Raw genomic sequence first — 144179 nt, 5'->3', positions numbered from 1 at the left:
GTTCTCCATCTGTAGCCTTTGGCTCGCAATTTTCCCTCACTTAGTTGTAAGAGTTCACCTATTGAATATGTATGTTCTCTTTAGTTGGAGGTACATCTTCAGGGCATTTATTCAACGCGCCACCGCACTTCAAAAGCATTTGCATATAGTATGTTCTTTACTTGGACAAACCTATTTGCATAAGATTGTATTTATGTCGCGTTCAGTTCATATGGAGAAGCATGTTTTGAATTTAATTTGACTGGAAGTAATTTACGATAAGCAGGAGTGTTGAAGGTGTAGGCAGGGAATAATTTATCACTTGAATGCTGATGAAAATAGGTGTGTTTGTCTTTTTTACTGTGAAATTATGCGGTGGTTCAAGTCCAAACACACATCTGTTCAAATGTGTTGCTGTGTAGATCTTCATGCAGTGAATGCTGTGTACCTTGAATGTTGCAGGAGATATATTATACATGATGACCATCATATTTAAAATGTGCACTGGCATCTGTATTTCTCTCTCATTTGTATAATGCATGTTTAAACTGTAAATTCTGCAGAGGGAGAATGAGATCCTTATGAAGTGGTGATTGCATGATGTAACATTTGCAAGTATCAAAGAAAATCATAGATGGCAGTATTAGAAATTATTTTAATCTTAATCTGTAAGTTTTTTTTAAGGTAGGGCGGGGGGCAGCTGTTGCTCATGAAGTAGTCGTCTGCTGATCACAGCCATGGCAGTTCGGTCTCCACCGGGGATGCACAAGTCAGTGCGTTCCTAACTGCCAGATAAAAGGGGGAGGGTTGTGTCAGGAAGGGCTTCCAGCGTAAAAGCTGAGGCCAAATCAAATATGCAGATCAGTAAATCAGATTCTCATGCAGGGGGTTATTATGCTGTGGTTCGTCCAACTGAACACAAACACATCCCTCACGGTCACAGACACATCTCCACTAGCCAATCACTAGTTAGCCAATCACTGAAGTCACTAGTTAGCCAATCACTGAAGTCACCTCTTTCATAATGGTCATGACCCTGAAATCCAGGACTGCTTAGTGCAAAGGGGGAAGTGGTGAGACCATCCGGCCGCAAAAAGTTGGTTGGCGTCTGTTTTCTTTTCTTTTTTTTTTCCCAGTTCTGAAGTTTGCGTTGCATAAGTCTGTGTGGCTCTCCTGCTGAAACTTCCAGACATTTAATTCATTATTCAGATCATTTTTTGAATCAGATCTTCTTAAAGCTGCTGCTGGAAATACCGCCAAAGGATTTGATGAAAAACATGGACTGGACTTGCCTGGACTGAACTCACACAAGGGTAACTGCAGAGATGTATTTTCGATCAAATCAAATCAAATTGAACTGTTTTCTCAAAGGATTCAACTGAACTGAACTGTTTGTGGAACAGTGAGTGTATTTCGTTTTGCGGATTTTATTTAAAAGTGGAAAATACAGACTGGATTTGGGTTTTTTCTTGGAGGGACTATTTTCTCCGTTGCTTTTGATTTTTGCCTTCACAGGAACATTGATACACATAATTGAACAAAGACTTACTTGAGGCGGCATTTTGTTGTTTGTTGGCCTGAACCATATGTTTTGCTTTTGGATGTGTGTTCTCAAGGGTTCAAGAGATGGTTTGACTGGTTTCTCTGTTTCCCATCCAGCAACACAGATGATCCACTGTGGCAGTGGTTCCCAAGCTTTTTCTGGCACGGCCCCCTTCAGAAGCCAAAAAAAGTTCTGGAGACAGTTTGTATCTTGTTTTTTGGAGCACAGAGTCTGTGTGCCATCACAGGTGCACCCAGTGAAATATTCACTTCTTTATTTAAAGGTTAAAAACAAAGAGGTTTTTGAGCAATAACCCCTCCTTCCTCCACTCCCTCTGAAGAGAAATAGGGAGAAGCCTTAGAAAACTAATGAAAACTAAGCTCCCCAATAGGAATGGGTATAAAATAAGGCTCAGTGAGCTCTCCATGGACTGTAAACCTTTTATTTCAATGAACTTGATTTTCTAAAGAAGTTTCTGGAGAACTATTTTGGAGAACTGAAAACTTTTGGCCCATCTGAAGATTTTTTTTTCCAACAAGAAGCTGGAAGAAGAAGATCCGAAAGACAAATTGTTTCCGACCAAACCTTTTTTTAATGTAAAAACTCATCACCCACTGCATCTGACCGACTCTTAACAACTGGTGCAGAAATTCAAAGTGGCGTTCTTCTGGCAACAACTCATTTTTTGTTACCTTCAGAGCACAGCTGACCTTTGAGTCATTCGGATGCAGTGTGACTAATTCTGTAGAGATCCCAAAAGAGCTTTCCTCACAGACAGCAGCCATCAAGCCTGGAGAAAACAGAGTTAGAGAAGCACCCCAGTCAGCAGAAGAATGAAATAAGTGGCAGCCAGAGCTTAAAGTTGTATACTATATAACCACCAAACTTTCTTTTCATAGAAAGTATCCACCAGTCAAATGCCAAATGATGACAATGAGTATCCCAATTATCCTGAAAATAATAAATGTTATGGGCAGTAAAAAAGTTTGCAGTGGTACACCTTCATTTATAAACCCATACTTGGACTGCTGCCCACATATTTATCCATTTACATGATACAAAAACAGTCTTGTCATAACTCTACACTCCCAGGGCTTCATTATTCTCTCTATTCCCTCAGTCTGAACAGGGTTTAGTTAAAATAAATAAATAAATAAAGCCTATTCTGCCCGTTCAACCTGGAATCCACTGCAGTAAGAACTGAGGCCATCTATGATTCAGGTGATTTTAAACTACCTCTACAAAGTTTAGAGAGAGATTTTGCAGGGTTTAGCTCTCATTTATTATTTTGTTCTGATCATTTTGGCATTTTGGCACTGGTATTTTATTTGTCTCTGGTCTGTAAGGCTGCCTGTGTGTATCGCTGTTGTGTTTTAACCAGGTCTATCTTTAAAATGAGACTCAGTGTCTCAATGAGATTACCTGTCTAAATAAAGGTTAAATAAACATCAAAAATCCTTGGCAGCGGGGCCTCACAAAATTAAGGTTTTGTTTATTAGTGTTGGTGGGAGAAGACTCCCTAAAAAAACACAGGAAATCCATAACTGGATTAAAAAAAACTGCAGCCCTGATTGGCAGCAACCATTAATCAACTTTAACTAGTTTTAATGCTATAATGCAGTTGCACTGTGCATGTGACATCAGTTGTTGGTGGTAACACCAAATGTGGTTTAATACAAGACATCACAGAATTCTAGGGGCAGCAAAACAAACTATTATTGTTTTAATAAAGACCCCAGGCAATAATTAGTCTTTTTCATCATTCTATGAGCAACGATAATCAGATTTTTTTGCTGCATACAGCGTGACTCCTGTGCTGGCTATTGCCTGCAACTCTTCATCTAGCAGCTTACTGTGGCTGCTCTGGACTGTTCTGTTGCTCCCTGCAGTATTTCAAAATGATCCACTGTCAACAACTGATTAAAAAACCACCATTGTCTCATTTTGTAGACACACTACCAACGAATGGTAGCAGCAAACCCACTCTTCACATTGTGACAAACTTCAAAATAAAAGTCAAGACTTGTTTTGCCAGGTAAATGTTTCTAATGTGAAGCTGCAGCAGTAGGAAATGTTCAGCTTGCAGTGGCTTTAACATAACACAACGCTATGCTTCCCTTTTATCTACAAAGATTAAAAACTGGAGTTTTGAAGTTCGCATGGCTGTTACCTCTGATAACTAGTTCCTACAACTGCTACAGTGAGCAGGGTGTCACACACTATGTAGCCACAAGGACACACCCCCACCTCAACCCCCTGCCCACTTTTCAACATTTTTAAAAAAAATTATACAGCATGTTAGGCACAGACGTTGGGGTGCAGTAACAGAAACTTAGAAAGATTATCATGGCAAAACTTATTTTCATCTGTTCTTAAAGTCAAATACACCGATCAGGCATGACATTATGACCACTGACAGGTGAAGTGAGTAACACTGATTATCTCTTCATCATGGCACCTGTTAGTGAGTGGAATATATTAGGCAGCAAGTGAACATTGTGTCCTCAAAGTTGATGTGTTAGAAGCAGGAAAAATGGGCAAGCGTAAGAATTTGAGTGAGTTTGACAACGACCAAATTGTGATGGCTAGACGACTGGGTCAGAGCATCTCCAAAACTGCAGCTCTTGTGGGGTGTTCCTGGTCTGCAGTGGTCAGCATCTGTCAAAAGTGGTCCAAGGAAGGAACATTGGTGAACTGGTGACAGGGTCATGGACGGCCAAGGCTCATTGATGCACATGGGGAGCGAAGGCTGGCCTGTGTGGTCTGATCCAACAGACGAGCTACTGTTGTTCAAATTGCCGAAAAAGTTAATGCTGGTTCTGATAGAAAGGTGTCAGAATACACAGTGCATCACAGTTTGTTGTGTATGGGGCTGCATAGCTGCAGATCAGTCAGGGTGTCCATGTTGACCCCTGTGCACCACTGAAAGCACCAACAATGGACATGTGAGCATCAGAACTGGACCACAGAACAATGGAAGTAGGTGGCCTGGTTTCATGAATCACGTTTTCTTTTACATCATGTGGATGGCCGGGTGCATGTGTGTCACTTACCTGGGGAACACATGGCACCAGGATGCACTATGGGAAGAAGGCAAGCTGGCAGAGGCAGTGTGATGTTCTGCTGAGAAACCTTGGGTCCTGCCATCCATGTGGATGTTACTTGGACACGTACCACCTATCTAAGCATTGTTGCAGACCATGTACACCCTTTCATGGAAACAGTGTTCCCTGATGGCTGTGGCCTCTTTCAGCAGGATAATGCGCCGTGCCACAAAGCAAAAATGGTTCAGGATTGGTTTGAGGAGCACAACACCAAGTTTGAGGTGTTGACTTGGTCTCCAAACTCCCCAGATCTCAATCCAATCGAGGATCTGTGGGATGTGCTGGACAAACAAGTCCGATCCATGGAGGCCCTACCTCGCCACTTACAGGACTTAAAGGATCTGCTACTAACATCTTGGTGCCAGATACCACAGCACACCTTCAGGGGTCTAGTGGAGTCCATGCCTCGACAGGTTAGGACTGTTTTGGCAGCAAAAGGGGGACCAACACAATATTAGGCAGGTGGTCATAATGTTATGCCTGATTGGTGTATACAGGAATTTCCCAAAAAATGATGCATTGACTCATACAAAAATAATCCCTCTCAGTCACCCACAACCCATCAGAAGTGTGTGGTGGCCAAGAGATCCAGACTGTACCCTCCTATTTTCTCATTGTTATGCTGTACTTGGGATGCTTTACCAACCCCAAACATCTGTCACGTCCTGGGAATGAGAGTCAGCGATCAGCTCTCTCTCTGGTGCATTTACGAACAGCAACTGACAAATCCTACTTATTCAACTTTTGAGTCATGACCACAGGAGAGAAAAGTATTCAGATCAAACTTAGAAAATGGATCACCATTTTTTCCCCCCATTTGCCTTTCAGGGTTCCCATTTAAATGGCAAAAATGCAATAAGGAAAAAAGAATACAAAGGGCAGGAAGGTGAAAGCTAAGATCAAAGATTCACAACACACAAAAAACACCTTACAATCTGCACATTAAAGTTGCGGTATGTAAATCGTCCCCTCAGAAGCACTTGGTGTCTTGAAAGACTGAACTTATTAAGTCGAAGGAGGAGAGTTTAAGTGTATGCATCAGGGCTGTAATTATGTTTCTACAACCCATCAGTGCTCTGCATATCGCCCTGGGAAGTAGATGTGAGAGAGTGATGAAGGACGGGCCCTCCCCAGTCTCTTGTTCACTGCATAAATTTGAATACAGAACCTCTGTTACTCACTGGGACACCCAAATCTTAAGCCTCAGAATTTGTTTTCTTCTTTGACATTCATTACAATAACTGCTGCTGACAACCGCCACAGAGCTCTCATTCATTTCGATCATCAGAGTGGTAAAATAATGCTTGCTGTTGATCACCTCAGGATAGGATTTAGAATGAAACAAAAACAAACCACTAACAAGGAAGAAAAATGAGAGAAACCATCAGAAAGATGCAAAGGCATGGGAACTGTGAATAAAATCTTGACTTTCTTTGCTTTCTTTGAATTTATCTAATTTTCTAATGCTAATTTCTGTTCTATTTAACTGGCTGAATGTATATATTTTATAAAGCTCAAATGTAAAAGCAGCATTTGCCTCATATTTCTTAGGACAAAAATCAACAGCAAGCACTAGTTACCATCCAACCAGTAGCTTTCTACAAGTTTCAGCAGTTTCTGTATATGGAAATGGGCAACAGGAAAGCTCCCCAAAAGTGAAACCAAAGCGTCCTGATCAGCTGCAGTACAGACGATAGATCCTGCCTCCCAAATTTTAATAGATAGCACATGAGCCAAACTAAAACATAAACGTACGCATCAAATATATTTTTTTTAAATCTCAAAGGTTTGCCACTCAAGATAGTTCTTATCACACTGATGTCTGTTCAAGCATTCATTTTATCGCATCAGTTTGGTTTTAATTAGATATTTGATGCTATAAAAAGGGGTTTTCATGACATGGTTGACAGCAGAGCTCTGCCAGTGATGGAGTCAGCTGGCTGTGCAGGCGGGAACTTGAAATTACAGCTCAAATTCTGATCACTACTGCGCAGACCCTGGCTGCAAATGGCATCACCAGTGCAAGATGGCAGTGCTTGTATTAGGGGTATTTTGGTTTCAGTTTTTGTAAAGTAGGAGGAAATGGAGATGTGTTTTTTATTTATGGCAATGTTTGGCACAGTAGTACTGTATTAAATGTAGGCTATTGGAAAGTAAAGAAAAGCACTGAAACTGACTCCAGATGATTAAAATATAAGGCATGGATTTCATGTCATAATCGGGGGCTGCAACAAAATGGTTTGACAATGGCCTGTGGGCCGCACTTTGAGAACCCATTTTCTAAAGGTAACAGAGCCATTTAAAAAAGCACTGGGGTTTTTAAAAAATAATGCATTGTCATGATGAGGCTTAAAACTGGAATTCTTTTCTGTCTCCATGAAAAGACTTTTTAAGATACAAGGTTTTTACAAGAGAGTGATGACAAGCTATCTATTTTTCTTATCTTTTAAATACATTTAAATTTCCAGTCTTATGGTATAGAAGGATAATTCAGCATTAAAGAGTATTGTATATGGTGCATGATAGATTATTTCAAAATTTGACAAACTAGTTGCAGGTCAAAAATTTAGAAAAAGTGAGATGTAACAGAGGTTTGAACTCAGCCCATCAAAGCAAGCAGATGCAAAAGCTTATATCTGTAAATATACTGTCACACCATACTTCTGAACTCTATTGGGATTTATCTCCACCTAAGAGGAGTTGAGTATATCATGTTGTAGTCTTAGGCTGGGACTCTGGGGACAATAAACATGAACACAAATATAAGGACACAGAAACACATTGTATCATTTTAAGTTTAATCAGTGAGAGTCTATTAAGACCAGCTTGTAATACTGGTTGCAATAAAACATGAAATGAAATATGGTGTGGTTCAAATGAAGATATTACTGTAGTAAATTGGAGTTTTCATTTCAGCATGGAATGAATTGAATTTATGAACATATTACACACAGCTGCAATACAAGCAATAACTTCAGAAGTTACGCACAGAATGGGGGGTGGGTGGGGAGGTGGGGGGTAGAGACATAGAAAAACTGAAACATTTCATCACTGCATTTCAGCAATCCAACTGACTTTATTGGTAAATATTTCTGATCTGCTGATGCTGTTTGCTTTCCATCAAATGAATAGTTTGAATATTTACTTGCCATGCCAAGTGCCATGCTGGTTTATTGATGATGGAAATTAAAAGTATGTGATTAACTCACCAGGCTAATGCACATCTGTCATCAGGAGAACTCCATCAGGAAATTTGGTTTAGCCTGTAGTCCATCACACTTGTAGGCAGAGGTGGAATTAGGCTGTTTGAGGGGCGCGGGGTAAAAGAAAGTAAAAAGGGCACAGAGCTGTATAAGGTGGGGCCTCAGCATGCAGAAAGTTGTGATGCATTTATTGTGACCTGGTTACACCATGGATAAGATAGGACTATTGCACCTCTGTAATAAAACACTTTGGGAACTATTTAACCATTTATTTCATTAAGATACACAGAATGACAACATAATGTTAATGAGAATGAGCTGTATATTGAGGAGCTTGTCAGGGTTAGGTTTAGCACCCAAGAAGGTTCTCAGACACATTTTACCCACCAGAAGTGCACCCTAGGGGGAAGTTTTTCATGTTTTATATACTATAGTAGCATCAAAGAGGGCACCTCTGAGGTGCTTTTCAAATATGATCCACCAGCATCTATAGGTAGGGTGACCAGGTGTCTCACTTTATGTTGGGCTGCAGAGCAATTTTACTCCTTGTCCCACGTCTTACATATTGTAGTGATGTCCCACGTTTTGATTGGCTCGATTGTCTTACCGAACCTTTGGTTAGGTTATGCTGATTTTGGCAGAATATGATGGTAAGAAAAGTAAACTGACCTAGAACGAAGTCTTGGGAACTAGAGGTAAAATGTAGAGATGTTGCAAAAAGGGGCAGAACAGATATAATTACTTGTTAATATTGAAATTTTATAATACATAATGTGCCCCACCTGCTCCCACACAAACATACTCTTTGTGCCACCTTTGGTTTGTTGAGATCTGGTCACCCTAGCTGTGTACTCTTCTAACCACTTTGAATTTATATAAAGTTAAATTTAATATAAAGTTAAATGACCACCCACATTTGATTGTTTTATTTCATTTTAACATTTTTGTGATATGATTTTTGTGACTTTGGTCTTGAAAATACATTTTGACATCCAGAAATTTATAGGGCTTCTGGTCAGTTGGTCAGTTGGTTGGTCAATATGTTTAGTCATTCTCATTCATTGGACAATTGTTGGTGTTACTTTCATAGAAAGAGTACTTCTTAGACCATTACTTTTGGTGGCAGGCAGGAAATATGCAAACTTGATGCAAACTCTAGTAGATTTACACCGTTGGACTGCTTCGTCAACAAGAGCTGGGAAAGGTTCACACTCAGTATCCTGGTCATCTGTGACCTGCAAACTTGAAAGCTATTTAGTTATGTTTTGTGTTGTTTTATTGTTTACTTTGTAGGTTATTCTGTTGAATTTGGTGTTAACATGTTACTAATGTGGCTTTTCCCACAGGCTGGGGCCATGTTAGGTTAATGTCGTTATATTGAGGGACTGTCAAGAGAAACTGTGTGAACATTAAGCCTCTTTTGATGCCAACTAAATAATGAGAGAAGTAGGTTGGATGGCCCTTGCTGGTATGTACCTATGTGTGTTGCTGCTGTATACAAATTTACTTGACAGACTTGTTGAAGGTAATGATATAGTTATGTGTAAAAAAGAAATGGTCAAACTGCAGGAAGTATTTTCCTCTGCAACATTGTGTAACTTGACTAGACTAGGGGGCTAGGACTAGAGCAGGGGTGTCAACTCAATTTCATCCCAGGCCAAATCAGCATTATGGTCGCCCTCCAAGGGTAATATTTTGTATCTACTTGTTATGATATTACATAATCACGTCAGCATGTGATTACCGTTGGCTTTAGCAACTAGCTCTGAAAGCAGAAGTTTAGTATCAATCATGACAAGCAGAAATTAATGTGTACAACTATAGAGTTTATTTAAAAATGAAATATACTGCAAGTAAGTACAGGACAAAGAAGCATGAAACACAAACACATATATGCTTTCCATCTCTCACAAATTGCATTCTAGCTTTGTCAACTTGACTTTGCTGGGGTGTTTTGCTCAGCTATAGTGCCACTGCTGGAAATGGCTATCTGATACCGAGATGCTATCTAGCATACTGAAATCTAGATGCCTTCAGTGCCAAGATAAAAAAAAAAATTGGCACTCTACTTTAGTAACACAGCATAGAGCTGCAGTGTGCAAATCTATTCTTTGCAAGCAACCGTAGGCCACATAAAATTCCATACTGATTCGGCTTGTGGGCCTCGAATTTGACACGTGATCTAGAGATGAAGTGCAGACTTTTCTTCTCCATTGACCAATTGATTGGTTGATGAGTCAAGATCTTTAGTTGACTACAGACCTAGAAATTTCAACACCCGATAATGTCAGTAATTATTGGGCCATTAGTTTGATCAGTGGACCAGTCATCCAGATATATCATCATTTTGTGCAGTGGGATGATAAAAATAGTATTTATGACCCCAGGCCCTTCTTTCTATGATGGTCTTGTTTTTTTTTTTGTTTTTTTTTTAAAGAAAGCTGTTTCCTGTCTTGTCTTACAAAGCTGACCATCATATGACCTCTTTAGCTCCTGCAGGGTGAAAATAGCTACTGGGAGATACTGAGTGAGATAAAGAAAAGCTAATTTCCATCGTTGACTGATTGTGATTTCTGTTTCACTCCTCTTGACAGCTGGATGAAAATTTAGAGGCAGAAACCCATAAATCAATCCACCTGGGAGTGTGCCTCAAGACAATGCTTACATGGCACACTGCAGTCACAATGCTAAATTGCCTGGATAAGGACAAAGGCACAAGGAAGATTCAATACTTTCATGTAGCCTGGAGTGGAGAACAATGCAAACAACACAAGCTTGTGCAGAGCAAAATCACCTGAAGTGAATGTAAGTCAATAACTAAAACTTTAACTTTCAAGTCACAGTAACCACTGTGATAACAAGCTAAGAGGCCATCTCCTTCAGATAAAGCCATTTAAGAACCACAGCCCTGATGATCAAACTCCAAGACAAACTGCTGTTACTTCAAATCACAGATTTCACTGGAAGGTAACACTTTATTTGAAGGGAGTGCATAAGATTGTCATTACACTGTCATAACCATATCATGACAGCTGGTATTGTGTTGTCATTTAGTGTCATTCAGACAATTTGACATTAATCAAGCCAATAATAACATTAAGCAAGACAAAAATGTCTTTCTTACGACAACTTGACATTATCAAATGTAAAGAAATGGTTTGGCCTCCTTTTAGCTTTACGGCTAACTGAGCTATGGTCATATGTGTTTTTGTGGTTTTGACACTGACTGTCATGACCACAAAACATTAAAACTGACTGCATTCAGATAACGTTGAAACATGTTTTGAAAAAGTCTAAATCAATAACATTCTGAATTAAACACATAGGGCCAAGAGCAGCATGACTGCGGATTTAGCAGGAGGAAACAAAGAGAAAAGATTTTCAAGCGAGGAGACGATCTGCAAGCACAAGAGCACGCAATATATGGAGACAGCAGGGTGTCTCAAAATCAGTTTTTCATGTGTAAATACTTTATTTTAAATTAGTAATAAAATAAATGAACTGTAAAAGTCATACAGATAATGTAACTGGTTATGTTTTACACTGAAGCACCTTAAAATTCCGTTGTATTTTATATTTCATTATTATCATCATTATCTGATCTGCTGGCTGAGGAGCTGGGGAGAAGAGTGAGGACTCAGGGAGAGGGATGACCAGACAAGAGGAGAGGTGAACTGACCCAGTCCAGCCACATAGCTGTCACCTGAGCTGCATTGAGATGCAGCTTCGCGGCCACCCAACCTCCATCTCCTTGTCCTCTTTCTCCTCATCTTTATCTTCTCCTCCCATCCTCGCTCCTCTGTCCTTTTTCACTGTTGGTAGTGGAAACAGAATCAGAAAGTGTTTCTGGAGTTTGATAACCCATGCTTAACTTCAGCAGGTATAGAGCCAACATCAGGATGATTTCTGGATCCCAGTAAACACGCAGACACAAACACTAAAGCTGCTCCAGCGATCTGACGAGCTGACAGCTGTGATCCCGTCCCATGTGCATATTACAGGTCTATTAAGATTTATTATGCTTTATAATTTTCATTTCTTATTCCTTATTAATGAGAATAACTTTAGAAAGACACACACAGCTGTGTGTACATGAATAAATTAAAGGTGTTTTGTGATTGTGGAGATGTGTGTGTGTGTGTGCACCTCAAGCCACAAGCTTTTAACTTCAGTATTTACACTTTATTGCTGATAGACAATATGTTCAAAAGACAATTTACTAACTCACACTCCTGCATGGAGAAAGGCCTTAACGTAAATGAAGGTGTTTTGTTATCATGGAGATGTGTGTTGGTGTGTGTTGCCAAACACACCGGTTGCTATCTTGTGCAAACAAACCTACTGTGCCACAGACTTTGTGCTTCAAAGTCTAAGGCATAAGTTGTTTTGACTCTAATGTCGCCTTCGTTTTGCATTCATTTTTAGACGTCCCACCGGGACAAAGTGCAAGTTCATTTCTTATTTTGCAGGTGTGACAAAAATGGCACCAAGCGTAAAGCAGATGTGCCATTAGTGCATTTGCTTTACGCCAGGTGTAAGACAGGGCTCATATTGTTTTCTGGAGGTGATGATGGCACTAACAATAGAGTAACACATCTCTCTCCCTTCTCATCCCTGTTGAAAAATGCACATGTTTAGTACTGATCTGCACTTTCCGCCGCCATCTTAGCATCATCACCATCTAGCTGAGATTGGTTGGGCTGGAGATCCTGGCCAGGCGGTGACCAAACACGGCCTCCATGTCCGACGGTGACCAGCTGTGTCAGCTAAGTAGGCAGCTAGCTTCACAGCTAACCAAGATAACTACGGTTAGCCTACTAAGCTAACCGCAATCTGTCAATCAGCTAACTCTGTTAGATAAATCACCTTGGTACTGTACTGTGTCATCAAACATTTAACTACTGTACTTCTTTATAACAAGGCTGAATGGTACTACTTTTGTGGAAGTCCAGGAAAGAATTCATAAACGCCAGTATTAAAACCAACCACATGTGACACTTCAATGTAATTGTTAAAACATACACGCACTTTAAAAATCTAATGTCAAATTGTCATACCAGAGACATTAATGGCTTGATTAATGTCATGTTGTCATAAAGACATCTCAAACAATGTCAGCTTTGGGTCGAGGATGATATATAATTGACCAAATGACACTTAATGACAACAGTCAAACAAAGTCCTTTATGTTAATGACAGGTGTCATGACATGGTTATGACAGTGTGACAGTCTTATGTACACCCCTTTAAATAAAGTGTTACACAGTGGTCCAACAGGGGTGTGTGGGAGCATGATTGGAGACATTTTCTTGTAATCAAGAATTCAGTATCTGTTGATTGTGAGGGTTTATTATAAGATTTTATATGAAACTCGTACAAAATGTTTTTTCTTTTTTTTTTTTTGCTGCTGCATAAAATGAGTGTGTGTGTGTGTGTGTGTGTGTGTGTGTGTGTGTGTGTGTGTGTGTGTGTGTGTGTGTGAAAGATTCTTTTAAAAATATTTTCCATAAAAAACAGGTGACATTGACCAAAATCTCCTTTAACTGGATCCAAATGAATCTGATGGCACAGAAGAATGTTTGTATAGCACCTCATCAAGAAAAAGTAGCATTTTTCCTGTCTCTGTATCTGAGCCTCAGGGAAAAAGACTACAATTCCCACTTGAGTCCCAAGCTGGAAAGAGCCATTGCCTCAGGGTCCAAACCAGCAAGGTTAGGCAGCCCCATGGCTAGAGAAGCTCCTGTTCTGAAGAGCTGGATCAGCAAATAAAAATCTATCTGGTGGACTGTGAAGTCACAGACGCCTCAGTTCAGCTGCTCAGCATACAGCTGACAGTGGTAGTAATGTTAAGCTCCCAGGTGTGGCTGTGTAAATGTGAGCGACCTAACCTTACTTCATGATAGGAAATGAAAGGTAAAACAGGAGAAAAAACAAACCACCACAAACAAACTCACACGCTTCATGTTTGATTTGACATTAATTTGTTCCTGTTTACAGAGATTTATATTTTGTACTGCAGCTGGTGCACAACAATTTGCCTTGGGATGAATACACTTCTTTCTTATTTCATCTTTGCACAGTTGTGGTTGGGGAGAATTTCGATGATAAACTGTCTAATAAATTAGCATCCACCACCAAGATGGATGCAAGCAGGGACCGGACACAGCCAATACATTAACTCACTATATACCCTTTAAGTTAATTACAACTTACCGTGTTGAGGTGAAATGCTTATACCTCCTCTGGCCATCCTGAATGATGAAGGAACTATTGGGAGCAGCCAATGAGGGGCAACAAGCTGAAACTTGCAACTACTTGCAATGTGCTGATCTGCAACATTTGGAAATCTGACTGAATCAGACAGCAGATCGTTTCCAGAGCAACTACTCTTTGCACTTCCTTTCTAACTGACGTTCTCTCAGGCGTTTTTTCTAGCTGGATATCATTGTAACGTCTTAAAATAAGAATGAGCAGAGTGATATTGAGTTACTTGCTGCAGTTGCATTTTTAGTATTAATGAACGAGCAAAAAAATGTCCACCCAAAAAGCCGTCCATGTGTGCTTCAACAGAATACTCAGGGGTCTTACTGCTTGTTTCCACTGGGCCCGGCTGCATCAGACATACTGTAAAGCATCCCAGAAGCAACTCTGCATCGTGCTCCACGGAGAATATGAGACAAGAGACAGAGACAAGCTGGTACATTTTCAAAATAAAAGACTAATAAAAAACACTATAAAGCTATATAGCCTACTTACCCATCAACAAAATCAGAAATCAAATGTGCGGGAAAACAGACAAACACAGCAAATACGGACAACAAAGACACATAAGGGGAGATTTAACCAAAATAAAACAGGAGGTGACTGGACAAAAACTTCAGAATGTGACACTGAGTGAACTAAAACATATGACACTTTTTATGGCTGCTTTGAGGCATCATATGGAAATATTCTGGCTCTCTTTCCCCCAAATGAAGGCTGATAAATGTGGTATCATTTAAAACTTTGGCATGTCTACAATTAAAAATAATGCTTTGTGGGTTAAACCAAGTCTTAGTCTCAGAAGACTCATATAATGAGTTTGCAAGTAAGGCTGGACCTACAGGTTAAAATAGATGGGGTGCTGTCTAATTGGACCACACTCCGCAATTGAAGCTAATGAAGCCTTTACATCTAAAACTTGCCGGATGCATCAATGAATTGAGGTTAAAAATAACCCAAAACTTCAACATTGAAGACTCTGATTTCATTCTCTCTCCCACTCCTCATGCAGTCTCGTTACTCCTCAGTTTTTGCCCTCATGAGGGTTTCTCTGCCTTCAGGCCTTGTGACGACAGTCGACAGGCACTGTGACCGCTGAAGTGGTGTAGCTGGCTGCCTCACTTTCTTTTTATTCTAAGTGTCATGTGGAGGAGAGTGGGGTTTGACTAGCCTTCTAGAACAACTGAGGATATTACTGCTGCCCTCTGAAAGCCCATGAGTCCTTGCAGTACTTTGTGACAGTGTGTGGCAGGCTGCTCAATCAAATCCCCGCATTCTTTAGCTGGAACCCAGGAGAGCTAATTCTGATTTATCTGTTTTCACACCTCATTACTTTTTTATACTTCCATGCTCTGAGGGGGAAACACTCATTTTTCTTCCTCTCAATACTATTTTGATGGAAAGACAAAGAGGTAAAAAGAGTCCATCTCATCCCAGAGGCTATGCCAATTAAGAACTCAGGAGAGTACGGAGGCAAAAAAACAAGAGTTCTAAGAGGACCATCCACCTCAGCAGCTTCCAGATGTCTCCTGGAGGCAGGAGCTCACATTAGAAGCTTGGAGTTCAAGTTGAAAATAACACATACAGTGTCTCTGCCAGGTGCAATTACGCAGGTTCGGGTGAATTCAAGCCGGAATATATAGGCCCTTATTTAGAACAGTTACTGATTTTTATTAAAATTTATATCCAACTTTTCTTTAGCTCTTTATCTACTTACAAAGATAAAAACAGTTGTATAATTAAAACTAGTACACATCTTATGATGGTATCACACCAGTTGCCATGCCAGTTGTCATGGTGACATTCCAACCCATGAATACTCACTCCCATCTTCGAACCCGGTCTTCATTTTGATTTCAACTAAACGCCTGTAAAGTTCTGTGACTGCATTTTGCACGGATCTGTCACTATTGTGTTGACATTTTAGGAAACATTATCCATCAGGTTTGACTGTGTTTTTTCAGAAAGTATAGGCAATTGATTGGTTTAATTGACTTTTCAGCTGTGTTATGATGATGTGTCATCAGTGTAAACACAGAGTCCTCCTCCACTTCTTATGCTGAGTCTTGCATGTTTGTGTCCTGTCAGCGGGTAATCTGGGTTCGCATGGTTCTTGTCCCTGTACACCTCCTCTCCTTCTGGGGTGGTCTGTGGTAACGCTAAAGTACCAGTAACAGTAAAGGCTGGGTGGTCAATAGATGCTGTTTGATCCTTGAGATCTGCTGCTTAATACAAACCCACACTTCCTTTCCTTTCCTGTATTTCTGTCAATGGTACTACATCCTTTAGCAGAAAAGCTGAAAAATAACAGATAGATAGAAAAAAGAAAAGCAGCAGAGACTGAAGGAGCGCCTGCATGCACCAGTGTTGTGACTAGTAATGCATAAAGCCATCTAATATCACTACTATCATTTAACGTAGCTAAAATGTTTGATGGCTTTGCATATGTGTGTTAGGTTGCACAGGTGTATGAGAAAAACTTTGAAATGTAGAGTAGTAAGACATACTGGCCTCAGTTTGGTGCAAGTAGAAGACTTACAGTGACAGAGACTTGAGATATTGATCTGAGCTCCTAATATCAGAAAGCTGCCACTGCGTCTTCATATAATCTAGCATGTTATAAAAACGTCTGAAGCGTTAAATTGAAAATGGCTTGAACCAAATGGTGGCCCAGATAAATCGGGAACTTATGCAATCTAAACTGTAATGGGAAATAAAGAGTGAATTTGAAATTTAAGATGCTCAGTGCCCTTTCACAGGTCACCCTGCTTTGAATTAATAGATACAGTGACCTGACCAATGCACCATTGTTAATGAGGCAAGAGGGTTTCTCAGTGGGTAGTTCTCAAACTGCCCCATTGTTCACCAAGTTTCAGTTTAGCTTCAGTGACAAGTTTTTTTTTTGAAAAATCATTTATTGCTTTAATATCTGTGCATAGCAACACCTGATCTGACAGAGCCAATATGCATTACAGCGTCTCAGATGGGATGCAAACTGATACTCACACGCGCACATCCACGTCCACAACCTCTACACCCTTTTCAATTCCCCGTATAAAGGGTACACTACATTCTGCATGGACACTGGACATGAATCATGTCCAACATTGACATAATTCCTATGGAAACTGGATCATAGATCATTGCACAGTCGATTGGATTTCAGTTAATATCATCATCAAAATGCTTCCATGGTTAATTTCAGATAGGAGTTAATGATGATTGAGGCTTTGATTAAGTGCTGCACCACGGTGTGCTGAGGACATTTTGACCTGCTTGGACCAGCACATAATGTGAAGACGGGTCTGGCAAAGAATCATTAGAGTCATTAGGCAGAAATTAGCATCTGATATGGATATGGCTAGCAACCCTACAAAATTTCAATAATGGACATCATTCCTATGAAAACCAAGCCATATATCACTGTACAGTTGATTGAATTATGGTTAATATCTTACAAAATGCTTCCATTGTTAATTTCAAAAAGGAGTTAATGATGACTGATGCTTTTTTTAATTGCTGTGCCACAGTGTACTGATGATCTTTGATCTGCTTGGAACACAGCGGAGTGGGAAGAAAAAATGATCAGAATCTTTAGACAAAAATTTACATCTGATATGGATCTTGGGCACAGGCATAGAAACATGGTTCAATAACGCCCCCTACGAAAATACTCTAAACCCAACAGGAAGTGCAGATTTTTGTGCAGATTTTGTCATTTTCAGGTGTTGTACTTTGATGAATTTCCCCTCAATCGACTTCAACTTGGGTCAGTGTCATCTAAAAATGTTCTCTTTCATTGAACAACATGATCGTAGCATTGGGGCAAATTTTGATGTTTTGCCATGGTACACATGGTCAAATCTTCTTCAGACTTCACTTTTGCATATAGTTCCAGCCTGAAGGCATCTCTAAGCCAATATTCAGTCAGTCATAGTGCCACCTACTGGCAACAAGAAATGAAATGTTATACTTTGAGTACTCCTCCTAACAGACAGACCAAATCCATCAGGTTGAATGTCTCTGCTGCTGCAATCAGCTGAGATCTGTGATATGTGACTCCTTTGTTATCCAGTAGTCTGCTGCATGTTTGCTGAGAGGTGTGGGACTTTTTGTTCTCTATGTATGAACTCGCTCTTCATTCCTCCATCATGCTCTACACCTTCAGGCCATTGGCTTCATCCTGTTTGTAGAGGTTTACCACCATCAAAACCCTACAGCCACGAAAGAGGAAGTTGTTCTAACTCAAATATTAATTCTCCAATCAGCCCCAAACTTCACATTTGATAAGGGCCCAGGTGTTGACTGTTTTGTTCCATTACAACTTGATGTCCACAGGGGCAACAGTCAAAAAAAGTAGCCTGAAAGTTAGTACAATAGCTAACAGAGAAAAGTTGCCAAGATCCAGACCTAAGGGACATCACAATGGCAGAGATCTTCATGTGGAAATACAATTTTGCCTCTTTCCATGCACTTGCTTCCCTCACTACCTCATCCAAATATGCAATTAACTGGGGTCGTCATCCATGACCAGTAATGTCAGTCAACAGTGCCGGTCTACCACAAATAAATTAGCCCGTGAGGTACCTCTGTGCTCCCCACATCAAACATCACAGAACTAATTGGGCACTTGAAAGGCAATGAGAAGACATTGTAAGTTGAATGCTGTCTCTCAGACAGTGAAAGTGCATAATTGGAATGCAAAACCGAAGCCCCAGGAGAGCCATCTCCACCTGAGTGCCTCCCTGGTATATTTATTAACCTTTATCACGTCAACAGATGATGAACATGAACTTCTCAGATGACCTTTCAGCGTTATCTGTTAACTATGCGGGAGGAAGTTGGGGGCAATAGAGTTCACTAGCAGCTTTGAAAATGGCCGTGAGAAGGTCACAAGTTGAATGTCAGAAAGTTTGAAAGTTCTCGGCCTTCAGGATGTCAGGTATGTATAATGGGCTGTCAAATATCCTTTTGCACATTGTCGCGGCTTTTTGGTACCCCAGCTCGAATTGATGAGCCCCCATGCACCTCTCTCTGTGCGAATAAAAGGTGGGGAAGATTGATGCCCCGCTGTCCTTCATGTATCAGTGCCTCGCATGCCTGAATGATAATCCTGCCCATCAAAAGCAGAGCTGGACAACAGAGCAGCTGCGCCCGATTTTTAAATGAGAGTGCTTCCTCTCTTGCTGAGTCTTTGATGCCTGAACAACTTCTCTGACAGTCTGATGAAACGAGTCAGACATACTTCAGTGAATTGTGGTTCTGCTGTACTAATAACTGGGCACGACTGATTTTAGGGCAGACATGGACTATTTCAAATGGCATTGAGCTCAATGTGTTACAAAACCTCCAAAATACCTCTGCAATACTGTAATACAGCGAGTGACGCATCAGAGAGGCAGGAGAAGTGATTGGCAAGCTTGAGATCGCAAAAAGATGCTCATGACTGGATCCCTCTGACTTCACAATCAAATGAGAAATTTTCCTTCAATAGGTACTTTATGCATTAAAATAAATCGCTACTTTATTGAACAATCAGGAAATGTTTACTGCTTCCAAAAGCATTTTGTAATTGGAAACTTTTCATAGCTTATGCACATACTTTTTAAAGCACATTTCTGTAGTCACAGGAGAAACTTGGATAATTATCTTCCAGTCAATAAAGGCCCAAAACAGAATGATTATAGATGAGAGAAGCACTCCCTGATTTGTACTTATACTGATGCATAAACCCAAATACAGAGGCCCTCATACATCAACTATAAAATAGGCTTCTTCTCAAAATAACCAAAACAGATGAACCATTACGAGTTCTGATTCCCCACTTCTATGGTTCTGAATACATTAAGCAGCTAAAACTACTTGGCTAAAGTGAGTGAAGGAGCAAATCCACAACCAAGAATCTTGGTCTTTGCATACAAACCACTGACCTTAACCTACACCTTTTTTTCAGCCACCTGTGGGCATCAGAAACAACTTGTGACTGGCATACCATCAATTTTGACATACAAACAGCTGCTTATCAAGCAGTTACACAGCAACATTATCACTTATTGGGAGTGTTGTTTTCTGGCAAACGTAAGTCTAATATTCGCTCTCTTCTAGCTCTGTTTTTGGTCTCCTCCAACTCCTGAGGGAGATATCTGGCTTGGAAACTGCCACTGTGTTCACTACTCTCTAGCTGTGTCTGTCTGGTGCTGTTTTTAGTGGTTTAGCTGCCTTGTGTAGCTAAAAACACCACTATGCACTGAGAGTGAACCCAAGCAGTAGAGCTGCAGGATGTACAGCTAAACGATGATGTGAAATCCATGACAGTATAAAGCTTGGTAAAGCTGACGGGAGCTGCACATTCAGCTCTGTAGGCTCATCACTCTGAGTGACAGCTGTCAGTGTCACATTGTCCTCATACTGTCATCTCATACATTGCTATTGTAAATAAAAACAGTTACAGCTGCTTTAAGAGTTTGTGTGCCAGTATTGCAACATCATTCTACCTCTTCCTCTGCAACTAAGAAATTAGGAATTTCTCACATGACAGCAAGAGGTTGCTTGTCCTTGTAAACATAAGTGTCTGAAGAACCTAGCGATGCTTTAATTTATCAGATGAGGAGAGTCACAAAACACAGCAAATTTGTTCTTAGAAAACAAAGGAATGATGACAACAAGAGAAGAATATTTGGCAATGAAAAAGAATGAATTGTATTGTGAAAGAAATTGTACATATCCCTCCTGAGACCTCAAAGAAATATAATGTTTTGATTTTACTTCCATAATTCAAGAAATGTAACACATTTTTTCTTTGAGATGTTATTTATTAATGTTTTATAACATGTCCCTTGCAGTGGACATTGGGTCAATATTTTCCACAAAAAAAGCCATACATTTGGAAGTGATACATTTTCATATTCTCTGCATTTCTTTTTCATTCTTTCGCATTTGATGAATAAATGAATACAGAATAAATTGAAGCATTTGTCATTTTAAGAAACATTTTACATGTCAAAATTCTAAATTAGGAAGCAGTTCTTTGTCTTTCAGACACGTTTTACTTAACACACATCACATACATGTTTCCACTGCATCCTTATCTCCTGCACCATCTCTGGCAAATGAAGCGGTGCTGTACTGCTATACTATACTTCGATCACTTCTTCCTGGGTTTCCCAGCAGCCTGGTGGTCTGACCATACTGGATGCAGCTGATGGTGGCAGGCAGATTAAAGAAATGCAGGATGATGCAGTAAGACTTGACATCAGATATTGGCTGATGGTGTGGTCACACAGATCAAAATCTCAGCTAATCTCAAATACTACTTGACTGATCAGCCTGTTTTTTGTTATTTTTTGTGCACGGTCATGACTTTATGCTGAAGATCTTCAGTGGTTCAGAATTCTTAAAGTACTATTTTTGAAATTACTTTTGTGCCATCATGTTTTCATGGCTGGAGGCATTATGTTTTCAGGTCATCCCATTCTTGTGAACATGATATCTCAAGAACGCCTTGAGGCGTAGCAAAAATATTCTCATCATGTCAAAGCCCAGGATGTGCTTTCTATGTGTACATTAGGACTCAAATAAACTACATGCATGATGTTTGAAATGAGGGCCTCAGTGTTATCTCCCCCAAGGAAGACAATTATTAGAGGATATTATAGGAGAGAGTTATTAGTCATTAAAAAAAACTTGCTTGTGGATGTTTTTGAATTATAGACTGTCTTTTGTGCGTATGTGTATGTGGAACCAAAGAAGAATAAGTTTTTGTCATTACAACAGCTAACTGACCCTACGCTAAGCCCCACCCTCCTTAGTTACTGTTGCTACGCCTGTCGAGCTTTCCATTCTTGTACTGCATCTATGCAGTTTATGGTGGTAACAGTGACAGGTTTAACATTGAAATTTTTGACCATGGATTTTGTCAGCTAAAATAATGACTCACAGTAGCTGGCTGATGTAAGCTTATGCCAACTCAATTTGAGTTGGCTGAGAAGAACAAGAACCCTGTGAAACTGTGTATGTAAAGTTAGCTAACAGCTACGTACATGATATAAAGTTAATGCCAAAAGACTGAGGCTAAAGCTAGCTTACATCTCAGCAAGCATTGGTCAGATGGTGAAATGCAGCAGGTATATCTACATGATAGATGACAGAAATACACTCATTAACGTGGGAAAAAGAAGCACAGGGACTCAACCATCCTCCTCAAACCCCCACAGAACAAATGCAGATGCAGAAGTAACAAATTTGTCTGGAGGTGAAGTTACTGCAGCTAGTAAGCTAGTGTTAGTTAGCCAGACATGCTAACATTTGCAGTTTCTGTTAAAGCAGATGAAGGCAGAGTTTAATCCATTCACCACGTGTGCTCTTGTGTTACATGTTTTTGAGAGACAACAAAAAAGACGCCACCGTCCAGACTCATGAAACGCTGGGTATCACTCTTCTCTGAGCCTCCTGCACACCTTCAACATGTAGAGAAAAAGAAAGCTTGACACTCTAAGTACGGTTGCTAACCTATGATTGGACAGTCGCTGTTTGGAGGTGGGGCTTAACAATGCAAACAATACATAACAAACCAGAATTTTTGTAGCTGGGATCTGCCTTTCTTGATTTTGGATTTCAGCTTGAAGCAATGACTTTGTCCCATCTCTCCCATTTAGCTAGCAGTGGGTCACTTTCCATAAAAGAAGACGTGGAAGACAACATATTATACAGCTGCCTCAGGGAACCTTCCAAAATGAAACAACATATATTTTAAGAGCCTTGGAACATTAATTTCCCATTTTCCTCTCAATCATATCTCCCTGCCTGTGTTTGGAGTGAGCATGCTCCATAGGGAATCGATTAAATTATGCATGGGCACAAATTGATACTCTGAGCTAAAGGTGGTCCTTATCATTAATTTTCCTCCTCTTCATTATCCTGTTATGATTCGCATGAATAATTGAAAATTCAATACTGTCACTGTCACCCAAAAATGTCTCTGAGTGCAATGTCAGCCCTTCATTTTTAGGTATTATGGGATGTCACGGGTGCTGCAGGCTGAAAAGAAAGAGGGTTTAGAGGACGGATCCACATTTCTGCTCCTCTCCGTCTCATTACTGATTCTTTCAAATCTTATTTTTTAATTGCCACTGCCGTCGCCAGTGTAGTGGAGACACAGATCAAATGATAGAATCTTGATTAAAAGAAATACCACTTATGTTTTCAAGTCTTGTTTTTTTGTATGTTTGCCTTGTGAGGGTTTTCCCAGCCTCATGAAAATGTGCATTAATTCTGTGCTTTTATGATCCATGATCTGATGTGACTCTGTTTCAAATATTCATCTACTTTTTAAACTATATGATGTAAATTCAGGTTGTTTGGAATACACTGTGTGAACTATAGGGAAATATATGCTACTGCCTTCTCACTGACATTAGCTTTTTATTTTCAGAAAATAGATATATTGTTTACTGCGTACACTTCTTCCAAAATTAGAATTGTCAGTGCAGCCTTGCCAGATAGATGATGAAATCATTACAGTGATGAAATGAATGGTTCACATTAAACGCTTTGGTCGTCCTGCCTTCATCAGTGTATGCTGAGATGATGGCAGAAAGAGTAACTCAAGTGTGTACAATCAAGTGATTATCTAGCCTGATATCAGACTGACTTGTCAACTTGTTACACTCCATTTCCATTTCCTCCAACTAATCAGCCAACAGATTCAAAGGTCTGGACCCAGGCAAATGATTATCCATTGATATTAGGATTAGACCTACAGCAGAGTGTTGTAGTCTACGTGTGTGTGTGTGTGTGTGTGTAAATATATATATAGTATATATATGTACATATATGTATGTGTATATATATATGTGTATGTATGTATGTGTATATATAGATATATAGATATATATATAGTAGTCAGAATCTGTATGTCATATTGAACAGTTCATTCTTTCATTGAGCCACCTGAACAAAATATCATATATATATTTCAGTTTAGAATTTCCCATGTGTGATGTGTCAGGCTTTATAGGGTTATGCTATACCATGTACACATACATTAATACAAAGATAGAAATTCACAGTATATTCTATGAATAATCTAAACTCAAGTACGCAAGTACCATCAATCTGACAAAGGCATAATCATAGAAAACTATTGGCAGAGCTCAGCATTAACACCCAATGGACCCTTCGCTGAGCCCTGCCCTTCTTAGTTACTGTTGCTAAGTCTGCCAAGCTTTCCATTCTCGTACTGCATTTATTCAGTTTACAATGAGAACAGTAGTAGATTTAACGGGAGTAATTGTTGAAACACGAGGTTAGTGAAGTGAACAAAAGCAGCGTCTCATTTCTTAAAATAATGACTCACAAGCAGATTTTATAAGTGTAGCTGGTTGATGTAGGCTAGTGCTGATTTGACTTGAGTTAGTTGAGAAGTCTGCAGCTGACATTTTATTGTTTCCATGTGACATGTTTTAAAACAAGAACCCTGTTAAAGTATTTATGTAAAGTTACCTGACAGCTTTATCCTTGTTTAGCATTAATCTGTAGTGCAGACACAAGTTTGTCTGGAGGTAAAGTTACTACAGCTAGTTAGCTAGCATTAGTTAGCCAGACATGCTAACATTCGCAGCTTATGTTAGTGCAGAGTTTCGCTCCCCTCAGAGCCTCCTGCACACCACTTCACCATATAGAGAAATGAAAAGCTTGACAGCACTAGCTACTGTTGCTAACCTATGGTTTGACAGGTACTGTTTGGGGCGGGGTTTAGCGAAGGTCAATTGTAGTTTAAAGGATATAAAGTAGTGTAATTATAAAGTAGACCTGTGATATTACTATTGCCACTGCTACTGTTGCTCTGATTAACACATTGTTGCTATTAGTAACAGACCATTGCTGGAAATGATTGATTTTAAATAAATAGCGGTGTAATAAGTGGGATAAAATACAGCGAGCAGGTTATTATTTTGCAAAATGAAGTATTAATTTACTATTTTGCAATACTGATCTACTCACTCAACATTATCCCCTATGTAGCAGCAGTTTTCTGAGCCCTCAGAATTAACCACCCTGTCAAAGAGGCTATTCCACCACTTGTTTCCATTGTATGTATCTCTGTCCGTTGGTCATTACAGAAAGCTCTTAACTGACCCTTAGCTAAGTTAGCTCCTTATCTTGATGTAGCAATCCACTCTGAGCTTTTTACATGATTTATTTGTTTGCACAGTGTGAGTATTATTTAAATGAGGAAACTACCTTGTGGTTTTCTTCCCACTTAAAAAAATATATATATTTATTCTGATCACAACTAAATATTGATCAAACCCACATGTAAAGACAGTATTGCACAGCAGATCCTGTGATACTGAAGACTACCACAGGCTACACAAAGGCTGCTGGAGGGGACTGATCGATGGCAGAGAGGAGAAGTGGGTGTTGGTCAACGAGGGAGTCACGCGCTGCGCTGCACTGCACCAATCCATCACATTGGGTTTCCGAATCTTTCCCACACCCACTGCATATTGACATGCTGGGTGATACATGGTCGCAGGGTACTCAGGATGTTTGATTTCAGAGCAAAGTGTATGGATTTTTTCTTCATAGACAGCGGCGCACGTGCCCTTTCAACCACTCCAGTGGTCTGCTAAATAATTTATTTACCATCTTTCCTACGGGAGCTCGAGTAGAAGTAGGCCAACATGTCTGACAGTGTAGTGAAAGACCTCCTTCTGCCTGACGCTGGTAATTCTGTGCATTACGACATCATAGCGTTAGATATTAACCAGCTCTCTTCCGGCTTTACAGTCGTGGCTTTGATGCCAGGTCCGCCCAGCGTTTTGATCTCAGTACAGAGAAGCCTGCAAAAAGCCGTCACATGATTTGGCAGTGTACTTTTCAGTTCAGATGGTGGATCAGAAAAAAAAAGAGAAAAAAATCATCCCCGATGTGGAGACCCAGAAAAACCAACACTGATCACAAGCTGGAAGGTAGTCTGTCGCTCCCAGTTGGGGGAAACTCCCCTCAGTCTGTCTGCTTGTTGTTGTGTAAAAGGTCTGAGAACAGAAATATGACTTCAACTTTACAGTTTCATCATTCAAGCAATAATGCTTTTTTTAAAAAAATCTTTTTTATAATCAACAACTTTCCCGAACAAACTAAACCTAATAGATGATGCTATTATCAGAATCATTTCATGGTCTTTTAATGGGATTTCAAGATATCAAGATGATATAAGAACTCCAGGAGGAATAAAGACTCAGATGCAGAAACACTTACTGAGGCAGGTAGAGTTCAAAATACAAAGTTTTTTACTGATGGTCCAAAAGGTCACAGATAAATTCAAAATGCCAAATAAAGCAGGCAAAGAGTAGGCAAAAATCTGTAAACCAGACAAACTAGTAAAGGCCAAAATCACAGAAGCAAACACTAGGAAACAAATGGGAGAAAGCTACCTAGTGAGGATTTTTCCCTTGCATAGAGAACTATGTTCACCCATGAAAAGACAGTCAGAATTGGATCAGAAGTGAAAGTTTTTCCACCTTCTAATTATAGCTGATTCAATGTTCATATTTAGACCATATTTCAACAGGATTAAAAACAATGATATTTTTCATCCTCTACAGTATTAGCCTACCATCATTTTGGATCAAATTTTTTGGATCTAATTTAGAAGCAGGAAAAAAAAAAAAAAGAACTGACACACATAGCTTTCAACCCCAGTTGCCTTGTCACTATGTATATGTTTCAGTGCATATACCTTTGGAATAAACAAAGTTGTAACCAGTACACTTAAGTACTTGCACATGCCCTAAAACAAGAAATTCATTTTCTTCATTTTACATTCTCCCATTACGATGTCCTGGAAGCTTCTTGTTGGCTGCACACAGTCTGTGTTGTTGTAGTATTTATGATATTTTATGTGAAACATTAAATGTATATAAAACATGTCTTGGTGTAGATCAGATTTCACCTACCAGTAAAATCTGACTTTGGAGAAATGTCTTCACACTAATCAATATCGTCTATCTTTCAAACTACAACTGAACAATTTATCAGCATGCTCAAACAAGTTTTTATTTTGTGACACGATGATATAAGCAGATTTTAGCCGACTGACAAACTGTGAAAAGAGGCTGTAAATGTTCAGACTGAATATCCTCTAGATTTCAATTAGAAATCAGTGTTGAAATCCCCATGTGGTGCTCAGTGGGTATGAACACTCAAGGAAAATACGACAATCTGGCAAAGAGGCATTGGAAACAGGCAAATATAATTGTTTGGGCGCGATCAGGGGCAGGTGGCAGTAGGTGGGGTTAATGAAGAGCAGGAACACATGAGAACAGGAAACTGCAATGACAAGACAGGTGAACACTACAAAATAAAACAGGAAACACATCCACACGAACACCTAGGAAATAATCTGTAGTGCATTTCTTTAACTTGAGTCAGGTTGAATGAAAACAGCAGCAACAGGATGGTGATGATAATATGAGCGGCATACTGTCCATCAACTTTGACTGTGTTTTTGTGCAAAGCATCATCGATGTATTACACAGAGTCCCCCTCCCGTTGTCTTGCGTGTTGTCTCCTGTCAGCTCAGAACTGGTTCATCCATCAGTGCAGCAGCTGGATCGTGTGTGGAGAAGGTCTCTGTAGGAGCAGTCTTCACTCTGAGCTCTTGTCCTCGCTCTCCTCCCCCGCTCCTGGGTTGGTCTGCGAGAAAGATGGCGTGTGCACACTGTTGGTCATCTCAAAGTCCACTGCTCTTTAATCCAAATCTTATGCTTCCTTTTTTAATGCAGTGTATTTTTCTCATGTATGATACATATTTGAGCAACAAAGCCAGGAAACAGATTAAAGAAGAAAATTTGTTGATTTAATTGATTTAATGTGACAATGGTGAATAACATCTAGTGGTCTTTGGCTCATAAAGCCTTTTAAAACCTGCATGGTCATAAAAATAGAAAACAGCTTTCCCTTCAGTCCTGATATATAATGTATAGCCTATTTTTCATAAGAAGTGGGTTTCATTCCATAAGGGTAATATGCGGATTATCATAATGGCGTTAACGCCCACTAATGCTGTGTGATTTATCCAACTAATGAACATGGTAATCTCTCTAACGTGGCATTTCAAAGGCAGAGAACTATAGATATCTTCTTGGCTTCTAAGATGACTTAAAGGTCCGATATATACTGTAAGATTTATGGGGATATATTGGCTGAATATGGTAGACATGAAATATAATATTCATACTATCTTTTCATTAGTGTGTAATCACCTAAAAATAAGAATTGCTGTGTTTTTGTTATCTTAGAAAGAGCCATTTATCTTTATCTACAGAGAATGCAGGTCCTCTTTCATGGTGGAGTTTTGCAATTCATCCTACATGCTTGGTGGGGAGAATGAGGCAAAGTGTTTGCAATCTGTGAGCTCACCACATGATGCCATTGAATCCTACATGCTTCTCAAATAGCCGGTTCAAATAGGTCCAAATTTCTTGAACTTTGACCTTGACCTTTCAATGCACAACCAATGAGATAACAGCTGAATGTGACGATGCAGGCAGAAGAGACCACAGGTGTGTGGCAGTGACACAAGCGGAGGAAGGAGAAACTGACGGTCGAGTCATGATGGGAACCCCAGACCTGCGGAAGATCTTGTGAGAGTGATCATTTTGACGTCACAATGAAGGAACAACATACAAAAATCTCGCAAGAGTTTTGCAAGTCAAGGGTTGTCTTCCAGATGCAAGCAAAGAAAAGTGTTTCAGGGTGACCCAAACTCTCAAATGTTCTTCTAATGAGTAACCTGGGTGTTCCACCAGACGCTGCTTTGTGGCATTTCAGAAGTGTTTTCTTATTAAGTTTACTTGCTCTGAGTTTGTTGATTAAGTCCTCTTTCCTTGCTCTTTGTGCTTCTACCATGGATAAGCAGGCTATGTGGTTAAATAGTTTCCTTTCTGTCTGTCTTTATGATCATGAGTCTGCATGGGATCTTTTATTTTGAAAATTAACAGGATTCCCCCTGCCTTTTCCATGTCTGACTTCCTGCCTGTTTGATCTGCTCTGTGCAAATTGACGCAGCATCCATCAAAAATAGACTTGGCATGTATTCTCCACGTCTGAAATGCGCTGCAGCGCTTCTGGTAGAATCACAAGCACTGTCTAGAATGGCCATGAATTGCTCCGACTGCCGTGGCGTGGCCGTGCCTGGTGGAAATTGTGGGTGATGTAAGAAATCATTAATGATCTTTAAGAAGGAGTAGATGTTTAAAACAGTTACGTTGACCAGTGTGTTAATGGACATACAGTGAGACAGGCAGATGCTGAACTCAAAGTCCAGAGCGCATATTTTCAGAGTGGTGGGCTTTTGTTTTTAGGGTGATGGGCTTAATAAAAGCTCTTTTGCATTTATATATTTATAAAGTACATCTGTACCACAGCAGGTCAAGTCAAAGGTTGCCTGGTATTCCTATTTGTTACAGAACAGTCTCTTTTTCGCTGGATTAGTGTGTCACTTCCTTCAAATAGTGCTGCTCTTCTTCTGCACAGTGATGATTCTTCAATCAGTGTGTGACAAGATAAAAAAAAAAATACTTGGCAGCTGTCACACATCATCAGGAAGGGGGAACCAGACATCTTAAGGGTCCATGATAGAAAATTAATGAGATCTTCCCTTTACGCCGTCACAGTTTTGTCACAGCTGGACTCTGAGTGGTTCAGTGCCCTCGCTGGGGATTTCTCACTATAAATCTTGTTATTTGTGCATTTCTGGCTAACCATGGCACACCGCGTGACTACAGTTAGCCATATGCTTTGGTTAGCTGAAGGGAATTCAAACAAAATCACAGTGAAACAGTGCTCTGTTGGAGAAGCTGCTGCTCTAATTTTTATTCCAGATCATCCACCTACCCATCGTATCGTGACAGGATAAATAGTAAATACAGAGCTATGACTTATTCAGCATGACAGTGTCTCACTCTGACAGATTCTACTACACTAGTGTTCGCCAGAGGTGACTGAGAAACCGTGCGGTACCAGGGGACAAGTACATGTGCGCCTTCCACATCAATGTTTCAGGATCTGTTCACTCCACTGGTCCCCACAGAGGCCGGGGCTCTGCTCTCTGCTGCCTGTGTGCTTCAGGCCACAGGCTGACACACTGTACTGTATATAGATCCAAAGCTGGTGGGAAGCAGAGGCCACTGCTGCACATTCTGCACACAGTAAAAAAGCAAATACAGACTTCTTCAATGATTTCAACAAGAATTTAACAAGAACTTGCAGAATAACACCAAAGAAAACTAGTCAGACATACTGACTGATTCAAAAAAAAAAAACATTTATTCGCATGATATTGCAATTGATTTGATCTGTATCCTCATCAGCTCCTCATTTCCTGATAGTTGTTGAATTTTAATTTTTAAATGCATGCAAATGAAGCAAACCTACACCAGTTAATAATACTGGTGTGTCTATTTGTACCTTTATGCATAGGCAAATAGCAGCTATTTGGCTATTTACACCCGGCCCCTTATTTTAGCTATAAGGAGCGACAAATTCACTATTGATAAGAACTTAAGCGCACAGCTTCCCTGTGTGAGAGCGTAGTTTGAGTTTTGCCCTGGAGGACTACAATCTAACAATAATGTGAAGTTACATTTTCACTGGTATTTTTAGTGTTTTTTGAAATGATTATTTTCAGTTTTCTGTCATAGTTTGGTTAGGTTTAGGTGACAAAACTACTTGTAAGGAGGAAAAAGGGAAAACCCTAAAACTGTTTGTGTGAACATAATTAATTACTGATACTAAACCTGCAGAAGTCTGAAACCTAATCAGATCCCCATGTACTTATTTTTAGCTCTTTTGTTTTGTTTCTTACTTTTTCTCCTTTTCCTTGTGTAAATAGCAACATTGGCTATTTGCACCTTGAGTAATAATAGCTTTGTTGGAAGTCTTCATCATCACATCTAAATTCTTCCTATAAATGCAATAACAAATTCCTTTCTACCCACAGTAATCAGAGTATATTGTTACTTTGTTCATTTTACCAGCTGTAAACTTTGACTGTATGGTTTGGTTAGGATTATTTAATGCTTGCTAATTTCCAGAGCATAATGGACCAAAGAAGACTTATCTAGCTATAGCAAATATGACAACAGGATAGTTTCATTTCAGATATTAAAAGGTTTTTGAGTTCCTTAGCAACTTTGTCAATAAAATGCCAGAAAATTAAATTATTTTTCAAGGAGTCAAAGTCAAGCATATTCCTAACATTTAAAGCAGAATGATTAAAGTATTTTGTAAGCTTTCCAGACTTTGTACAAACCCTGTAAACACAGGTTGGACGGTATGTTCTCCATTTGTAAAACTCTGGAGGTTAGGTGAATAAGTCAGCATGCATATTTCGGTTTTATGATCTGAAATATCAGACACACAATACTAAGAGAAACCAATGGGAACAGGGTTTACTTTCAAGTTATTTTAATCCACAAAAGTAGACTTCCTTCACTAAAACAAAAAGCAGAATAAAACTAATGATAATAGTGGTACTTAGAGTACATTAAAATAAAACTTTGAGAGCAAGTTAAGCCAAACTTTAATCTACAGGGGAAATGAAATGAAATGAGCAACAGCTCTTCATTATTGCTTGACAATAGTGTTTTTGGGTCATGGCATGATCCCAAATAAATAAACTTTTCAAGTAAAGTAAACTTGATATTGATATCATTCTTATTTCTCAGTACCACACACACAGTTACATGTAGCATAGATCTCCAGCTGTATTATTTCTGACTACCAACACAGCTGTGTCTGCTGTACTGTTGGAAGTAGCTTTAAAAAAAGAAGATTCAAGTGTGAATTTTTTTTCTAACAGACTCAGAAACAAGTGCAGTTTCAGTCACAGTCCTTTGCTGATCCTCCGCTACACTGCGCTATCAAGTTAGCCACCTCTCGAGTTGATTGGTTAATTTACTTGTCACTTTCTAAACAAACGCACATGTCCTAACCAGTGAGTGAGCCAGCTCTAACCTTTCTCCTCCTAGAGACAACACCAAAAAAGTCTGATTAAATAACTCTATTTTGCTGTTTTTGGGACAGTAACCCTTTAATTTCTGAAGCAAAAATGATACAAAATGAGGTTCAAATTAGAATTAGAAGAGAACAGTCTAATAATTGAATGAAATAAATAAAACAGAATACAATTAAATATAACATTTGACATACTGATAGGCTAGAAGGCCCTCAGAGTTCCCCACTGTTTTCTTTAAACTATAACATATATAAGTTAATGAGGAAAGATTAGATTCCACTCCAGGTGAAAAACTAGAATTCCATAAGAACGTAGGCAAACTCCATCTGCTGAGGAAAATCATGTGATACATTGTAAAACTCCAGAATAGCTTCTATATAAATATTACGGTGGAACTGTTTTGTCAACTATTAAAAACAGATCAGCATTTTCACATTTAATCAGTTGTTGAATTCACTGATTCTTAACTTTTCAGAAGTCTGATACTGTAAGTACATTATAAGGAAGGATGGATTTCATGACCCCTGCAGCATTTAATTACACATGATTGTTAAACACTTGATTATAATCAAGATAATTACGGATGAACTGAATATTTATGAGTACCAAGAATAGGCCACCATGGAAAGATACTGGTGTTGAAGCACCAAATGAGATTTAAATGAGACGGGCTAATTAAATATCTAAGAGAACTGTCTTCATGAGGGCACAGATGCTTAAAAAACTGCTACACTTATTTTATCTCTTTATCTATCTCTCATGTATTCATGTATTTACCTTGTGCTTTAAGCTCTACAGCACTAATGTTGAACAAAAGGAAAATTTTGATAATTCTTTATTAAATGCTAATGACTGAAAAAAAAAAGCATTACTACACCAATTAAAAAAAGATTAAATTTTTAAGACACAAATGAATTAAATTTTAGATTAGGCTAGGTGAAACACAATTACCTTGAATCAGATATTCTTAATAATCTGATTGCTTTCAAATCAAAGTTTTGCATTAATGCAACGTCATTAAACGTCAACTTAAAAGTTTCCAGTTTTCCAACTCAGTTATTTGCTTTACCCAAAAGTAAAATCCTGCTCCGTAACAAGCTAATAGCATGATTTTAGGAAATATTGTCACATCCTGAAGGTTATGTTTTCCTTGTTTTCTGTTTTTGTCAGTCTTTCCTGTTTTATTTTGGTACTCACCCTTGTCTCTCGTTTCAGGCACTTCACTTCCTGCCCCTGTGTGTTTCCCTCCTGTGTGATTGCCTGCCCCACCCTGATTGAGTTCACCTGTCCCTCATTACCCCTCCTCCCTTGTGTATTTAGTCCTTGTGCCACCCTTTGTCTGTGTCAGTTCGTCTCTTTGTTTGAGAGAGTGTTCTAGCAGTATAGTTTTTCTAGAGATATCCTACGCTTGGACCTGTTCCTGCTTTTTTGTTCCTGTTTTGCCTGCTCTTGTTTGTTCCAGCTTCTGAGTCCTCCTTTTTGGCCTGGTGTGACAAATATAGTCTTAATAATTGCTAACATTAGTATGACTTCACATTAGCCTGACTTAAAGATTGCTAGTTTGGTTCAGAGAGTTAATGAAAACTTCAACACAGTTTAACAAATTTAAGTGGACCATTTTTATCAAATAATTTTGTCTGCTGTAACATTTACCTTCATGGCAAGCCGCCAACAAAAAATGACAGCTCAGCTGCAGGGGACGTCACAACATGACACACACAATACTAAGAGAAACCAAACCGACACTCTGTCTGTAATAGGTTAAAGGGATAGTTCACCTCAAAATGAAAATTCAGTCATTATCTACTCACCCTCATACTGATTGAGGGTTTATTTTGTTGCTGTTGTTGAGTTTCACAGGAAAACAGTGTTGTGGAATCTCCCGCACAATGGAAGCGAATGGTGACCAGTTTTCAAATGTAAAATCTGAACTAAAAGACATGGCTTTTTCACACCGTCACACACCACACACACCCAGACAGTGTGCACATGAACATGGCTCCAAGCTAAGGATCTACAGTGAAGATTCAGGCTAAAAACATGGTGTAAATAAAACTTTGTTTAGTCAACTTGGCATGTTTGGTCTTTAGGAGACTTGGATTATACTAGACGAGCAGCATGGAGGCATTTTACGTTTTTACTCTATTACATTTGAAAACTGGTCACCATTCACTTCCATTGTTTGGGAGATTCTGCAACACTGTTTTCCTGTGAAACTCCAGCAGTGTTTTGTCGACTAAAAAACTAATCCAGACCTTCAATCACCATGAGGGTGAGTAGATAATGACTGAATTTTCATTTTTGGGTGAACTATCCCTTTAAGGGGAACAAGTTATTATATTCAAGTTATTATATTCCACAAAAGTAGACTCACTAAAGCAGATGGCTGAATGGCTCATTCAAAACATTATATTACTTCAGCTACTAATGAAATACACTTTTTATAGTGGTACTTAAAAGACTTAAAAATTAAACTGTGGAACCAAGTGAACCCAAATTTTAGTCAGGACATGAAATATGATCAATCTGTTTTTTGGGTCATGAATTTGCAGTTTTGCATGAATAGTTGAATGAATGAAATGTCTAAGGCGTGAAGAGATGCATGTGTATGCAGATCCTGAGATGGATCCCCTGTGACTACTTCCTGTTTGCGAAACGAGAATCAATCAAAAGCAAGTCTAGACATGATGAATAGCAGCCCCAAGAAAGAGGGAGCGATTTAATCAGGCAGGTTGAAGCTGGGTGTCAGGCCACAACCAGAGACAGAGGGCCCCTCGAGGTTAATCTGAACTTTCAAAGAAATCCAATTAAAACGGTGCCACTAAAGAGACAAACACTTGCGGGGCATCTTTTGTGTAACACCGCTTCTGTACAAGAAAAAATAAGGTATTTTCTCACCATGACACCTGGGGAAATAGGGCCTAGTTGTTGCTGCTATTATAAAAGTCAGCGTTTCCTTTTGTGCAGTAGGAAATGTGGCATCTGCACTAACACAAAGACTCTTTGTTTTCTGCTCCGTTTGTTTTTCCTGGGGTCACGTTGCCATCTTTCTCTTTAGGCGACAGAAAGGAAAAAAAGATAAGACCACAACTGCACCGAGAATACAGTTGGACCTGGGTTGCACTGAGAATATTGCAAATATCAAACCTTTTGTTACTGCACCCTACTGTGAAAAGAGGAAATTATAAAACCTTCAAAATGAACTGAAAGACTTTTCATGCAGCCGTCTTTTGCTTATTTGAACAGTGTGTGTCGAGAATTTTGTTCTGTTTAGACAAAAATAGCACACTAGTTGCTGATATATGCTCCTGATGTATGAATTTATTACCACATGTGCACATTACAGACTACAGATGTGTTCATGTTTCCTCTTTTTGTTCAAGATTTTATGATGGGAACATGGTAATAAGTACTTTTTTAAAAACTTTTATTGCTTATTTTTGCAGGGACAGTGTATAATTAAAATATAAGTAAAAGCAAATGCACCTGAGTTTGCAGGCAGCTGTTTTGCATCCCTGGGCAGGAAGGCCAGAGAATTAAATAAAAGAGCAATAGATTCAGCAAATACAAGACAATCACTGATGTTGACACTTTCCCCCTGACTTTAGCTGTAGCTTGAGGCTGGTTTTAAACACTGTAAAGTTTCCTGTATCACTGATGTTTGTGAGTTTGGAATTCCACTTCCTCACACTCTAATTATAATGAATATATGAATACATTTAAATACGAGGCATACATCAGAATAAAATAAGAGGTTGTCAGAACTGGGGAAATTATATTATCATTAGAATATTACAGGGATGAGGGATAACCTGACAGTGACCAGGTTGTTATGCAATAAGACAGATGGGGAAAAATCACAGTGCAGCAGACTGAGACAACTGATGCCTGTTGCTCTTAAAATTATTCAGACTGAACAGCCTAACTGTAAGGACATATAGAGGAAATAAAATCAGCTCATAGCCATTCTAACATAGCATAGCATTTTAAGTGTGTGTGGATCTAGAAGTGCATGACTCAACTAACAGGTGAATTTAGCAAATCAACCGGTGTTAATGTCCTTAAAGGCTCTGCACACCCACACAGGTGTTTTCAGTTATCAAGACTGATTAGACCTCAGCTAAGATTGGGCAGAGCTGCGCTGGGAAACCTAATGAGGCAGGGGAGAAAATGATGTGGCAGTTAAGGAGGTAACACAGAATTATGCAGGGCTAGCTCCTGTGTAAACTGCAACAGCTAGCAGGCTAACAACAGCTCCTAATTGTCTCTCTGCAGCCAACCACATCCCTGCTTCTCTGCTGCTCATACCATTTCATGTGCAATTATATAAGCAATGATGTGAACAATAGAGAGTTTGCATATATGTCACAGCTTGCACAGTAACCTGGATGCATGGCCATGTAGGAGAAAAAGTGCAGGAAAGCATGTGGAAACTGATAAAAAGAACTTGAAGAGGAGGAGGTCAACAGGTGGTGAAGATCCGACAAAGTGATTTCTTTGCAGAGCACGTACACAGCTGAAGACCCTAGATCTTACAAATGTTTGGAGGCGTGAGAGCAGATGGTGTGTAGATGGGAGACGGAGGCACAGTATCAGCTCATCAGTTATGTGTACTGTGAAAACCACGGCAGGTGATCAACAGATCTTTAAATTTTGGAAATGTAAATAAAAAAGACTTTTAGGATTTCTAGTCTAATTAGTCTATTAGTATTTTTTGAAAAAAAGTGTTGATCTGTCACAAACAGAAACCATTTCAAGTGCAGTTGCATTGTTTACTTTCAGTACTTCCGACATGGTGATGTGCTGAGAAGACAGACCAGGAGGTAAACCCTACCAGCTTGGAGAGCCTTGTGATTTTCAGCTCTGCATGAGGTAAAATAGAGGGAATTAATTCCTTGCTGGAAGTGAATATGTCTCTCCCACTTTCTCAATGAAATGACTTGAGAGGAAATCTCCTTAAAAGGTCCAGTGTGTAATAATTATGGGTTTTGGCAGAATATGGCTGAAATGGAATATAATATTCAAGTATGTGTTCATTAGTGTATAATCACCTGAAAATAACAATCTGTGTTTTTGTTACCTTAGAATGACTTGTTTAAGTCTTAGGAGGGCACAGGTCCTCCTCCACGGAGGCCGCCATGTTGCACCGCCATGTTTCAACAGCAACACACAATGAAAAAATCAAACACTGGCTCTAGATATGGCCTTTTGCATTTTTGTGCAAGTTTAGTGGCTACTGTAGGTTCTCCTGCATGCTAGGAAAGGGAGGATGAGATGAGTTGCTTGCTGTGCTACAAGCTCATGGCTAGATGCCGCTAAATCTTACAAACTGGTCCTTGAATGGTGCAGTCAATCAAGGGCAGTCTGCACACAGTCCAGGTCTAAGATGGACTTAAGGACTTCCTGTGAGAAAGCCGTCTTTCTCTCAGGGCCCTTTTCCACCAAACTAGTTCTGGTTCTTGTATATGTTCAAAATTCTTGGAATACTGACAGTCAACCTGTGTTTATACCAGTTTTGAGCTGAACAAGTGTAATCAAGGATCATCATAATTCTGGCAGGAAGGTTTTAAGAAGTCAGGTGACATTGCATAAAGAGTGATAATGTCCACATCAGGAGCAGGCTGTGGAGGATGAGTCAGGATTTTAACTCCCATGTGTTTTTTTGTATTTTCTGTTTTCTGTCACAAGGTCAAAGGTCATTGTTCAGGGTCAGTAAAGAACTGTGGTTTGGGTTAAAAGTGACCATTCCATTCCATGTTAGAAAGTCCTTTCTGGCAGAAAGATTTGAAGGCTAACTTCTCCCATGTGCAATAGTATGGTGTTACATGAAAATATACTCTCATACTTATTTTAGGCCATTAGCATCACATATGATAGCAGTGTTGTTGTATCTATATTGGTTGGTACACAGTTTCTGACTTGTTTTTTTTTTTCTTTTTTTAAGAAAAGGGCAGTACAACATTTTTGAAACTGTTAAGGGGAGTTGTTGTATCGGTGTTACCCTTTTCTTGAAATCTAAGTGTGACACGACTCATGACTTCTGTTTTCTCCTTTATATTCCCTGTGGTTTTATGGGGACTGTAAGTGCCATGTTTTTCCTGTTTCCATTTCCCAATTATAACCCTTCTCACCACTCCTTTCCACCGCTTTGTTGACACTTTAGCAAGTGGAGCATAGCTGCTCTTACCCCTCTCTACTTACCACAAGCTCAGCTCACATGTTGTGTGGCAGTTTACTTCATAATTTGGTACAGCGCTCACCCGGTCTACCTCAACCTCCTTGTTTCTATTTTTAGGTCAAATTTCAACTGTTAGAATTTCCACTGTTACACTCTCTGCTGAGAATATTGCTTGGGTTTCATGTGAAGTAACCATAATTTAATGCATCCAAGCGATCTCATGCTGCTTCTGACTCGCTGGTTTAATGAACAGTTTTATCTGAGCCTTGTAATAATACTCCACCATGAAAGGGCACGTCGCCACTATGCCATCGCTCTAAGTTTGTTTTTAATTAAAGAAAAGATATGCTTTTTGTTGGTGCTACTGGGTTCTAACAAGGCACAAACCTAAAATGTGACTTAGTGGTGGACTTAAGTCCACTGGAGGGCAGCCCAGAGGGCACTTTATCATGTTTTCTCTACTGGAAGGGCACTCTGAAGGGCACTTGATCATGTTTTGTCTACTTGAGGGGGCAATTTATCACATTATGTCCACTGAAATAGGATGCTAGATGCTAACTTTATGACATTTTGTCTTGTGTAAGGGCACTCTAGAGGGCACTCTATCACATTGTCCACTTGAAGTGCACTTTAGAGGCAGTTTATCATGTTTTGTCTATTGTAATGGCACTCTAGCAGGTACTTTATCACAGTTTGTCCACTGGACGGACACCCTAGACGGCACTCTATCACATTTTGTCTACTGCAGGGGTACTATAAAGGACACTTTATCCCATTTTTTCTGCTGGAAGGGCCCTTTAAAGGCAATTTTTGTCTACTGGAAGGGCACTCTGGAGCACACTTTCCATAAGTCCACCAGCGGAAGTTCACTGCTATGCTACTACTAGCATGTTATAGAACAGTGTCTGTTTGAGACTTAATGCCCATATCATCTGCATTTCATCTGCTCTATCATTTCTGGGTTGGGAAATCCACCCTAACCCTCAGTAAATCCTCCCAAATATCAGCACAGCCATCTTTTTCCACCTTTGTCAGTTGATTCCTCCCAGAGCTAAACATCCATATGGTGCCATAGATAAGGTGTGTGCCAGAAAAATAAAAAGATCCTGCTGTCCCATTTTCATCTCCAACTGGAAAAGTTAGTATTTGCCTATTGTGAGTGGGCTGTCCTCGTTTATAATTAGATATCTGTCTATTCAAGCTTCAAAAAGTAGCACATTATCAAAATCAGGTAAGATTTACATTATAGCAAAACTTCTATATGTTTTAACTTTTTTAATGATCCAGGTTAATGATTATTTCAGTGGGGCTTTCTGGAGATGTGCTTTGCATCAGGAAGAGATATTTTCTCTCCTCTGTGGACTTTGAAAATGTTCATTAATACTGAGATGCCCCATAGCATACAAATGAAATACTAGATTTGAATGTTGAAATTCATTTTGGGTAACCATTTGAGTCTGAGCCAGGGCACATTACACTGCTTAAGGTAATTGGGAATCTGCATTTTAAGCAGATAGATCTCTTAGAATATCATGCATTGACAAGGATCTCAAATTAAATGACCTTCTCTTTAAGCCACTGACTTCAAATAAATATCATGAGTTGGCCAGTGCTTCTCACACAAAAGCCAGCATTTCAATTTCAAAGCTGCCCATTTGCTAGACGCAGAACGGGGCCCCTCTGCATAAATCTTAGCCCATCTCTTGACTGTGGAACAAATGAGTGTCTTAAATTAAATTTGAGACAATTAGGCTGCCTGCTATATGTAATTGGTTTTCTGGATGGATCAAACGGTCACAACTCAGGCCTGGATGAGAGGAAATGTGGGCGGATTAAGAGATGCAACAAGGGATCTTGGGCTGAGGAGTCCCAGATGTTTCATCAAACAGTTTGGTAATAAGATATCACAGTGTTTCCGCTGGGACCCGGGACAGTGGCTCAAACTTGCATGTCCTCATTTTCTCTTTCCTCCTCTTCACCACACGGCCAAGGCCTTGATAGCCACAGAGAGCGTGATTTACTCTCCGCCACGGCTGCTTCAGAGTCAAAATTCAGATGTCAGGCTCAGAGCATTACCCTCTGTTATCAAATTTCTATAGACGACTGGCAGTTCAATTTTGCAGCTCAGCAGAGCTTAATCCAAAGGAGCACTTTCTGGGAAGTAAGGCTGCAGATTTAGCCCAGCGAAATGTGCTGTAATATTTAGTGCACCGTGTTTGAAAGTAATAAGATCATCCTGAGGAAAAGACCCAAGCCAAGCCTATGAAGCCATGCTACAAATAGACCTGTTTATGAACTTATCATGTAAATTACAGTTTTCGGGGGGGCAGTAACCCAAAACTAAGAGAGAGATGAGTAGTGAACAAGCTAGGAAAATGAAGGAGGGGAAGTGTTCTCTGTAGGAGGCCTGCAATTCAAACTGCATGGTTGGATGATGCCTTAAATATTTCTAACAAACATTTAGGCTACTACATATAAAATCTTTATATTTCTGACTTTGGTTGTGGAAGTAAGAAAATTCTAGTGTTTGGCAGCTAATAATGCCTACAGTATATGTCTGAATGACAATAATGCATAGTCTTATTGTTTAATGAAGCTTAGTGAAAGTTCAATCATAAATATATGCTTTTAGCTTCGATCAGTCAGATTTTACCCAATCATCTCGCCACTGCTGCTGTCACTCTAAAAATCGTTCCTTTCTCTGCTGTGGTTGGCTGTCATTTCAGTGTCCAATCAATACCCACCTTCAGAAGAAAAGGTAACACCACAGAGGGTATGCACTGATGTCACTTTCCGACGGGGACACCCCCTCAGTCAGATGAGTGGCAAAACATCCTGAAACATGGCTGCCATTAGTAGGGCAACTGTGAAACTGGGAGTAAAACAAGCAAATATCTGCTTAAATAAAAGGCAGTTGGACTCGACAGTGATCCTTACAACTTACCAAAGACACAGAGGTTTATGGACATTGACATGTGGTCATTATACGTACCTGATTTCGATGCTAGGAAAGCAAAGAAAGCACGCAAAAGTCTCAAGGCTTGGATTCTAGCTGTTTCTGTGAATAGCAGTTTCCTTTTTTTTAAATCATCTTTTAGCAGTCCATAAAAAGATAGCTCAGATTTATTCTTCAATCTGTTTGTTCAGTCATTCAAACAACAGCTCTTTCTCATTTTAAGGCTCATTTATGCTGAACATTAGATTCGCATACAGATACGGATGGAGCTTTGTGTCTGTGCTCTGCATTCATTTAATCTGTGTTTGTGCACATTTTCTGATATCTTATAGATACAAATCAAATGGGTGAAGCAGAGCAGTACCACCGGTAGCCTTTTGGGGGCAGTGTAGCCAATAGCACGAAACAAAACCACAGGATACGATGAAGACGTTTTAAAAATCCTAAAGTAATGAGTGAAAGAAACTACTACTAAAATACTGCCTCTGTTTTTGCCTCTTTCTTAAGAGGGACATTATTGGAACCTCCTCCAGGGCAGCCATGTTTGTTTGTCTTCTTCTTTGGGGTAACTTTTGACTATGAGCAGCGCCCTTTAGTGGTTGTATTGCTTAACATCCATGCTAACTTAAAGAACTCATTGAAGTATGTGGGCAGTGACGGTTACATTTTAGATGTATTTTTTTGTGTTTTTTGGGGCATTCAAGCTAAATGCTCAGCTGTCTTTTTGCTACTCAATGGGTATAACAGAAGTGATGTCCACATATTGTGACTTCTCCTGCCTAGCCTCCATAATTATAAATGTGAAACATAAAGAATGAAGAGAATTAGATTCCACTGCTATTGCATTCAAAACTTGGTGCTCTGAACCGGATTACTAGTATTCCAAGGCAGATTAAGTGAATCTGCACCACACCTGGTTTCACAGTCAGCGCTCTGGTTGATGTAATGGAAGACGATGTCTTTTTTGCAGACACGAGAAGCAGCACATCAGAACAGTACGGCAGTGACAGCTTCCCTGAAGGAAACGTTTTTGAAGCACAGCAGTATTTATAGACAGAGCAAAACATCCTGTTTATTCCCATCAAATCCTTACGGAGGAACATGCAGTATTCATACTACAGCTTCTATTTGTGGAGGACGTTTTATATATAATGCAGGCCTCTACACAGGATTAGCCGGTTTCGAGGTTGCGTGGTAAAGACATATCATCATCATCATCATATGCAAGCTAGCACGTCAGACTCAAGAGGAGAAATGCTCACTAATTGAGGTCAGGAGTGCTCTTTAACTGAACTTTTTTAAACCCTTTTCAGCCCAATTGTGTGCTCCTTTTAACACAGTGAAATGGAGGAATGTCCCCTCGGAGTCCTGTGCTGAAATTAAATGCCTTATAATACGTCAGACCTCTTGTCACGGAGCTGGATGGGGAGGCAGCTCCCACGTCTGTCGCTGATACGGGTGGGGAAGGTCTCTGGGCTACTTTATTCATTAAACGGACCCATTATAGCTTCATCTGAGCCACTGCGGCTGCTGCGATCTCATGTCAATGGACTTGTCAATCAGAGTCTCCCCAGGACGCTGTGATACCAATTGAGGTCCCCTGCACTTAAAACTGAACTGTGGAAAAAGAGCGCAGTGGGATAACAGAAAAAAAGCAGTCTGATGGATTCGAAACAAAACATATTTACTTCTCAAAAGGTCATTTGCATATAATAAAAATATGCAAAACAGAGGAGAATCTCTGTGCATATCTGTCTGGAGCATATGGTGTGCCCATTTGATGTATTTCGATGAGAAAATAAACAAAGCCTTTTCAGGGTGGTTGCCTGTCTCTGAGTATTAGTCTTGCATTATGGAAATTCAGAAGCGCTGGTCATGCACTGTTGGTCACACTGTACATTTCCATCTACAGCTGAGACCCTACTGTGTATCACACTGCTCTCGCATGTAAAGCTGTGCCACATGTAAACATACTGCTGACGGGATGCTGTTTTTGTTGTCTTTATGTGCAGTCTATTGTTTAGAGACCCAAGACCCTCAGTTGTACAAGTTTCACATCAGTGCTTCCCTGAAAACTGACTTTTTTCTCATTAGCCATGTTTGCATCAATGTATTTTAATGCAAAATTTCAAGGAGCACATTAGAAAAGATTGTTGGGAACAGCAAAATTCAACAGAGCAATTTTGTGTATAAGATTTTCCACTTGCTGTGCTGAAGTCCAAATAGCGAGTTGAAGCCATAGATGCCTTTTTTATAAAACCATCTATGGTTGAAGCGAGTTGCTTCCCTTGCCCCCTTCTTCCTGGACTCAAGGAAGCAGAGGAGCACAAGTCGAGCGCAGCATTGTAATTTGACAATAAAGTGTGCCTCAGAGTCCCACACTGTAAGCTGATCAGCTGTTTATAACTGTCAGTTGTCCATCGATGTAAAGTTAAGCCTGTTATCCTGAAAACAAAAGCCCACTCCTCTGAAAATACACACTTTGGAGTTTGAGTTCAGTGACTGCCTGTCTTCTGCCTGCCAAAATTAACATTTTGCTCAATTTAACAGTTATAAACATCTGCTCCTTCTGAAAGATTATTAATGATTTCTTACAACTCATAAACAGACACTTACTCATTCAGCGAAACATTTGGCATCAATTTGAACTGTAAATAAGGTGAAATGAGCAAACAGTAACACAATTTAGGGCCCAGAATGGAAATTTCAGCTTAGCATGTGTCCTTAATAAAATAAAACAGACCTCTGCTAAGGTCAAAACAATCAGGGCTTTTGCTGCCATCGCCATATTTGACCTGGTGTGACCAGTAGGTTACAGTGGCTAATGTTAGCTGCTGTTGGCAAACTTTACAATGTTTTATCCAATATCTATCTACAGTTAGTTTGCTGACATGATGATGCCTCAGTACTGTTAGGATTTAATTATCGTGCAACTGTCACTGTGGCTTCAGCCTGCTGAGTCATACTGTAGCTTCCATGCAGGAAAAACACCTAAGTAATATGCAGAATCATCCAATGTCGACTACATGTGTTTATTGAGTAGACTGAGTTCTCAGTATGCCTATTTTAAAAGGAGATAGACAGAATTGAACTAAATAATGTAACCAAAACAGTAGCTACCTGATAATAGTGAACTCCTCTGGAGGTTTTCAAGGCACATCCAACTGGGAGCAGACCTCAGGATAGACCCAGAACTCGCTGGGGGGATTACACATCTCATCTGACCTGGAACTCTTGGGGGATTCCCCAGGAAGAACTGGAAAGCATTGCTGAGCAGAGGGACGTCTGGAATACGCTGCTTAGCCTGCTGCCACCGTTACCCAATCCCAGATCAACAGAAGAAAACTGATCCACAGATAGATAACAGCCAGTACTTAGAGTGCTATGATTCATAATATGTGCTGTCTTGTTCTCTTATCACTTGTGTTTTTCTTATGGGTGCAGGATAATGTTACTTGTGTTTAAGACTAACTCCACATAGGTTGCATATGTTTAATTTGCTTTTCAGTCTGTTGCTTTATATTATAATGCAGCAGCATCTGATTAGCTTTTTATATGAAGATGCTGATCATATTATGACCATCTTCTTGCTGCTGCTTACATTCACCCTGACACAAATTTAAAACATGCATCACAGAATTATTTCCTTGATATATATGTGTGTATATATAGTGAAACGCTAACTCGACTTGAGTCAGCTCAGAAATCTCCACCTGATGTTTTAATGTTTCCATCTGACACGTTTTAAAGCAAGAACCGTGTGAAACTGTAAATGTAAAGTTTCCTGACAGTTAAGTACACGCTATAACGTCAATGCTAAACCAGGCTAAAGCTAGCTTACATCTCACCATACACTGGTTGGATGGTGAAATATGCCAGGTATATCTACGATAGATGACAGAAATAAATGCAGGGACTCGATCGGTGCAGGAGACCTTGAGACGGGTCCCAGCTGGACCACAATCACGGAGGACAGCCAGGATCAGAGCTAAGTGGCTTAGACCTGAGACAGCGAGCCAGAGAGAGATGCATCATCGTGGGCCCACTTTTATTCTGCATCTCTTCAAACCCCTACACAACAAAAGCAGTAGTGTCTAACAAATTCTGCTGTAGGTAAAGTTACTGCAGCTAGTAGGCTAGCATAAGTTAGCCAGACACGCTAATATTCGCAGCTTGTGTTAGAGCAGTTGAAGACAGGGTTTAATTCATTGACCACACGTGTGCTCTTGTGTTTCACGTTTTTGAGAGACAATAAAAAAGAGGTCACTGTCCAGACTCATGAAACTTGTCAGAGCTTCTTGTACACCTTCAACATGTAGAGAAATGGAAAGCTTGACAGCTTTGGTTGCAGTTGCTAAGCTATGATTGGACAGTTGCTGTTTGGAAGTGGGGCTTAGCGAAAAGTGTGAAGGAACTACAACTCTATTTTCGTTGTACAACTCTGTGTTGTACACTGCAATTGATGTCCTTGAATCCTTGCATTGTGTAGAGCAGGTATATAAATGATATACTTACATTTATCCCAATAAATGTAACCACCATCAGCAGTTTGCATTGATAAGTATGAAATTCAAATACAATGCTGAAGATTTCATCGTAATTGTATGTTTTCTTATTTTTGCAACACCTTATTTTATGTCCAGGGTTAATGTCCCTTGTGGACATTCTGTTTCTGATCTGTTAGGCATCAAACCAGTATTGTTTCAATTTCAAGTATTGTTTTCACAGAGTATTGTGATACTAAACTTGGTAAAGGTATCAAAGTCAAAATTCTGGTATTGTGACAACATTAAACCATTAATCACAATTCATTCATCCTCCAACAGTTATCACAAACATATATGCAAACAAATACATTAATAAATAAAAAAAACTGGTGAGATGCTTGATAACATTCTGGGTTTTACAAGCAGTGTCTCTGTTCGTCTAAAGTATGTGGAAAATCTGTGGAGGTGTCATCGAATTCAGCAGACGCAGATTCCGTGTAGGCCAGCAAATTAAATTACCATATAATAAATCAGCAGTCAAAACAGCCAGATGGTCACTGATAACAGTAGTTCTGTCTGTGTTCTCATAAAGGGAAATATCTCCATCCACACTCAAGAAATCCTTATCCAGATTCCAGTTCCAGTCTGTGCTCACCGGCTGCTTTATGGGTCCAGTGCCCAGTGGAGAGCAGTTAATTGACATTGACTGTTGCATGTCTACAGGACACCAATAGAGCCATGGCTCCCCTGCAGCCTGAGTGCTGCCGAGAGAGCACAAAGGCAGTTCGGTCTGAAAAGGCTACCTCAGAGCATGAATACTAATGGAATTGATTTATACCTCCATTTCCTGCAGGGAGACTTGTGGACTTTTATTGCCGAGGAGGAGCCAAGACCCTTGTGTGTGCTCAACAGCCTGAAGTGGTGGAAAAGCAGCCGCACGGTGCGACCAACAGAGGCTCCGCAGTTCTGTCACTAACTGAGCAACTAGGTCTGCTGCCATTATGGAGCCCCACTGGAGAAATGGCTGTGTGAGTACAATGGCACACAAGTAGAGTCCAAGAAGGGAAACCTTTTCAAGATGTTGGTGGTATGGGTCAATTTTAATTTCACCTCAATCACATTGCGATGAATGGTCTGGTAAAGATCTGTATCCATCTGTATCTATGTTTGTTCTTGTTCTATGGCAAAGAAAATTGTCTTTAGTTTCACTCTGTAGAATGTTACTAAATGTCATAGCTTGATGATTTTTTAGATGAAAAAATATTCAGACCAGCCACAAAAAGGAGAAACTGTTTTGTTAGGTGTATCACTTTGGGTCCTGTTCAGATAATTATGAAGGAAAAACCATTAAAGTACACAAAAATACTGTCCCTCCTCTATTTTCCAAAACCAGTCTGCTGTCTTCCAAAAACGTTTCATACCCTGTCACCAGCTGTCTGTGGCAAATGAGGGAGGGTCTCTGGAATTAGTGTCTCTTTGACCCAGATGGCATCAGTCTCTCCTAATTTGGAGCCAAGTGGTACTCACTGGACTAGTTGCGCGGCAGACGTTTTGACATGTCATACCCGAAAACTCACAAGCGCATTAATGATCGCTCTGTTCCACTTAGAGGAGGTCCTTCTATTGTGCGTGCTGGTTTGCTGTCACTGCTACTGGGACACCTAATGGAACTGAATCTTAATGACCGTTATTAAGTCCACCTGTGTTTTTCCTTCTCCGACAAGTCAACAAAATGTGCAACCAGTCTGTTGTACTAAGACAAAAATATTAAAAAGATAGTTGAGATAGTCAGTGTATTAACTACAGTAGATGGAGGTTGGCATGTCCACAGTTTGGAGAAGCAGAGAGGAGTACCAACATGGAGGTAAAGCAATGTACTGCTGTGGGGCGGCAAAAAAATGTTATATTGTCACAGCTTTATCTTGATGTCAGACAGCTTTTCTCACTGGGCCATTATGCCATTATGTAAGACAAATATCTCCCCCCATAGTAACCGAACACTTTAAAGCTTAAAATAGCTCATTGGCTGGCTGGTTAATTAGTAGTCATTTAGCAGCCATTAACACAACTAGTATGCACTACATTTAAATTGACATTACATCAGTCCAGTAACTGTTGGAATTACATTTTCTACAGGGCAGACTTTGAGTTCAATGCCAAACCAGGTAGTGATGTGTATTAAAGGGACAATTTTACACAGGTCACTCAGCCTCCATGCAAAGCCTGCATTCATTTTTGTAGGTGTTGAGTTTGAAAGATGCTGCAATTTACTATGCAGGTAGGGTCTGAGAATTTACATCATTTAGTTGCATTATGGGGATTGTAGGATCCAGGGTTTGATACATTAAAAATTTGTATCTCACTGCCCCTGCTGTATGAATCTTATTTATTTTTTTATAGATCAGTCTGTAAGTCTGTTTTCATTCATTGTTGTTTTCCACGGAGGTCGTCATGTTTCTACAGTAGCCCAGAACAGACAAACCAAACACTGGCTGTAGATATCGCCTTTTGCATTTTGTGTGAGTTTCATATGAAATGCAGGTTCTCTTAAATACTTGGAAGGGGAGGGTGAGGCAAGTAGATGCCACTAAATCTGAAACACAGAATCTCTCACAGGTGGACCAACTTTATTTAAGTGCCACACTAAATTGCTGACACAATGACACCAACTTTTTAAATATTTAACAGTCATACAGAACTTTTCCGACCTTAATTAAGTTTTTTAGTTTCCTACCCATATCTATATATTAATTACACTGAAGCTGCTATTCATGTCAACTGAATGAATAATTGCTTAAACAACTATTTGCACTAAATGTTCAAAAACAGACAAATGAGGTGTTTTAGTCTATTATAACACCAGGATAACAGAGAAATGAAAAAGGCACTGAAGCATGTTTCTTAGAATGGTTGAAAGTCTTCCTTCTTTAACTTGAGTCTGAGGAAGTTGTCAAGATTTTGTTTATAGTTTCATTTGTAGGTGTAATGCCCAGAGGTAGAATTAAATACAAGATTTATAGCTTTTAATTAGGTAAAGCTAGGAGGTTGTACTTAAAGGGATAGTTTGGATTATTTAATGTGAGGTCGTATGAGGTACTTATCAATAGTCACTGTGTTATCTACACTAAATGCCAATATGCACGCCCAAAGTTAGGACAGGCAGAGAGTTTGTTGTTGTTGTTGTTGTTAGTTTGTTTGTGTTATAGTGACTTCAGTGTTTTAAAACAGTAGTTCAGATTCAGCAAAGTCACGCAATAATTCAAACAAACTGACAGATAGAAGCAGTGGTAGACCAGCAACCCCTGTGTCCCATGAGGCTAAACTTAATGATTTTGCCTATGGTGTTTGGTGGCTGTGAAGAGAGCAACATTTGGTTTATTTAACAGGGGTTTCCTATCAGAAAAGGCTGCCTGACAGTAAAGTTAAGTGATAAAAAATATTCTAAATATAGTGTACACTAAAAAAAAAGTCCCTCCTAACTGGTACTGTGCTGAACAGCATCTGGTGTAGCTAATAAACTGACAATAGATAAGTACCTCATACAACCCCACACCAAATAATGTGGACTTTAATGGTCAAACTTTGCATTACTGCTCTTGCCTGTATTATGGCACCATGTTAATAATAAGAGTGTCTGGGATGGAGGTATCTCTGTTGGAGAACTGGCAGAGCATGAATCACTCAACATCTGTTGCAACAGTGAAGAAGATGATTTTGTTTCCCCCCCCGCTCCGCAAACCACATGTGCTTATTCAAGCACGATAGCACACCACCAAGTTGTCTCATGTCTCAGGCGAATAAAAATTATTATTTATGTACCATCCAAACCACTAAATAAATGAATGTCTTCAATAATTCATTTTTTTAAACAAGTAGTGCCATTTTGCAAAAACACAGCAGCACTGCAAATAAGATTGACATGGCAGGTAACCTTTAAAAGTGAAATTCACCAGTGTATGAGTGGAGGGTAAATAAAACGACAAGCTTTGCACTGTGTATGCTGAGAGGTGATGCCAGCAACCTTTTGAAAGGACCTCATTTATAATCCAAACCGAAACTCAAGCGAGCAAAATGTCAAAGCATCACAATCAATTAATTTCGCTTCAATGTCGGCCTCCTCCTTGTGCTGGAATTAAACCCAACTCTGAAATCATTGCCATCCCTAATCCTTGCTTGGCGTTCCTCCATTATCTTTTCAGTGGATTTGTTTGATGTAAAAGGTTTGCCGATACCGATATCACAGACCCACTTATGACAAACAAAACTGCTATGAGAGAGATGCTGTTTTGCATCTGTTTGATGTCCCTGCCGGGTTTATGACAAAACCCTCCAATCACGATTTGAACAACACAGTGCATTCTGTTTACAGCCCTTTTCGCTTTTATTGAAGAGATGTTGAAATTCCTTCGGAGGAAAAATAAAACGTAAAAAAAAGCACAACAGCCATGTTGAGATGAAAAACAAGATTGACTGACAGAAACAGCAACATGTGATATACATTGAAGGTCTTTGCACATATACTTCCTGAACGAATGCCATGCAATGGTGATATGTTTCATGACTGCAGATCAAGTCAGGGATGACGCTGCCTCCCAAACCGGAAATACACTGTACGTCACTACCACTGCTTCCATATACTGTTCTTTATTTTACACAGAAGGAGCAGTAGCCAAAGGCCTGCTGCAGCACTGTTTGAATGCAGAAACACAAGACGATGAAAAATTATATGAAATCACTTTATTCTCAGAGTGTGCGGTGATTCCATTTTTGCAGGAAAGTTACAGACTGAAATATCTGTCTAAAATGGCATGCAGTGAGGCTAACAGGTGGAGCTTTGAAACACAGAGAGGACACAAAACGATTTTAACAACAACCTTGCCTACATCGCACACCATAAGCATGCATACATTTTGTCAACAAATAGGGAGATAGAGAGAGAGAAGGAGGAGGGAGAAGGGTGAGAAGATTTTGCAGTACAAAAGAATGCACCAAATTAACATTTTTTTTGTTGTTGTTGTTTTTGTTTTTTCAAAATACCAACCACCAGAGGACAGAAACAGGACCGGCTACAGACAAGAAAAAGAAAAATACTGCACGAGAATAAGCATCTTCTCAACACGTACAGAACAGAGAAAGACAGATGCAAGGAGAGAGAAACATTAGACAGTTACATTCAAGTCACATCGAAGGAGTATTTTTTTTAAGTGGAATATTTTTCAGGCAGTTTCTTAATCATATTAATGGCTGTATGAGCGGCACAAATGAGCGACTTCCAACTGAACACTGAATTGACCCTACTTAAGTCCCACCCACTTTTGGAACCTTGGTCAACTTTATCGTTTCCTTTTTCATTTCCTGTTTCTCATAGACTACTTAGACATACTAGGCTCATCCAGACCTGCCAACACTCTGCTTTTTCTCAGGTTTCTTCCATAATTCAAGGCCATCTAGCATCCCCCTCTAGTTTTGCTTTTTCTCCCAGGAAACTCCCCTAACTGGCATGACCCTCAAGTCTTGTATGTTTGTCTGACATCACCCAAGTTGCCAGATTGTCCTTGAAACACAACAATCCACATGCTACATACAATTTCCACCCATCAGTCACCACAACCTGGCAACTTCCGACTAACAACCTGAGTCAAGGGGAGTGTGGCAGCAGGTGTCTAACTTAGCATAGCTGGCGTTCCAAAAAATCAAAATATTATTCCCCCTTTTGCACTGTAGCTAACTAGCTAGCTCATCTACATTCATCATTAGCTAGCTAGTTGCATCTGATAGTTAATATTAGCAAACAGCTAGGTAAGTAGCTAGCTTATCTACATTAATCGCTGGCCAGCTAGTTACGTCTGATAGTGTTATGCCAACATTAGCTAACAAGATGTGACTATATGTCACTTTTACAGCAACATCCTTTAACTATTTTCAAATTTTGTTTGTCTTTTCAACATAGATGAGTCTAGCACATAACATATCTAAGTACAGTAAATGAGAAAGGAGAAAGTTGACCAAGGTTCCACCAGGTACCAAGTTTGCACAACTGTTATTAGAGCACAGAGTGCAAAGACTTATTAAGGGTCAATTGGAGTCTGCTGGACGACTAGATATTGATTACGCATGACTTGGGCAGTTTGTTTGGGCAGTGGTCTATAAGCCATTACGAGCGCAATCAATTGGCATTTACAAGATGATGAATGGATTTATGATGGATGGGATGGAAATGGTGATGTGATTTCAGAGCAAACCAGTTTGGAAAAGACTCACTGGTAGCTTGAAGAACTGCACACACTGACGATGATGGTTCTGTTGCTGGGAAAGTCTTATACATGGGTTGATTGGGCAGTAATTGTAGCTTTCTGGAATATTCTTGGGCCAAACAAGAGATATGTCATTCATAAATAAAAGTTGGTTTAGGCTTGCTAGGCCCCTGGCAATGAAACTGTTCAATTTCTTATTAGCAGAGAAGGCTAATTATGCTAAGAGAAGGCTAGTTATGGTTTCTATTCAAACTTAAAGGAAGAATACCTGAGAATTTCAAAATAAAAAATAAGATATGCAGTGAAATTAAAAGAATGGAACCTCTAGTCTAAATCTATTACTACCAGCACTATTCTTTGGTTTGATTGGATGTGATGGTGGATTTGAGTGTTTCTGATGCATGGTTCTATAACTGTAAACATCGGTTGCTAACTATATGCTAACACACTGTTTGAATGGAGGCTGGCAAAGGCAGTTAACAAGAACAATAAAATCACAGAAGTTTCAATAAATATGCTCTACAGAAGACCTTACCACTCTGTGCCCTTGGCTTTTTTTTAATATATATGTTCAACATGATTACAGAGCTCACAAAGCGCTGATAAAAGGTAAATTTCCCTCATCTATGCCACAGGAATGCACAAGTTCAGAATTTATTTCATGTTTAGCGTAATAAAAACAGTGGCAAAAGCTGGTTTAGAAAACCTTAATCACGCCTACAGCTACTGTGCACATGTGAATCACAAAAACATTTTCTAACAAAATTTTATCACAAGATTTAACTGATCTCTGCTAATTGCACATCTATGCTTTCCCTTAAATGTAATGTGGGATTTTTTTTTCTGTACATGGCAGCTAAAATAACTCTTTATATGTATATTCGATTCATTCTAGTGTCTATTATCGGGTTATAACAACATCAAATTTAAGTTATTCGTTGTGATGTACTTGTAGGCTAACAAAGGCATCGACTGAGGTCTACTGTAAATATCGAACTTGGAGCGTTACCAGCACGAGTCTGGTGGAATGTCTGAAATATCTGGAATGTTTTAACAAGACACTGTGGAATGAAAGAGAAATAAATCATAAAAAAAACAAGGCATATGGAGAAACATTTGATTTTATCCCTTTAAATTTGTGCCATTATATTCTCCAGCAGGACTGGACTGGACTAGACTGGGCAGGTAAACGGTTTCTGTTGTACGGTCATGCAGGGCTCATTTCATCTCATGCCTGTGTTTGTAGGCTATTGTCGATATCTGCAGTTTGATTTGCCTTTTGGTTTTCGGTTTTGAACACAAGTCCTGGTTGTGCTCGCCGTTCTGTATTATATGACTGAACGTTTTTTTTTACGACACGGAACAAATCATCCCACCTTCCCCCTGTTCTCTATTTTAATCAAACATGTCTGACCTACGAAGTTTCCACTGTCACTATGCAGACACACATCTGTGCCTTTAACATCGACTAACACATTAAGGAGTAAGTCTAAACACACAACAATGAAGATTGTCTGTTATTGCTGATTTGGGACTTTCACTCCCATCAGTTAAACCAACGGACACAGGACAACTTCATTTCGAACAATATATTGCACTATTGTCACTGTCTGTTCACATATAGTGTGTTCACAACATTGTTGTGTTTGTGAAGTTTCTTCTTTTTTTTCATTTTTTTTTACAAAAATTGATGGGAATGTCAACAAATTAAAAGGCTGGTCTAAAATGCACATGTCCTACTGCAAAAGCAGAGCGAACGACACCTGCCACAGGACATAAAAACAGAATATTCAAATCACAAACATATATAGCAAGTGAATTTATAGTAAGAATTTCATCTAACTGCTTTGAGACAAACTTCATGTATGGAGAACATTTATAGTTTTCCCCATGGAAGAACATTTCAGACACAAAGTCAGTTGTCGCCTACTGTATATGGCGGACAAGATGTCAATTAAATAAAAATGGAAAACCAGTTATTGCCTCAAATATCAATGTATTTTGCTTTATCATAACAAATGAAATGGTATCCATGTGTGCACGTCACTTCACAAAAGTTTACTGCATGCTTAAAAAAAAGGAAACAAAACAAGAAAAAAACGTGTCATTTCAAATGAGTTCCTTCGCTTTCTGGTTTTACAGGTGCTGTTTAGACTCTGCCTGTGCCTTTTATTACACATTCACAATAAACCAATGAGAACATGAGGGACAGTTTATGGGGTGAATCCTCACAACCGAGAACTAATAAAAATGCAGTTATTTATATACACTGTATGTATCAAATATTAGCAAGAACAAAACAGGAAAATTCAATCAAATTTTGATATGATTTGGATAATTTCTTAAACGTTAAAAATATGGCTTATACTCTTAGTTATCTTGTTATATGTCACATTTCACTCTTATATAGTTCTCTTTTTTTATAACCCGAGGCTATTTACAAACAAAAAGGGTGGATGATGGGTGATATCTGGTCGTATTCTAAGTGCTTGACATGTTGGAAACATGGCATAAGATTTGCCTTGATGTAAAGATCTGTGTAGGTGTTACATACTTTTAAATATAACCACAGGTTATCAAGAAAGATGCTCTGAAGAGGAGATTAAAAAGTAAGTATCACCATCAGAGATCAGATATTTAAAATCAAGGGCAAAGTCATGGCACGTTGCTCTAATCCAGGACACTTAGAAGTTGAAAGGGTGGGAGGGTGAGAGGGTTGAAGAAAGGTACGGCATTAGTCTTGGTTAGATGAACGTTGTAAGAAGTTAATCATATTTCACCCAAAACACTGTTACTTTTTATTGAACATATCCATGAGCGGGGTCGGGATAAACTTCATGACCGTATCCACGATGCTTTCCTCTTCCTCCTCGTCACCGCAGCCAGTGGGTACCGCCTTCTTCGGACGGGTGAGGCTGCCCTCGGAGGCCTGCTCCATTGCAGCCGCTGCCTCGGCTTCCTTCTCCTCCTTCTTCTTGATGCCATACTAAGGAAAGAGAGACAGAAAAACGGACGATCTTAAGCCCCAGTCGGTTGGGATTTATTTCTCCAAGGGGTCATGCACATTACATTTGTGAGACCTGGAATTATGGTGTGTCCAAACAGAAAGCAAACCAATTTTTTTGCGCAACAAGATTATGAGATTCACATCATCTTTGCATTCACTTAAGCAGAGTGTTGTGTGGGTAAGACCAGTCAAGGCGGACAGGAATGAGTACTGCCAGTGTGTGTATGATTTGCCCAGGGCTGGTGACAAATCTTTGGTATGTGGTGAGGAAGGACCAAAACACCTGGAGCGTTTTACCGGTGGGAGTAAAACGGTGATTATTTTCACTCTTCTGGCTCGCAGGGAGCCACAGAGGTGCCGACCGCCACTGTATAATGGAATTAGTCTCTCCGTCCGTGTTGACTGCTGACTGGAGGGGAAATGTACTTTACTTCATGATTGTACAGAGAGGAGGTGGAAAAAGAAGCGAGACTGGAGGGAAATAACAGAACTGGAGTCTCTGGTTGGTGCTGAGATCAGTCAGATACAGACTGAACAGAGACGCACTCCCTTGGTGTCTGCCGTTTCTCGCTTTCTTGCAGCTAATGTATCGTGGCTGTTTGGATCTAGGCTATACAAATTATACTCAGGTCAAACAAATGCAATTAACCCAAATAAACACAAATGATCCCAAGAAGGTCAAACTTGTGCGAGTCACAGGAGGTGAAAATTTGCATCACTTTCTGTGTGAATGCACCATTAGGGTTAGCATTTTAAACAAACTTAGAAATAGTTAAGCATCTTGGATTATTTGCTTTATTGGTGAGATTTAGCTGAGATGATTGAGACCAGTGATACAGTCTATTACTTTTGGGACATACAGATGCAGCAACTGCCCCCAGTGCAAATTCAAACACAAACCCACAACCTTCAATCACCCACGCACACAAAAATCTTTTGACATTAAAGGTATGATCACCTCTAACATTAATAATATTATTTCTATGCTCAAGTACCGTGTGGCTTGGCCCCTATTGGTAAAATGACTGACAACTGAAACTAAAAACTTCAGAACATAGATCCAGTATTCTCAAGCATGACACCAGAAGCCCATTGGCATTGCAAACTACTGAAAACTAAGCTCCTCAGTAGGAATGGAATATTAAATAGATCTCCTGATGGATTGTAACTCAGTGCACTCTCCATGGATCAGCCCTCAGTTTGCTTGCACTTGAACAACAGTAAACCACTTATCGCAATGAACTGCAGTCAGTTTGTTCCCTCTGATTTTTTAAAATTAGTTCAGTCAGACAGCAGAACATAGAGTTTGGCATCTGGGCTTCGACCTCATCACTCTTTGCAGATTATGTTTACGTAGAGATATAAAGGAGTGATGAACACATATCTTGGACCCCCCTGTCGGAGCCTGCATTGGTGGGGCTGAATGAACAGGCGGTGACGCTGTTGCAGGGCAGCAATGGCACTGACAGGCAGAGGGAGAGATGGCAGGTTTTAGCGGTTTAAATAGAACGCCAGATTGGAAGGGTGCGTTTGGTATGTGTGAGGTCTGTTACACATGATTGTGATGCAGCTAAAGTTGACTGCCTGAACTACCTCGCAGGCATCGCTGAATTTCTTTGGATATTAAGAAAAGTATGCTTTGGAAGACCTGAAGACTTTTTGCCCATCTGAATGTTTTTTTTTCCAACAACAGTCCCTTTTATATTTTTTAGTTAGACATTTTTTAGTTATTTAGTTTGACACTTCCATGTGTCATTATTACCCTGCCACAATCTAATAAAAATCTTAAATTAATTCTATAAAATTAATAATAAATAAAAAAAAGAAAAGAAAAGAAAAAAAGGAATAAAAAAGAAATAAAATTAATTCTTAATCTTAAATCTTCCTCTAGCCAGGCCCCTAAATCTAACCATTGTAGATATTTCTCGATTCAATGAGAAACTGTAAATTGCAGATATGAGGCACCATGAAAAAAGTGTGATGTCCTTGTAAGTTAAACACTAAATGGTTTCTATCTTTAGAATAAATGTGGAGACCACTTGAAAAGTACGCAGGGAGCCTAGTGCTCACTCTGTGCTGTGCTGGAGAAACTGATAAGACCTCAAACTGTGGCCATTTGTACTCTAAAAAATAGAGATGCATGAGGCGTGACATGATCATTTCATGCATTTGAGGTAAACTGGCTGAAAATGATTACTTACATTTCTTCATTTGCATGAATTAGCTTCAGACTACTTCCTCATGAAGTTTAAGCACAGCACACTGTAGCTTTTTGGGTCTGCATGCACAGCAATTACAATCAATTTCTGCAATTAGAGTTGGGACTGTGCAGAAATTTGTTTCAAGCGTGTGCTTGTGCTTGGGAGTATACAAAGGCGTTTTAAGTGCTGCTTGGTCTAATTTGACCTTCCAGGATTTTTTACATACCAACTACAGCATCACTGTAGGTGTAATCGACAATGCTCATGATTAGCTTACAAAGAAACAGACTTCTATTCAATCAAGAGTGTGTTTAGAAAACAAAGAGCTCAACATTGCCATTTAAACTAAAACATTTGAAAGAACAATTTTAGCAATTTTAGAAATCTCAGTGTAATTCTTAGCAAATGTGAAAAAGAAAAAAAAAAAAAAACACTGATAAGGACCATGAGATACAGTTGAAAGCTCTGGGGAAACCTTTACGTGCTCGGCAGGTGAATAGAAATATGAAGACCTATGATATGACAACTGGATAAACTCCATATGCTGAGGAAGGGCTTAGAAAAGCTACTAAACTGAACCTGTGCTTCCAGGAGCAACAATTAACTTCTCGTGTTAAAAAAAATAACCAGGCCTGGGAAGCAGAAAAGTCTGTGAGCTCATGTTTTATTTGTTCTGGCAGAAACATCTGATCCACCTCCTGTTGAGACAGATTTCCAGCTGACCTGGCCCTGATCGGGCCAATCACCACCATTTATCTATTATTGGAGAGGTTTACACAAAATAACCAAGCTGGCTGGGAGAGGGAGGACAAAATCTAAATGCTTTTGGAGAGTTTTATTTTGGTTTTGCTTGTTTCTGTACTTTTAAAAAGAGTGTTTTATGTTGACCTATGAGGTAAATTTACTGTTTTTGATAATGGAGTCTGGTGTTAGCTTTGAAAGGGGTGATATAATGGCTGCAAAAAGGATCTTAGGTCTTTCTCTGTGGGGATAATTTCCATAATGTTGTGAGACACTTAGAATTACATTCTGAGCCTGTCAGTGGCAAAAGCAAGCACCTGGACGTATTTCGACAGGCATAGTTGCCACCAAAGATTATGTTGCAGCCATTGCAGCATCTTTTCCAGCTGTTGGGGACACAATCTACTGGACCAATAACAAAACTTGATGTACCTGATAGTCAGTTAGACACCAAAATATGTAATCGGCATATGAATACATCAACATCACGGCTCATCTCTGCGACCTGTAGTCTCATTTTTGTTGGTTACTGCTGTCTCACATGTTTCATTGGCTTCAGTGGTTATTTGTCTATCTGGTTATTTCCAGAGCCATTTTTGCCTGTGCTCATTGACAACAGCCTTTGGAAATTTAAAATGATATTAGAGGCTCCGGACTAATTCACATTTATGAATTGGTCTGGCGATGCCAGGTTAATGAGGCTGGTATTTTGAAGATAAAAGGTTTTTGCACAATGAAAACAACTTGAAACAAGTCTGGACAGGCAATTTATCACTAATGCTTCATGTCAGCTTTAACACTGCCTTCTTAATTGAACTTGAAGCTTTTATTAATCTGAAGAAATGGAGAATGGATGATATTAATTCTAGCTTCAAGATAATGGGAAACCGGCATCTTGTCAGCTTTTGTTTTGGTGTAAAGGTTCTGGATCCATGTCCACTGTTACTTACAAGTTTAATTTCAGTGTATATGTGCTCCTAGTTTGAGAAAAATCAACACAGTTGGACTGTGAGGAAAAGGTTGCAGGGCACAGGGAGGTCAACTGGCTGAGAGATGGTTGATCTTGAGGCAGAGATGCGGAAAATGAGCTGCACTCCTCCTGACCTTTTTACTGCCCTCCCAGGCACACGTTAATGTGATTCTGAAGCAATAAATATCTTAAAGGCAGACTACTAGTGTCTATTTCCGCTGTGAAGATTTGGACGGGGGGTTGGGGGGTGACTTTGTGTGTCATTTTAGAGTGGAGCACTAGGGTTGTTCAGGGACCAACAAACCGCCCCGCCATCTTTTTTGCCATCATTCACATTTGTTTACCACTTACTGAAGGAGCGATATGTAGCAACTCCACATCCAACAATGACTACAGCAGTCAAAATAGCAAGCTGGAGCCATAAACTGTAAATTAAATAGATTCTGATCCTATTTAATACACGGTCTATGGTTGAAGTAAGCGGTTTCTCCCCACCCCTTCCTCTCCAGATGTGAGGAAGCTCAGGCAGGCTGCAGGAACACTGCAGGAGTGCAAGATGATCGCACCATTATAGATTGACAATAACAAGCGACGACAAGTCCTACACTGTAAGTTAATCAGCTGTCCATAATTGACTGTCAATGTAAAACTAAGCCTGCTATCTTGAATTGAATTTAATTTAAACACTACTTAATGTAAAACGATCTAATTACAGCAGTTATTCCAGAGGACACCACAGCTGTAGAAATATTTTCCCCTTAAACGTATCAAACTCCATAATATCTTCTGTTATAACTAAACCATCATTTTGTCAAGCGTTGATATTTCTAAGAAATGCCTCTAAGGAAACAAGGAGACATTCTGTAAGGTGTGAGTGATGGGACAAAGTCTTATAATAAAATAAATGGTAAATAAATACAAAATAAACAGATGAATATTTGTAATGGAAGACTTTCAAGGCCAAAGCACGCTGACAAATAAAGGCAGTATGCTGGCAGTTTGACAGTTGCTTTAATTCTGTTGTAATATTTCACTCAACACTGGATTTGAAGAATCCTTCCTGCAGCCAGCGAGGCTCTCTGGGCTTCTTCTCTTCTAAGTTCTTCATCCCCTGTCAGCTAATAAGACACTACTTTGTGATCCTTAGTCTTACAGGGCAAATCCTTTTCCCTGAGAACGCTGCATCAGCAATAAAAGCCAAGTCAGACAGTGCAGAAAAAAAAATGATGCTCTTATAACATTTAAATCAATGTGGGACAAAAATCAGTCAGCAGGAGGCTACAGCAAATAAAACTATCAGTGGAAGACAGAGTGGAGATTACATCTAATACTCCAACTGATCTTCATCCTTGGCATGTTTATGGCTCCAACTGCAGATCAGTTAAAATAGCCTAATTCCCATGACATGAATGCTTTTATTTTAATATACACATGGTTCCTGCTTGTAAATTATTGACTTTATTATTCAAAAATGAGATGAGAGTCCGGATACTCCAACATGGAGATAATTATAATGTATTTAAATTCTAAAAACGAAAGCTTTTAGATTAACTTTTCTAAAAAAACAGCTATTCTGAATGAGCATTTTAATTTATGTGTGGGTGGGTGGACATACAGTAAAAATGACATTTTTTATGTATACTGAACAAATGTGCATAGCAGCATTTATATTCATTAAATAGGTTGAACTGGTATAGACTTGTTTCCCATTGAAACCAGTGGTCCAGGTCCCTTCTTGGACAAGTGTTGACTGTGTTGAAATCTGTCAACATGGTAGACCATCTAAAATGTCTTGACTGGATGTATTACCATGACATTTTGTGATTCATGGCCCCCATAGGATGAATCCTAATGACTTTGGTAACCATGTGACTTTTCCTCAAGCACCGCCATTAGGTTGACATTTTTAATTCTGCTACTACTTAATGGATTCATATCATTAAATTTGGCACAGACAGTCACGTCCCCCTCAGGATGAATTATAATCACTTTGATGATTGTCTGACTTTTCCTCCTGCACCATCATCAGGCCATAAAATTTAATTTGTCCAATACTTTGATGTATGACTAGCCTGGCATCGCCAGACTAATCCCCACGGTTCATTTTTCATTTTCAAGAAACACTGTCAACACCTGCAGACCAAAATTCTTTGGGATGCACTTGGATAGACAACCAATTCCATCAATGAGACATGACCCAGAACCAATCAGAGCAATAAAACATGACCTACAACCAATAAGAGCAATGAAATGATGTGTGATTGGTTCATTTCCATTAGGGCACATAGTGGCAGTTACCTGGTTGCAATCTTTCTCATATTACAGATAACCAGTACACTAAAATACATTTCTGATAACATTGTAGATGAGAAATAGGCAATGTAGTAACTCTTGATTATTATCTGACCAACACTGCCTAGTTTTACAGTTTAACAGAGTTTTGGGAGCCTTTGTTTGAAAGCATGACACAAAATGGTGGCCACTTGGTTGTAATCTTTCTTGTATTGCAGCTAAACAGTACACTAAAATATGTTTCTGATAACATTTTAGGCAAGAAATAAGCAACGTAGTAACATAATCTTGATCCATATTTGTCTCATTTGACAATTTGATCTGAGGTTCATGAGTCTGAGGTATTGTGCTGCTGGCCGGGCACAATTAGATATGCCTACAATCAAGCTGAGCGGCTAATGCAACTTTTCAAATCTGGACTGGTAACGCTGATTTTACCTGCCACAGCAATTGAAAAATGAGCTTGGCAGATTTGTCCATTTTCCAGCCTAATTTACAACCAAATACCTGCAAAACTAATGACATTCCCCTCAGCTTTACCTTTTAGTACTAACTGGCAAATGTTAGCATGGTGTCGACTCTTGTTATTACTTACACATGATCATTAGCTTTCCTTTACTTTAACCAAGTTCTTTGGCTTAATATTGATTGTACATTAACCAAACAGTACTCAAGCTGCCACATTTGGCAAATGTAGGAATAACTCATTGAAAAACATCCAAGGAGACATAATTTTCCTTCCAAACCTCTACCAATTAATGCAAAATAGTTGTTAATCAGAGTGCCAGCTGATCATGAAGAGGAGATATCATGGTTATTCATCCTTTGGCTTAAAGTCAATAACACAATTCTGCAAAATTTGGTAAAGATAGAAAAAATTAGCTGAATGATTGAAGGCACTTTTACATAAGATCTGAGAACTGAAATCATATGTCTTAGTTCAACGCCAAAAATATTTCTTTCTGATTTCATGACAGAAACAAAACATCGGTGTGATTGGTTGATGATATCTCCTCTGTATCTCCTTCTGCTCCCTTGTTTGTTCTCCGTGTTCCCTCCATGCTGCTCTGTTTGGTTCTCTCGCTGTCTGTCTTAGTCGGCCTCTCTCTCGTGCTCAGACTTGTTCCACAGCAACTAAGGCCCGCATCAGTTGAAGTGAAGACAGTCACGCTTCGTCAGCCCCTCTCCACTCGCTATAATCAAACACTTTCCAAAGATATGCTGTCACATCGCTCCGTCTCCCTCCCCTCTATTCTTCAACAATTGTTCCAAAACTAAAGAAATGCTGGGACTCAGTGGAGTGCAGAGCTGATCTGCAAACTCCAAAGAAAGCTTCACAAGGGCTGCACATGGAAAACTTTTGAACTAAGCTTGAGAGCCCTCAAAGAGTGACAAGAGTCAAATATTCAATGAAATATTAGCAATGTCAAGATGAATATTTGACTGCAAGCTGCAGACACTTTGATAAACTCATGCTTACTATTTAATTCATTGGTAATAAAATGTTAATTGATGTATCAAAGACAAGATGGTTGTGGCGAGACAAAAAAAGGGTCAATAAGAAGCTTTGAAAATGGAATTTCATCACCAAGGAATCCTTGCACACTTATGTTGACTGACCAGCCTACAATGGTTTAAAGGGACAGTTCACCTGCATCAAAAATACATATTTTTCCTCTTACCTGTAGTGCTATAGATATTTTTGATCTGACCTGCAGAGTTTTGGAAATAAACGTAAAGCTCTGCCTTCTCTTGAATATCATGGAACTAGATGGTACTCAGTTTGTAGAGCTCAAAGTGCTAAATAAAATACATTTGAAAAACTCAATGGCAATCATAGGAACCATTTTCTTTCTACCAAACTACACCGTACTGCGCATCGGTGAGCGTGCATCTACTCATGGATGAGGGGATCATGCTTGTGACAAGATGTAGGATGTAACAATTAATGGCGTCCTCCTTGGCTGAACTATAACCTCTCTTCCATGAATACATGCACACTTTCATCTGCAGTTGGCAGGTGTAGTTTGGCTGAAAGAAAACAATTCATCTGTGAAACTTTTCAATTTTATTTAGTTTTTTTTTTTTTTTTTTGGCACTTTGAGCATCACAAACCGGGTCCCATCTAGTTACATTATATTTGAGAGAAAGCAGACATGTTTCAAGCCAGTTTTTACAAAATGCACAATCAACAATAATGTAGTTGGAGAAATAACACTACAGATAAGAGGAACGATATGTATTTTTGGTTTAGGGTTGAACTGCAAACTAAATGTATGAGAGAGGGGAATGATCTAATCTGGGTTCGTCCAACTTTTTCTGAATTAGGCGTACAGTAGGAGCAATGCAGTTTCCTGCCTGTTAAGTTCTTTTGCAACTATTTTACATTGGCTAGAACATAGACATACAACAGGCAGAACATACGAGATCCTCTCTGCATCACAGAGAACCTCAGTGTAGAGTCTGGAAATGTTGCTTTTGAGTTTTTGAAATGAACTGAAATTGTTCTTGAGTGCTGGCATAAACGTCAGAGGTAGGCCATCTGCTGGACAGGAACTAAGTAAGTACTATAGATGTAATCCGGGCGACATTCAGGGTTCAGTATGGTCTCACTTAAAAGTAGAGCAGAAAGTGTGATGAATCATACAAATGGGGATAACAGTGCACACTTTTGGAAAAGGCAGAGAGCCGCTTCTGGGACGTGGTGCTGGTGGAATCACAATTTTATCCTTATATAAACTGTCCTCTAATAATTAATTACTTCATTTACTCATATATATATGAATGCCTGCAAGTGTGTGCAGTCTTATAATGTAATTTGTTTCTCCTTCTCTTTGCTATTCATTACTGATGGATTTGGGTATACACTGGAGAGTGCTGTGATCAAGGCTCTGTAAAGAGTTTTTGCACCTCTCCATCACATTTTTTCTGTTTATGTGTATATCGAGTTGTATTTTGTTATATGTGTGAACAATCTAATGATATGTACCTTAAATATTTACATAATGTTTTGGTTTCACGTGGTACAGACTACCCTGGCATGCAGACTACCCCCAAGGCCCATGTTTGTTTGACCCATCCATCCCCTCCACCTCCTCCATATGTGGACTTTTTCTCTCTTTATACTTCATAACCTGACACATGGATTTACACTGAAGTAACTTGAAAGCCTGGTGTGTCTCATACAGATGCAAGAATGCACCTTGTGAATGAGAACAGACTGGGCCTACACATACTCCAGGGAATAAACAAGGAAGTAACCATTCTTGCAAACAACAATGGTGCCTTTGTTGTTGCGCTTTGTTATTACTTTTTTTTTTTACCTTATCCCTGATGCCCTGTCGGATGTTTTCTCTCTCTGCCTCCATTTTTGCATATTTGGCCTTCCTCTCCTCCTCCTGTTGCCTCAGTGCCTCTTGCCTTTCTTCTTCTTTTTTCTGAGCATCGGGATCCTTCTCCTCCTCCCCACCAAGCATCTTGCCCATGTCTTTGGTGGCCCCTGTGTTGTGGTGACAGAGAGAGAGAGGAGAGAAAATTGATAAATGAAACAAATGTCAAGCAGAAATCTTTTAACAAGACACTGGCAATTGGAAGTAATTGCACATAATAGATCTCAGCTATCGGCTGTTGCCAAGCATTTGATGTGAAGAGTGGTACATCTAAGATTTGGGTAATTCAATAGACATCGCTTTGTATTTCGAACCTCTTCCACGCCAGCGAAAGAGTGGCTCAATCTGCTCTCGACTGAACCAAAGACAAAAGTGTCAGACAACAGAGGGAACAAGAGGTGAACGCCACGAACAAGAGCTTGAGATAAAAGGCACTGCAATAAATTATTAGCAATTCTCTTGATTGCCTTTTGTGTCGCCCACTGTGGCCTTTGCTATCTCCAACAGGAATTTACATCCCCATGCAAAGCTTCCACTTAGACCATAGGTCAAGGCCTTAGAACAAAAGGCTTTGAGTGCTGTTGAAAGGATCATACTAAACAGACACTGGGGCTCCCTCTGCTACCAATCCCATCTCCTTTCTGTCTTTGTTAGATATGCTAAACAAGAGATCAAGAGATCACGTGGTGAAAAGATATTTCATATTAAAGCTCATGTTTATTACAGCTGGTCTGAATGTTGTAGCACTGACTTTTGTGTTCCTTATTTGATCGCTTTTAATGCTAATGATTTTGGAAATTAAGCATCTCCCGCCATTGCACTGCCAAAACTTGCCAAAAAGCCATCCTAATTAAGTTCTCTTGCTTATGAAGCGTATTTAAAATGGCCGCAGGCACTGGCAAAGCTGTCTCAGGCACTGACATCCTCCTGCATCTTCTTCTTTGGTCTGTGTGGAGCATCTGGTGAGAGCTATGGGCATCAAATGACATGCTGCATGTGTGGATGGTGCATTTTGTCCTTGCCCTGTGATTTTAAAAGAATTGTTATTTTAAAATGTAATTTATAATATAATAATGTATAAGATATTTAAATCTTATTTGGTATGTCTGTCTTTCTTATAGCCTGCCAGTCAAAACATCACTCATCCCATCATAAGCTGCCAGTGTTGACCTGGACTGGTCTTTGCCTGCCACAAAGCTGCTCCACTTCTGAAGGTAAGCTCGCTAGCAAGTAGCTAGTGCTAACTCACAAAAATGTTTTTTAAAAGACCCAAAGCAAAGTCTGAAAGTTACTGGCCAAGTAAAACTTGCAAGTATGATGCAGTACGCATAAAGTATGGATTTACTGCTGTACGTAAAAAAGGCTGTGAGTGATCCACAAATTTGGGTTCTAGTTGGGTGGTATTTGGGGGGCTTTGGCATGGAAAAGTTTGGGAACCACTGCCCTACCCCAGCATCCTTATGATTTTTTTCATATTGAAGGATTCTGCAATTCATGTCCAACCCAGGAACAAGTATACCCTTAATGTAGGTATGTGGAGAGTGTGAAGGCTGTGTTGGTCAAGGGTCAAGTCCAGCCAACACAATACAATAACACCAATCAAAATATAATAATACTTTGCACAAAAAATCCCATTACAATTGCATAATGCTATACAGAAGACCAATAGTAGCAGGGGCCTATGAGTTTTGAATCTGTTGATCCTGCATCTTGACCGATTGCATCTGCAACCAGATGGAAGCAACCTGAACTCAATGAACAGAGGGTGATGAGGGTCAGCAAGGACCGATTGGACCTTCTTGATGGCTTTAACTGTGTACACATGGGAAAGACCATTTAGATTTGAGCCTGCCAAGGGTCAAGAATTGGGTTGGCATGGTAGGGACATGTCCCTACTAATATTCAGAGATTACTGAAGTATCCTGAGCAATAATACTGATCAAAAATTACAACCACTGTTGTCTGTCAGTGTTTGGTCAGTGCTCAGAATTGTGACAAAGTACCTGTGTTATTATAGACCCAAAACAATGAATTTTCAAGTTTGAAATGTTACATGCTCCCCCTCATTAAGCATCATTTTGTTCACTATCAATTAAATGACTGGTGACAAATCTTGTCAGTTATTCCATCAGAGACAAAGTGAGAAATGCACAAAAATCGTATTATTTATTAATTTATTTCCATGAATGCTGTAATCTTAGTCAGCGCTCCTCTGGCAGCAGCACAGCATCTCTCCGTCTCCCTTCACTGAGGGGACTGACAGCTTTGTCTGTGCTTATGGGGACACTGTGTGTCTCTGTTGCTCTGAAAGTCTGCGACAAAGAAGAGACAGACAGAGAACAGGGTAGGGTAGTAGAAAACACAGCTGCAGCAGTTTGAGACAAAGAAACGTGGTTTGTTTCATTCACTCATCACAAGTTCTTCTTACCTGTTCCTGGTGGACAGATGTGTCCATCTGACTTTCATGGTGCAGATCAGAGTTCTCATTTTACCACAATGTCACCATAATATTTCCCTACACTATAAAAATGATAAGTAGCAATTGTTGATGTCGTTCAAGTTTTCAAATTAATCTGACTCAGATATAAGTCTTTGCCACTTGCAACTAACAAAAACTTGTCCTGACAACAAATTCTCTCCATTGTTGTCCTTACACGAATGGTTAAGTTAGTATAACAAGGATTTTTGACTTGCAGTTACAGCACCCTTATTTTTCTTGGGGGTTTCAGAGTCTCAGCATGTGGGCAAGTTTTTATTTCACTGAACTTAGAATTGTAAGTTTATTCATCAAGAATTATCTGTGTTTGTTGAAGGTAGACATACATGGAATTGAAGCAAGAGTTTCATGGTTAGCCTCACAACAATATCATCATTAGATGAACAAAAAGATCCAAGTTGCCAGACCTCTTTTCTAAACTTGTAAACCTTAGTAAAGTAGACAAAAGTTGAGAAAACTAAAAGATCGATTGCATCATGTCGCCTTGATATTTTGTGTTTTCTTTTTACCAGTGTAACCTGTAAGTGTAAGTTTTGTTGTTGCTCAGTCCTACCACAAAGGCACACAACACACAATCACTCCCTAACATTGAACTAGAGCAACCATTCTTCAACTTGGTAGAAAGAGTTTTAAAAACTTGGCACTCAATGTTAAAAACAACCACCATGATAAAGTTGCGCTGGTGTTCACACTGTCGGAGCTGTCAGGACTCAGATGCTGCCATTCACTCTTGTATAACATGAAAACAGCTTCCACAGACACAGATAGATTCTGCAGTCCTTCACAGTAAACATTTTGTTTTGTCAGTTCCTGTTCTGCTGCTGAATTGTTGTGCCTGAGCACAGTGTTTTCACAAGTGTGATGAATCCATGTCAGTTACACACACAGGAACAGATGCAAGTCTCCACAGAAACACACACTCTCCTACTGCCTTTATTGAGATGCTGATTGATGAAAAACGATGCAGCATTTGTAGATGATAAAGCAGACACAAACAAAAACTATATAAACAATTTTGCCTCAAGTCTTACATGACATTGAGTATGTTCTAATTACTCACTGAGTTCAGGATTGTTGGTTTTGCTGCTTAAGTAAACCCTTCAAAAACAGATGCTGATATTATCTTTTGAACTACAACAAGTTGAAAGGCCATAGTTCAAATTAGGAAGTTGCACAGACTAATCTTGAGTGTCATCTCACGTGTTGAGCTGCTCCTGCAGTGCTTTTGAACATTACCTTTACATGAGGCTTCGGCTGCGTCTTCTCACTCCTGAGGAATTAGATTTTCTTTCCGGCTCAGTGGCTGGAAACAAGCCAGGCACTCTTACAGCGTGGCCCGACGAACCCCGAGCCCACCACTCTCTGCTCACTTCCAACTTGCAGGAAAGAAATTGATTTTAACGAGGACTGGACCTCCTGGACCACACTGGGCAAATTTGAAACATGTCTCTACCTGCCCCGAGTTCAGTGCACTTCCCTTCACTATTAGCGCCTCTTCCTGTGCCCCGGCCCGCACTCGCCTGCTACACTGAGCCTCGCAGGCTCCCCGGAGGAACAACTCAAAGATACAGCCATCTGCTTCAGCCACGAAATTGATGAGACAGCGGTGACCTTAGGGTTCTTGGCTGCAGTCCGAACTTGCAGCGTTGACGGAGCAGGACAAGCCCCTGGTCCTCAGTCATACAGAACAGGGTGACAGCTAATTAATAAACAGACATGTTGATCTTGTTTTTTCATTAACTCCTTAGTGTGCTGAGCACATGACCTGTTGGCACGCTAAGAATTATGTTTGTTATCTTGAGGCTTTTCCGTGTCAGTGTATCATGTAAAATGTAAAGTAACATGGTACCCATGAACGGTTCACGAGTTCATCCAGTCTAAATGAAGTGCAGTCACTGACTTTCCATGTTTCTTCTAACAAATCATACTCCTCTACAACCCTGTTAATCTTTGACAACAAAATACCGTGCTCTGTTTTTATTATTCATAATTAATTGATCAAAGTTACCATACCTACTGTGAATAAGTAATGACTAAAGTCTATACATAAACCGTGTTTTCTCTTAAACGTGTGCAATATATTTTAACTTTAATTAAAACTAGGGGCCTCATATCAGCCTTGATCAGTCTAATTTCCATATACTTGAATTTTTAAGAACAGCAATAGCTAATAACGTATAAGGTGAGCTGTTAATTCATGCCTTTGTCATAAATTTGGGACTAAAGATGATCAAGGAGTCAGAGAGATACTTTCTGAGTTTTACTTCTCTGTTCTGCAGCTGGACCCTGACATCCCTGATCTAGGGCGAGCACGTTGTTTCTTTTCAGGCACCAAGTTTCATGATTAATATGCTTTCATAGAGAAGACCTTCTACCTTTTAAAGTTGCTAACTTGCAGTAACACTCATGAGATAAATCTTAAGGACTTTTTGCTTCGCCCCAGGCCAGACTGAACTGCTGAATGGAACAGTAAACTTTCTCTCTGGCTTTGTTACCAGTAGCTTAAGGAGTATATGTATAAAAATCTCTAGTGAAGCTGAGTAGACTCTGATGGAGAACCTCCCCCATCACTTCAGGGATAATAAATTCATCTTTGGCCAATCTGAACAGAAAAAACTTCTGAAATTAAAACTTGTTAAACTTTAGAGTCTGCAGATTCAGATTAAAAATAGCACGATGCACTTCATATCTTGTTTGAACTTGGACTTAATGAGATATATCTTCCTACTTCTTGTCATCATGTCATCATGACCTATTCTCACCTCCTCCTTAGCACAGGCAAGGACATGTTCATTTGTGCTAGTCTTTAAAATAGGTTTGTAAGATGGATATAATGTAGTATTTTTAACCTTACTTTGCACGAACACAAAGTCATTGGAGGAAGATAGTTGTTGTTGCTGGAACATTGCATTGTAACACTTCCTGCCGAGTGAGCGTCATCGCCCGCACATTACTTTAAACAGTATGCTGGAGATATAACAACATCACTTTATATTGGCAGGATGTCACATGAAATGTCGCTACTAAGACAGGGTTGTTGCAGTAACGTCACTGCAATTAATCATTTTTAGTGTAGTGTTGCAGTAACGTTGCTACACTGTAATGTTTTAAATGTACTGTTGCAGTCAGGTTGCTAAACCATAATGTTTAAAACGCGATGTTGTAGTAACAATGTTGCAATGTAATATTTTAAGGGTAATGTTGCAGTAATGCCACTGCAATGTAATGTTGCGGTTAGTCACAGTCACAGTCATAACATTGCAGCAACATACAGTGTTTGTAGGGTAGAGTGGAGTAAGTCAATCAGAGAAATAGCATCATTATAGTTGGAAAATGTGTCAAATTGTGTTTAATCATGTCTAGATTGGTCTAATTACTCTGCAATTACAATTATGCCCTTCATTAGTTCTTCTTAGTTTTAGAATTTTAGGTGAAAGAGTTTTTTCCAGTGTCCTTCAGCAGAAAATCTTCTCTTTTGCAGAGATCAAACATTTCTAACTTAATCTGTCTGTACACCACAACATCCTGGTTCATACATGTCTGTGGTTTAGTTCACAAAGTTTGGCAAACTGGGTATTTTCCTATAAGAATCAGCTGTGCACACAATACACACATACAATACGCACACGCCTCTTAACAAGGGTCTGCTGCTGATGATTGTTACCGCTTCGCAATCGATGCCGCTTTATCTCTTACACTTCACATGTTGCATCTCCTCTCCCAAACCTCCGCATGACTAATCTCGATGCTCAGGGCTAATTAGCTCGTCTGATTGTGACAAAGTTGCTGTGTAGCAGCGTGAGACAGTTGTCGTTCCCAAAAGCCTTGGTGTCATCAAACGCTGCCAGCTGTGGTGTCTGGGAACAGTAAGCAAAATGAGAAAAGCTCCAGAGGAAGAGCTGAGAGCCTCGACTATGGTGAGAAAAAACATGGTCTAAAGTACTTAATTAGAAAACACAATGAATTACTCATCCCTCATCACAATGCTAAAGCAATACAAGGCAACTTTGATTGCTTGAAAGAAAACTACATTGAAGGTTTTAACTGCTCCTTTTATCGCAGTTGAAATTCCCCAAAGCTAGTATGTGGTTATTTGAAGTCAGACTGTCTCTACTACAGAGAAACCTCGTGTTCACATCTTATATCATAATGTTGATTTAGCTGTGATTCTTTCTGCGAAAATCCAATAGACCAAAAATCCTGGCAACAATGCAATTAGTTAAACATTAGCTCCACTAAAAACATTACAGAGTGTTGCAGAGGATAACATGCAACTAAATGAGGGTGTCTTTGAGGCAACTCAAGAAAAAGATCCTGTAGCCTCGCTAGCAGCTCTGTGAGACTGTAATGCTCAATTTAAAGAAAGTGTGTAAGTTTTGGACAAATTGAACTGTTTGATGTTGTGGGGTTAGGGTTAGGTCAGATTACACGGTAATCCAACCAACAGTTGTCGAGATACTTTACTCTGCAAATGTCAACCTGATGGTGGAGCAACTGTAAAATCAAGTGAGGCAAGTGAGGATTCATCCTGGGGCACCGTGCACATCTGTATCAAACTTCATGGCAATCAGTTCAGTAGCTGTCAAGGAATCTCACTAAAAGCAAAACAATGTCAAAGTCATGTGGCGTCGGATGAAAGGTCACTTGGTTCAGTGGGCTTCGTCTTCTGTGGACCATGAATGTCTGCAAAAAATTTCAAGGCTGTCTATGCAATATTTGCAGAGATATTTCAGCCTGGACTAGAGATGTCACAAGAACAAATACTTTGGTACCAAGTTGATGCCACATAAAAAATGTTCAGTATTCATTTTTCTACAGTGCAGTTCTTCAAGACCTGACGGCACACCATACTCAAGTGTTCTGGTCTGTCGTTCATGGCCAAAAGAAGAACACTGCCCGCCGCAGGAGAAAGACGCATTGAAAATGACAATAAGTGCAGTGGCAGGGACAGCTCCATGTCAACTCATCAATAAGAAAATAAGAGTCACTTACGGAAGTTCGAGGCAAATCATCAAGGATAGGGTACGTTTGCAAAAAGCCTCTATGCAAAACGATGTGATCAAACTTTTCACACAAAAGGTAGAAACACTTCCAAATACAAGTCATGTACTGTTTGTAGTTCACTTATATTCAAAGTTAAGCAGCAGACACCACTTTTGCACTCCACTACTTTCCAGACATGGCAACATGCTCCCCTGACATTGATTTGCATTAAGCTTAGTAAATATCTCCCTCAGTCAAGAACAATGATTAGAATTTTAATGTTTTATTTATTTATTTATTTATTTATTTATTTACCTATTGTATTGAATAGTCCTGGTCTAAATTTCTGGTATCATGACATCCCCAGTCAGGACAAAAGTGGCAGATTGACCAAAAACCTGACAGACATCACCATCCTTCCACCATCCACCATCACACAACCACACTGCTAGTGGGATGAAATCCATGTTTTGAGTCATTCCATTACTCCGCAGTACAAATTAACCTGTTTGGTGACATCTCTGCTATGAGCGTGGAGAGCTAGTTAACCATGCTAACTCATTACCGCTTTAATAGCAGTTTTTAGGTCAGCTGAAGCCTGAGGGCTAATTTTAATTTAGGAGACAGCTTCCTCTGCTTAGTGGGAAGAAGAGCAGCAATTGAAAAGGGATCACAGAGAAGTTTGGAAGTTAGGGATGGGCAGATCACACAGTGGATTAAACTGAGCAGAGTTATGTAAAGGCTGGCTGTGGATTGGGAGGATGCCTGAATGCATGCTTTGTTTGTGTAGTTAAAGGAGCAATGTGTCACAATTGTGCATCCAACAATGAGTAAAGCAGTCCACTTAACGAATTGGAGCCATAAATGGGTTGAAATCTTATTTAATGTATGATCTGTGGTTGAAGAGAGCTGTTTCCCCTCACCCACTCTTCCCCTGCATGAAGAAGCTCAGGCAGGCTGCAGGAACACTGCAGGAGCACAAGACAAGTGTGACGATGTGAAACTGACAAGAACAAGTGACTATGAGTCCTAACTCCTATCAGGCCCCTTAACCATATTCCTAAATTTAACAGTTTTAATGATTTCTTATGACTCATAAACAGACTTAGCATGTTTCCTTGATCTCTGATGACGTATCATGCTCCTTTTCTGCTAAATTACCACAAATATACTACAAATTTCAGCTTCAAAGAATGAGGAGAAGTTCCTAATTCTGTCTATGCATATGTACTATAGGGTGTGTGTGCACAGTGAGTGTGCACAGCTGCTGTGCGCCGTCAGAGCAGAGAGTATAATCGAGTGCGTGTCCTCCAGGTGAATTTGTGCTCAGAGAGCGTTTCCACTTGTGTGTGCGTGTGCATGAGTCCCATGTTTCGTGCTGAAGGATGGGTGAGAGTGAGACCACATGAGAAGAGTCCCCTGTGGAGCCCAAAGGCACACTGAGAAGGATGGAGAGAAGCTGAAATTGAAGAGAGACAAACACAAGGACAAAGGAATAAGGTTAAGTAGAATGGGAGTGAGTGAGATCATTTCCACTACAACGCAGCATATTATAGAGATCGATGGGGAAAATGAGCATGCGTAAATAAGAAAAAAGAGTGTGACAGACTAAGAGCAGAAAATCTGTAACAAGGACAGATTAAAGAGCTGCGAGTAATACACAAAATGATGATAAAGAGCACTCGAGAAAAGAACAAGAGGTATTTAGGTGAGAGAAAAGAGGAATAATGGCTTGAAAGAAAGGGCAGTGAAAAGGGGAACAAAGTAAACAGAGTGAGACATATGATGATTGAATAAAAAAAGACGTATCAGGGAAAAGTTAAGATGAAAAGAGAGAAGAAAAATGGAAACTGAAAGATAGAGAAAGATGAGACAGGAGGGTAAGAAAGAGAAAAACAGATTTAGAGAAGGAGTGACAGAGAAATATGTGATAAAAGAACAAGTGTATTGTGAAAACCAGAGAGAAAACACAAGATACTGCAGAAAAAAAAAACAAAGCACGAGAGAGGAAGCAGCAGGACCAGCTCAAGGACTCTGTGTTCCTGCTCTCCCATCTGTCACCAGTCCTCAGCGGTCCCACGGCTGTCGACCGGTGGGTCTCTGTGCTTCAACCCCCACAGAGCACACCAGCCGTCTAGACCATGATCATCAGCCTTCTGCCCCGGGCTTGGACGGGAAGGTGGTCCTAAACCCCCGGGGGAAAGATCACAAAGGAACTGTGCCATGCAGAAGAAAATAACATGGCTGGGTGCAGAGAGAGCAGACCGTGTTCTTAAGTTGGCCAGCCTCGAGTCACTTAGTTAAGACTATAGTGTAAACAAAAAGATCTTCTTAGCCCATAGTTTTAGTTTTACAGAACACTTATTGTATGCTTCATTCTCATCATTCTCATCAGCCCCATTCCCAGAAACAAGCTCCGATAAACCGACTGTCCTTTACTTACATATAACTTTATTTACAGACACAACGTTTCAGTATTTAGGTGTAGCCAAAACCTGTTCAGGTGAGGACGATCAGGGACCTGTGCTGAGCTGAGTTGTCAGGCAATCAGTCTGACAGGCTGTGTGTATTTAGCACATTAGAAAGCACATCCCACTCTCAACATTAGCTATTTACTGTCTGTGGTAAACAGCAAATACATCAATTAATATACAGACATTGATATAAATAAGATTAAATTATCATGATGATCATCATAACAGAGTTATACATTAGCTCATGAAGAAATTGGAACAACTAGCAGCTAAAGAGCTACATGTTTTTCTCAAAAGTTGGTGGAGACCAAAACAGAGCAGAAAGGAGAATGAACATCGGATTTATGTTCAGGAGGAAAATAACTAATTTTAATTCTGAATATGACTGATTGTTTATTTCAGCTGTTTCAATACTTGTTGAAAGCAGCCTGTGAGTATTATTATATATCAGTAAAGGTGTCCTCACGTGATCAGTGGTAAAATCGCCCTGCGTTGGCTATCATTGGTTTCCTATGGGAAGAGCAGGGCTGGGCAATATATTGATATATTGATATTGTGATATGACACTAGAATTCCTCTTAGATTTTGTATGTCAATATGTCATGATATGGCATATGCATTGTCTGTTGAATTACAGTAAAGTGATGTCATTTTCTGAACTTATGATTTAACTTGTAATTATATCCACCCAGCCCTAACTGCTGTACTGTTGGGTGTTTAAATCTATAACAGTGCAGTAAGATCATCATGTTTGCACTGTTTAAAAATTTATGGTATGTTATTTTTGAGAAAATGTGTATATTGAGATACATAATGTATATAACAAAATAGTATAACGATATTGAGATATAAGTTTTGAGCCTTAGTGTCCAGCTCAAGGGAAGAGTGGTGGCACCCAGCTGGGCAGAAGCACTATCCCTGCTGCTTGAAACTGCCGCCAAGCACTCCACTCAAAGTTCACATTAGTTCCTGGGTTTCCACTGTCCTATCAAAATGCAACCAATGAAATAACAGCTGTATATGATGTAGCCAGAGGCAACACAGGCCCCTCTAATGGTAATATAGTGTGTGATAGAAAAAAAGTTTAAAAATAAGTTACCCTTTGATGTCACTGAGCACGGTTTTGATCCGTCCTCCACACGGCTTCATACCCCAGCAGGAGGGTTCCAGAAATAGAGTGTTTTGCGCTTTTGATTTTGTTTACGTGCTCGGATTTTTTTTTTGATTGGTTCTCTTTCCTTGAGTTTTATGCTACTAACATGGATAAGTAGGCTGTGTTGTTAAACTGTATCTTTTTTGTCTGTTTTTATGATTGCAAGTTGTGGAGGTGGGTGTGGTCACCAGTCCGCTGCAGGGCGAGAGAGGTGTGTGTGTTTCATGAGAGTAGTGTCAGGTGAGTTGACTGACACTGCTGCTATTTTTTCCTGATTGCATCTCTTCCCTTTTTCATGCAGTAGTGTGCTGGTCCTCAGAGGACTGCTGCCCAGACAAAGGAGAGGAGTTTTTGGTTAAAACTGAACTGGAAGACGTGCTGCAGAAGCCAGTCAGCCATAACCACATGTAGTGTATTGATGATTTTGTTACTGTGTTCTGGGCAGTAGTGTCACAATAAAAGTTCTGCATACAGTTTGAGGGCTGACGCAACGCAACTGTGCCCAGTGGAATCAAGCCATTACAGAATTACCAACTCTGTCACACAGCATTAAAGGCATACCATGATCTTGCATGGAAGTAACAGATGGTGACGTGTGTGTAATCAGATGCGGCTACCAGATTTGTGACAAACTTGCTAAAGTTAGCTTAGCTGTTTATGTATGCCAGGCAGACATGATGTATATCTGTGGTGCATTGTTCTGCAAGTCTCTGTGCTCTACCTCTCAGTGATCAGAGAGCAGTTTTTTTATCATCATCAACCCTAACCCTAACCCTAACCCATCAGGTGGCTTAATGTTTAATTTATTTGCAATATGATCTTCAATGTCTTTTGAATTGTAAAGTGTGCAGTAAACTCTCTTGAAATCGATGCCAGGGTCATACGTTTTCACTCACGGTATTCTCAGCATTTTACATCATTTTTCTTTGTAGAAGATGGTGATTGATGATTCTGTATAGCAAAAAAGTTTTTTTTGGGGGGGGGGGGGGTGTGCATTTGTGGCTACAATGCCTAAAAAATTACCTAATTTTTGGTCAGTCAGTGTCCATGATGAACAACAGAGGAGGCCCTAAAAAATAAAGATGCCTTTTCTTCAATGACAACAACAAGGAAGCAGTACAGTCACTGTCAGAGTAACAAGGACAACATGTAGATATACCGATATATGTGCATAATGCACACAGCCCAGCTGGCCATGCTTTCTGCAGCAACTCAACTTGGTGTTCTTGGATTTGGCGATCACTTTATTCCCACACAGTGTTACCAAGGTAAAAGGAACCAATCAGGTATGAGAGTGGGCGTTCATAAAGTGATAAAAACTTCCATTTACATTAACATCTCACCATCTTCTTAGAGGACAGTGTAGAAGTCATGGTTGCATTGTGATGCTTTAAAAGATCTGTGGCTGTGTATCCACTCCCACACAAAGTTTTATCAGTGTCAGACCTTGAAAAGCTGAAAAAAAAAGCTCTTTTGTTAAAGCAGCACTGAGTCACTTTTCACACTGAGCTGTCTGTGTCGGTCCTTGACAACTATTGACTTTATCAGGGAGACTAGTTTGGGTTTTGGAACACAGTTGTCCTCGGAGAGCTCTAACAACACAGTTTGGGTAAAAGAAGAGGAGAAAGCCCGTTCAGCACAGAAAATTGCCTCTATATCGCCAACAGTTGCAGGCTGACCAGGGAAAGATTATTTTATAGCTGATTGGTGCCAAGTTCAATCTCCTGTAAAGTGTCCTTGAGCAAGACATAGAGCTGCTTCCTTTCCATTATTTTCCTACCTACATTCATGTTGTTGAAAGGTTCCTTTAGCAGCATGACTGTCCTTTAAAAACATTCTTGAGCAGAAAACTGAACTAACATAAGTCTATAAAACAAGAGCAAGTGTGTTAGCATGGTGTTTTAAAATGTCTTTTCTTCTGTGTTCCTCTATTTGGTCACAGAATATTTGCTTATCTTTGAAATTAATATTCTTTCAGCCTGTTCTCATCCCCAGGTTGTCAAATACTGACATTTTTATCACGCCCCTCAGTGACTCAGATGCACAAGATATAATTTAGTGTCTTTATGAGACGCATCAGGATTTCAGTCATTTCAGTGTGAACCCATTTGCTTAAGGTTACGTAGTATAAAGAGTGAGAAAATCAGTGTTCGGAGGAGGTGGAGTGATTGGATGAGTCGAACACAGGGGGGGACTTACCATTAGGCAAAGGTCCGCAATTGGCTTCTGTGCCAAGCTCCCAAGGACGCCATAAAATTTCTCAGACACTTATGGTTGATAAAGTTTTTTCCCCACATTTTGCCAATTAATTATGTCCTTTTAAAACTCTCTAGATGCTAAAATCAGAATGCTGAGTTTATGAGTCTCTCCCCACTACCTTGGATTATTCCATGATCTTGCTGCACATCTGTGGAAATGATTCAGGAAGACAGAAGCCAACACATGTAAATAAAAGACTCAGCATAGTGAACAGACTGCAGTGCTGAAAAAAGGGGGGAGGTGGAGGAACTAAAAACAATGCCCACCCCTTGTTCACCGTGCAGCCATCTGGCAAGAGATACAGAAGTATCCACTGTCATACCACCAGTTTATTTCTATGACTTGTTTATTTATTCAAGTGTTGAATAAAGGGGAGAACAAGGGATATGAAGGGCCCCATCCCTGCGTTTGCCTTAGGCCCCAAAACGACTATAGACTTTTACCCAGGAGGCCAGGGTTTGTGTCCCATGTGACACCAGTAGTCAGCATAATCGTAAGTTTTGAGTTACATAACATTACGTGCATGAAATGACTTGTAAACAGTGTTGGGAATAATGTGTTGCTGTAATTCCACTACTTTTGATAGTCATTAGACATAACTTCTTACTTTCCTAATTCAGCAATGCAATTACTGAAAAATTTAAGTGGGTTTGTTACTTTTGTCTTGAAAATAGTGGACAACTACAGAGGACAGTAGATGTAGCAAACAAATGATCTGATCTATAATCTAACATCTATAATCTGATCTATAATCTAACGTCACCCAACCTTACAGTGGTGTGAGAAAGTTCAGGCAATGTGAGTTTTGCTTTTATTTATTCACTACTGTAGCAATGCTTGTAAATCTAGCACTGTCTCCGCTCTTCTTCTACTAAACGCTACTGTCTAAACCATGGACAATAAAAGCATAGCTAAGAAAGTCTACTCATTGCTAGCATCTAGTGGTAGGGAGTAGAAAAAAAACCCGATAATGGGTACAATGATAAATAAAAATTTGACAGTTGTCACTACAATAACTGTACTACAATGCAGTAAAACAAATGGTGACAATAAAATAATAAAAGCAATGTGTGTATTAATAAGAGAATTGAAGCAGCTATTTAAAAGTAATGTAAGTTACTTCCTGAAATAACAAATTACTTTTATATGCAGAAAGGCTGCACAGTAAGTGAAATACTATAAAAATTGTCAAGTGTAATATCTAAGTTGCAGAAGCTGCACATTTTTTATAAGGGAAAACTGTGTGAAAAACAACATTATAATGAAGTACTGTGGCAGAGATGCACACAAAACCACAAATGTGGTTCTCCAGATGTAAGAAAACATGTTTGTTTGGTGACCAAAGACAAATGTCACATCATTATGAATTTAATATTTCTTTTCAGTGAAAATGAAAATTGCGATGCAGAAATGGTCATTCCCAGCGATCCTCAATCCTGATACAGTTGAAATATCTGTCAAAATAATTGCAATATGATTTTTTTTCCACATATGGTGGAGCACTAATATGCAATAATTATAGTAATTTAATTGCTAGTGAGGGAACTACAAACTGCAACTAATTACTTGCCCAGCACTGCTTGTTAAGTCATGTGACCATATTTTCCTCAACCTAACCAAGTAGTTTCAGTGGCTAAACACACATTAATGGCTACTTTGTGCATCAGTGACATGCAGAGGTGGGCTTCTTTTGAAGAGAAAATATGGGAAGCATGTCTGTCGCTGAAGTATTTGGCAAAGCCAATAGAATGATTTTTCATGTGCTGGGATTGAAATGGAACGAGGACCCTTAGGAGATGTGAGGCATGCCCCCCTGCCTCTCCTACCCCCCATCTCAGTAAATCTCTGGGGTACATGGGAAATGGAGGCTTGAGGTACATCAGTCCTGTGCTTTATCACCACTTCGCAACCATTATCATTGGAAGACAGCCTCACAGTGTCTGGCCTCGTCGATGAGCTTGCAGAGACAGCGCACATTTATCACCTCTGAGGTTGGCACCAAGGACAAGGCAAACCACCCACACGCACACACACACACACACACACACGCACACACACACACACACAAAATGCAGGTCAGCATAACACAAGTTTACTGAGTTTATCCTTGTAATATGTGCAGACAAAGCACATTCAATTAGATATATTACACTATCAGTCATGAAAATGAGCAAATAAATCAAAATGTACTTTACAGTTTATGATCAGAGCACTCAACAAAAGACAACCAATTTATCTTCCAAGAACTGTTTGATTTCTCTCTCTCTCTCTCTCTCTCTCTACATATGTATGCTTTGGAAAAATAATATTTAGTTGTGTGAAAGATTTCATCAAAAACTGCAATACATCAAGTCGAAAATACACCAAAATGCAACCTTTTCCTCCCTGGTGAGGAATGTCACCAGGATAATATCACTTCAGCAGTCACTTTAATCATAATGATCACTGGCTCATTATATGATAACTGGCTTTGTATGGAATTTAGGTCTGATAGCTTCTTCTGGCCCTTCAGATAAGCACTATCTGCAGCGGAGCTTGCTCTAACAGCCCACGACAGCTCGGGGTGGCACGTTTGGTCGCGTGCCAGAGATTATGGAGGGCAATCGCAGAACTTCATGAGCAATTACTCTGGAGTCACTGCAGTAATGAGTCATGGAGGTGACGCTGCGGCAGGACTCTACCCACCACAGAGTCACAGGGGAGGTAAATGCAGGAAACAGAAGGAAACAGAGGGAGACTTTACTGTATAGTATATCTAAATTCCAGATGGGCACTTGAAAAGACTGAAGATTATTTTCAGTTGGATATATATAGTGGTAAGAAAGCTTGACATGAAATGAGCAAATTGAAATTTTATAGGAGCAGATGTATGTACTGTATTACCCCTACTGCAGATAAGCAGTCAGGTTTGAGAGTTAGCAACAGATCATCAATGCTTCACATTACCTGGATTACTATTAACTAGCTATTACAGTAATATGTACTGTAAATAGCATATTTTTATATTACATGAACAACTACTTCATTTTTATTCTTAGTGTTAGAAGAAGAAACACCAAGTAAGATGTTAATCACACAATGTTTTGGCTTACAGCATAGCAACACATACTCATCCCTACTCGTCAAATACAGATGTTCTGTCATGCCTCTTCGGCGTCCATCCACCTCTTTCTCCCTCTTTACACTACGTTGAAAGACCAGCCATGTATGTGTTTACACTGAAATCAATTGAAAGCCCAGTGCATGTCTTTCAGCTGCTGATGGATACCACATGCCTCTGTATGAATCGCAGAGGGGCGTTGACAACACGTCAGTATTTGACAAGTTCGGAGTGAGATCGGGCCTATTTTTCCCCCCAGAAAAGTAATTCTGGATAATCAAAGAGTAATTAAAGTTTACATGGACACAAGCTGCTGTCATTAAGTTTTGTTTTAGACCAATCAAAGAAAAGTAAACCTAGCGCAATTGCTTTGGGGTGTGCTGTAAAAGTAATGCATCGTGTAACTAATTGGTTTTCCTGGAGATAATAAATCATATAAATTATTCAGTGTGCAGTATCAGTATTTCACTCAGGTGAATTCTTAATTCCATTGTGCAATTATCTGGTGTATTATCAACTGCTGAGTATACAGTCTTCCTATTTTTTTATATTTCCCTTGTTTATATTGTCCTTTTTATATATTAATTTGTTTAAATTGTTAATATTTTTTATATGTCCTCTTGCTTATATTTTTGTATTTTTTGTGATGCTTCTTTATATTTTTGCCATCCACTTTACTGCTGTGACACCGTAAATTTTCCCCATTGTGGGGCTAATCTCCCCACAAGCAGTGAAAAAAGTGAAAGGCCATATCTAGAGCCGGTGTTTGGATTGTCAGTTCGGGGCTGCTGTAGAAACATGGTGGTTCAGCACGCCACCCTCTGTAGATATAAATGGCACATTCTCAGGGAAGAAAATTCCTTTTTTCAGGTGATTTGTTTTTTTTGTTTTTGGGGGTTTTTTTTGCATTTGATTGATTTTTTTTGCTTTTTTTCAGAAATGAGCTGCCTGTAATCGTCATGTTTTGTTTTGTTTTTGTCAGACAACCAATCTTAGACAATAGCCTGGAACCCAAGAAAATGAAGCAGAGTTTACCTTTTGTGTTTTGTTTTTTCTGATGTTTGCCAGAGAGCCAAGGCGGAACTCATGTCAGTGCAAGACAGTAGAGTAAAAGAGGATTATAAAAGTATTTGTGTGGTCACCTCAGAGTATTTTTGTAGCTTTTAACTGAAACTCTGTGGTTTGAAGTTTGTGTCGCTGTTTGTACTTTCAGGTCTCTTGCTTGTGTTTCATGTTCGCTTTTAGCTTTTAGCTGGCAATGAAAACCCAACATTTTCTAATTTTGCTGCTTCATTATAAAAGTTTTTAGGTAGCAAAATACTAGGGGACTTTTATTGTGAAGAAGTTAGAGGAAATGGTTGCTCAATTCAAGATGAAGCTGCATCAAGACACACCTTCAAGCGGAAATCCTCACCTCTCTGGGCTAACGCACCAAGCCAACATGTGTGTAGAAAAGGCCCATATGAAAGCAGGCATCTTCTGGTTGGTGCTCATAATGAAAAAAAGTTTCACAAATGGATACACATACATAATAAAACAAAGGGGCAACACTAAACTGTGCAACAATGGCAGTCATAGGAATTCCCAAGAAATCTTTGACCTAATTTAACCTAATTTATCTCTGTTTTCCAATTCTACACATTATCCTATTGATGTCCAAAGGCCAAAGCAAACAATGAAGCAACACAAAGACCATGCAATAAGTAATAGGCATTGATCTGGGTTTTGGCATAATCAATTTTTAATCTTGAGATATGGTTCAACAAAGCTGGTCACAGAGGACTTGTGTCGTTGTGTTCATACATTGAGCTGAGCTCATACAACACATGAACCCTGCATTATGGATTCAAGGTTCTCAGCCTCTGTCACGGCTCTGCTCAAGTGTCCTTGAGCTGATTACTGACCATCTGACTGCTTCAAGGGCACTGCTCCATAAAACACAGATCTATTATGGCTGACCCTGACCACCATGTCGACAAGGAATACACGATTTTTTTTCTTCCTACAGGGATCAATAAGGTATCAGACAGTACTTTAAAGGCATAATCTTACGCCTGAGGTTTTTTTTCTTGGCTATGTCTGGGTTTCTGATCCCTGTGTGCACTTACATTAAAGGAAAAATCTAAAAATAACCCACCAGACGGCTCATTAAATGCATCTGTGAGAGACAGAGGTATTAATGCAGACTTTCTTAACATAATGAAGGGTTATGCAAAGTCTTTGTACATTCAAGGACAAATGTTTGGGTTTAAATCTTACTAATGAAAGAGATTCTGTTGTGTTATTGGTTATTATTTAAATAGAAAGCATTAATCATCACATTATGCATACATCAACAGGCGTTTTCCTGGTGAGAATCTGAATACATTTTCATTTGGAAAAGTTCATAAAATGCATCAAAGTTGATGTTGTAATTTCCCTTTAGGGTTCACATCTTGTGCGTCTGTCTTGACAGATCAAAGAGCTGAATCAAGCTAGTCATCTCTGATATGTATAACCTTGGAGGCAATTCACATGACAGCAGAAATGCCTGAAGAAACAGCATAAATGTTGTCTTCTAAGTGTCCATTCTCTGTCTTTTACCACCTGTTCAGGTTTCGTATAATCAGTCTTTTGGCTACCTTTTGTCATAATGTATTTTGTTTATTGCCTTTTTCTCAATCTTAATGTTACTTCATGCTGTTCCTTCTATCCTTAGTTTGATCGCTCACTCTATACTTTCAGTCAATAATTGGAGGTGATGTGCACCCAAAACCAGCACCTGTTTCATCTGCTCCATATGTAAAACAGCAGCTGTTACCATGGACGACAAAAGCTAGAAAGCAGCACAATATGGCACTGATTCATCAGACCTATTACTAAATTTCCAAATCAGAAGATAATTAATACTCTTTCTATACTCGCCTGCTATTAGTCATGTTAGAGCTTCTGTTGATGTTATTACTAGACTGACTGGAAAACTGGGTGGGGCTTTCTGGCACAGTACCAAACTGCTTTGAATCCTACTCAGAGGCACTGCTTTGTATCTATAGGGCAAACAAAAATAACCTGTGGAGTTCCCAGGAGTCTGTTCTGGGATCTATCTACATTCTCACACCAGCTCAGATTATGGAAAAAAGCAAAATGTGTTACCATAATTATGCAGATGATGCATGCATTTACATAACCATATCACCAGGGGACTATAATCCAATACAAGTGCTCACTAGTTGCATTTAACGAATGAACGTGCCAGAATTTTCTTCAATTAAACAAAGATAAAGTAATTGTTTTGGGGAGCCAGTGAAGGATCATTAACAGTTGGTGCGCAGCTACAATGTAAGTTGCTAAAATGTGCTATAAAATAAACATGCTTTGCTGTGCAGAGAGCCAAAGACCTGATGCTGTGACTCAATAGCCCTGTTTTTATCAACATATTTTTATGTATCATAGAAACTGCAAAAACGTGCAAGCAATTTGGCAAACAAGTTTTTATACTCGCTTGAGGTGGTTTTGGCTCTTTCCAATAAAACTTAATCCACTTTATTGTAGATGGAAACATCTTTCCCAATAAATTCTGATATAGCAAACTCACATGTCTGATCAGCTGTTTCCAGCCCAAGAAAAGAAGAAAAGGAAGTTGTTTCTGTTTTCAACTTAGACTGTCCCATGAATGAATAATTACAAGTCATCAAGTTACAAAAAAGTCCAGAACTCTTCTCCATTTTTCTCTTGTAGATGGCCAAGGCAACAATTTTGAGGTTTACTGGTGGCTGATAAACAACTGGTTTTATTTCCATTTTGCAATCTTTTTCTATTGTGCTTATTAACATAATCTAAACCACCAACTTCCGATTAAACTAATGGCTTGATTTCACCGGGCGCAGCTAGATCATGTTACGGCTACATCATATCTTGTCCTGGCCACACTGCAGTGCATCCCAAAAGCCGCCCTCCGTTCTGCTTCAAATATATAAGGTGGGTTTTTTTTGTCTGCACAAAGCTACACAGAGCAGGTTGAGGGAAGTCAGACACAGAAACAACATGGAAAATGCAGTCAATTTTCAAAACACCCTTTGCAGACTCACAATCAAAAACACAGACAAAAATTATCGATGGTAGGAGCATAAAAAGCAAGGACAGGGTTCCAGATCAATAAAATCAGATCAAGTGAACATATTTAGTTTGGCAAAATGCCCCACTTCTCAAACACTGATATGGAGGATGGATTAAAACCACGGTGCAATCATGCCGTGCCCAGTGGAATCAAAGAGTAGGCTTTGTGTAGCCTAGTTTTTCCACTCCAAACAGAAGGCTCAAGTGCACCAAATTTACTTTCTTTTTTTCTGTTCTGTAAAATTAAAACGTTTACCTCAAATTGTCTTGACAATAACATGGAAACAAGGCAACTGAAGCTTTATTTCATCAGCCTTTCTATAAAAAACATGAAACGTTCCTTTGTTTTTTTTAATGTCCATATTTTAAGACAAATGGGCCTCTACAACAGATTGCTATTAGAATTTAAACCCTTTGTAATTCTAGCAAAGTTTAACAGTTTATCAGCACATAAAACACTAAAGCTCTCATAAAGTTTCCAGCATGGAAAGCCAATTAACTTTGTGGAGATGCTTTTATATGAGAGAGGAAAAGAAAGCAGGTAATCACCTCTAGAACCAAAGAGGAAGAATCACTTTTAAGTATACTGTTCACAGATGAAAGCAACCATTATTTCTAGCAAAGTTTTGCTATGAACGAAGAATAGAACCAAACTTTGTATGGACCCAAATTTTTAGAGAAAACAGTTTTTTAAACTTTTTAAAGTAAGGTGATTTCTTTAAAGTTTTAGTTCTAACCACACGTCAGTCAATCAACTCTCTGAAGTTGTGTTAGTTCATTCTCACACAAATTATTCAAGGACTAATTAGAACTGGCTTGTTGTGCGCTTCTGTTTGCTTTGTTCTGCCAGGTAGGAGACCTGAAAGCAATTATGTCCGATTCAGATATGACAAAGATTAGTTAAACTCTTTGTGGAGCTGAATAATTGCTCCTGATGATTGCTTTTTAGAGGATCAAAGCACAAGTGATAAATAAAAAATAAATAATTGGATTTGTCAACTGATTAGACGACCAATAGCGATTGATTGATGTTATAGTAAAATGCTGTATTTTCTCTTTTATAATAATCATAATGAACTTGTGTAACACTCTTCAAAACACAGATACAGTTACAAAGTGTTTTACAGAACAAAATAAAATGGTACACACAGATCAGGTAAAACCAATAAAAAAACATAACAATATAAAATAAAACGATATGAAATATAGAACCCAAAAATGGGGAAGCTTGGAGTCAAAGATCCTGCCCTAATCGCAGGTAGAGGGCTTAATGTTGGAGTTGCAAGAGTGTGTCAGTGTCCTCATTGTCCATCATAAATTTCATCCACATGACAAAGTAAATTAATATAATATCTGCAGATAATTTCACCCAACAGAAGCAAATACATACAATATAATATGGGCCCAAGAAGTGTCCCCTGGGGGACTTCATGTGAGAGGGGGCTGATGAGAATTATCCCACTATGAAAGAGCAGAATCTGTTCGAAAGGTAGGACCAAAACCTTAAACACTGACGATTTTTTAAAAAGGACAAATATTTCAATAGGAATAACGCCACCAGAATGTTAGTAATCATCATATTGCGAAGTTGTCATATTTCAAAATTGCTTCATCTATTCGTAAGTTTGTCTAAAATGAGTTGGTTTGTGTGACAGATTACACAATGAGTCAGTTTCAGAGATCTCTCAAATACTAAAAGGACTTTTTGTTATCTATCAGTTTCTTTTGCGTATTTATCACACATTTACCTTCACTCGTATTTTCATTTGTCCTATTTATATACTTCCTACATACCTGAGATGTGACTTCTCACACCTTCGAAGGGCCAATTAACAGGTTAACTCATTAACAGATTCCTTCTTACAGTTATGGCTACAAATGAACGTGAAAGTGAGCATCAAACATGCATGTCTGCTGTTTGTTTGATCATCATATGTTGCAAGAAAAGTGATATTTTCTTCTACATAGAACTGGCTGTTACAGAGTTTCATATGAGAATCCTGAAGTTAAAATCAAGCATGAATGGGAAGGGAATTTAATTTGTCAACCAAGAGCCATGTTTATGAGAATCCATCAATCCTAGATTTGCATTTTTAGTAGCAGTATTTCCCACATGGCTACAGATGCTAATGGGACTCCCTCTTCAGCTCTGCAATAAAAATTTCCCATCATCCACGCAGTTAAAAGACTCTTTCACATTAAGGACAATAGCATCTTCTTGACACGGCTTTCATTTGACACAATATCCGGATCTATCATCTAAAAATCAATGACCCAACCTCTGCCGCGATGACATCCCTATCTGTTTGATGGGGCGGAAACAGAGGCAAAATATCTCTTAAGGTTCATTTAAAATGTACATGAAACATCACTGGAGGTCATAAACCAAACAGTGAGAGGTTCAGAATCTGAATCTTGAATAAAATCACTAAAAGAATTTCCTTAGGATGTTGTAAGGGAAAACCTGTGATGTCCAAGTGTTTGCTCTTTGTTACCTATGTGTTCTCTTATGTTTAGCTACACATACAAGTTTTTACTTTTACCCCTTGCATATTAACATAAATATCTGTACTTTCTACTCTTTACATTTTTAAAACTGACTTGTTGCTTTAGTTTAATTCATTTGAAGGGAATTATCATTTGTATTTTGTGCCATTGTGTGCTGCCTTCCCAAAATCAAGACTGATTTAAATTGAAATACATGGGACAATAACAGAGAGCATTTGTTGGTACGGTACATATCACACGCAACTGATGAAACAGACAGAGAGGGAGACTCAACCGTGGAGAAAAAGTGAGGCTCCATTAGCTTTGCACAGAAACAGCCCAAAGAAATGTCTTTCAGAGGCTACTTTCATACTTTGAATAACTTTCAGAGCCTCTCTCTCTTCACTTTTACTTGAGTAAAGAAGTTGAATAAGTGCTTCTACTTAAAACTTTCTGCTTAAGTTCTACTGTACTTCTACTTGAGTTAAGAATGTGTGTACTTTTGCCACCTCTGTCTGTCTCTGACAGTAACAACTCTTGTGAAAGCCTTTATCTAAACACTTGGGCCTGGAGACAACCTAAGAGGCTTTATGAAAGGGAACCCCTGAGCTTAAGGAAACATTCTGCATAAGGGACAAACTTAAGTTTAAAATTTAAGATTGTTTATGCAACCGGACACTGAGCCTGCTGCATTTCCATCTTTCTGAACAGTCAAAACAGGAAAAAATCATAAGCTACAGAGCTTTACAGGCTTAGGTATTTCACTGTTGCGTTCTCCAAATGGGATGAGTTATTTACTTTAGTTACAAGAAACTGGGACACCAATCTTGAAGTATGGATTTAAGAAAATATCATCTAACAAACAACTGATTTGAGATGAGTTATACAAATGGATAATACAAAATTCAGTTTGAAATTTATTAGCCGAGGTAAACAGACGCTCTCAATTGAATCCCAGATTGCGGTACGACCTTCGAGGAAAGTCGTCTTTTCAAAGCCACCAGCTCCTCTGAGAGTGCCGCGACGCTGCCGTCACCTTCTGAAATAGGCATTACCATGAAAACCCCACAGAGCTAAGCTGGCTCAGTTCCTCTCGGGTATGTATTCTCAGCATTATGCATGCATGTTGATCCCTGAGACCCAAGGCTCCGCATCCCTCTCACCCCCCAGTCAGGCTTTTAGCTCCAATTTCGCCTCCTGCCTCTGCACTAATATCAGGAACTATGATTCACTCTTCTGTGCCTCCCGATGGCTTTGGAGAGCCACAGTCTGTGAATTAGCTCAACGGCTCTGTGGCTTCCCGCTACGCATAATCACCCTCGCCTCATCCTCCCCTACCACTGTCTGAGTATACTCATCGATCACGTGGGAGAAATCTGATTTCAATAACTAACACCATTACTCAAACATGAGATCACGACGACCTCCTCGCAGTCACCCGTGGCTTGGATTTGTGTGGCTTTGGAGCTTTGTGAGCATGTGAAATATGAAAATGGAATTCATGCCAATCCCTCTCACAGCATGAGTGGCCATGCAGGAGCAGAAATGTGTACATAAAGAAAAGGACTGTGGAGCTCTGCATGGCTCAGATTAGGTGGCAATTTCTAAATATACATATACAAGTGTGAAAAACACCAACATTTGTCTTCTTGTTCTCTGCAGTCCACATCTGTTAAATTATGTTTAGCTTTTACAAATGGCTTCACAGACCCACACTTAAACACAGTAAATGACAAGTGATGCCACCAATGCTTGAACCATGAATGAAAAAAGTGCTAAATAGCTAGTGCTGTAAAGTACACTAAATGGAGTGTTTTAAAAAGTGCAAAATTTTCCTATAGGATTTTACCAAGTACTTTTGACGTATGTGTATCATTTAGTAATAAAAACATACTATTATTGTACTAGTACTATTGTACATATAAAGCCACTACATACTGCAATGTTCCAGTCCCTTCTCACATCAGATATGATGCCTCAATTACCTTTCTAGCATCATTTCTGGTGGTGTAATGCTTAAATGTGTTGTTACAGTCTGCATGACGTCTGCATATGCAGGAGGTTGGGATGGATTGGATGGGTCAGCACCCAGGAGACAGGAGTTAAATCACAGATGATTTCTTTTTAATGTACATATTTTTTTAGGGTTGCTAAAACTCAAAGGTGTAAAGATAAAAGTTTGCTTAGTTAACTTAAAAACTTTAGGATCTGAGTTCGATTCAAGACTCAAAAATCTAGTGAGGGCAGACCTTTTCCCTGTACAGCACCTGGTGTTATGGTTTTGGATTTTGTTGGACACTTCCTGTTTTATTTTGGTAGTTTCTGGTCCTCCCTCATGTGTTTTGTGTTTACTTCCTGTCTTTGTCTGTTTTCCCGCTCTTTTTGATAAATTATTTTCACCTGTCTTTGACTGCCCTCACCTGTGCCTTGTTATCCTCCCTTCCCTTGTGTATTTAATCCTGTGTCTTGTCCTCTTTTGTTGTCAGTTCATACTTGTCTTGTCGTGTCTTTTATCAGTGTTTCCTGGTGTTCAGTTTGCTTGTGTTTTTGATTCCCCCGTATGGGTTTTTGGATTTCTTCTTCCCCCAGCCTGGATTTTGGACTCTCACCTGCATTATTTGTAAGCTTTTGTTGGTTTTTAGTTAATTAAATATCTTTTGAACTCTCCCCTCTGCCTCCTGTTGTCTGCATTTGGGTCCTCCTAGTTGAACTTGTAACACCTGGAGAACTAACTGGAGAATTGACCTTTAATATAGATGTAAAATACACATTTCTGTAAAATACACATGTACATAGGTTACATAACTTAACTTGCATATGTTTACATAATTTTGGTAACAATTTGTTCTTACCATGACAGTGAAGGTCACCTGATTTTGTCCAAAACTCCTAAAATGCGAAATATTTCACAGCAAGCTTTTTTTTTTTTTTTTGAAAGTCTAACCATACATTGTATATTTATTATATTCCAGCACATACAAAAGTGATGTTAGAGGGATGCATAGGTAAAGCCTCCATGGCGTAGGCTAGCCTCCATGGTTAGCAAAGACACTCACTGGGCGCCTCACATGCTTTGTAAGCTTCACTCACTTTTTGTTAGGCACTCTGGCTAGCAAGGACACTCGCTGTCTTTTGTGTGTGTTGTTTAATTGAGTAGGAGTTATGTGTGGTTTCGTAGGTTAACCATTTTATTATGTTGGCTTTACTCATTTTGAACTTAATTTAAATGAATCTTTGTTTACACTTATCAGGTCTCCCATCTTCCTTTTTCACCCAGATACATTTATTTATTGTTCCACCGCTCATCCCCTAGCCCAAACCTGGGGGTCGTAACACAGACAATAAAAATCAAATACACAAATTACATAGTGTTCTCATAAAATGTTACCAGATAAACCATCCATCATTATGTAAAGTAGATAAAATTAGCTTTCTAAACCATCTACATTAGAATACAGCTTAAATGTTAATGCATCAGTAATAATGATCCAATTATGTAATACAATAATCTGACAGGGGCCATTCTGAAGCTTTAAACATCTCTCTTTCTGCACAATTTTAAAATGACATAGCAAAAATAAGTTATGTCTCAAAACTTTAACAGATTTTGTTAATTTTAAGAAACTTGTTTGCATGCACTGCTAAGCAACTTTTGTCAAAAATATACTATGATCATAAAAATAGTAAAACATCTCAACACTTCCTCCACCGCTACATAGAATAGAAATTGACATACAAGTATTGTTAAAAAGAGATATTCACATAAATGCTAGTGTGAACATCCTGAGCCATCTGTCCTCATAAACCACAGTTACTACCCTCTGTTTCAAGGCTTAAAAGTTCTCCTGTGTAGTTAGCAGAAGTGGACAGAGGGAAATTTTAAATTTGAAAATCAAACTGGGATCAGAACTTTCTCTTGAATTCACTTGTCATATCTCCTCTATCCTACAAAGGGACCTGGTGTTCCTCATATTTTATACATTCAGTGAGACTTGGTGAACACAAAAGAAACTTAAAAACGCTCCGACTTCAAAGCCAAACTGGAGCTAATACACAACGCTGACTGGCAGAGGATGAATAAAGATGCACTGAATGTGTGGAGCATCAAAATATTTTTTAAGTCTTGTCACGGAGCAGGCTACAAACTCTGATGTGAAGTTCCACTTCTGACTTATTCGCCATCATCCCGTCTGGAAGCACAATGACAGTTGGTAATAAAATACAGCGGAGTTGATTCATACTGTGAATCAGTGCCTGCTGAACAATTGCAGCCTCTCTTTTCTTCAGCTCCATAAAACCTTCCATTGAAATGATGAGATAGTATGTAATAAAACATACCCCATCCTCTCACAAAGGAGGCCCACATTAATTCTGAGACTCATGAATTTGCAGCATGCTGTTAGTGATACAGCGTCTTTGTTATTGCTTCTGTTAGCTTAATCAAAAGCATGTATGACTGCATTATGAACCTCAGCTCTCAGTGAGCTTCATGACCTCCCTGCATTTGGACTCGCTGTTTTTCCATCTCACCCATAGAAGACAAGATGAGGAATTTGTCCTTGTTCTGTGTTTGCCATTGTGTTTGATTACTATGCAAATGAAAAGTATGTTCAAATGAAAGCCTGAAAGGCCAAATATGATCAGAGATTGTAGCCGTCATCGCCAGTAAAAGGTTTAGATTCCACCAACACCAACTTTGTGTTCTAGGTCATATTACAAACACAGAAAAACAGCCTTATAAGTTGTGTGTTTAAGAGGATTATTACAACCCATACTTATGCTTAATGTTAGGGAGCAACCTCCAGTGTCCATAGCAATTATGCAACCCATCCTCATACCTACACAACAAACTAGGTTGATTGCCAATTACTCCTGAAAGGACGTTTATTACAGGTGGAGAGCAGGCAGCGACAGGCTTGACGGACCTTAACTATGTTACATACGTCACATGACATTACACACAGGTTTTACATTGTTAAATGGGATTGTTTTGGTTTAGGCAATAAAACTTTAAGAAAAAGATTGTGGTTGGGGTTTTTTAAAAAGTATGTTACGTGTCATGTTACGCAACAGAAGTAACGTACAAAACTCGAAATAACTTACTGTTTATTTTTGGTTTCACACAGGACTCCTTGTACTTATCCTGTCATACTTAGTATGCTCACTAGAGGTCACCACCCAACAATAAGCAGACATATTAGTTAGAATAAGCTACTTGCACATTTGACCAACATGCACGTTTTTGTTTTGATGGGATCAACGGAAGTAGTTAGGTGGCGTAGTATAAAAAGTCAAAATATGCGCAAGAGGGAGCAAGACGGACGAGTGAAACACACCCAGACTTTCACCCAAAAGGCTACTGTTCATGTCCTGTGTGAAACAAGAAGTCAGTGTTAGTTTACTTTTTTAAACTTGTACATGAGTTAACTTAAACATAAATAGTTACATACATAAATTAAGTTACATAAAACTTAATTTCTGTAACTTAACTTAAACTCAAGTCTTTGGCAATCAATCTCTTCAGTCATTTAGATTTAAAGATGTGTTTTTTACTAATGTACATGCAAATTCTGGCCAGATTTTGAGTCTGTAGTACATTCACATTGAAACATGACAAGCTTAAGAAACTTAAAGTTGTCAGTATGCACATTAACTGGACACCAGGGACACAACTGTTTCATCGTTTCAGGTCTCTGTGAGATGATAAAATATGCTGCTTGAAATCAAGTTCATAAATCCAGGCTTACCACATGTCTAAATACAGCACAGCAGTTAATAGTACAGAAATTTATCTTAATTACAATCATTTTATCCTCTATCTGGATGATAAACACTAGAGTTTCCGTGCTCATGTTATGAAATAAAAGTACCAGGAATGTGCACATTCCTGCACATATCTCAACACAGGACGTTGCCAGGCAACACTGCATTGCACTGAGACAAAAGCTGAACCAGGGTTGACTTTTTTTGCTGGACAACTATGCTTTTTTTTTAACCACAGCCTTTTTCACTGGCATGCAGTGTAATTAGTCCTTTCTGTTGTAGTTGTCAGTGTTAGTCGGATATTTATAATGGCCTGCTGGTCTGTGGCAAAGTTAGTCTGTGACCCCTAAATATTACTAGTTGGTGACCACCAAGTTTTATGCCTTTGCCAACACGACAGTCTCACAAACATTCTGATTCTTTCAGGCATTTTAGTTCAACATAATATGAAAAAAAGTGAACTGTGCTACTGTGATCTTTACAGAAGCCCCAGAAACACAAAAGCGACTATAAAAACAACGAAATCAAAATTTAGGAGTGAATGGAAGTGGGAGATAAAGCAGCTAAAATATGACACATCTGACCACATAATGTACTGCGGTGTGTGCCACCAGTTCCCTCAACTAACAAAGAAGTCGAGCTCACTTTTCAGTGGAAAATGAGCAACACAAGGTGTAACAGTTCAAGACGGCTGTGTTAAGTTGCATCAAATTGTCTTTTCTGCATAGTTTTTCCATGCGTTTACATTTGGGCCACAAAAAATAGATTATGGCCACCAAATTCAAGGCCTTGGTTTGGTTGTACTTGTCTGATGGAAAGAATTTCTGACAGGATAATAAATGAAACTAAACTAACTAACAAACACAAAAAATAGAGGAACTACCTGGTAACAAAGCAGCAACATGCTTTGTATACTTTTGGGTTGAACGTTGAACTGCACTGACTTCTTACTGTTGTATTTGCAAATAATATTACTGGACATACTGTATACTAGAATATAATATGGACAATTGGTTGTTTTTGTCAGTTATTATTTTGTCCTCCGTCAGTTGGTTATATTTCTGGAGAGGATTCAGCATTTCAAATTCCAGACCAAAATAAATACTCAACCTGTTTGGCTCACATCTTCCTCCAAAAAGACACAACTCCTACTTGTCACCCCATGTGAGTGGCAAGTAGGTGTAGTTGAGAGGAATCCAACTGCAAACAAGCAGAAAGGTGAACTTTCCGCACCACACAGTTTTTGATTGCACTTTCCAGGCTGTGCAGCATGATTAATCCTTGGAGAAAGGCTTGAGGCTAAAAATATTATGTCAAATGTTGAAGGAAAATCAGATACAGTGCATATTTATATGTGATAAATGTCCTTATTTTACCCTAAAACCTGTCTTTACCTCCAATTTGAGGACTGTAACTATGGCACATCCAGCCCGTTAGGTGTGAAAACCATGATTGACTGCAGCAGAAAAATCCCATCATGCCTTTCCCTTGACTGATTTTCAGTCATACCACACACTCTGACACAGTTTCAGGCTGCGTTGATGTTGTAGTATTTCTAGTATGTCCTCTGATGTTCACCAGATGACCAGACCCCTGCCTCTCCCACAGCGCTTTGAAGTTCTTCTGGGCAAAAAAGAGCAAAAAGAAAGTTGAAGAAGTGAGCCGAGAATTGAGGTCAGCATTGGATTCTCTGAGTTTTCCGTGGCACTCCCTGATCTCTCGCTGCTGTCTTTCTCTTCTTTCTGAATTTCAAGAAATATAATCCCCATGTGATGGAAGAGGGAGTGAGACAGGAGTAACAGCGGAGGAAGGTGAGATTCAGGAGGAAGGGAGATTGAAGCGAGGAAAATGAAGGAAAGGGAAGGGGAAAATAAATGGGAAAATAGTGAAGAGAAAGGGAGGCTGAGGGTTGATCGTCACAGGGGAGAAAAAGGAAGTAGAGTGTGACGGTGGGGTTTGTGATGCTGACTCATCCATGCTAGTGACCTTGGCGGGCAGAGGAAGGAGAGCCGTACAGAAAATCAATGTTTTCTCCGAAACAGTGGATATGTGAGAGATGCATGTGCCACACTTCACGTTCTTCACCATGTTTGACAAAATTTGGATACAGTAAGCCTCAGAAAGAGTCTCAGCATTTTTGTAACAAAGCTTTGTGATTACGCATCCAGACCAAACTATATCTATGGAACATGAATACTCAGACCGGTCTAATTCCCAACCAAATTCCTCTGCGACTCATACAGATGTGCATGGTACCCATTACTGGGTAAAGCAACGCACCAGGCTTTCAAGTTACTTTGATGTAAACCATTCCACGGCTATATAACCGTACATGCTCCAGTGAAATGCTGAAGAGTTTACCTTGCGAGGCAGATTGGCAAGATTGCAAGATCACATGAGAATCAATCTTGCTAGGCTCCAAGCCATCCAATTGTGGCTGCACCAGAGGTGGTGTGGACCACTCTGCATCCTCGGAGGGACTACTGGCAGTTACAAGCGGGGTTTTAGGTGCGCCAACAGTTAGAAGCATCCATGGAAACAACTCATATTGAGCAAACAATGGCGTTTCCTGAAGAAGTTAGCATAGATACTGTGATAGCATCAGTTATATCAGAACTGGAGACTACTTATTCATTGAAAGAAGAGCAAAGATCTGCAATGAAGGCTCATTAGAAATAATGTTTTTGTTCTTCTTCCGGCTGGCTTCGGCTGATTGGTTCAAATCTGTCCATGTTAGACGTGACAGATAGTTCATCCAATCACCTCCAAGTATTTTTTTTTTTCCAAACAGTTTCTATGGACAGCTTCCCAGAAGGTTCTGTGTAACAAACCATCTGGTGTGTCAGGTTACTGCTCAGAATTCAGTGACGTCAATGAGTGCTTGTGTAGAGAGTGAACATGAATGGTCAACCTGCACTTTTTTGTTTTTTACTGTGGTAAGGAAAATAAGTATAATTAAAAAAAAACTGTAAATGGGCTAACAGCAAGAATAAGTTCTTCTTCCACTGTTTATACAGCACAGGAATTGTGGGGAGACAGGGTATGGAAGTTGCAAAATGAAGACATATGACTGGCTGATGCATAACCGTATCATCAGATCGCTGAAAAAAGTGTAGGCTTACTCAGCTTTGATTTGTAGTGCCTGATGCCCAACACGACGGTTGCACATCAGTTTCTGACTTCATGTCACTGGTTTCCTATGAAAATGACTTGTAGCCTGATACTTTGTTGCTGGTAGTGTGAACGTACTGTAAGACGCTCCAGGCTTTCAGCGTAGTATAAAGAGTGAGATGGTCCACACATGGAGTAGGGTGGACGGCTCAAACAAAGGCAGGACTTTCACCCAGCATTCTGGGATTCAAGACCCACGTGAAACCTAAATCTTCTTAAAAGTTGCAAGATCCATAACTTTCCATGGGTCACATGACTTTTGTAATGTGAACTTCATCTTGTGAGTCACGTGATGTACACAACTGAAAGCAAAGTAACAGCAGCAAAGTAACATAGTTATTGCAACCCCAAACATAGTGTTTTCAGGTCTAAACCTACCAAGTACTTTTTGGGCCTAAACCTACACAAACTGCAACAGTTTCACAGCGTTAACCGCACGTTAAGAGAGTCTTTCTGTATGTGTCAGATACAGTTGCTAAAGGGTACCTTGTGCTTCAGTACCAGATGCTGAGGGGTGGTTACAAATGATCTGTATGTGATGAGAACAGGTTGTAATACTATATGGTTAAGATCTAATGACGCAGATTTTCAAGGACACAGGAAAAGTTGATAATGATGTCCCAGCTTTCCGGGATAACACCATCCAATCTAGTAGCTTGATATGCTTAATGTTGTAGATAGCTAGAGCATATCTATGTTGTCAAATCTCACAGGAATGTGTTGCTGTGAAGTTAATTTTCTCCTGGTTTGTCTGTTTGAAAAATATTATCTCAGTGTCTGAATGTCCAGGAGATATGTGGCTGGTGGAAGACAGGTGTAATATATACTTCAGTGAATATGGGGCAAAAGAATTGGCTACGGCTATTGCACCAATTGCATATTATACTACAAACATGTGATAATAATCCTGTCAAGCTGTCAATCTATAACTTTCAAAATGATAATAATCATGTAAATGTTGATTTAGCATGTAGGATTACACCAGTGAAGTATGGTTTTATCTTGACGATGTGAAAGTGATTAGATTATTATTGAGGCAGTGTCATTTGACAGAAATTTGTGAACACTAATACTATCTTTATTGCTTCAGATCATTTTGAAATACATGAGAGAAGCCAAGCTTTAGACATGCTGTAATAAAATATTAATTAAGATCATTACAGATTTCATATTTAACTGACAGACACTGGTTAATGAGCTGACAACTTGACATTATCTAAAGGGCTAAAGTCAATCAAATATATCACCTGCAGGCTGTTAAAAACAACATCGATATATTGGATTAATGTAATAGTGGTTGTCACGGTCTATATTTTGCAGCATTCATCATATGAAGTTATATTACATCACTTATGTGGACTTTTCTTCTGGACTACAGGTTTCTCTCCTCTCTAACCTAGTTTGTTCCATATTTTGAAATCTGCCAGGTCACAATTTTTAAGAACACAATCATCTGTTCACAGCTGTTGTTTTCAAGAGCTGAATATGGCTTTTATTTAGGGGACCTCATTACACAAAGTCTGTTCAGTGGATGGTGCTAATGGTCGTGTCTCCACACCTTGAATTTGGCCTGACAAATATATTTGGTCCAGCTATTTTGACTGCGGGCGGACGCAGCTTTTGAAGAGACTACACTTCAGGTGCATTACGTGTGTGAAAGCAGTTGTGTTTCTGAGCGTCCGTCCTGCTAAAAGCATCCTTCAGCGAGACACTGGATCAACCCTGGCTGCAGGCCTGACAGTTTTTCTGATGTCTGGCCTCAGTGTGGCTGAACGGGCAGACAACCAAAGCATAGCGAGAAAAGTATTAGTATTATAAGTATTTCATTTTTGCACCATTTTCCTGCTTCATTACAAAAAAGAGATTCAATTAAAATTGATGAAGTCAGCGAGTCTTTTTCCAATGCTCTGACCCCTGAAAACAACTGTATCAAAACACATTTGAAAGCTCCTTGAATATAAATGGATTGCTAGTGTATCATGGGAGGCTGTCAAGGTAAGGTCAGTGAGGATGCTGTGAGGTATTATTAGACAGAGTGCAAGGATGGATGTTCTATACTGGAACTCTATTCCTCTAAGGGAGAATCATTAATGCAGGGTTATCATGTCTTCATTATGAACCCTGATGAAATTATCTTAATAAAGGGTTTTCACTTAAAGCAGTAGATTATATGTCTCTGTGTTTCAGTAAACTTGCGTCATCCTGGTGCGAGACTTCATATGGACGTTTTCTCTGCAAATGTACAACTTCCTACATATTCACTGTATATTTCTTTCCAAGCAAAGAGCAGCAACAAAATAAGAAAAAATGGGACCTGTGCAAACAGCTGCCAATGCAAAGTTACAGAAGAAGTTACATAATAAGTTCTAGGGTTTTATTTCAAAATAAATACAGGAAGCAAGGCCAAAGAACAGAGGAATGATTCCTTTAACATCCTTAGAAATAAAAGGTGGTAACTAGAACCTGAAAGGGTTTCAGAGGTTCCACTTGTACTTTTCAGAGAGTTCTGCCTAGAGCCCAACATAAAGGGTTGTGCCTTATAAGAGGTTCTACAGACAGGCCTTCTGTACTGGTTCTACCCAGAACCCCCCTCTCTGGAGTTTCTGTACAGAACCTTTGTGTCTTTAAAGGGAACTAACAAGAACCCATCTAGGAGTTTCTACTAAACACCCAGGGGATTCAACTGAGAACCCTTTTATATCCCAAGGGTTTTATCTGGAACTCACTCAAGGGGTTTCTACCAAGAGCCATTTTATTGTTATAGTACAAAGAACCCTTGATGAAACAGTTCTTCAAGAATCTCCATAATCCTTGAACTCTTTCTTCAAAAAAGTAAGACTAAGAACAACATTAAGAACCTTTTTCATCCAAAGAACCCTTGACAAACCCTTTCTACAAAGGTTCTTCACAAACACGTGGTTCCAGCTAGGACCTCGTCTCTTCAGGAAGAACCCTTTTGGAACCATTATACTTTAGAGTTTACAGTAACTCAGAGTTTTCATTTGCAGTTGACAGTTGATGCTTTAACCAGCAGAGAGGATTATCGTCGTGCCAGACTGCTGCTCAAGGATTTGTTTATTTATAAAGGAACAAAAGATATGACCCCATCTTAGGCAGTAACTTCTATATCTTTGCCTCTTTTCCAAATGCCTTTGTCTCGCTAAGTGCTCATGATAAAAAAGATTCAATGTGCCACTAAATTCTCCATGAAAGAGAACACTTGGAAAAAGCAAGCAGGAATTAAGACAAATGAAATGTTCCCCATTCTTTGTGCCTTTGCAGTCTGTCTGATGGCCTCATTAGTTGTCCCTGATTCACTTAATGACATTTACTGTGCTTTCATTGAAAAGATTTGTTATGAACCTCCTGACTATAATGCTCAGTCTCTCCTCCTGTTCTTCAGCTTAACCTCAGATAAATCTAAGAAACCGAGTTACCTCATTTGTGTGAGTGTAGTCTGTTTAAAAATGGGTCCATTGTGTTGCAGAAATCTATTCTTTATCTCCTCTGCTTCGCTGCTTCTGTTTACACAGTGTGTTAGCATTTCAATGTCCACCTGCTGCAGTCTTTAAAGTGTGTTCAAGTGCAGCTATTAGAGAGATGTGAGATATGAGGAGACAGAAAGTGTTTGACCAGTTGCAGTTTGCTTTTATTGCTTTCTTCTCTAAGGTTTAAGTTAGTATCCTCACAAAGTCAGCTCCTTAAAGATGCACTTACCAATATTTTTAGAAAAAGACTGAACCAAATTGCCATGTGCAATATAAATATGGTCTACAGAGAATGATGCTCCGACTTCACAGTTCTCTCAGTTCTTACAGAGCTTCTTATGCTTTGTTCAGACTGCCAGCTCATGCTCTTTTTTTTGACACATCCAGATTATATTCAAATTGATTTTAGAAAGTCTGCATAGCACGAAAACACATGAAATGGATTTTTTTGCAAATCCAACTCACATTTGGAGGTGGTTTGAAATGCAATTCCAATTTTATCTTTACAGATGCATCTCAGTCTGGCCGCTCTGGTCGCTGAAATCAAATTTCAAAGTGTCTTTTACGTCACAGCAAATGTTTCAACTCCAGAGTGTCTGAGGTGAATCAGAGTGGCTGAGCAGAATCCATGCTGCTATTACAGCAGAGCTGGACGGAGGACAGCACAGACGCTGAAATAAGTTGTCTGCTGGCACTATGAGGGTAGACTTCTGTACAGGCAAAGCTGGAAGGAAGCTGTCGGAACAAGGCATTTATCAGATGATGTCGTACATGGTGCACGTAGTAACTGACGCCTACGCCATTACCACAACAACCCAGACAGTATGCAGACAAGTTGGTGATGTCTGAACGCACAGATTCAATCTGAATACATACATATAACTGTGTGGGCAGTCCTTAAAGATCTGATTTGAGTAATCAATCTCATTTGCCTGCCTCTGTCAGCCTTTTCTTTAGACTGGTAACACTTTATTTGAAGGACTGTGCATGAGACTGTCATTACACTGTCATAACCATGTCATGACACCTGTCAGGAACATGAAGGAGTCTTTATGAATGTTTATGACTATTGTTATTAAGTGTCATTTAGTCAATTGTGTCATTTTTAATGCAAAGGTGACATTGTTTGACATGGCTTTGTTATGACAACTTGACATGAACAAGCCTAAATAATCTGTTTAGCTTTATGTTCCTAACATTACATTAAACTGTCATATGTGGTTTTGACACTGGTTGTCATGAGACCATCATAAATGTGTCATGAATGTTTTTCTTGACCTCAAATAAAGTGGTACCATTTGTACTTATCATATAGATGCCATTAAATGTTAGGTAGGTTTGTTTAATACCAAGCTGTCGTAACAAAGACATCTCGAACAATATCAAGTTTGCATTAAAATTAAATAATTGACCAGATGTCACTTGATCACAGTCATAAACATTCATAAAGACTTCTTAATGTTTATGACATGTGTCATGACATGGACATGACATGGTTATAAAGGTGTCATGACAGTCTTAAGCACTGTTTTGGTTCAGTGTAACAAGTCTGAATCTTCTTGTTGAGTTCAGTGAATTGTTTGTGATCCAGTTGGGTTTATGGATGTGTGTATCTTTTTTGTGTTGATTTTTTTTTTCTTTTTATCATGAGTTCTGAGTTGTACTCAGCAAAATTATCCAGATAACTCAGTAAACCTGTTTTGTTGAACTAATCATAGGTTTCAGAGGTCACACACACACACACACACACGCTGTCACATAAAAACACTCACAACTCATAATCACACTTTCCGCTGCCCGGTTAGCCGCGGTCGATTTGTCTTTGCTCCCTGGGTCGGAGCTGGTCAGCATCACCAGCGCTCGCTCAGACCTCCTGACAGGCTCGATGTCTGAGAGCCAGCGGCCGTGTGTGACTCACAACCAGCGAGATGCATCCAACCGCCCGGCTTCGCATACATACCAACACACAGCCACTGCAGTGCGTATGAATCAGTACGTTAATGCATGTGACAGGAGCAGCTCACTCGGAAAATTAACCTTTATTCTTCTGGGTTGAGCTGGGGGAACGCCGGTCGGTGGCAGACTGCGTTAACCCTGGGAGGAGCAGCTTGCGTGTGCCAGGTTTTAGGAGGCTAACTGGACCTGGGAGGTGTCAGATGGGGAGTGAACTGATGTCAGAGTGGCTTAGATCGCTCAGCTGGCTCGTGATAAAAGCCTGGCAGGGAACTCTAGTTTGGACACCAGACTGTAACTGTTTATATCTTACAGTCACAGAGTGGAAAGTCACTATTTATATCCAGGGTAGTTTCTCTACTGTGGTAGATCTTTATGGCAGCACTTTTTAAACATATTTGTTGGTATTAAATGCTTCTTTTGGTGCTCACAAGTGACATTTACAGTAAAAGTGTGTATCTGAAAATGTGGCTCCATACTGCAGCACATTATATCTTAAATAAAATGTTGACAATGAGTTAAAGTGCTGACTTTCAGCTTTAATTTGAGGATGTTTACATCCCCATCAGCTCAGCAGTCTAGGCCAGTCTCTTGCTGCATTGCTTACAAATTGGGGCAAAAAAAATCATAACTGTTAACATAATGTGGACGCAAACTCAATGTGCTAAAGCAGTGGTTCTCAACCTTTTCCAGTTGCAATTAAGTTTTATGTTCGCCACCCCCGCAAAAAAATTATGTAAGTCAGGGTGATATTTCCGAAGCTTGGAGGAAGCTCGGGGCAGTGGTGGAAATGCCACCTTGTGTTCCTCAGTGTGATGGTGCTGCCTTTGTCCAAATCTAAAATATGGCCCTCATTTCCCATCTTACTGGGCTGAGTGGTTTATTAAAATTACTATTTAATGTTACAAAATGTACTTTTTTGTTTACATCTTTTTTGTTTACATCTGTTCAGAAAATGTTGTATTTCATATATTTGAGTGCTTGATTTTTTTTTATGTTGCAAGTCACTGAGTGGCTGAGAGAGATGCTTCCTGGTTATTTTGTGCTGCTTTCCACAGTATTTTATTTTATTTTCCAGAAACATCTTGCCTCCAGGTTGAGAACCACTGAGAGTCCAGAGCCAGAGAAGCCAACTGAGCCAAAAGTTCAAATTCTTATATTGCACTGTAAAACACATTTCAAGCTATTCATACATGGGGAGTTTTCATCCTAACTAATCATAATTTATTAATGAATGAATGAACAATTAATCCATCCATCCTTTTTGTATCAGTTAACCAAATTCTTACAAGTGAGAATGTAAAATTAGAGAGTTCTTAAAATGTTTGATTGACTAACTCTCTGTTCAACTATCAACTATTATTAATTATTAAAAAATTGACTTTGGTGGATCCTGAAAATTAACGGTCTGGCCTGTCAGTCCCTTCATGGACACACTGTTTCTTTCTTTTTTTTTGTTCATTTGTCTTGTTTTGTGTAACTATAACTGATCTATTTAAGAACACACCATCATCTAGAGACAATCTAAGGACAAACAGAGCAAGAAGAACCACTTTATTGTCACATTCAATCATACACACACTACAGTAGTGAAAGTTGACATCCTCATTTAACCCAACCCCGAGGAGCAGGAGTCAGCGTGGAGGCGCCTGGGGACCAACTCCAGCTCAGAGCCAGCGCTTTTTATTCAGGGGCACTGACAGGAGAATTAGCCTAACATACATGTTTCCGATGGACGGGGAAACCGGAGCACCCGGAAGAAACTCCAGGAGAGACAGACAGAAAACGCAAACTCCACACAGAGAGGCCGTGCACCAGCCTGGATTTAAACTCGGGACTTTCTTGGTGTGAGGCGAAAGGGACCAAACACTTAAGTGCCACACAAACAAATGCGTTCTTGGAGGATGAGTAAAGAAACACCTCACAGTTTGAGAAGTAAACTCCTGTTTGAAGTAAAAACAGTCAAAGAATCTCCTCATCAAGTTGTTTTCTTCACAAAGCCCTTAAACTTGTATTTCTTTTGCAAAGTGGAATATTTAACCAGTTTGCAAATGAAATGAGCATCTTTTCAAGTATTTTCTGAAAAAAAAAAAAGTTTGATATTTCTTTCATGTTTCAAGATACAGAGAAAATTCTCGGTTAAAAGTTGAACTTTTGAACAGTTTGAAATATTCTCCTCCGACCTACTCATGTTTTTACTTTCACTGAGCTGAAACCAAAAGCAGACACTGTTCAGAAATACAGTATTCATGAGAGCCGTGAGCCTCTGTGTTTGTGCTGCAAATGGAGGTTTTTCCCTGAAAGCTAACAGTGCACAGCAGCTTAAGTCAACTGTATGCTGATGTTCAGTGTGACTTCAGTTGTTCTGAATAAAGCAAAGATGCTGTGAACCTGTTGACTCAAAGTTAAATCTCTTTGATGTGACGCCACACTGCAGCTGCTGCTGCTCCTCAAGTGTTTCCCCTCAAGGGGCCACAAAAAAGAAGAAACTAATTAATCAACACTCTTCATGTCACATGACTCGATATACTACCGCTTTTTTTTTTTCACCCCAGCTGGAATCATCACTAATTAGCAGCTTTACCATTAGCATACCATCACTGCTTCCATTTGAATTAGCCACTTTCTCATTTGCAATCTCCTCATCACATCTTCTTAGTCTCATTAGGTTCTTCCGTTAACGCAGCTCAGCGTTTGACAAACACAAGACAGCCTTCAAACTTCTGTAAATATTTCTTTTCTTTTTTGAAATGATCCTACTGTCAAAGTTGAAGTAAACAAGAGTATTTGATGCCACTGTTAATGTTAGAATGACATGAAGATCTGAAGCAGAGGTGGAACACTGAAAAAACAAAGAAAACTCAAAATTTCAAGGCAACTTACTTCAATAGATTTTTGAGTTTTGAGCAAATGTTTTACTAACTAATCATGTTTTGTTGCGAATTTATTTTTCTTCTTTAGATGAAGAAGAAACCCCAAAAAAGTGTATTTCATTTTTTTTGAGCAGCCTCATTAAAGTGAAAGTGAATCATGGTTAATAATTTAATATTTTCAGTTGCAACCATTTAATTTTCAAGAACCCAAATAATGACGAATCAGGTTCACAGCTCAATGTGAACAAAATAGATTATAGGTTGGCAAAATTTTTACTTTAGATGTTTAAAAAAGTTTTAGTTTGTTACGAAACATAAGAGCATAATTCAAAACTCAAAAGTCTAATGAAGGCAGTTGCAATGACAGCCTTGTCAAAAAGCAGCAACAGAAAGCATGTCAAAACAAGAAAATGAAACCTGGTTGTAAAAAGGCGTTTTGGATGTTATTGGAGGAGTGTTGCAGGGAGGGCAGGACAGTGTTCAGGGAGGGACTAGATGAGTACAAGATAGTGTCATCAGCATAGAAACGGTGGCTCAAACAGGAAAGCCTCAGCTCTCACAGACTGAACAAAACCAAGGCCAAGCAAGATCTTCAGGAGACTTGTTTATTATCATTTGTCTTTTATTTGTACTATTCTTATTGCTCTTTATCAGTCTTACCTGTCTGCTAGTTAGTTTTATTTGACTTTTTCATCATTTTATTGTTATTATGGTTGTTATCTTATGTTGTATATACTTTTAGGTTACAAAAATGTGAATTCGGGGCACTGCTGTAGAAAAGCTTAATGCTCAGTCAATTTTCTCAGAAATAGCAATGAAAAAATTGTGATTTTTTTTGCCCACAGCAGAATTTATTTATTCTAATTTGGATTTGTTTCTTATATCTGCATTAGCTGGTTAATGAATAGCCGTCCTGGAACCTTGTGGCTCTCACCGGTGCTGCGTGTTCAGTCATGACTTGATTCTGAACACCACCACCTCCAAGCAATAATTACACTTATTGAATATAAAATATGGTAATTTTCATGGTTCATAGTTAAGGCTCGGCTCAGAGTGTTGGAAATCAGTGTTTCACTTTATGCCTTTTTATATTCATGTGTTTTTCAATCTGTAACTTTGAGCACTGCAGGGCAGGTTGAACACTGCTGTCAAGTCCTGTGGTCAAATACAGAAACGGGCTGAAAATCATGTCATCAGGGGATTTCACTATCCATTGTTCACAGTATGAACATGGCTGTGGAGGCACTGATTACACTGAAATACAGAGACACATTCATTATAAAAACCACAGGTTTTGTAAAAATACATCTGGGGTAGACAGTTTTTGACATCATTGGGCAAAAGTTCCATAATCACCTTCAGGCATGTTGAAATTCAAGTGGTCTGAGAGAAAATGAGACTTCTGCTCTTTGCTCTGTTGACAGGCTTTAGAAATTTTTGCCCATGACAGGAGAGTCTGGCCAATCACAGGTTGTTAAGATAGTAGATGGATGAGTCTCGTTCCAAAAAATGTCAGAATTTGACAACCTGGGAGACAGACTTATCAAGTATCTTTGTTGCTTGATAGATAGAGCGTTTGATAGAGCATTGCCCCATGTACTGAGGCTGTGAGTCCTCTGCAGCAGACGTGGCTTCGCCTGTAGCCCTTTGCTGCCCGCTAACCTTTCCTGTCATATCTTTGGCTGTCCTGTTATTAAAGGCATAAAAAGCTTCAAAAAATATTTAAAACAATCAACTATCTTCCTCCAGGAGCAGTTACTACACCTTTAAACAAAATATTATGAGCTGTGAAAATACTACTTAATATAGCGTTGATGCATCAATCTGCCGTTATTCTGCTTAAAGCTACTATCAGGAACAGTCCTATTTAGTTGATTTTGGAGACCCCTGTGGCCAAAAGTATTAGTGTTTCCAGTGGCATAACCACAAAATATAACATCAAAAAACAAAAGATGTAAATAAAAATCCCCTGCTTCTTTTTTAACTGGATAATATATGGCTCACTGTATTATTTGTATTTCATCTGTTTCAAGGAGAAGCCAACCCAGTGGCAGGAATTAACAATAACTATATTGAAATAGCCAGTCTTCTTGCGATGGTCTTATTTGTTGCACAACTGCAAATGCACAACTTTAAGTCATACAGAGCCATCAGAATGACATTGAGACAGTTTCATAACCAGTTAAAAACTCTTTATAGTAGCTTTAATTTCAGGTCTGGGACTAAACGCAATCTTATCCAAAACTTAAAAAAAAAAGTCAGTGTTTATTAAAAAATGAATGAAAAAAATCAAGTTTTAAAAATACAATTTGCTGCACAAACAATTTATAGAGTAACTTTGCTTAATCAGCAGCTCATTTGCATTTTCTAACCCTGTTTTTCTCTTTACTTTCCATCACAAGAAGCGTTTATTGAGCCATCAGTAAGACCTCATTTCCTGTAAACTGCACTGATCAGCATCTTCCCGCGAGATGACAACATATTTTTGCCGCATGACATTTCAGTAAAAATTGGTTTAAAACCGAATATTTTGATGTAATGAAAAAATGAATGACATTGCATATGTCACCGCACAGTATGTGATTTCCATTGACAGCGTTGTTATTGAACACTGCTGCTGTCATCTCCATCAACAGCTTCTGCTCAGTCAACTGTGGGCCTTTATTCTGCTCTTTTAGCCTGCGGGACGTGTTTCTTTGTAGCACTGTAGATATGGATTGAGCAGATATTGCCTCTCATTGTCTTGGAGGACAAAAACTGGCATTGATGTCTGAACTGTGCACCGCCCTGATAGCAAAGCTGCCAATTCACTCTCATAATCACTCTGATAATAGAAAGAGCAATTCTCCTTTTCAGCATGACCCTCGGGCTGCTATTGATTCTATCATTTTTTCCTCCGGGGAGTCAGCGAGGTGACATGACTTCAGCAATGTCACGCCAGCCTTCCGTGTTATTGCATGTGAAGTGTTCGCGCTGAGTCACTGATAATCCAAATGTCTATGGAAGGACTGACCTTTACACGTTTGTTTCCACTTTTCTTTTTACATTCACATAAAGTCAATTCCCATCAGCGGTGTGTTCTCTGGCAGCCTGGCAGCCTTCAGGGCAGCAAGGTTGTATTAAATTTCTGACAGGAGGTCATCTTCCTCGCCCTCAGTCGTGACCCTTTCACCATGACTGAATAAATTACTGCCCCACCCTGCACCATCTGCATCAATATGTCCTACTGCTCGGCATGACGAAGCATTTCCAAGGACTAAAATGCCAAACAAAAAAGAAACAATGATTAGCAGGGAGAGAGAGTGTTCACTTCCATACTTTATACTAATATTATTATATGTACGTAGAATTTTTAATTTAGAATACAAGAAAACATTTTTCAAGCCACAGTAAATGTTGTAATGTGTGCCAACAAACATCAAACTGTCAACCATCTGCCACCGTTAGTTTCATTTATTTATATATTTATTTTGCAGTTTTGAGCAGAGGGGTGCAGCATTACGAAATGGGATTAATGAGTTGGCAAAGTATGATGAAGGTGGCTCTGTTTTAAGCTTCCTAGATCACCATGGCAACTATGATAAACTCATAACCTGGTCCTAATTCTTTTCCTGACCATATTCTCCATGAGTCACAAAACGAAGCCTTGTAATGCAATTACATCAGCACAAACAGGAACCTCATTTGGTGATGCAGATGCAGTTTTTTTCCATCGGATCATGTTAACGCTTTACACAGGAGATCATCCAAAGGATGATGAAGCAAAAATTGAAAATTATATTTTTAACCTTGATTCTGATGTGCTGCCAAGACTGTTTTACACTGCTGATTCTGCGGCACAGAACACTGATTAGAAAATTGATTAGTCTATCCTATGTATCACAGAAAATATTAAATCCGTAAAATTCATTTCTCTTTGATTCAGATCCACATATTTTTTCATTGTTTAATGTGCAGCAGTCATCTTAAAATAAACAGCAGGCATTACAGAATGGTGTTCTTGATTACCTGCACTTCAGCTGACCATGGTGTGGTTCATCAGGCTGCCATTTTTCAGTGAATAAAAAAAACTGTGGTGGGTATTGATGGTAACTTGGCCAGTGGCAGGTTTGTGCAAGATGTTCCATGTTCCACGATCAGTCATCAGTGGTCTGCAGTGTCAAAGTCACATTCTAGTATCAGCTAAGCTCTTTTGGAACCTCAACCAAGGTAAAAAAAAAATAATAACAGGTAGCCTACTATCCATAATGGAAAACCAAAAAAAAGAGATAGTCAGTCAAGTCGAGCATTAGCATGCAGTGGAAATGCAGCTTAAGTGACAAACTTAACAGGTGACTTCAGATTTTGTTGTGGTGATGTTACTGCTGAGCCGAGTCATGATTACTCATTTCCCATGAGTCAAGAACAAGTGGATTGTTTACTGGGCATAAGGCATGACCAGATGTGCTTACACACTGTTTTTTCTGATGTTCAAATGGTAGTTTGAGTCCTGGTGGAAAATGCTGAATAATGAGCGAAGCCTGATTCATCACCCTGTCCGACAACTTCCCTTCAACCTCCCGTGTCCTTACCTGTAATTTTTCACAACTTCTCTTCCTTTGAACAGCTCCCTGCATTTCAGAAATACGACAGTCTCAACGCACGTTCCTAATTCCTGAGTCTGTTTGATGAAGTCGTTTGATTTCCCAGTCTTGTTGAGGTGTTTAGAAATGTGTGTGTGTGTGTGGGGAGGGGTGTATGTTAAATTCATACCTTAATGTTATTTTGGATCATCTTCAGTGATTCATTAAAAGAGCTATGTGAGCAGACTAATTTCATGCCTCTCTCCTTCGCTGCCAGTGACACATTTAACCGTCCCTGAAATCGAGGCACTTGCCATCCAATTCACATCTGCAAACTAATTAGAGCTCCATTGTGTCAGCTGGCCTCTTTTCCATGTCTGTTTTTTTTTTTTTTCCAGGTTTGCTCTCTTCTCAGAGGCTTGGCATCTTACGTAGGACATATTTGCTCAGTTCCATAAACTGGCCTTCAGTGATTGAGTTTCCCCTTTTGTTTGTAGCTGTTCACACAGGATGCACATACTGTTTAACTGACTAAATACTATCGGCAAAGACCCAACTCCTCAGACTGTGGGAGTATGCAACCTCACATATCAAAATATAAGCTCTCCTTCGCAACTTGCTCTATAGCAGTCTGTTGAATTATTTTCATTGTGGTAAGAATAGCGCAGGTGAAAGCCCCCCTGAAGCACAGGGGAGCGATATGGAGTCAGAGTCGCATAAAGGGAGTATCTAACCTGTGACCCCCTTCGCCAGTAATAATGGTTCGACCTGGTTTCTCCGATGCCCGCTGACGCTCTTTAGGCGGAGCGCTCCAGGAAGCTTCATAAAGCTTTTTAGCAGTCAGCAGAAGTTCACACTCCCACACACAGCAGCCTGGCAGCCTTTTTTTTCCTGAACACCCACATCTCCAGAGCCTGCGTACCTTCACAAAGGTTCACAGTGAGCAGAGTAACTTAACCGACACAGCTTCAAGACCTTCAGCTGTAGCAACCGGCTCCCTCTATTCATGTTCGGTGGGGAAGAAAAGCAGCCTGAGTTTCAAAGACCCACACAGAAAGGGCAAATAGCTATGATCTATTACAAAGTTCCTTTCTAAATTGCTTGTTGTGCAAAAACCCTTTTCTGCTGTCACACAATTCAGCCTTTAAAGTATTGATCTGCTGCACCTCTGCGATAAATTGGAGTGCTTTCACACTGCACAGCGTCAGTGGCTTCACCTGTCTAATATACTTGTTTCTTTTATTTCCTTTTCGGCTGCCCAGAGATAGCCAAGAGATATTGAATAATATGTTCGGTGCGAAATTTTTAACTGCGTTAAATGTTGCAGTTTTGCTCCATACATAAGGAATTTGGAAAAACTCACATGTAGCATTTGAAAGGAGTGACTCAGATTTGCCTTGTTGTTGTTAAAGGAGCAATATGTAAGACCCAATAGTGCAATAAATTGAAACATAGCCCCTGTATCATGATATGTATCATATCACCAGATCCTTGCCAATACACTCCCCTAATTAACATGCATGTTTCATTTTAAAGAGGCAGTGTGTAAGATTTATTGGCATAGCAAGCTTGCAGATTTTAGACACCTGGCCACATTAACAAGCTTTTCCAAGCAATGACTGTCTTCATTGCAAATCCCACTCTCTCCTAACAAATAACTTTACAAAACATAAATGCTCCAGGCAAACTTTGTGTGTGTTTGGGTGTGTGGGTGTCTAAAAAGTGCATGCGGACTTCACCACACACACTACTGATGTATGAAACCCCAGACTGGAGCCCGCTGTGGACAGCACATTCAGCCTTTGAAGGCTTAGAGTCAGGATTGTTGAGTTGATTCCCCAGAGTCATCACCTGAGCTCCAGAGTTGGCAGAATCATGCCATGACTCAGCACCGACGGGATATACACAAAAGTCTCCAGCTACAGTAAATCTCAAAACACCACAAAAATATCCTGGGGGGATTCCACCCTAAACTGCACTTAAACTCCCACCGGAAGCATTCAAATCTGTGGAGAAAGAAAGAAGAGTTCCACAGCACTGCTGAGGTGACAAAACATCTGCATTTGACGTTTTGGGAATGAAAGCAGGCTGGAAAGACTAACAAGGGAGACTGTGCATTTCCTCATTTTTCGATGATGGGGTGGACACCCCAACTTTCTAGTTTCCCTCAATTTGTTTGGAATATGAATTCAACAAGTAGCCAGTTCTATATAGCTCATTTAAGACAATAAATGCAGCTATTTAAGTTGGGTTTTACTGACTAATTCCAGTTTGAGGTGATAAGATCAAGCAATTACCTGCAGCAATTTGACCTATACTCTGATTATAAATGCACCACTGGAAATTGGAACATCAGCAGTTTAAATGTGGCCTTGTCTGTATGAGTTTACCTGTAAGTCTACACCTTTGTCATTTCATGTCATGCTCCTGTTGCTCTGTCCAGAACAGTGAAGGAGGAATTTCCCCGAGACAGATGGCGGATGACGTAGCCAAAATCTTATCACCAGTGTCAGGCTGTGTTGTGTGCTCTCCACCCCCCACTCTGACCACCCTCCACGGGTCCACATGTCCCTCTATCCTGGCAGTTCATCGATACCAGGCTAAATAGCCTACCGCAAGCTATTAATCCACAGAACCCTACAATATCGCGAGTGCACGCATTTTCCGCATGGCTTGACCCAGTAGGAGTCAAACCACAGAAACCTTGGCAGTGTTTGGGAAAAGAAGGGCTGTTCAGGACACTCGGCATATGACGACCAGCAGGACGCGAAGCTTGGCCTGTTCAGACTGGACAAAGGGACTGCTTATAATGACCCATGTGGAGAAACATAGAGAAACTAACTACCTGTAATACAGGATTATGACTTGGAAGAGCAACAAAGGCATGAATGCATCAGTGATTAAATAATCAACTGACTGATTTGTTCATTTGGGGCAAAATATCCTTGGGTTTTAAGATAGACTGAAGACAAACATTGCAGAAGTTGTCAGTCTTATGGATTCAGAGTCCTGCTGGCTTTTGTTCTTGCCAACAAATCAGAGAATGATTTACACCCAGGAGGCCAGGTGACTGCTGTTAACACCAATCAGCTGGTCAGATGGAAAACCAGCAGTCTTGTCTGTAGAATATAGAGGAGGATATTTATTAATAAAGGCAAAAAAGGTAAATGATTTGAACATTTTCAGAAGTAGGTCTTGTATTTCATCATGGTTTCATCAAAGGCTCTAAACTCTCAAGGTGTCGTCATATGAGCAGCAGCCTACAAACTTACAACTGATGCATTCAAGGACCAGCCCAGACTTATTTCCAAGTTGTCACGTAGCAACGATTTGTCACCACCCCTCTGAGACTCATTTCATTTTTCTTTTTACTTAGTCTTTACTTAACCAGGTTCGTCCCATTGAGATCTAGGATCTCTTTTACCAGAGCTTGAAACTCATTCAGGGTTACTAGGTTTTGAAATTACACATTAGTCTGTAAATTATTCCAAGCATTAGGGACCAGAAACCTAAACGCTTTCTTTCCCAGTTCAGTTCGTACTTTGGGAACACCAAATCGCCTAATGTCTCTAGAACGAAAATTATGATTTTCATGTTTCCAGTTTAAAAGAGAATATAATTAAGTGGGAATTATTCCAAGAATGGATTTGTAGATAAACACGTGCCAATGACAGAGGCCACAAACACAGAAAGAAGACCAATTCACTAGAGTATCTTGGTTTGTGATGAATCTCAGTGCCTCATGATACACGCTATCCATACTCATACAGACACCGTACCTGTTAGCAGCTCAAAGTACCAGGCTTTTCAGATTACTTCAATGTAAAACCACCCATGACTGTATAAGACGCCCCAGGCCGCACACGTAAAGAGGGAGAAGTCCATAACTGGAGGCTGGGATTCATGTCCCATGTGAAACTAAATCGTTATTAAAAGTTGTAAGATAGGCAAACAAAAATGCTGTAGCCTATGCATCAGATTTATAATTTAAAGAAAACATCTGTAATATATTTACTGTAATTTAATGTAAAATGATCATGATATGCCATCAGAGATCAAGGAAAGAGCTAAGTTGAAATACTTAATTCTCTGACAATAATGCTACATCCATAGTGTCCTCCTTTGAAATTTCTATTACGCACAGATTACCTGTTTTTGTTTGCCTGTTCCGCATTAATGCTGAATATTTGCTGCATGAATAAGTGTCTGTTTATGAGTTGTAAGAAATCAGTATTACTCTTATAGAAGGAGTAGATGTTTTTAACGCTTAAATTGAGCAATATGTGAGTGGAGTCTGGCAGGCAGTGAGTGTATTTTCAGAGCAGTGGGCTTTTGTTTTCAGGATTACAGGCTTAGCTTTACATTGATGGACAACTGACAGATATAAACAGCTGATCAACTTACAGTGAAGGACTCGTCATCACTTGTTCTTGTATATTTACAATGTTGTGCTCATCTTGTGCTCCAGCGGCATTCCTGCAGCCTGCCAGAGCTTCCTCATGTCTGGGGAGGAAGGGGCGGCTAAACAACTCACTTCAACCATTGATGGTATATTAAATAGGGATTCAACATATTTAATGTACCATCTGTGGCTCCAACTCACTATTTAGACTGCAGTACCGTTTTTGAGATGCTTAATAGCTACAAATTGCCCCTGATGTAATCCAGTTATCAAATTTATAGACACAGTGGATCTAATCTTGTGTTCCTGTGTTATTTGTTCAGGTATCTGAGTACTGGCCAAAAGAAAATATAATTATATCCAGCAAAACTGCTCTCTTTCTTATCCATGTAAAATGTTACGCTACAATATATAGTATTTGATGACTCATCTTGAACTCAGGGGCATATTTATTTAGTTTCGTTGATAATGCTAGAATAAGCAACATCGTAACAGCTATGCTTTCAGGTTATGAATCATCCAGACCTCGTAACAATCCTAGAAAGATAAAGGCACCATCCTTGGCGTAACCTTGAGCGAAATCTCAAAGCCTCCAGACCCTCCCAAACCTTCTAATCCACAACAGCTCCACAAACACCTCTTGATGTATATGAGTGTGCAGGGTGAAGATACACACACCTGCAGAGACAGTTTGCAGCAGACAGAAGAAGTGTTGTGATTAATGATCCGGCAGACCACATGGAGCAGCACAGTTTAATGGACCTACAGCAGCTCAGCCTGCAGTGGACATAATTGATGAGGCTTTTTGTTTGTTTTTCATGGAGAGCGTCTCTCTGTGTGTCTGTGTCTGCATACGTGTGTGGGTGCACAGTGAAACTTAATGGGAATCACTCTTAATCCTCTAAGTGTTTGTTGATGACAGCATAATTTAAACTAAGGGGCGGATGCTCGTTTTATGCCAAGGTGACATATTGAAGAGGGCGGCCATTTTGGATGCCGGTCAGGAAGGTGCAGTGAAGGTCAGCTGTTGCCTTTTGCCCTCGCCAGAGAATCACACATTGTTCTCATTGGGCAGGGCAGCCTAGCATGCTGTATCCGAGAGCCAAGTGGAAAATTAGTGGTTATCTAAGCAGGGAAGACGTCACAAGGGTTATTTTAGGCATCAGTGGTTCCTTTATGTAATCAGCTACCTTTGCATTAAATGGACCATTAAATGGCAATGGAGGCTTCCATTGCCCCATTGCACAAAATTCACTTATACATATACAAAAAATGAAGGCAAATAATATATTGCAGCAGGAAATGATTGTCATGCTTTTAAAACCAGTTTGCCAGACTGATGTTAAAGCTAGTTAAAGTTGAAGCTAGCTGGGCTTTAGCCATGCTCTTGGTTGAGCAACACAAAAGATCAACAACTGCGTTAGAAAATATCTGGTTCTGTAAAAAATAGTCATATGTGCTTTAAGTTATGTCATATGCATTACTAACAGCTAAAGCTAAGAATTATATCATGTAAAAACATAAACGATAAATTAAATAAGTTTACATTTAGATTTTGGGTCAGATTTTAGATGAATTTCAGTTGTGGTGCAGCATTTTGTTCCAGACTTCAACAACAACATTTTCTGAATTTGCTCCAGCTCTGATTAGCCTCTGACTGCCACCTATTCCATAGCAGTAGCAGCTAAAGCTTATGGGTATTGTAGTCTGACTCACTGGGTGTATACTGTGGGTATTACCCTGCTATTGCAATTGGCCAGACCCAGCAACCTCTGAACTAGCAACGACATAACTTGGATGCTAACAGTACAAACGTAAACAAGCTAGCAGCTGTTACTTTTTCTTTTGCAGGAATTTAACCATTTTGTGCTAGTCTTATGTGATGTTCAAATATACATGTTTAATTGATTAAGGAACTTGCTTACAATTTGCAATCCTACTTGCAAATGTCCCACTGTGGCTCAGCGGGTAGAGCAGGTCATCCACTAGTCGGGATATCAGCGGTTCGATCCACGGCTCCCTTGAGTCTGCATGTCGATGTGTCCTTGGGCGAAATACTGAACCCCACATCGCCCCTGAAGGCATGGCCTTCGATGTGTGAGTGAGTGTGCAAATGAGGAGTCAGAGCAAAGGCACCTCACATGGGACTTAGTGAGTGAATGTGTGTGATTGTTTGAAATATAGTGATGTAGTGTAAAAGCGCTTTGAGTGTTCAAAGACTAGAAATGCAAATCAATTTACTGTAAATTGCATCTTAAAAGGTCCAGAGTTTATGTTGAAAGTTAAGCATATCTTTAAAATTAAAATTTACAGTAGAGAAAAATTCTACTGGAACAAGCAGCTCCTCTCACTTCATAAATTCCACTATTTCAGATTCCTATTATGCTACCCTGCGCTCTGTTGTTCCCTGCCTCTACAACTAGTGTTAACTCAACCAGTCAGATCATTTCTGCCATCAGAGCCGCCTTAACAATGTTTATGTTGCTAAAAATCCAAGTGTCTATGTCCCTGTAGCTCTGTAAGGAGAATCCTGCTGAGAGCCTTTTAGTAACTTTCACACTTCAGCAGCTGAGCTGATTAACTATGTTGTGTGTGTTTTTATATATTTATATTTTCATTTGGCCCTGAAAGTTATGATAAAACAACTTCTGTATTTGGTCCGTTCAAACACTCCCGACCTAAACTAAACGCCGTTGTTTGATGTTAAATCGCCGTAAACGGACAGTGGAGGTCGGCGCAGTGGTGTTGCATAATGTAGGTGCAAACATTCAGGCCAAACAGATGACTCATTTCCTCACAGCACAGTCACTGCAGAGGTAGAGAGGGAGCCCATCTGTGCTGTGCATGTGTGCAACTAATGTGCTGCTATGTGTGCCTCTGGACACAGTGTGTTTCTGAATGAATGAGTCCATGTTGGAATGTATGTTAACGTGTCCTGTTGAATTTGGCGACATGTGTTGTCATATTTGCCTGTACTATATGCTGTGTGTGTGTGTGTCCAGGGGAATTATGTCCCTGAGATTTGTTTATGAGTGTTACTTGCATACACAGATTTTTATCCTCAGTATGTTTATATGTAAATCATTTTTGGTGGACAGGCATATGTTTATGAGTGTATGTTTCATCATCATGAACAGAGCAATAAGTTCATTTTTTCAGCCTGACAGCACAAACTGCCCCCAGTACATCTGCAGGGGTTGTTAAGGTTGTCGAGCAACAACAGTGACTCAGTAATTTCTTGGCCATGTGCTTGAAAACTCGCTTCACGACCCAACTCGCGTGGGAGAAAACAAACTCTGCGGTTTCTGCCGCTCCTGCAGCGGTCATTGATAACTTCACGCCCCTCCGTGTGTGTCACAGCAGCAGGCAGCGTCTCCCTGCATCAGGATCCTCCCGGCGGCTCAGCAGGCCACAACACATCACTGATTACTTCTGCCCTTAGCTCAGACAGCTCTGCCACTGCCAATACTGTATGTGTGTGTGTGTGTGTGTTTGTGTGTGTGTCAAGTGTACAGCTGCCGACCCCTGCAGAAAATTCTGGATGTTTCTGGGCTGACTGACCTGCTGTCCTGACCACTTCCTCTGTCTGTGTACTTGCGCAAAGTCATAGTAAAGACAAATTAATTTAAATTATCACAGCGAAAAAAAAAAGACAGAATTATGCTAACATCACTACTAAAATGCACTTTTTGACACTATTGTCCTGCAATGGTTCAACCCCCAAAATAATGGTGCATATCAAAAGAGTTTTAGGAAAACTGAAATTCTGTAAGCAGTTACTTTACCGATTACTGCATATAAAAGAAATTACTTAACCTGGAAAGTAACTGTTACATGACTTTTAAAAATCTGCTTTCATTCTATTATTAATGCACACATAGCTGTATATATTATGTAGCTATATTTTTCTAGTGACAGAGGCCAGATTTTTATCTATCACTGCACCCATTATCAGTGATAGGAGTTATTAATACTCTCAACCATCAGAGGGCAGCAGCAAGCTTTCCAACATGAAGGCTGCACTTTTATTGCCTACTTTAGATAATGGGATTTTGAAAGAGAATCATGGATGTGTTGGATAAACTCATCAACCAAGTGTTGCTACTGTAGTTATTTTTATGATGAACAGTTTATATTACACTATGATGAAAAGCATTGTCTTGCATTGTCTGAACTGTCTTGCATCTCTGTAAAGTCGACAAACGTTAGCTCATGGATCGTGGAATACGCTGCGTTTGTCTGCTATGTCTCTTATCCTCTGCAGTTGTCCACAAGTTTCAGGTGAGACCAATGTAACGAGTAAGAAGCCCATTTAAATTTAAGTAATTAAAATTGCCTTGGTAATTTGAAAAAGTAATCAGTTACATGTCTATTTTTAACCAAAAGTAGTGGAATTCCAACACTGGTTATCATAATGCTAACCAATTCATCAAAACTACAAGCAAGTTTCCATAGCAACTTCAACTTTGCTGTTATTACTGTTCATACGTAAAGTTTGCTTCACAGCCAGAAACAATTATACTTCGTTACTATGACTTCAATAAACAGAAGCACACTAGACATACATGAATAGTACAGTCAGAAACTGACTGATGTAGGCTGACAGTGTTTTTGTTTGTCTTATTGTTTTTGGGACTGGCGTTGGTCTGCTACATGCCAGAGATCTGCATTGGCAGATTGCCCAAACAGGGCCTCATCCATTATTTGTCTGAGATAGTGACTCATATCAAGCCAGTATGAAAGCTTGGCAGCGGTGCCTGCAGGTCCATTACCTTTTAATGTGCAGTGGTTGCTCCTGTACAGCCACTCTACAAGTCACTCTACTAATGGTAGACCATCCACGCTTGTTTTTTATTTATTAAATATCAGACACATTTAAGTGAGTTTTTAAATTGTTTGTGCAGATTGCTGAGATAGGAAACCTCCAACATTCTTTTGAAACAATAAACAAAAAGAAAAGAAGCAGTTGGGCAATCAGTCAATTTTTTTTTTTCACTTTTATCAAATGCATTTGGAGGAGAGAAGGCAAATATTCAAAATTTCTCTGTTGCAAGAGTTTGAAGATTACTTACTTACTTTGACCTACAGTAGTAACTGTAGTTGTGCATAAACAGATTTTTTAATGCAAAAATCCAGCTGAAAGTTTGATTATCATTTCAGGAATACTCAATTCTGTTCCTTGTCTTATTGGACAGATTTAAGTAATTAAATTGGTGATTGATTGTTTTTTATAGCTGATAGGAATTGTGTTAAAAATAAAAACAAAACAAAAAAATGTTCTAAACTTCTCAATGAACTCTTACATTTTCAAGTGCATTGCTACTTCCACTCTTAACCCCACCCACCCAGCAGGCTGCATGTTCCTGGACAGATGCCAGCTTGTGTTGTTATAGATTCTTGGCATTGATCTCATGAATGTATGGGGTGTCAGTGTGCTGCCAACAAACCTACAGGATACAACACTGTTTACTGTCCCAAGATATTGGGTTTTAACAGAGTCCTGCCTCTTTTTAACAAGAAAAACAGCATAATTTTATACACAACTTACAGATGAATGTACAGATTGTGTCACAGTTATAACTAATATTTATGGCTGTAGCATTCTATATTACAAGTGGTCAGCTGTGAGCCACAAAAACCTGGGTTGTCATAAAATAACACCTGCAAGAGCAGTGAGTCAACTGAAAATTTCAGTGAAAAAAGCTAAATGAGAGCAGCAGCATTCCTGCAGAATAATGATGATAACTGAACACTGCATGCATGTACACACACATATACACACACACACAATCAAGAGGCTGCTTCATAACGCTAATGTGTGCTATCCAGTCATCGCTCTCACCATAGCGTATAGTTAAGTGTCATGCAGCCTCAGCGTACGCTATTAACTGCTTTCTAGGTCAAAGCGTGAATCAATAATAAGCGTCAGTGGCTCTCATGCAGCGCGGTGTCTCTCCGCTCCCCGGCGGTGCAGGTAGAGTGTTTTCATTCCCTGAACTCACCAACAAGATCAGAACAAAAAAAAAAAAAAACAGTTGGAGACACAATCAGCACTGAAAAGCAAAAGAACCGATGCGTTTGTGTGTTTAACTTCAGAGAGTCTCATTTGTCTGCTGGGATGACTGAGCGGGATCATTGTGTGGGTTTAGCGTGTCTGGAACTGCGCACGGGTGTTTATTTGTTATGTTCATGGCGGTCTAGTCGTGGCATTTAGCCAAGGGCATGAGATCACTCACCGGTTCACCCAAGGTGAAGAGCTGTATAATCAAGATGTCAGAAAAAAAAACGAAAGCAGAAGAATGTTACAGAGGCTGAGACAAATTTAGCTCATTAGCCAAAGTCTGTGATGTTCCTTAATATAAAAAAATACACAGTTAAGGGGGAGGGGAGTAGATTTTTAGTTTACCATGAACTGCTATTTAGAAATACTGCTGTGACATCAGTAGCCCATAGTGAGATAGCAACAAAAGGGAAGAAACTGACCCCTCCTAAGCCCTGCCCCTTTTTGTTCTGTGTTTCAGTAACAGGCTTGGTACCCAGCGGAAGTTCAATCAGCTTTTTCCTCTCCTGTTTCTTCTACTTGCAATGTGCCAGGCTAGTCTTTGTTAAAAAGAAAACCAAATTTTGAAGGTGGTTAAAAGTAAAAGCAACTTATAGTCACATTTTAAGTTAATTAATGTGTAAAATTGCTTACTACCTAGCTAACTTCTTCTGTAGATTAGCTAGCTAGTTAGTCAGCATTTTTCTGGCATTAGCTATCAACTAGTTAGCTAACAATTGATGTAAATTAGCTAGGTAGTTACAACTAGCTTGTTAATTTTAGCAAAACACAGAGTGGGATTAAGGAAGGGTTAATAGCACATAGTGACAGACCCAAACAGAGTTGTCAGCTGGCTCAGTTTTACATGTTTAGCATCTTTCAGCTTACTGTTCTGGTATTGCAGCCTGTAATGTTACTGTTAAAGTTAAATCTTAGTGTTCTCAACAGCAGCCGGCAATGTTTTCAGTGAAAAAACTTTGATAAATGCACAGTATGCCTCCTGCCAAGCATCAAACAACAGAGTTAGCAGCTAGCTAGTTATCATAGTGGTGAAGTATTTCCCTTAGGAGTTCGTGGAGACCAAAAGTGAGGTAAAATGAAAACGGGTCGAAGTTGACACTAAAGTGTCGATTCTGATGCCTCCGCCTGCAACAGTTTCATACAACTGTGACTTTTTGTGCTCCCTACACCTGATTGGCAAAGTGTGTTTTTAGAGACAGGTCTGTCAGGCGGCCATTTTGCGGCCATCTCGAAAGCATTGGCCTCCAAAATTTAATCACTTCATGTACCTGTCATAGAGTCTTAGCACACAAGATTTGGTGCAAATCCGTCCACCTGTTCAAAAGTTATTGTGCAAACAAAAATCTGTGACAGACGCACGGACTCATGTACGGCCGGACAACCGGAGAACAGTATGCCTCCAGCCCGGCACCTTTGGCAGGCGGAGGCATAAAAATAGTGTGGATATTAGGCCTGTTTTCATGAATGTGGCCAGAAATGCAACTTCACATGAATGCTAAATGTTCAGGTGGTTTCTGAAGGTGATAATATGTCAGTTCTGGGTTTACAGCTTGTTTATGCTGCCATTAAATGGTCAGCACATTTGTTCATTTAGCCTTTTTGCCTTAGGTCTGATCAAATAGACATGTGACTTTGAAAACAAACGACAACAATTCCTGAGACAGAAAGTCTGTCTCTAACTTTTCCTGCCTGATCAGCTTTTCACAACTGCATGATTGATCAGGGATCAGCATGCAGTTTCTCTCAGCTAAAACACAGTGATCAAGTAGTGACTCCATCCAGGGGCATATTTTAAATGTTACATCATTGAAAATGAAATGAATTTGATTGATAGCCATGTCAGCCACATGGGAACTCCCTTTGCAGTCATTGACTGCCTGCCCCTGGCAGGCTGTTGCAGGGTGCAAAACCCCGACAGACTAGAGAATGTCAATCAATTGCCATTATTATATAAGAGAGAAATATAGTTCATCACTGCACAGAGAGCGTCTGGTTGGATGTAGGAGTCTGCATGTCAAAAGTATACAGACTTGTTTTGATCTGGATGTTGACTCAGCTTTGGCTTTTCTATTTATTTTTCAAGCTAGATTTTCTCAAACTTTTCAACAATTGAAGGAACAACGGTATATACAACCCAAAAATGAGTACAGCAGATCAAATATCACGTTGGAGCCATAGACAATATATTAAATAGGTTTAAATCTTATTTACTATATGATATATAGTTGAAGCAAGTTGTTTCACACTGCCCCCTCCTACCTAGACTCGAGGAAGCTCGGGCAGGCTGCAGAAACACTGCAGAAGCACAAGATGAGTGCAACATTGTACTTTGCAGTTAGAGTTCAGTGACAGCCTGCCTTCTGCCTGCCAGACTCCATTAACTTATTGCTCAGTTTAACCGTTGTAAACATCTTCTTCTTCTAAAAGAAGAATGAATGATTTCTTATGAGTCGTAAACAGACAATTAATCATTCTGTGAATATTTGGCATTAATTTTAACTCTAATTCACATGAAACGGGCAAACAATATCTCAAGTTACAGGCTGCAATAGAAATTTCAGAGGACACTGTGGCTGTAGTGTTGCTGTCAGAGAAGCACATATTTCAAGTTAACATGTTCACTTAATCTCTGATGACATATGATATATTGCAGATTTCTCCTTTAAATTATTATTAAAATTTAATCTAGGCTTTTTATTACCTTTTTTTGAATAGGTCTTGACATAGTTTCAACTCTATTAGGAAACAAGAGAAAGCTGCCAACAGTGAAAGACTGTGATTGTACTATTTAAATAGTATTAAGAAAAATGTGACTCATATCACGTTTATAATTGTGAGCATGACTCATGACACTGCTGCAAAAGAGCATGTGTGCCCCACACAGTCTCAGAACCAGTCCAGATTAAAAGAAAACACTTTCCATTTTTAATTGCTGACAATAGTCCCAACTGTTGAGGCCTCGGGGGGGGGGGCTGCTTCATGAGTTACCGAACTAGATCTTTTGGACATGGCTGCTGGACAAGACAGTGGTCTGTAACTTGAGTTTCTGAAAATCCCTGCAGGTTGGTCCCTGTCACTTCACCGTGATCATAACAGAAACAACACACACACATACAGTGTGACACCGAGACCTTCGGGGCGAGTCGCTGGACCATGATGACAAGTAAAATATAAATACATCAATCATTTTCAGACCGACACTTTTTTTTTTTTTTTTTTAAATGCCTCCTCAGAAGAGCCAGGTGGAGGACTGACGTTTGTGAAGAAAATGAGGCTAGATTATGGGCTCTTTTCTTCCTTTTTCACTGTGTTTATGAAAGTGTTACAAAAGAATAATTTTGGAGGCAGACATCACAAACATGCAGTTAGCTCTGAAAAGGAGTGGGCTGATTGAATAGACAAAATAAGCAGCATAAATACATACTTCTGTGAGATCTGTGAGAACTGATTCAGAGCTGAGCATGGAATTTAGTTCCTAGGGTCTGATGGATAGATTGGCAGACCTATATTATAAAAGCTTATCACATATATATATTTGTATCAGTTTATGTTGACAGATTTGCAGTATATTCAAGTATTATGCAGCTATGTTTTTACAGTTATTTTACATAACAAAAGTTTGAAATATATTTGAAGACAATAGAGACTTTGTGTAACACAGCATAGGTGTGCAAGTTACTCCTGTATGACCCAGATGAAAACCTGTGTCGGCCGACACGCGTTGGTCATTTTTTTTTTTTTTAACTCTTTTTGCCATGTAAAATGAAGGAGAAGGAAGGAAGGAAATTGAAGGAGTCTTGCGTTTTTCTATTTTTTTACTGAGACTGTTTGACCCATGCAAAGAGACCTTCACCTGAAGAACAAGTTTGAAAATCATTTTGTTCATCTTCTTTATATAACAATTTCAGGACCAGTATTTGCTTTATTTTCTGGTTAAGTTTACTGCACAAAATGCACTCTTGTGTTTCCTGTTCCCCAATCTAAGTAACCAAATATCAGATATTGTTGCCAAAAACACCTTTGCTCATGTGATATGATTATGCTAAAAGTCGATATTACCTGATGAACACATTTTATGAACCACATAATCATATATCATCTATAATCATCAATCATCTATAATAAATATTGATCCGAAAACCTTCCTATTTTTGCTGGACTCTTTTCAAGTAGGCCTAACAGAGTTATAGATAGTTTGGAGTGGTCCACATGTAGTTATAGAAGAAGTTTATGTGGTTTGATATGAACAGATAATTAAATGTAGATAAATGATGGTTCGATCTCCAGCTCCTCTTGTACACATGCTGATGTGTTTTTGAGCAGAGGGCACAACATTGCTTCCCATGTGTGTAGGTTTGTGGTGAAAAAAATCTCTTGCGATGGGAAATCTTTACAGCAGCCACACTATGGTTATACAAAGGAAATATTAAACTGTATAGTTATCCTGTGATAAAATAAGTTTAGTAAATGCAGTGATTCTCTCTTCAGTGGATTCATCCAGGTGGTCTGGTTGAGTCACCTCTGCAGCTTAATACTTCAATTTGTCTTCTTTCCAGTCCAGTGCAGAGATAATAAACGTTTGGATCATGAACAAGAAACCTGAGAGCAAATTAAATACCTATTTGAGGATTTTCATCAAAGTTAGCTAAATTAATTGAATATTTTTTATCTGTTCTTCAAAATAAGGGGCGGTTATTTCCCCCTAAAGATTCACCATTACTCTCATCAGTCTGCCTCCTGAACTGATTAAAACACCTACAGGACTCCTCGCTTTCATAAAAATATTCAACACATTGATAATCTCAAATAAATTAAGTTAATTAGGTTCTCTTTTCAAGGAGTGCTTGGTAAAGTTTCAAAGGGCTTTTGAGGAGCATATTCTGTAAATTTAATGTCAAAACAGATATCACTGAGGTGGAATCCATTTCCTAGAGAGATCATTTCCACCTCCAATATTATAAATTATATATAACTCCATTACTATTGACTGGTTTGTTAGAAAATCAGCTATGAGAACTTTTACATATTGGTCTGTTAGCTGAATGAGCTTTGATAGGCCGATCACACTGTGTGACTGAACTTAAGATTTCTTGATAAAACTTTAATAGTATAAAAAACATGAACATTCAGGTTCTTCAGCTTATAATCAAACATTTAAATGCAGCTGCAGCCAGAGTTAAAAATCTGTTTTATTATTTTTTTTCCAAGCTGGGGTTCTGCACCATAAATGATAAAACCCACTCTGTTGTGCAGCAGAGGTGTAAAGAGGGCTGATATCATTACTGCACATCAATTTATCTGGATTACATTGCCTCCCTTCCTGGCTCATTTCTCTGAATTGGGTTCAAATAGGTTGATATCCGCCATAAAACATTATTCTTACATGCCAAGTCAGCTGAAAGCCAGTTAAGTGTGAAGAAACTCATTGAATTGCTCACAGGGACTGCCCACCCAAGCGCAAAGCTTTTATATGAAATCCAGCAGAAAGTGTGTGTTATCTAGAAATTACATGTCATGTTATCAAGCTTCAGGTTAAATGTTCAGTTCTTGTAAGGTTTGCCATGTACTATAGGTTGGTGGCCTGCCTGAGAGGAATACTGAACGCAAACTGCATTTTTGCCAAGATTGTGGAGGATATTAAGTATGCATAGGGCCCTATATTTACGGCTGAAGGGTATTAATAACATGTAATATAACAGGGACGAGACTGCTACTGCATAAAATTCCCATTTCAGTTTCAGGAATATTGATGGTCATGTTCCCATTGTTTAAATCAAAGCTTAGATTTAGAAAAGAAAAATGATTACAGGGCTCAACAATAAGGACTGCTTCTCTTGCCTGGGGCAAATGCCATGCTGGGCAAGTAAATCTAGCAACTCACTTGCCAAGTTGGACAAGTGGTAAAAAAAACTATTAAACTATGAAATTTGATTTATGGTTCTGGTAATTTTTCATGCAAAATAGCAGGAAATGCTATTTTCAGCCTTGCAAATATAGAGATTTACTGCTTTTCTTCATTTATTATTGCATTCAATGGAATATCCCTGGGTTTTAGACAAAATAAGACATTTAAAGACATCAACTTGGACTTTGAGAAGCTGGGATGGACATTTTTCACTGTTTTCTGACATATGTTGGATGTTGCCCTCGATTAAACATGACAATTAATTTTAATCTTTGTTACTTGATAACTACTAAGAAATAAAACAATTTGCAGGAGCAGGTGAAAATTGACTTTGAGCAAGTAGATTTCTGACCCACTTGTCTGATCAGGCATGTGGGGAAAAAAAAAAATGCAATCAAAATTGCAATCAACTCTCTACTAGCTGTACGAAGGCTGTGCATATGAATCTGTCCTCCTGCTGTCTTTAAAAGAGCCGTGGGACAGAGGTCATGCCTGTAGCTCATGAAGACGCAGTCCATATCAGCCTCATTAGCAGAGAGTGGACGGAGCAAGATGGATAGAGGGGGGAGAGGAGGAGAGAAAAGATGAGGAGGGTGAGGAAAAGGAAAAAGAGAGAGGGACGACGTGCAGAAGAGGATGTGTGAAAGTCATTGATAGGACATACTCTGAGGGAACATAACAGCCACATCAGCACTAAAAAACGTCAATTTTAAAACCCAAACGAAATTCAGACACTATCCAAAAGCACAATTGAGTCTCTTTTTCTCTCTTTGAGCATGAAAAACAAATAACAGCACACACACCTGGGGGGTTTGTAAGGTCATACAGGAGTTATATATCTTCATATAGCCATATATCCTCCAGGGTTCTTCAGCTAATCCTAATTAATCCTTTAGGATAATTACGTTTTATCTCCTATGTGACCATGCAACCAGAGGACAGGGAATTGCCTCATACTGTATACTGCATATTATTCACAGTTAGAACATCAATATTAGTCATGACACTTTACACTGAATGCATGCTTCCAAAAGTGTCTCTAATAAGGGGCCACATTTGCACACATGCGTGGCCTGTTACACCCACATTAGTTTATCATATGCACTGTGTGTGTATTTGTGTGACAAAACGTGCATATCACCACTATTATGTAGTAAAATCCATGTCAGTGTTTCAGAAGCTAATAAACTGCCATGTTTTCAGTTTGAACGCGACAAAAGATTCCATTTTTTTTCTAATGAGTTTTGAAAAGTATTGTAATACTCAGTATTTTATTCTTGCTGCAAGGATTTTGTAGAGGAACAGTAATGTGTACGGGCTGGGCCTGTTGTCATGACGATAATGCCATTAGTAGTACAGACAATTGTTATATTTTAGGTTATTTAAAATGTATACTTCCTAGACCAGTGGTTCCCAACTTTTTTTTGTCTGACATACAATACACAACTGGCCTATCAAATGAGTTTACATATCCATTAAAAACACTGTAAGTGCAATGCTGTATACAGTCCCTCCAGAAAGTTGCAATTGCAATAATTAACACCAAATCAACCAAACCCTGTGACTTCTGTATAACCTGCAACTTCTCTGCAAATTTGATCCATGAGCATAGCTTTTTTTTTTTTTTTTTAATTTTGTCATTGTTATTGACTATCATTGTTCTGTGCACTTTTATATTTTTAATTTTGTGCTTGTTGTTTTGTTTGAGTTTGAGCTCCAAAAAGATTTTGCTTCTATGTTAAATGACCCAAGGTTCATTTCTTTATTTACAAATAAAGCTTATTTTGTAAGACTTTTTGTATTTCTGAGCTTTTTTTGTACGGTTGCTTGAAACACTCAGAGCAGATTGCAGTTTTAGTCTCCCCAGAACAAGTCACCTTTGATTTTTAATGAAGTACACACAAAAAAATTCAACTTTTTTTTTGCAATTTTGCTCCCACAATTTCATTGCAAAACAATGCCTCAAGACATTGCAACATGTATTACAACATTTTATAATAGGATAGGATAGGATAGGATAGCATGGGATACAATACACTACAATACAGTATGATATGATACAATACGATATAGTTTATTGCAAGTTTATTAACTTGCCATTGACTCAGACACTGCACACATATAGCTGCCTTTATTAATATAAGGAAAAAAAAACAAGACCAAAACAAAACAACAACAAAAACACACATGACAAATCACAGCATTGCACATATCACCTATATTGCACATTATATTATGCAACATGTCATAAGAACACCACATGTTATTACACAGCCCCTGCAGCCTCAAGCAACATTTTTATTTTTAATTGATGTAGACACAAAAAACTTTTTAGAAAAGTTTGTGCAAGAGTTGATACTTGGAAAACCTCCAACTAAGTTTTACACTACCCATGCCTTCGCTAGAAATTTCTGACTCTACACACACTTGAAAGAGCATTCAAGCCCTGGCTCTATTTATTCCACAGTTATGGGTAATATCATTCAAAGCCCACAATTCAAAAATTCCAATCAGACCATTTTGTCCGGTCTGCAGGTTCTATGGAAACCCATTCAAAGGGCAGCTGTGGCCTCAAGGTTAGAGCAATGGTTTGTAACTGATAGGTCCTCAGTTCAGTTCAGCAGCTGAGGTGCCCTTGAGCAAAATGTTCCACCTCCATTCGGTGAAGCTGCTCGGTGCCAACAGATCACTGAGAGTGGCATTTAAACCTGCTCTGAATAAATAAAGGTTATAACCACATGTCCTTGTCAGATAGAGTAACTGTGTTTACCTGTGCAGATAAAACATGCACCTACAAAGGCAACAATACCTAACATGGCTCAGAATATTTAGTTTTGATTTGAAATAATACTCAAGCTTCTTCAATTAACCATTATTTCTCTTAAAATAAGGCCGTACAGCTTTAGCACTGCTGGTTTGCACAGAAAAAGGAGCTGTAAGAAGGAAGTCACGAAGAGGAATTCAAATCTGAGGTTGACTGACAGCAGCGTGACTTTTCTTTTGTTTAAGTCCCCAGATCCCTGACTCAGTGTGTTTGCATCCTGCCCAAATGCTCTGCAGCATATCCACTGTTATTACACAGTGTTATTTTCTGTTGACACACAGACGTTTGTCTTCTTAGCGACTGTTTGCATGTTTGTCCAGTAGATGTGTGTAAAAGGTTCAGCTACGGGCTGCTGCTCTGTCTGTGCCGCCGGTTCCCCCAGAGCTGCCTCGACGTTCCCCTGCTGTTGTTTTCAACCGAGCGGGAGGTCTGTCTCATCCCACTGATTACGACTCCCTCAGTGTGTGTGTGTGTGTGTGTGTGTACATGTATTACTAATGTTGTGGGGACACCAATCTGTTTCCACATATTGTCGGGACTCACCTTCCATGTAGGGACAAAACGCAAGTCCCCATAAAACACATCATGAATTTCAGGGTAAAGACTTGGTTCCATGATTAGGATAAGGTTATGTTAAGGGTCAGGGCTATGCAAGTAGTGGTTTTGGGTAGGGCTAGGGTAAATCTTCAGAATTTGATGGTTTTCGTCCTTGTGGTGCGTTTGAGTCTAGGGTGGAAATTACAGGGGGGACAGGAGGGTCTGGACTGGAGAAGACAACAAACAGCTGCCCCCCACCAATAACTGTTTAATTTTACATGAAATAATAATATTCCCTGGAGAAGCTTGTGTTAAATAAGGACAATGTGTTTTTAAGTTTAGAAAGATTGTCTTCCCCTATCATATGCTACACAGTGGTTTGGTCCACTGCCTCACGTCCTCAGTAGGAGACGAGTGAAATAGAATCATCATAACTCTCTGAATTTTGGGGCGATTTTTAAGTGGTTTGCTTTTTTACAAACATCAGATGTATATTTACGATACAGGAAATTAAAAATGCCTTGTTTTGTAGGTGTAACAGTAATATTTCTAATCTACAGTTAATTTATTTCTATGTATACGGTTAAAAATTATCATTCTCAAAAAATTATCATAAGAATTGTGCCTATTTTAGTTGACCTACATTCTGGACAGAACAATAAATATTTTTGAAGAATTTTCTGTTTCTGTTAATTGAAGTATTTCTTCTGCTTTTTGGAGCTGTTCTATAAACATATGCTTCCAACAGTGAAATTGAATATCCGGTTTCAGTGCTTGTTGGTTTGTTGCTTACCAATTTTGTGAGGTTTTTTTTGTGTGTGTGTTCATGTCAGCATCATTTCTGTTCCCATCCTACTTGGGCTCACACACACACACACACACACACACACACACACACACACACACATGTACACAGACACTTTATCATCTAATGCCAGCTAAAGCCAACTACTAAGGTCCACCCCAGTCTCTCTTGTCTGTTTTTCACACACACACATACACACATCCCAGCCTCCCTTGTGGCTGCCTGATTGAGGTTCGCTTGCCTCGCCCTTTAGATTTACTGTAATCGACAAAGGAGGGAGGGAGGGAGGAAAGAAACGGGAGGAAATTTAAAATTGAAGGATGGAGGAGCACAGAGGAGGTGGAGAGAGTGATGGAGTAAAAGTGAAGAGGGAGGTTGGAGGTGGGGGAGGGAGGGAAATGAGGAGAGAGGCAGCACAGGAGGGGGCAATAAAGGCACACTCATAGAAATAAGGGTTCTAAAAGGATCCTTCCTGAGGGGCTGATAGTCTACACTGAACCATTTGCTTCTGAAGCACCCTGTTGGGAAGAAAGGGTTCTTTGTAAGACTAAGGGTTCCATTAAGAACCCTTTTCATCGAGTCTTTTCGGAGGAAAGAGTTTTTCAAGGATTGTTGAAAGACAATATGGTTCCTCACAGAACCCGTGGAAGACAAGAGGGTTTTAGGTAAAACCTAAAGGTCCCCCTGCATGGGTTCTACATGAAACCCTTGAAATATAAAAGGGTTCTTGGTAGAACACCTTGGGTGTGATGTAGATGAAACCCTTGGAATATAAAAGGGTTTTGGTGGAACACCTTGGGTAGGTTCTGCATGAAACCCTTGGAATATACAAGAGTTCTCGGTACAATCCCCTAGGGAGGGTTATACATTTAGCCCTTGGAATATAAATGGGTTCTTAGCAGAACACTCTGGGTGGGTTCTACATTAAAGCCTTGGAATATAAAAGGATTCTCAGTAGAACCCCTCGGGTGAGTTCTAGATGAAACCCTGGGAATATAAAGAGGTTTCCTGGGATGTTTCTGGATGAAACCATTGGAATTTAGGAGTTTTCTCTGTAGGATCCCCTGTGTGGCTTCTACATGGTTCTAGGTATTAACCCTTTAGGTTGGATTCAAGGTAGAACCCCCTGAAAGGGTCCCAAGTGAAACCTTTAAAAAAAAGGTTCAACCAGAAACTAAAAAGAGTTCTATATGGTTTGAGTTGGCACTTATATTTCTAATTGTGAAGGGAGGATTGTGACTGAGAAGAGAAGATGCGGAAGGTTAGAAGGAGGAAGGAGTCGTGAGTAGACTGATGAATAAAGGAATGAAGGGAAGTCGGGGAGGAAAGAGGAGAAGGAGAGAGACTCTGAAGCCGCAGAGGACAGAAAACATCTCCCATTAAACGGAGATTACAGCTTCTGTCGGTCCAGAGTGCAGCGCGACTTTACAACCTCTGCCGTCAGCCGCTGATGATATAACACCCAGTTTTAAAGATCAATTTGTCACTTTTCATCTCCTCCTACACCTCATTCTCCTCCTCCTCTTCCACCGAGGCTGAAGGCAGAGATGCCAGAGAAGGGGGAGGACGAGGAGGAGGACGGAGGAGGGGGAGGAGCAGGAGTTGCAGCTTCATCGAGAGAAAGAGGCGAGAAAGCGGACTTATATTTACGAGCGCTTTTGATGATGTCATACGCCATAAATCTTCCCCTCTCCCCCTGCACAGTTTCCCGTTCCTGCAGTAAGAGCTCCACACACACACACTGACACACACACACACTCTATAACTGCCCTGCAGGCCAAATCAATTCCTCATTTGTCCTTACTTTTCCCCCCTCCATGTCACTTATAAGCTATGGTTCTAAAACTGTGGTTTGGGCACTCCAGTAGTCCTTGAAGTGGATCTGTGGAGGTCCAAAATAAAAAGAGGAAAGGTTCCATTTTACTATGGTTTTATTCACTACACATAAAGGAGTAAATATATATTCTAGATTTGTGCTGGCTGTTTTCCATGTCATAAACTTGATTCAATTTCTGACCACTATTCCACCAAGGATTGACTTTCAGTAGTATTGCACATATCTGACATATGTGATAATGTGATTATATCACAAAATCTGCATTGTGATTAAAGCAAACAAGATGAGTTATTGCAGGATTTGTGAAACACAGTTCTTAGCATTGATTCCAAACTGGATCACTTTGTGTTTTTACTAGTGATGGGAGAAAAAAAAATCCATTCTCTGAATCAATTTTTTGATGACTGAATTGTTAATTGAACTGTTAGCTCAACACTAACACAATGGAATTCCCATTAACATGCCATTGGAATTAGCACCGTGATCACAGTAATATTATCTTAAAGAACTGATCTATTTTATTTAATATAAACCACCACGTGAGCTCAGGCTTTCAGGCTAATAACAGCTCACTAATAGCTCCTGACTTCCATCCATCCATCCATTATCTTCCACTTATCCGGGGCCGGGTCGCGGGGGCAGCAGTCTGAGCAGGGACACCCAGACTTCCCTCTCCGTGGACACTTCCTCCAGGTGTTCCGGAGGGACCCCAAGGCGTTCCCAGGCCAGCCGAGCGACATTGTCACTCCAGCGTGTCCTGGGTCTTCCCCGGGGCCTCCTCCCAGTGGGGCATGCCCGGAACACCTCCCTAGGGAGGCGCCCAGGAGGCATCCGATATAGATGCCCAAGCCACCTCAGCTGACTCCTCTTGACGTGGAGGAGCAGCGGCTCTACTCCGAGCTCCTCCCGGGTGACAGAGCTCCTCACCCATCTCTAAGGCAGTGCCCTGCCACCCTGCGGAGGAAACTCATTTCAGCCGCTTATATCCGAGATCTTGTTCTTTCGGTCATGACCCAGAGTTCATGACCATAGGTGAGGGTAAGAACGTAGATTGACCGGAAAATCGAGAGCTTCACCTTTCGGCTCAGCTCCTTCTTCCCCACGACAGACCGGCGCAACGACTGCATTCCTGCTGCCGCTGCACCAATCCATCTGTCGATCTCGCATTCCATCCTCCCCTCACTCGTAAACAAGACCCCAAGATATTAAACTCCTCCACTTGAGGCAGGGACTCTTCTCCGACCCGGAGGGAACAAGCCATCTTTTTCCAGTCGAGAACCATGGCCTCAGACTTGGAGGTGCTGATTCTCATCCCAGCTGCTTTGCACTCGGCTGCAAACCGCCCCAGTACAAGCTGAAGGTCCTGGTTCGAAGGAGCCAACAGGACAACATCATCTGCAAAAAGCAGAGATGAAATCCTGTGGTCCCCGAATCGGACTCCCTCTGGCCCCTGGCTGCGCCCTACAAATTCTGTCCATAAAAATAATGAACAGAACCGGTGACAAAGGGCAGCCCTGCCACTGAGGAGCTTCCGAACTACCTCAGTGACTTCAGCTTGGGTGATGAATGAGTCAGCCTCTGCTTCCTCTACGGAAGATGTGTCAGTGGGATTGAGGAGATCCTCGAAGTATTCCTTCCACCGTCCAACAATATCCCCAGTCGAAGTCAACAGCTCCCCACCACTGTAAACAGTGTTGGCAGGGTACTGCTTCCCCCTCCTGAGGCACCGGATGGTTTGCCAGAATCTCCTCGAGGCTGACCGGTAGTCCTCCTCCATGGCCTCCTTGAACTTTTCCCATGTCCGAGTTTTTGCTTCCACAACCACCCGGGCCGCAGCGCGCTTGGCCTGCCGGTACCCGTCGGCTGCCTCAGGAGTCCCACAAGCCAACCGAGCTCGATAAGACTCCTTCTTCAGCCTGACAGCATCCCTTACCTCCGGTGTCCACCACCGGGTTCGGGGATTGCCGCCGCGACAGGCACCGGAGACCTTACGGCCACAGCTCCGAATGGCCGCATCAACAATGGAGGCAGAGAACATGGTCCATTCGGACTCAATGTCTCCAGCCTCCCTCGGGATCTGGTCAAAGCTCTCCCGGAGGTGAGAGTTGAAGACCTCTCTGACAGATGGTTCCACCAGACGTCCCCAACAGACCCTCACAGTACGTTTGGGCCTGCCAAGTCTGTCCAGCTTCCTCCCCTGCCAGCGGATCCAACTCACCACCAGGTGGGATCAGTTGACAGTTCAGCCCCTCTCTTCACCCGAGTGTCCAAGACACACAGCCAGAGGTCAGTTGACATGACCACAAAGTCGATCATTGACCTCCGACCTAGGGTGTCCCCGTGCCACGTGCACTGATGGACACCCTTATGTTTGAACATGGTGTTCGTTATGGACAAACTGTGACTAGCACAGAAGTCCAATAATAGAACACCACTCGAGTTCAGATCGGGGGGGCCGTTCCTCCCAATCACGCCCCTCCAGGTAACACTATCGCCACCCACGTGAGCATTTAAGTCCCCCAGCAGGATGATGGAGTCCCCAGTCGGAGCACTTTCCAGCACCCCTCCCAAGGTCTCCAAGAAGGCCGGGTACTCTGCGCTGCCGTTCGGCCCATAGGCCGAAACGACAGTGAGGCACCTATCCCTGACCCGAAGGCGCAGGGCGGCGACCCTCTCGTTCACCGGGGAAAACTCCAACACATGGCGGCTGAGCTGGGGGGCTATTAGCAAGCCCACACCAGCCCGCCGCCTCTCATTGTGGGCAACTCCAGAATAGAAAAGAGTCCAGCCTCTCTCAAGGAGTTGGGTTCCAGAGCCCCGACTGTGCGTGGAGGTGAGCCCGACTATCTCTAGCCAGTACCGCTCAACCTCCCGCACTAGCTCAGGCTCCTTCCCCCCCAGCGAGGTGACATTCCATGTCCCCACTGTGAGATTCCATGTCCTGGGATTGGGTTGTCGGGGCCCCCGCCCACGACTGCCACCCAAATCACAACGCATCAGCCCCTTCTGAACCCTCTCGCTGGTGATGGGCCTACGGGAGGGCGGGCCCACGTCGCTCCTTCGGGCTGGGCCCGGCCGGGTCCCATGGGCAAAGACCCGGCCACCAGGCGCTTGCCTGCAAGCCCCAACCCCAGGCCTGGCTCCAGGGTGGGGCCCCGGTAATGCCAATCCGGGCGACGTAACTGACCCTGGTGTCAAACTTTCCATAGGGGGCTTTGGAGCTCCTGACTTTACATTGCTAATTCAGTCTGCTACTCTGGTTTCAACACACTGGCCAGCTACAACAACCTCAAAGGGTCAAAACTCACATCTGTGCTGAGTGCATGTTTTGGAGTTATTTCTCTAAGCTTGTTGGCTTGCCAACTGTCAGAAACCAGGCTAGTTAACACTAGTCAGTTGCTAACAGAAAAGTAAGTCGACAATTCATATTCCAGCAGACCTGGTTAAATAAAAGTGGATTGTGCAACACAGCAAGTAGTCAGTGACAGCCTCCTCTGTGTCGAACTCTCCAGCTCTCCATTGTCTCTAAGGTCAGCACAAACTATAAATAAAGTTGGACAAAACCAGAGCCAAAATATTGTGGATACAAGTGTCTGCCATCTTGTCCCGGTGACTGTATTTGGAGCCAGAATCTGCGCAGTAATGATCAGGGTTGGAGCCACACTTTCAAGTTCCTGTCCATACAACCAACTGATTCAATCGTGAGCAGCGCTCATGACAGGACATGAAGTCCCCATTTTATATCATCAAATAACTAATTAAAACCAATCCTCCAACTGCGATCAGAAAAATGAGGAAACATCAGTGTAACAAGAACTACCGAAAATTACAGAAACCATCTTTGGGAAAAATGTATTTGATGTGTACTTTAACGTTTTAGTTTGGTCTGTGTCCTATCCTTTAACATCGGGATAGCAGGATTTATGACTTATACCTCTCATGTTCATGTTCATTTACAATATATGTCGCAATTAGCACTGTGAAGACATTCTGCTAATGGTCACAGGTGCATATTCACATGTCAGAGTATACCTAAGCTCAACTTCACATGTAAGACTAGAGCGGACGTACTTAGCCATCAAATCTGTTGACACAGTGATTTCATTGGAATACATTTAAATTCAATTTGTTGAACATGATCACAGCTGGATGCTGTCACATGTGGTCTGTTGTACTTGAAGCCAGCTGTACTGCACAGACTGTGGAAAAAGCCTGAAGTTATCACTAGAGGCAAGCACAAGGAATATAATTCGCCTGCGTGCACTTGCACTTAAATCCACATGATTAGCTGTGCACCAGCTAAAACACACAAAACAACCAGCATGGTCTTTTCTTATATCCTGCTACAGACTGTTAATACCCTCCTCAGATGAGCCTTCATCTTCCCAGGGTCCCTGACATGAAAAACTTTGGGAAACTTCTGATCTCTGACTTGCATTTCAAAGGCAGAAAGGGTCGTGGGTGACAGAGATGAGCGCCTCCTCAGTGCCTAGTGAGACGACCTTGCTCTTCACTGTATAAAACAGACAGAATACAAATCACAGCCTAGATAGGAGCAGATGGAGTGTGAGTTTCTCCTCAGAGCGCACGGAGAGAGAGAGAAGTGAGATAATAGCCCACAGCTAATCCACTGCACACAGAAAACTCATTACTCCTTAAGAAGAAGACAGGGAAAAAAAACTTGCTCCCCAAGACGGAAAGAAATACTCTGCTTAAGGTGAAGACCTTGGCACAAACTGCCTGGTTTTCCTCATGTGTGAAATTTCTTTTATGCACAGTTCAGCGGATTTGACTCGTTGTCTTTATTGACGAGGAGCTTTGTACGAGCCCGGCAGTGGGCACCCGCAGCACCCCAGGATACCCACTAACACACCCACCTGCCGTGAGCCACACACAGGTCTAAAGACATGATGAACACACAACTACCGCACTGATACAAAGAAACTGAACACAGCCACAGACACCAGTAGCTTTAAAGCAACATACCAGTGTGTTTGCATGTTTTAACCACAAATGATGTGTACATTTTTGAACACATGCTACACAATTTTATAGTTTTTGGTAACTATTGGTTTCCGTTCATTTCTGTTTGACATAAAGACCTACTTTTAACTTAGATTTTATGCATATGGTGTGTTTTTCATATAACGACAATTTTCCTAAAATTAGATTAAAACCCTACCATTATATCACCTTGCTTATAGTATCGGAATATATTGCTCTATTCTGAATTGTAACTCCTGTATCATGATGTTTATCGTATTGCCATATTGTATTCTTGCCAACACACAGACCTATTAATGTTAAAGTCCAAACTGATTTGCAAGTTTTTTTTATTTCATTAAGTCAGGTCTGAAGTCATTAAATTTGTGACTTGAATCAGACTCAAGTCACCAATTTAATGGATTTAGACTCAAGACCACACCTCTGTTAGGTGCAGATAGACTTGAAAGAAAACTCTGCACTACTTAAGAATAGTGAAGTGAGTTTGGAATCGCAGACTTGGTGGCACACACAACTCAAGCAGGTTTCAAGTCTGCCAGCTGGATGGAATGGAAACCAATTGCTGTCTGGAACCACAGGGAAAAAAAGAAGAAAACCTGCCTATTAGTTGTGCTACGAAGAATAAATGTTTTGTAGTAAAAAGGTAAAAGATCATTTTGGGTACAGGACTTCCATAATGTTTTCATAGCATATTCTGCTGTACATACATTTACAAAGCCCTTTGAATTTTTGAATATGATTATTAGTAAAGCAGTTAATTGCAAAGAATCATCTATCTCATTCACTTTTATTTAATGACAAACACAAATTTCTGAGTGTAAAAATTATAGTCCAAAATAAAGGCATTTGAATCTAAATCTGTATAAAGAAGTGTGTATTTGCTAGATCTCACATTTGTAAAATAATAATTAGTCTGTAAATATGAATGATTAGTTTAAATCCAAATAAATTTTTAATGTTTTTAAATCATTCACAATGCTATCAGAGGACAAGCAGAGAAGACCAGTAATCAGACCTGTCTCATCCTTGTGGAAAATGTAAATACTGGAAAAGGGAAGTAGGTGGTATCAATGAAATTATAAGAAGCACCTGCTCAGCTGACATCGTGAAAGTGAATAAATGAGAATGAGGCGGTTTTGTATCTGTTTGATTACAATCAAACCACACAAGGAGGACAAAGCTTCACATTCAGCAGTTGTTTAACTAAGAGGATCCTGTTCCGCCTCATCCTTCAACATCTCTACCTGCTGTACTGAACAGATTTACTGTGACGTACGATCCATCATCGCTTCCAGAGACTGACCGGCCAGAGGAAGCAGTGACGACTGTGTACATGCTACATTAAGTCATGTAATGGAGAGCAGGTAGTCAAGCGGTGTGTGTGCATGGATAGCTTAGCACCTTGTGTTGAGATGAAACGCCCACTATCTCTTTTCACACCATCATTTTCTACTCAATGATCAGCCGTGTTTGGTGTCACACTGCAAGTGCTAAATAGGAATGTATACTTTTACCTGTTAATTTGTAGCTTCTTGTCATATTAGAGCTTGTTGAATTAGTATCTGTACTGTGCAATTAATATAAACTGAATCTTAACTCTTGCTATACGCAACATTTACTCCAGAGGTCACAGTACCAGCTTCTCAGACTAAAGCTCAAGTTATGGGGTGTCACCTGAACACACACTGCTCAGATTAAACTGTCAAAGTTGACAGTTCTGATCACACATAGATCAATATTCTGTGAGTAAATCTTTTCAGAGACATATTTTAGTGTCCTGTTTAGCTGTAAGACATTCTCCATTTTGGCACTTATGTCTAGAAGGGGATCCCAGACCTGGAAAGGATCTTGTGACAGTAATAATTTTAACCCAAACAAGTGTTTTCAGTCCCTAAACGTACCCACATCTTAAACAAAGTGTTGTCACATTATGACACATAAAAGTTTGTACAACGTGCACAAAGAACAAACAACGTGTACAAATCTTGCAAGATTTTTGAAAATCTAAGCCAGTAGAAACAACAACAACAATGACTGTTTTCATCATGGAACAATGGATAAATATTTACAGAAGACACTTCATGTTGGATTAATCATTATGGATTTATTTGATCGCTGCTGTTCGAAGCTGGATAACAAAACCCCTGAAAGGGAAAGTAACGCACCAGACCTGACACTGTAAAGGCACAAAGCTAGCACTAGCATTAGCATTGGCTTAACTTTTGCCTTTCCTACTCAATTTAATTGAATGAAAGGGACAACCCAAATAAGCTGCCTAAGCCTTTCAGGAGGGGGCCAAAACATAAAACAGATACAATAACAAATAACGAACAAATGCTAGAAAGCTCCAGAAAGCGCCCCTGGTACTCAAAAAGCCCTTACAACAAGTAGGGCCAGCTAAGTGCTGGCCTTGAGAAATATCAGTATACCAGCATGGCATGAGTTCACAATTAATTATTTGTTGATAACAACTCCGTCTTATGGTTCACTAAGCTTTGAGGCTGCCCCCCTTAATTTTTCCAGCCATTGGAAAACAACGCAACAGGCAAGACTTTTCATGGTCTTGAGAAACTGCGGTGTCATTTAACTGACACACTGTAACCTGTATTGTACATTTACTGCCACAGTGACAGCTTACTGCTCCACTACAAGCAGAACTGTCACTCTAAGTCTGCTCTTGCACTGTTCCTCAAAGTAGCGATGTTACGCTTAGAACAGTATCCTTCAATAAAGTCCAATAAGTATTTGAGTTTTCACGATAAACCGTCATCCCGCTTTTCCACTTTTCCAAAACACATACTGTTGCAGGCCTAGCTCATATTAATTAGTAACTAGTTGCTTTGGAAGTTGAAAAGTAGCCTTGACACATGACAAGAGTTTAAATATGCTTTTAATTCTGTCTCTGGTAGGAGCAGTTTATGGTTTATGTTTATGAATCATTACAACATTTGAGTGAGCGCCCTTTTATATCTGTCATATAGGCATAGTGCCAATCATTTCAGTCATTTAATTTGAAAGCTAGATGGTTGAGGACCACAGAGGACTTTCAGCGCAGAAATATCTGAGTCTGATCGCCTCCTGACAACACCAACAGATACCAACAGCAGCAGACCAGGACTGGATTTACACCCTGAGCAAACACTGACTCTGAAGGTAAATCACCAAGCTGTGAAAACCATTCAGGTCCCTTCACCTTCCACTGCACCATCTGTATATTCATATGTGATAACAAGTTCACATTCTTTCAAAATTCATTACTCTGTTATGATAATTTCATGTCCGGGGAGTCATTGCAGCACAAGCAATTAGAAAACCATTCACGTGCCTGCATGCTGGAATGAAATTATTGCAGATTAGATTCTGCCTTGATTATCTTTGTTCCCCTTCAGGTGGAAAATGTGTACTCAGCACGTCGAGATAAGAGTCACTGCAGCGTCCAGTCAGGAGCCACAGCGTGATTAATGGTGAGACTGAGCCACGGCACAGACCTGTTTTAACACCACTTGGTAAGCAGGTGGAACTCACTGGAACATGAAGTGCCCCTTTGGCCACACTGGTTCAATCTGCGTTACAGATCACCAGCCTGTTACAGTACACTGTACTCAGTGTGCCTCAGGGGCCAAACTGCGCCATGTGTGCCGAGCCAGCAGCAGATGTGGAGCAAAGATGCAAAAAAAAAAAAACAAAAAAAACAACAAAGCACACACAGGAAAAAGAAATAAAAAATGAATTGACTGCCTCCACTGCTGCAGCCTCACACTGAGGAGAACAATGATGTGTGAATTTGTGCATCAAGACGCGAAATTGGCAAGGCAATGAATATCACAAAGTCGGACAGAAGTTTGGAGAGAAATAAAACCACACACGCGTGTATTCACACACTCCAGGGTGCAACAGTGATAAAAAAAAAGGGTTGATCTTACCTCCCAACGCTTGTTTCATAACGAAATTCATGATGATGGCTTTTAATTCCCTGCCTTCCTTATCCGAGCAATGTTACATTCAACAGTGACAGAAAAGTAGAAGTCCTTTTGTAGCCAGATCTGGAAAAGAAAATGTCAGAAAACTGTGTGACTCTTTCAGAAAAACAATGTTGAAATTAATAATCCTAAACTATATCAGTTAGACAATGCAAGATGAGTGATTGTGACTTAACATGCCATTATAATGAATAACAATATACTATTACATATTTAAAGGCATAATATGCAATATTTTCCTAAAGAAAAAAAAAAGAATGTACTCAGAAACATAATCATCTATCAGTCACCTTCCACTCATCACATATGGTGTGTGGTGGTGTCTGTATCTGCAGAGACCTTGCAGCCCTCTGCCTGTATTTGTCATTATTTTGCTGCTCGGGACGCTTACCAACCTTAAAATGTTGATAGCTGATGTCCTGGGAATGAGACTCAACGATCAACAATCTCAATCTTTCTCTTGTGTTCACAAGGAGCTCAGACAAATCCTACTGATGCTGCCTTTAAAGGATACTACAGAAATAGTAAACAGTAATTTCAGAAATTACTATATTGAGCTCCAATTACAGTAATTAATTCATTAATTAATCTGTTAAATATTTTCTCAATTAACTGATCCTTAAAAATACAGAATATGGATAGTTTGTTTATAAAAAATGACTTAAAACAGTTACTCGATTGTCAAAATAGATGATGATTAACTAAATTTGGATTGCTACTAACAATTATTTTCATTTTCTCAAATAATCAATTAGTTGTTTGGTCTATAAAATGTCAGAAAATTGTGAAAAATGTCAATAAGTGTTTCCCAGAGCCAAAGATGATGTCCTCAAATGTCTCAAGATATTCACATTTAGTTTATATTATTATTGTTATTATAATAAGAGAATTTCTTTTTTTAAAAAAATGAGTTAAAACAATTAATCAATTAAGAAATTTAATCTTCCAATTATTTTTTCAATTAATCCATTTGTTGTTTGGTCTATAAAACGACATAAAATGGTGAAAAATATCGATCAGTGTTTCCCAAAGCCCAAGACGATGCCCTCAGAGATATTCAGTTTACTGTCATGAAGGAGTAAAGAAACTGGAAAGAAGCTGGAATCACAGAATTCTTACTTTTTTTGTTTAAAAAAAAAAACATGACTCAAAACGATCAGCACGGTTATCAAAATAGTTTGTAGTTAATTTAATAATCGATTCCTAATCGATGAATCATGGCAGCTCTAGTTTCCTCAATGCAGCAACTGAAGGACACCAAGGTCAATGGTTCAAACGCGACCCTGAACACAACCACGAACAGCGTTCAACATCTCACATCTACGGAGCAAATCAGCAGCTACGGCTCATCATTTCCTCGCAAATGTGGCGCTTATTTCACCCCCCCCCCCCCCCAAGAATCCCGCGGACGGCTGAGTGTTGGGTGTCACGACAGTCAGTAATAACCTCTGTGTGGCCGAGCTGTGCCCTGCAGCCCGGCGAGTTTGGAGAAAAAGTGCACGGTGCAAGTCCTCTCCGCTTGGCAGGACGGTCTGTTGTCATGCAAGTGTGTATATGTGTGTGTGGACGCCGGGCTAAACCACTGCTGTGTATTTTTCCTGATCATGTGGTAAAACTTTCCATCCTCCATTGGAGGGGACATTGGACATCCCACATCCCAAAGCTGCTCCTATACAGTGCGTTAATTAAGCGACAATACAGCCTGATGCGTGCGTATTTACAGCTATAAATACGCAGTGAACGTGCAGAAAATGTGTTCACAAATCGACCTGATTGTGCGTTTGCGCGCACAGAGACAGAGATGGTGTAAAAAGCAGGGATACACATGCACTTCCTTGTTTGATCAGAGGCTGCTTTCAGCACCACCGCGACTGGATAGCTCCCCAAACCAAACCGTGGAATTGCACTGAAGCGGCGGCATCAAGCATCGATTTACCTCCGACGTCCGACGAGCGGCTGAAATCCTCCTCACACACTCACACAGCGAGCAGGGATGAGAGAGCAGAGCTTCAGCTGCAGCACCAAGTTCTCCTGCAGCAGGCAACAGCAGCACGGGCTAATCTAACTGCTCGTCCCTCGCATCTCCGGCTCCCGGGGCTGGAAAAAGGACGTCCTTGGTGCCTCCTCCTGCCTGCCTGCCTGCCTACCGCTTCGTCTTCCTGCACACACACTCACTCACTCACACACACTCACACGTAGAGAGAAAGAGGAGGAGTAGAGGAGGGGGTGGTGGTGGTGGTGGTGGTTTGCGGAGGGTGAAGCTGTTGCCGTTCACAGCGTGATGGGAAGGAAGGAGCGACTGGATCACATGGAGGGATGGAGAGGGAAACGTCCCGCTAACGTCCTCCTGACCGATAGAGAGAGATCAATTATTCAGCCCTGACGCTGGCTGGCTGCTCCCTCCTACAGCCCGCCCCCCTTCTCTGCAACGGTGGTGGGGGGGACTCCGCTTTCACTTAAAACGGTAGTGCAGAATTGAACGGGAATGTGATGGGGTACTGGGTAAATATGTTGGCGCTGGATGTCTCTTGGTTTGCCTGCACTGTCTTCTTTCATGTGACATGCATTCCATTTGCATCCAGGAGATACAAAGGGAAAAAACATAAAATGTCCCTCTCCTTTTACTATAGGGACTTCCAGATCGTGGAATTTCGTACACCACATCACTGGTGGTGCCTTCATGGATAAGCCTATGGCAGATAAAACATGATAAATGCCCTTTATAGTGGTCCAGTGTCCAAGATAATTTGATTAAATGCCATTTAGGGTGCCCTTTCCAGTGGACAAACCATGATAAAGTGCCCCCTTAGGTGCCTTTCCAGTGGACAAAATGTGGTAAAGTGCCCTCTGAAGTGCCCTTCAAGTGGAGAAAATGTGATGGAATTTCTTACACTGTGCACCCATAAACAGGATAAAGTGCCCTCTAGTGTGCCCTTCCACTGAAGTAAACATGAATAAGTGCCCACTGAGGTGCCCTTCCAGCTGATAAAACATGATAAGAGCCCTTTAGAGTGGCCTTCCAGTGGACAAAGCATGATGAAGTGCCGTTTAGAGTGCCCCTTCAATGGACAACAGTGCCCTTTAGAGTACTGTTCAAGTGAAGAAAATGTGGTGAAGTGCCCTCTAGAGTGCCCTTCTTGTTGTAAAAATGTGATTGAGAACCTCTAAAGAGCCCTTCCAGTGGACGAAACGTGGCAAAGTGTCCAATAGAGTGCATTCAAGTGGACAAAATGTAGTAAAGTGCCCTGTAGAGTGTCCTTCCAATGGACAAAACGTGGGGCATTGTTAGTTATGTAAATTGTGATATTCATAGACAGGACCTTAAGGTGCCGCAGTGGTGAGGAGAGTGTTTGGTTTGTGAACCCTAAAATCTCGTCTT

At 39.9% G+C, this 144179-nt stretch overlaps 1 protein-coding gene across 1 annotated transcript; it reads right to left on the bottom strand.

The window, feature by feature from the left end:
- Positions 1 to 50455: 50455 nt before the first annotated feature.
- cplx1 (complexin 1) lies at positions 50456 to 143139 on the bottom strand. Its single transcript, XM_084719773.1, has 4 exons — positions 142737 to 143139; positions 140744 to 140863; positions 64522 to 64697; positions 50456 to 54973 (listed from the first exon to the last, which is right to left on the bottom strand). Exons 2-4 carry the CDS (start codon positions 140772 to 140774, stop codon positions 54779 to 54781), a joined length of 402 nt encoding a protein of 133 aa, XP_084575899.1. The 5' UTR covers positions 140775 to 140863; positions 142737 to 143139; the 3' UTR covers positions 50456 to 54778.
- Positions 143140 to 144179: the final 1040 nt, after the last annotated feature.

Source organism: Lutjanus erythropterus, chromosome 5 (assembly GCF_056507025.1).
Source record: "Lutjanus erythropterus isolate fLutEry1 chromosome 5, fLutEry1.hap2, whole genome shotgun sequence".
NCBI classification, from domain to species: Eukaryota; Metazoa; Chordata; class Actinopteri; order Lutjaniformes; family Lutjanidae; genus Lutjanus; species Lutjanus erythropterus.
The sequence above is the reverse complement of the archived record's forward strand: the minus strand, read 5'-3'. Positions and strand labels throughout refer to the sequence as shown.

What these genes read in the sequence shown, in the direction of transcription:
- cplx1 (XM_084719773.1), bottom strand. Translation starts at nt 140,774, where the DNA reads ATGAATTTCGTTATGAAACAAGCGTTGGGAG. An exon ending in TATGAAACAAGCGTTGGGAG is followed by an intron (nt 64,698 to 140,743) that starts GTAAGATCAACC and finishes ACCACAACACAG; the next exon opens with GGGCCACCAAAGACATGGGC. An exon ending in GACAGGGCATCAGGGATAAG is followed by an intron (nt 54,974 to 64,521) that starts GTAAAAAAAAAA and finishes CTCTTTCCTTAG; the next exon opens with TATGGCATCAAGAAGAAGGA.